The sequence below is a fragment of the Erpetoichthys calabaricus genome, chromosome 14, assembly GCF_900747795.2.
Source record: "Erpetoichthys calabaricus chromosome 14, fErpCal1.3, whole genome shotgun sequence".
In the NCBI taxonomy this organism is placed as follows: domain Eukaryota; kingdom Metazoa; phylum Chordata; class Cladistia; order Polypteriformes; family Polypteridae; genus Erpetoichthys; species Erpetoichthys calabaricus.
The window spans coordinates 67463035-67607213 of NC_041407.2; the positions used below are offsets into that span (position 1 = coordinate 67463035).

The window sequence follows — 144179 nt, forward strand, 5'->3', positions numbered from 1 at the left end:
TCTTATCTTCCTAAATGAAAGCCCAGTGGATATACTTTCACTATGTCACCAGTTCCCCTTTTGTAAGTATTTAGTCATGGATGTCTAATTTTTAAAGGGGTTTCTTTTGATTGCTCCACTCACTTTGCTTGTTATTCTTGTTGCTGAATTCTTCTAATTTGATTTGCCTTTAAGTTGCATCATGCTCTTTCTTATAATGTTTTGACTTAAACTGAGCAATGAACTATAATTGGATTTCACCAGTCCTCCATCCCCTCCTCAGATTCACAAAACGTTTTACTTTGTGTAGGGCAAAGTTCTCATTAAGGCTTCTAATTGTCTCCTAGTAACAATAAGAGTGTGTAGTCCACCTCTGGTAAGTCCTTTGACCCTCTGTGCTTTAAACGATACCTTTTAAATTTAATTTAAATTCCATAGGTTGCAATAGTCCAGCCATTGCCTTAAACACAATGATTTAAGCATCATTCCTTTAGTAATTCATGGCACCCTGACCTCTTTGAACAACTATAGCTGAATCTTTACTGACTGTAACAGTTTTATTAATTTTTTTTAACATTTCAATAACTTTACTATGATCCTTTTCATAAGTCATGTATAGAAACAAGAATCAGATTTGCTTATTAGGTATTGGACAGATATAGAGTATCCATTACTGAATTGGCCTTTGCTTTAACATTCTGATAAAGATTGTTATGACTTTGCTGACCTTGTCTTTTTTTACAGAAATACAATTAGTCTTTCAGTATTAGGACATTGAGTTCCAAGACAAAATAAATATTCTGTTGACCTTCATAACATTTTCTGAAATGTTACTTGTTTTCTTGCAGGAGTGCCTTACAAGTTGTTCGAGATTCTATTAGTAACCAGGTGGTCTCTGTGTTTCAACTGTATGAGAACAACTCAGAGAAGATTAGTCTGAGTGCCTCTTTGAGGCGGTTGGCTGTTATTCCATCATTGGCAGATATGTTAGAGTGGCTACAGGACATTGACAGGTTTTACCGTAACCAGTATCCTCCTGAACAATAAACTTTAGTGTGAGTAACAATAAATTTGTGCATCAGGGTGGTAGCATGTGTAGTATATTTATTAATACAGTCAATATAAACTAAGGAATATACACACAAATTCCATAAAGATATACTACAGCACTTCTAAACATGGATGTGCAAGACTTATTTTTATGCATACCATATTTGTATAATCCTTGACAAATTATGATGATATCTGAAGAGGAAGCTGATGCTGCAGATGGTAAGCCCTGAAAATATGAGCTACATAGTGGAACTCCCAAAGTTGTGGAAGGCTTTGGAAAGACAGCAAGAACACAACTTGACTCAAGGTAATTAATTTTTATAGAAGCTTTGTTTTAACTTAAACTGTATTATAGCTTATATCATATTTTTGTGCACGTAATAAGTTGTCATGGAAGGCACAATATTACTCTTTCTGAAGTAGAATATGACAACAGCTGTCATCTAAACACTTTATGATAAATCTGTGTTTTGTGCCTTATCTTTCACCAAAGTGTATTTTTGAAATACTCTGATTTAAAAATAGAGAAAAATAACACCAGCAAATAGTCTCCAGGCAGCCACCTATGGGGAATATATACGAGGGGGGACCCAAAAATAACCGGAATTTTGTTGTTGTTAGGTTATTTATTTATTTCCGGTTATTTTTGGGTCCCCCCTCGTGTGTGTGTATATATATATATATATATATATATATATATATATATATATATAACTAACTACTCACTTGGTTTCTGTTTTTCATTTAGAAACATTAATGAAGATTGCTTTTTTCATGGATTCTTCTTGAACAGGATTCATTAGAAAAGACTGAAAAGCCCAGCTCCAAAGATTCTGATGCAGGAATGTTGAATGCAACATTTACAAGAGACTTTCTTTTTTAACCAAGAAAAATATTTATATATCTGTGTTAATGTCTGAATTGTATTTTTACTTTCAGCTCTCTTATCAGGCAGTATTAGAGAGTGTGTACCATAAAGAATTTTATTATTTTTTTTAGAATTCAACAAAATATAGAAAGTGTAAAACAATCTAAGTCCGAAATAAACATGGCAGTGTGCTTTTCGTTTGCAGTTTTCTGGTCACATTTTTGTTATTCTGACAAATCAGTTTAAAATATTTAAAATCGCATTCTGCCCTAAAGTGTTTTTGAATTAATAGTCTTAATTGGTCCAGAGTCTTGAGCCTCCCTCCAGAATGCAAAGATACAATGCCAATAAAAGTGTTCATGCCCTTGAATCAGCAGAAAAAAGATTTATTAATGTCAGAGTGGAAATTGGTCTAAATTAATTGCAACTTCAAAAAACTCAAAACAATTGATTGTATAAGTATTCACCCCCTTTAGGTCAGTGTATTGACAGATGCTCCTTTGGTAGCCATGACAGCCTTGTGTGGACAAGTCTGTATGAGCTTTGCACATCTGAACACTGCAGTAGTGTCAGGCTGCTTGTGTATCGTGAGGGAATAGCCCTTTTTCAAGTCCCATCAGAAATTTTCAATTGGATTTGGATCTGAAATTATCTTGGTCACTCCAAGGGTATTAACATTATTGTTTTTAAGCCATTCATGTGTACCTTGGGGGTTGTTTTGTGGGAAAATAAATATTTTCCCAAGGCATAGGTTTCTTTTGACCCTCTAACCTGACCTGTTGCAGAGAAACTCAGCCCCCAGTATGATGTTGCCACCACCATGCTTTACAGTGGTCATGGTGTATTTTTGATAATGAGCAGTGTTTGACTTGTAAAGTTCAGTTTTTTCAGACCATAGAACCTTCTTCTAGCGGACTGCCAAGTTTCCCATATGCCTTCTAGCACACTCTCTGTGCTTTCTTTTTCCCACTTTTCCATAAAGCTGTGATTGATTTCTGCACAGTCTTTTCAGTCTCAGCCACTGTAGCTTGTAACTTCTTCAGGGTTCTCATTCGTGTCTTGGTGGCCTTCCACAGCAGTGTGTGTTTTGCATGATCACTCAGTTTTTGCAGATGTCCTATTCCAGGCAGATTTACAGCTATTCTGCATGCTTTCCATTTCTTGATGACTGAGTTAACTGGACTCCAATGGATATTCAGTGACTGGGATATTTTATTGTCTCCACCCTGTGACATGTGCTTTTGTTTTCGTGTCATAGCCTTGGCCATTTATACTACAAGCAAATGAAACCCCTTTACACACAGGTGGTCTCTATTTAGCTAATCCTGTGATTTCTAAAACCAATTGGCTGCTCTAGGTATGACTTAGGTGTGTCATATTAAAGGGGTGAATACTTAAAAAAGTAGTCAATGTTTTTTGTGTTTTATATTTGCAAATGATTTATACCACTTTAGAGATACTGTAGTTGTTTTCTCTTTGACATCAAAGAGTCTTTTTCTGTTGGTCAGTATCAAAAAACCAGATGGAATTAACTAATTGTTTTATATAACAAAGTGTAAACACTTCCAAGGGGGCGAATACTTGTTATAGGCACTGTATGCATTTAAGTCAACTAGTGTGAGACTCTGTACTTTCATAATCAGCAATGAAACTGCATGGTTTGTCAGTTTTTGTGATGCTTTCAGATCTACTTTAAACAATGTTTGCATTTTTCTATAGTGAATACAATCCAAAGGCAATTTACAATTACAGAAACGTAGTCAGTGTTTTTACAGGTGGAGCACAGGCAGGTAAGGTAGCTTTCTCAGGATCACAGAAAGAGTCAGCAATGGGAATTGGACCAACACTGAAATTTAAAGTGTTATGTTAGAGCCACTATTCTACACGGAATAACTACTGTATGTTACAAAAAGAGATGCATTGATTGTGTGTTTATAGAGCGACCTTTAGTGTGAGAGGAATTTGCAATAAAAAGTATACTGCTTAGCATACTTCATGTTTTCTAGAAATTTTGTAGAATGAATTCTGCCGTCAGATACAATGTAGATAGAAGTACACAAGCCTATTCGCTTTCTTATTATGAGCTTCTCCATAATAGAATTTTCTGTTTCATGCTCCAACTATTAGTTATCTGAAATAATTTGTTTTAGGGAAAATAAATTTTTATTTTGAGTATTGCATAATAACAAAATGCATTTAATTAGCATATTAAAATAATATTCTTATTTTACAAATGGTTTCAGGATCAAATTTACATATAGTCCCTGTGACAGTTAATTTATAGGTGGCCACAAACAACATTAGCCATTTATTTGAACACCTACATGTTCATTATTTGGTGGGTGCTTAAATGGTTTATTTACATATATATAAAGGAGGATGGAACCTTAATAAAGAAAATCGGAACCAATGATCTATCAAACACATACTGTATCTTTGCCAAGTGTCTCAGACGAGTTAAGTAAGCACAGTTGTGTAATCCTAACTTTATTTTATACAGTTGGTCTCCAGACTATCCCAGGATTCTTTACTGGTGTATAGTTGAGCACTGAATTGTGAAATAACTTGCTGAAGGACATTCTGAGTCAGTAATGATGAATGTACATGCAGCCATTTAATCCATCAACTGGCTACACACCGTCATATCCATTGCATAGGCTGCACAACCTGAATAGGAAAGAAAGAAACAAGTTTAAGTTAGGGGTTGTTTTAAAATCTAATGTAATATTTCAATTAAGAGGACAATAAATGTAAAAAAAAAATTGCTGTGGCTTGTTATGATGTTGGTGCTATGCAGCATTTTCTCAGTAGGTGGCAGTGTTTGCCTTTCTTTTTGATACTCCATGGTGGCAGCATCTTTCTGAATCTGCTACCATTTGGTTGTTAAGTTACTTCTACATTATTACATAATTATACTTCATAAACACATCTGTTTATGAGTTATAATATATTAAATATGTAATCTTTAGCAAAAGATTTTATATATTTATCCTAGTGACCCCAAAGAGAACAAAACCAAATATATAGATGGACTTTTGTATCATAGATTAACATTCATCTTAGTTCCAGTCATTGGAAAAAAAAATAATTTTAAAAATTGAGTGCAAATAATACTGACAAGAATATTAAAATATATACACTTATTTAAAAGGAAACTGTAACCGTAAAGGAGAAGTATACTATTATATTCAAACGTTATGTATATATCTCTCTAATGCAACCCAATTAGAACAGATGAAAATCATCCAAGTAAGCAAACATGAATACATAATCAGTATCATCAATACAAAGACCCATAGACCAATTTCAGAACTGCACCTCAACAATAGTAAAATTCAGGCACCACCTTCATCACTTATCTTTGTCATAAGTTCACACTAGTGTGGTTCACAAACTAATGCAAAAAGTCAATGTTTGTAGAATCATTTCCCCACAAGGCTTATTTTTGTCCTTTAGGGATAGCTTGCATACCTGTAAATCTTATCATGATTGTGAAATATTTAGAAGTCACTCCATTCCGAACATGTTATTTGTATTGTTCCTACATATGTAATCATTCGTGAGGACCTTAACTGGCTAAGTGATTAGCAAACAATAAAAAAAAAATGAAACGGAACATCCATTCATCTATTATCCAACCCGCTATATCACGGGGGTCTGCTGAAGCCAATCCCAGCCAGCACAGGGTGCAAGGCAGGAAACAAATCCCGGGAAGGGTGCCAGCCCACCGCAGGGCACACACACAGACACACCAAGCACACATTAGGAACAATTTAGGATCACCAATGCACCTAACCTGCATGTCTCTGGACTGTGGGAGGAAACCCACGCAGACACGGGGAGAACATGCAAACTCACTCCATGTAGGGAGGACCCAGGAAGCGAACCCAGGTCTCCTTACTGCGAGGCAGCAGCCCTACCATTGTGCCACCCATGAAACAGAACATTCTAGTACTAAGTAGGAGTTTCATGAGAATTCTAGTATTAAGTTGGAGTTTCAAGATTATTCTAGTAGTAAGGAGGAGTTTCTATTTTAGCCCTTTTTGTTTGACAGTCTCAGCAGAAATAAAGCAAGATATGGTGCAAAGCCTGCAGTGGTCACCATTATCAGACATTTTTAGACCTCTTGAGCTGACAAATTAATCAGAATCCCTAAAGTTGATGGATCTGGTAAGAGATGTCATTATGTAAAAAGGCAAAAAAAGTGTTTAGTCATTTTTTTCTGGAAACCACCAGAACAGTGGACAGACGCTGCGATTTTCAACGAATTTTGCAAAATCGCAGCATGCATGAAGGCTGTGAACGATGTAGTGGAAAGTGGAATAATGCTGCATACCATTTGAAGTCAGAAGTTACAATTTCGGAGTTCCTAATCGGAATTTTCAACTAGAATGCCCCCTTAGGTTGGATTTCCAAATTGGAAACTTTGGCCTGGTCTGTCAAGTCCAAGTTTGTCCAACTTCAGATAATGACATCATTCCAAAATGGTGATGTAAACTGCAAACCTTAGTGATAGCTGTACGGTGATACTGCTTATTAGCATTTTTCTCTGTTGTGTCTCATGAAATCAGTCGTACACACAATACTGTCTCAGTGGACATGTTACTATAGTTTCTGGAAGTGCAAAATATCTCATAATGTATTGTTATCAACTGCTATTTATTCTATTGGAGCAAGCACAACAAAGGTTTTCTTGGACTCATCCATATTGGCTTTCCAAATTTTTTAATAGAATTTGGGTGTGAAGTCATTCCCAGCTCGGAATTCCAAGTTAAATGGAATGCAGCATTAAGTCTCATGGTAAATTACAGTGACATATGGAAAAAGCACAAGGAACGAAAAGTGGTCTCAAGCCATCTCAAGAATTTTTCAGCTTCTCCAGAGATGGTGGTAATTCTGTAAACCTGAAAGTGTGGAATAGTTGCCTTCTGTTCATGACATAAAAACCTGCAATATGGAGTGACCTGTGAATGTTTGTTATTTTCATTCAAATTTTGTGAATGTATTATGAATACGGCAAAGCATAAAAGTAGCTTTGTGGAGAAATTGAATCAGTTAGCTTATTTTTTGACCACCTTAATATACACTTTTATGCAATAACGATACCCACACAAATAAAGCTAATACCCCAAATCCCAAATAGTCAGAGCTTAGGTGCATTCACTAAATAAACAGGTCATACGCACATCAAACTCACCTTTGTGAAGAGAAATAAATCAAAATATCAAGTGTATGTCAGGGCCATGCGGTAATAATGTCTGGGGTAAGGGGACTACTGGCAGAACAATACGTCACATTAAATTCTCAACATCCGTTCCTACTGAGGTTCACCTGATTGCCATATCTAACAAGAAATGGGCTTCTTCAGATACAAACTTGTAATTCTGGCTAAGAATTCAAGTGTTTCTGTTGTTGAGCTAAAGGCCAACAACCTCTCAGCAGTATAGCTCTGCTTCTTCTTCCTACACGTTTCAGAATCGGTCCATTCCCTTTATTAAAAGGTTATCACACAAGGACATTACTGTGGCTTAGAAAATATACCAAGCACATTGAGCGTTGGAAATGTTCTATATAAATAAAATGTATTATTATTATAAATTTGCCATTACTGAAAAATCGTATTATACTATTCAGTATACAATTTGTTACACCCTGAATCAATATATACACGCACAGTAAAGACAACTTAGAAATTAAAGCATCCAAAAAGAAAATTATAGAACAGTATTCGATAACAATACCTGAATAAAATCAAGATTCAAATTCTGATGTAGACGCAGGTACCCAAACATTACCAGGATTCAGACTCTGATACAGATGCTGCTGGTGGTGGTGATGTGGTGAATGTGACCGTAATGTTACGCAACTTTGCTAAATGTCAAAAATGCTGTGCATGCCATATGTTAAAAAGCACTACTAATATCCTGACATATGTTACACATTAACCGATAAGAGAAACTTAAGTTGGACCTACAAACGCATTCATACAAAGGGTCTCAACTTTCAAGTGGTCTTCTAGTGATCACTGTACTTAATTAAATAACACTGAGCTCACTAGTTTGAATTCAGTGTCAAAAATTCTGAATTAGCATAAGCCACCCTAATTAGGGGTGTTTATAAGAAATGCAATGGTTTACTTCATGAGATAGAAGCACATAATAAACAAGAATAGTTGTGTAATGTATTTGAAATATTAAAATGTGTGCTTCAATTGAAATATTTAAAATATAACAAGTCTTGACTATAATAGAAATGTGTCCATTTTCACAGTCTGATAGGGGTCCACAGAGGGCAATAGCATCATAATTCATAATCACTGACATTGAAATAGTTTATAATGATACCCCACATGCAATATCAAAGATTTGTATTTTTTTTGTTCTTTATTTCACCTTATATAATTTCTTGTATTAGGAATTTGTTAGTTCAGAGCGCAGGGTCAGCCATTGTACAGCACCCCTGGAGCAATTACAGGTTAAGAGTCTTGCTCAAGGGCCCAGCAGAGTAGGATCTCTTTTGGCAGTGACGGGGATTTGAAACGGCAACTTTCTGGATACCAGTGCAGATCCTTAGCCTCCTACCACTCCGCCCTGTGATTATGATCATATTTGTGATCAGCAACTTTGAAATCACATAAAACAACACATCACATGTTTCCGACCCCCATTTTATCGAAGTTATGTGAAAAGCAGCAACGTTGTCCCCTCATATCCCATTAGCGGATGAATCCCAGGGACTGGTTGATGTGCAACTTCAAATCAGTCTGATAATGTTTGCTGAAGACACCTATTGGTCTGCTGTTCATCATTAGGGGATAATTTGCACTAATCATGGACCAAAGATGGCCTAAAAGTAGTATTTTTAGGAGAAAAATCAGGAGAACCTTAAAAAACTTAACATGTTGCATTACAAGACATCAAGACAAGTCGAATGGCATTTCATATGTGGAGAAGAAGCTGACAAAAAAAAAATAATCTGAAGTGATTCCATCCATCCGTCCATTATCCAACCCGCTATATCCTAATTACAGGGTCACGGGGGTCCGCTGGAGCCAATCCCAGCCAACACAGGGCGCAAGGCAGGAAACAAACCCTGGGCAGGGTGCCAGCCCACCACAGAATCTGAAGTGATTTCAAAACATAATTCTTATAAACACAAAATATGAAAGAGTGCATTTGAAAAGAAAATCTTGTCAGTGGCATTGGTGAAAAGTTAATAACTAGATGTGAGTCACACCACACGTACACTACATGGAATATAGGTCGACTAATATATTTTTTTGGTTCTGAATTAGCCTCTGGTTGAGTTGAGAAGCCTTGTTTAGGGAGTTGGGACTGTTATGTTAAAGGGTCTTACAGAAAGGAAGCTGCGTCTTCCTCTTACCAGGGCTGCTTGCGTGTTTTCCCCGTACTCCTCCCACATCTCAAAGACATGCAGATTAGCCTAGCTGGTCATTTTGAGTGAGACATTGTGGGTTTGTATCGGTGTGCCCTATCTGCTGTCCTTCTCAAGGATTGCTTGGGTGCTGCTGGGAAAAGCTTTGGCATCTTGTGACCCTGTAATTGTATACTAAATGGACACCCTGAAAGTTCATGTCATCTCTAAGCAACATTACATTTTGAACAGTCAGACACTAAAGATACTAGCGGGTTAGATCTTCATCCTCCATAATTTTCCGTTCCATAAAATCCCCTAAACAGTTCTCAAAAGCATACTTACATGCAGAATAATTAAAGATTTCCTTTAGACCAAAAACCTATGATTAAAACCAAAAATATCCACCTAACCATAAAGACCTGGGTCTCTGCTGACCTCCTTGGGACCATCCACAGCACCATCTCGGACGTTTCAGCTGTCTTGACTTTGAGGTATTAACCTTTTCACAGCCTACATATACACAGTGAAATCTGTGAGAGTGCTTGTGCACGGCTCTCATGTCTAAATAGTCGGAAAGTATAAACAGTGAAGGATTACCATTCCCACACATTCTCATTCCTTGCTTTGGGGTTAATTGCATTTTAACGTTTTAATAAAACAATAAAGATAATAGCCATTTTCTGTTTTTGCAAGTGCCTCCAGGTCAAAGACCGCTGCCTTTGATAAAAGAACACGCCTTGCTTGAACTTTATTTGAGCACTGGTAGTTTCCCTTTCAGTACGTGGAGTCGCATTCCAGGGGAGACTGATTGAATTGTACAACCCTAAAATTAAATTAAGTGTCAAGTCCTCAAATGCCAGTATTAACACTCACTTTTCCAAGATACGATTGACTCTCTAAAGTGGATAACAGCTGAAACAGCTTTCTCTCAAGTTCCTTATATAAACAATAGTCAGCATGAAGCTGCCTGGCACTTAATAATGTGAAATTATATAAACAGCCAGCCCTGAAACTGAGCCAAAGCCAGGTCGGCTGTTGCAAATGCAAGGCTAAAGGTTTGAATCTGCTCATTCTGGGGAGATAAGTCCACATGCTGCATTAAAGACAGGGCGCATTTTTCAACAAGACGTATCTCCAGCGTTACTCATATTGAATCCTGTGGCCAGGTGCAGGAATGACAGGTCGTGGCAGAAAAGGAAAAGTTGGGATATCAGCCGGGTCGTCCCGTTTAATGCTATAGTCCATAACAAAAATCATGCCTTTAAATGATAAAGTATATAGCCTCTCGGGCACAACTACAAAGCAAAAGGCCTTTGAAGGGTCATTAACTGAAGCTCCATCCGGCGGGTCGATCTTAATGGAAATGACGCCTCCTTCTGGGCAGCTGGGCTTCCCATAATGCACAAAGCAGAAGGGGCGGGGCTAAGTGCCCTCATTGGTCGGTTTCTCAATGCTTCAGGGAGAGAATGAGAAGAGAATGTTAGAGACAGTGCCCCTTCTCACCCTGGCACATTATCTCATACCTCGACTGAGTCCGTGAGGAGATTCTCCGATGCACACGCGTGACAATCCATGCAGAAATCGGATCTACTGTGTCATTTTTAAAACAACTTTACAACTCTGTCACAGTAGCTTAATATGCATTAATACATTCCTCAAAATGTTCCTTCTGTTAATGGCGGTTTAGTGAGTAGGCCCTGGCATTCTGTTGAGGGCGGGCTTGTGCCTTGTGTTTAAATTTGTATAAATTCAAAAATCGGATGGACAGGCAAATGATCAAACTGTCAGAAAATAAATCGGAAGAAAGTAATGTTTCTAAAAATATACAGCAGATTCAGAAAGTATTTAGACCATTTTATTGTCAGCACACTTTTTATTGTGTTGTAGATTTCATTTTAAATGGATTTGCCGTTTGTGCCCATTAATCTACTTTAAACCAAGTAGCAGACATAGAGATTTGGGGTAAATGGTTTGGGGCACGTATAATGAAAATAAACAAAAAGGAATGAATCTTTTTATGGTACAAAATTGAGGTCTTTTCAGATGGGAGTCTGATAGTGAAGTGACTCAAAGATGGCCGAACTTCTGGTCATATGAGTTCAAGGCAGGAAGGGGTGGCTCCAGGAGGGCATACAAAAGAAGTGGCATCAGAGGTGGTAATTCTTCTAGGCACATAGCGCCATCTCCTGGTTCAGCAGATTACTACCATCGCCAGAGCCCTTAAGCTACTTCCCAAGCGCACCCACATAACTGTGCTCAACAACCTATAATGATGAAATGGAAACATTTTTTCAGAAAGGATTGCAAATTTATTAAAACCTGAAATCTCTCATTCAGACCTTTTGCTGTGGCACTCCAAATTGAGCTTAGGTGCCTCCTGTTTGGTTTATCCTTGAGATGTGTCAAGAACTTGATTGGAGTCCTCCTGTGGCAAACAAAATTGATTGGATGTTGTAAATGAGGTCCCACAATTCACACCACACATCAGGACATAAACCAAAGTCCAAGGAACTCTCTGTAGACCAAATTGTGATGAGACAAAGATCAGAGTAAGTCTATAAGACCATCTCTAAAAGATTTGAGTGTTCCCTGGAGCACGGTGGCCTCCATAATTGTGAAATGGAAGAAGTTTGGAACCACTAGGACTCTTCCTAGACTTGGCCGTCCTGAATCGATTACGTTAGTGGTGGTCAAAAAGTTTTGAGCCTGAACCTTTATTCTAAAATGTATGGTGAAAACTGTGCACTAAAATATTGTTCATGAATTACAAGTCTTACAACATTTGTGGCTTATAGTGATTTCTTTTCTTGTTTCACAACCAAGTGAACACGGATGGCTAAAGCTGTACAGTCAAGTATCAAGTTTCTAATGCTAGAGAGTGGCGTGCACCTTCAGAGGTTGATTCCCAACATAGACAATATGTACCCAGTCAATAGTCAAGAGATGGGCAGCAGAATTCCATTTTGGATGGTCATCTTTGGAAGATTTAAGTGCGACCTCTAATGGAGTTTTCAAGGAGACCAATGGAGAACTGTTCAGAAGCCCCAAACCTGAGTGCACCTTGGAGGACAATTTATGATTGAGTTTTTTAAATTGTGAGAAGCATGTCTGGCATGCTGTGGTGGGCCGGTGCCCTGCCTGGGATTTGTTTCCTGCCTTGCACCCTGTGTTGGCTGGGATTGGCTCCAGCAGACCCCCGTGACCCTGTAGTTAGGATATAACAGGTTGGATAATGGATGGATGGATGTCTGGCATATTCATATGAGGTAGGTTGTCATGAGTACTCATAAGTGAAATGATTTGCATGAAACTGAATTCAAGGGGAACTCTGTTTCACTTCACAAAAAAATTCACAAAACAAATGGAATTTCACTGTGTATGAAATTTGTGACTCTGACAAAAGAAAAAGGGGGTTTATTTCCCATCTGGTAGTGTTTTCACACTTTTTCCATTTTTTCCAACATTTTCTATTTAAATAAAGTTGAGCTCTGAGTCACTGCAGGAATCCAGAAAGAGGGATGGGCAATTGCTAGGTAACAGGAGAGGGGCAAGCTGATGTCACATTACTCGACTTTTAGTCATGGGGTATGTCAGATCTGATGAGTGTAGTAGCTAAACTCATCGCTGGACCATGTCAGTTTTATACAATTGAAAATGGCTGGACATCTCAAATTCTGCAACTGCATGCTGACCTTCCAGCCCCTTTATCTGAAAGCCAACAGCGTGCTGCCTATCAGAGTCGGTGCTGTACAGCAAGTTAACAAGTAAGGCGAGTTCAGCTGTAATTTTGGACACTTTTTTCTTATGTCCATTTGATTGAGACATCAGACAGACAAGCTTCTCTTCTGTTTGTGATGTCCAAAACACCCCTCTTCCTTATTCCTCATTGCTACATTCTGTGCTTTCATTGGTTGTCAACACTCACGCACACCGAGCCCACCCCTACAACTAAAGTAAAAGTCAAACCTGCATGATTTTGTCAGAGCGAGTTGTGGACTGGGTCACTGGGTATGTCACATTAGGTGACCGACTTTACAGGAGAATGCCTCCTCCGACTCTCTAAGATTATGTAAATTAAGGTGTCACACACGTGCGAGTAGGAGTCTTTCTCGATCCCTTGCAGACCATTCTTGGGAAATCCCACAGGGTTCTGGCACCTTTGATGATGCCACTTCCGGTTCTAGCACCTTTGATAACGTTACACTGGTCCCACCTCCGATGACGTCACCTCTGGACCCGCCTCTGATGGTGCCACTTCCGGTCCCGCCTATGATGATGTCACTTCCGGTCCCGCCTATGATGACGTCACTTCCACTTCCTGCCCTGATGATACCACTTCCTCCACTACCCTTTATAGCCGCCATTTTGTCTATATGCGACAGTTCTGTTTTGGACTCAGTCTTGTGGAATAACTCACAATCTTTAACTATCTTTTTGCAGCCAAGGCACATTATACGGGTGGCTGCCCCAAACCTTTATGATGTCTGTTTGTCGTTCTTGTGACAAAGGCTATGATTGAAAATCACTAGAAAAGTCACTTAATGTGTCATGTCCATAAAGCGCACAGTTGGCCATTTCGGTGTGTTATCATGTGACGTATACAGCATGTCCAGGGCCATTCTCAGGACGTTGGGGTCCCTGGGCATAATTAGACTGTGGGGGCCCTAATGCGTGTAGTATTAGCTACAGTTCAGCCAGATTTGACCTGTTTCCACTGGGCACCGCGTGGAGGTATGTACGTAGCTAAGCCCAGCGTGTGCAAAATGTGCAGTGCAGCGGTGCATATTTTTATAAATTTTAGAGCATTTTATTTATTTTTTGTCACAATTAAAATGTGTGTTTTTTATACCGTTTTCCATTTTTTTCTACCAAATTAAAACTTGGGCTAAAGAACATTCCAGAATAAAGCTCAAGAAACAAAATCAACTTTTTGCACTTTAACACTTGCAAAATCTTTACTTACTGCTGGTCGGGTTTTGAAAGGAATCAGTAGGAGAATACACCTTTTCGGCCACAACAAATTTCAGCAAAGCTCCTTTTTGTGTCTCAATAAAGGCTACATCGTCTGCCTTTTTCTTTCGTTTAGCAGCACCGGATGGATAACTGCGTTTCATATTAATATGGTACGTGCGAAACTGCTAATGTGAGTAAGACGCAGTTACGAGCGGAGTACGATAAAGCCAATGCCAAGGCGAAAATGGGAAGAAAGTGTTATACGTGACAGAAAAACACGGGAAGAAGTCCGCGCCCACACTCACGTCTGGAACGGAATGGTCTCCTCCAACGAGAGCACTCTATTTATTGACTTTTGTGGGGGCTTGTCGTAACAGGGCTCTGCCTGCGCCTGCGCAGGGCCCTGGCCATAGCGAACACCCCAAGCCCCAGTTCCCTGTTGCAGCGTTCCTGCCCCAGGAAAGGGCAGTAAGCTTAGCATTAAACTTCGTAGTACAGATACGTAGCTTGCATTGATCTTAAAAAAAAACAAAAAACCCTCGAATGATGACAAGAACCCTCGACTGCCCATGCCCATGCCTAAGAATGGCCCTGGCATGTCCCATTTAAAAAATACACACTGCACCTCTGTGGTGATTTGAATGAGGGGCTTAAACAGAATTCATTTTACTGGTTTGCAGTAAAAACCGCAAAAAAACACAGGTAAACACAAAAGTCTTTAGGGAGCAGTATTCCTTATTTTCCACCGCCCGCAAAAAGTTTTTAAAACCCCCAAAAACAGTTTTTAGCGAATTCCACGTTGCACAACTGCTTAATCACCAGCAAAATGAGTTTTGTTTCCATTGTGAGAAATTTCATGACTAAGGTTTAAGGTTTCTTTATTTAGTCATGTTTACACAAGAAAACATGAAATTTGCCTTCTCAGTTGCATCTAATAACAGACAGAATGAAATAAAACAGACAAATAGAAACAAGAAAGGTTAAGGTAAGGCAGTTAGATAATACATATTTACACCAAAACAAAACCCCTGAGGTTGGTTTTCCACACAGTTTTGATGCTAAAATTTATTTTGCTTGTGATTTTCTAGTCACAAGATGTGGAACTCAGTAAAAAGTGTTTTTTTTTGGGTTTGGTTTAGGTGCAGAAAGTAAGGAACATTGATCCCCGAAAGATTCCAAGAGTTCTGGTGAAAATAAAGCTTTAAAAATGGGACATAAAAAGTTCTGATGTTGCTAATATTTAAGTTTCAAGTTTTAGGGAGTGTTAATGGGGGTCAGGGAACACATGGGGTGAAGGGGGCAAAAATATGTGGTGGTCTCGTGTGTGCAGAAATGATTGATTGTGGATAAGACAAATATTTGAGGTCTGCAAAACTGAGCTTTGACAAATGTGGTCCCACTAATCTAAACATGAACGAAAAAGTTTTCCAGGCTTTAGAAAACAAAGAAAAAGTTTACAGATGGGGAACAAACGGTTTAATATCTAAAGCTAAACACCTTTGTTTCACCATCAGTGGCGTGTATTTTGCTCAATGCCAAATTTCACTGCATATTCAATTTTATGTAACGTTCTAGGACATCGCTACTGACAAGTAATCCATGATGTTGGAGTGGGCGAGTTTTAAAGATAATATGAAGGGAAGCCGATGGCATCGAGCCCATTGAGGGGGCTACCAGTTTGTTACATTTACCTGGCGTCAGAACTCTGCTGTACCATTTTGTAGCATTTAGTCGGTGTTAATTGATCAAGCATGAAGATACCGAAAAGTGCTTTACAATAAGTCAGTCAAGAGGTGATAAAAGGGATAGCAGAGGAAGGATTGGACTGGCAAACTAACATTTTCCAAAAACGTACCCTTTACATTTTACACATTGCCCTTTTTTTTCAGGATATTGACACAAGGGAGCCAAAGCCAAGAATGGAATTCTAATCTATTACAGTAAAAAATACCAGACAAATTAATTTAGTTCAAAGGCGGTGGCACATTTTAAATGTGGGAAACAGAAGAAATGTATAAAAAGATTCAAAACCAAAACACCAAAAAAAGAAATCAGTCAGCAGCATTTTATTTTTATTCAACTAAATATAAGCAAATATACAGCGTTCCAAAGGATGCTACAGGGCATATGTTTGAGATATGTGTACCAAATAACTAGTCGGTTATATAAAAGTATAAGCCTTGAAATAATAGGTACATTTTCAAATAATAGGTACATTTTTGTATGTTCCTGTGCCAGATTATTTCTCACGCAACACACGGACATACCTCTGTTCTTTTTGGCATCTTTGAGCAGGAAAAAGAAAAACAAGGCGCAACCTCTCAGGTGGTCCCAATTAGCACCGGCCAGCATCTGTCATGAAGGAGTCATTCCATAGCTGATTGGTCCATCCCTAGCCAATGGAAATCAAAGCCCTGAACTGGTGAACTTAATGCCTTCATTAACGGGAACATTAAAATCTAACAGTCACACGCTGGCCCCAAGAACATTATCAGAACAAAGTGATTTATGTTAAAAAAAAAATAAATGGGATTGCCAGAAAAATCAACGAGATCATGCTAAAAAGCCAGATGTTTCATTGATTGGTATGCTTTTGATTAACTCTGTGTAACACAGTGAGCACCGACAAGCAGGCATTATTTGAAAGCACAGGCCATTTGATCAGTTTTTCTAACAGCGGGCGGGCTGCTGAGTGTCATTACGAGATGATGTTTTTCTTCCCCCATTGCTTTACATATCACAATAAACTTTTCTCATGAAAGGTGGCAAGACTTATTACCCTTCTGTGCTTAAACATTGTGTACCCGGCTAATGAAAAACCTCTGTCTTCTTGTATTTCAGCCTCCTGACCCTACCCTCTGGCCCACAAACATCATTAGTGTTGATTTTGCCTCAGAACTGGAGCTATACTGTGCTGCAATGTCAGCCTAGACGGTTTGTGATTTATAGTGGATGAAGTCTATAAAAATGCACTGACCTGGAACATAGGCACAAAACCAGGGAGCTACACATTTAAGCTATAATTATGGTAAAAATAGCTTTATTACTGTTCAAAAGAACAATCGGGGTTTTCTTTTATTCTGGTGGTAGTATGCTTACATACTGCTAACATAATTAATTATACTTTTATCAATGCCAAGCTATGCCCACATCAACATTTTTATTGTCCTTTAGTAAGATCTAATCTGACAGATCTGGATTTCATTTTGACTGACCTACTAGATTCAAGTAGCATGGACATCTTTCAACATCACAACAAAGATGTTAGAGCTGCAGCCTCGGTCCGCACTTCCCAAAAATGAGAGAAGACCATTTCCCCATATAGCTGAGTTTCTTAAAGCTACATTTTTCCAATATCGAAACCATATAATATTGAAAATAGCTTCTGCTTTATTTAACTGAATTGGTAGTTTGCTCCAGATTCATAAGATTGAGTGAAAAAAAAACGTTTCTTTGCTTGTGCCTTCAATGCACGTCTCCTTAATAACCACTCGTCCTTGTGTGTGCTTCACTATTCAACTATTGGAGGTGTCACTGTAGCTCCCACACGCCTTTGGAATACTTTTTCTGCATTAAACATTTGCCTTTTGCTTTTGGGCCTCCACCCAGGAATGTTGAAGAAGACTTTCAGCTTGTTTATGCCATTTGTCTGCTTAGACCATCTTGTGCTGCGTGACATCATCTGAGCACAACCCAGGGGTGAGCAACATGAAAGAGCCTGTCAAGTCTCATTTCGTTAGGTTAAATTGCACCCCCGTCACTTATTAGTGAAAACTTTTCAACTGGTTGAGAGACTTTCCCATCCCAGACAGAAAGTAAATGCAGATCTGCATCATTCCTGCCTTTAATGCAGGAAAAGGGAAGAAAGGTGTTATGACTGAGATCTTCTTTACATTTCTAATTTCAACAACATTATGATGGCAGTTTCATGCATTATTGAATATGGGTTTTTATTTTGTTATGAATGGCTTCTATGCCATTATAAAAATTGTTTATGTTCATTTTGGGAATCATTTCCTGTCATTTTGTGTTCCGTTACGTTACGCAGTTCTTTGGTTTGTGTCCTCAAGAGTCCCATTGGGTGACATCATTTATACAATGGAAATCATTTTGAACTTTTAGGTCAGTATTAACCTTTACTGACCAATTTTCTGATTGTTTCAGGTTTCAAATTACAAACTGTATTTTCCGAGTAAAATTTTGGTTTGTGCATTGGATTGGTCAAAAGATAGGACTGATTTCTCTGGTTGTCGACTTTACCACATTCTTGTCTTCATTTCTTTATTCGGACACATCATCAATCCACCTTGGCAGTACACACAGTTATTTGTGAGAGTGTAGAAGTGAGAAATCATTGGTAGTGTGAATAGTGGAAAATCTTCTTCTGTAATCAAACATTACAGCATTTGTAATATTGTTCTGCTTTGAAACATCAGAACAGGGCGACTATATCCTGTAACACAGAAGTGGATGGTGATGGTGGTGCGATTACTGACAAGCAAACATTTTGTGGATTATCATCCATCAAGTCCCCCGTTTTTTCATGTTAATGATGTAGGGAAGTCTAGAAACATTTCGACTAGGACTGCAAAGTGCTACATTCGATAGTATTGTTGAGGCATAGCACATTTTTTGCAATTGAGCCTATTAAAAGCTAAAGAGTCACTCTACTGGAGTCATCGTGTACGAAGGCGGCTATTAACCACATTTATTATGAGCACAATTTAAAACCTGATTCAATCTACAATTGAGAATTCAGCATATTCAGCTGTTTGGAATTCTACAATCATCTTAAGAAAGCTTGCAATATATAAAACCATAAATACAGAAAACTGATGTTTATAAAAGTGTTTGGAAAATATATCAAAATAACCAACTGAATCAAAACACAAAGTCAAGACATTTTTCATTCCTTTTAAATTTTATAAACCACATTTTTTACAAACTGAAGCTAGCTTTTTCTCCTGTGCCATGAAGAGTATATTTTATTGAAAATAAACAAGTTTTATTGACAGTTTCTGCTGATGACTGCTTTTACATAATTGTATGCTCTGGAATTTTTATTTAATCACAAAACTGCAAGGATGTAAATAATGAACAAAAATACTCTTTAGGTGCCAAGAAGCTACTTTGTTAAATTATGAATTTGTTACAGAGTCATTAGATTGAACTGAAGAAAAGAGATCTAAAAACTGCTTAATACTATGAATAAAGTTGTCGGCGTGATGATTCGTCACTTGACTGTAATGCTTTGCCACTGCTGCCCTCTACTGTTCATATACTGTATAGCATAACAACTGAGAAAAAAAAGAGACCTATTCACTTCTATGCTTCCAATCTTATGGGCATCATCCCCCACAATCTACTGTCAAACCTTTACAACAATAACACAACTGACTTGAAATGTATACTATATAATTTTTTTAATATTTAACACTGTACAAATCTTCTGTGATTGTCTCCTTCATCAATGAAGTCCTTTCCACACGTTTTTGTGCAGAACATAAAAGAAGGCTTTTTGTGTCTCTTTGGGCTTTTGATCAGCATGTCTGTTTAGTTAAAATCCCTACAGGTGCAGCAGCATGGACTAAGAATGTCCGTGGGGTACTACTGGAGGCTGCTCGGGGTGAGCGCTGGAGACACTGTGGCCCATTGCTGACCTTTCTTCTTTCTGTTACCAGCTTTGCCATCTTTGGTTTCCTTTTGGTTTTTTATTCTTGTATTTTCCTTGTTCCTTTTCCCTTGTTCATCCTTGTTTTTCTTGTTATTTTTTTCCCTTTCTTTTTCTACAGAAAGATATAACAAAATACAGAAATTCAAAACAAGTTCGCATGGTAAAAAAGGTAAAAATAATACATAAGTATTTTAAAGATTCAATAGCACCTCTTTAGTGATTTTTGGAAGAAAGGATGATTCCTTGATTTATAAGTATGGTGTTTAAGGATTATGCATCAATTGTAATAATTAATATGCATCAATTGTTTAAGAAATAAGCAGCTTATTGGGAAATCAACCGATGATGACTTTGCATGTAATTGTAGTACTATAGATCAAAATGTACTTTTTCATTCACCCAACAGATGCAAATGGCAGTAGTTGCTTATACTATGTGGCCTTTAATCTTCCTGTGTTCTTTCTTATTTTCTTTCTTTATTCTGTACATTCTCCAATGTCGACAGAGCTCCCTGCTGACTCACTGAACACTTATCCTTCATCATAAATCAAAACAGCCTGATAAAACTGCACGTAACTCAACACCACATAATCTTTACGCTTCTGTTTAACAGAATAACACACTCCCTGCATTTTCTTACTATCAAACAATATCGGACGCAGGTATTTTGTACCAGATGACCAGTATCAAACTCCATTTTGTAACAGTTTCGACCATATACAGTAACAAACCCCAACAGACTTACTGCATTTCTTCTGCTTCGTCTGCAAATTAAAATTTTAAAAAATCCACTCTATTTCCACTGTTGTGATCTTCAACAAACCAACCCCTGTCATTCTAATACAGACTAAAGGACATATTGGTCAGTGGAAGCAGAGATTAATCAGTTCTCTACTATGAGGATTCATTTATTTTGTATCCCTTTCCCTCACAGAATGCTTCCTAGGCTTTCTTCCAAACTTATTTCTAAACATTCAATTACTCTGCTGTACTTTAAAGCAGAAAATACTTTGAGATGCACAGAAGAAAACATTAATTGTTGCTTGTGTGTTTGCAGCTATTCCGCTTTTCAAGTGATATGGATTTGGCTCTGGAGTAGCCCTTCTGGGAGACTCCAACACTCGCTTGGAAAGACCCTAATACCTGGAAAGGCGTGAAGGCGAGGAACAGCTGAAAATGAAGTAGTGAACTTACTGTTGGGTTTTTTTTTGTGTTAATCTTTGATTGTCCATAATGATCACCATGTTTGAACACAACGATACTCACAGGTTTTCTTGGCACCAATGCACCTTGGGCCAGACCTCATTGATCAATTTTATAATTATGTTGTCTAATCTGGGGCCACATTTTCTGGACACTCATGTAAAGAGATGCTGAGCTGCTAGCTGGTCACTGCTCAGTAATTAGCAAACTCTGACTAACTAAGTGTCAGCTGGACTGATCTGCAAATCCAACTAGGTAGTAAAGGTTGCTGAACAAACAAGTGAATTCCTCTCTTTGCAATGACTTCAACTCTCGAAAAACTTTCCTGCATCTCAGTAGAGGTCATGGGGAAATAAAGTTAATTGACCAGGTTCAAGCCTAAGACAATTTAGTGGACACCAGCAGTATGAGAATCTAACAGTTGGAAGTAAGTGGTGTTCTGTTCAATGTTAGCACTAGAGGTTCCAACACGCAAAATGGTATCAACTACAGCAGAAGCCAAACCTAAAGCCCATTAGTGAGTGGAGTCTGGTAGAGTCCATGAAGAATGTTTTGTATTCCTTCAAAGAAGTACTAGCAAAGCATTCAACAGCCTAGAAAGTATGTGTGGGTGAGCACCTAGGTTCTTCTCAGCAAGGATTTTGAAACATTGACCAAACATGGGGATACTGTCGAAGAGTGTACTTTGTGGAACTCCTAAATGAGATAGATATGCCCTCTTTGGAGGACGTAGTTCTAGAAGTATGGGTGGAATCTTTGGGGTTAAGGCCATAGCATTGCTTAAAAAAAAACTGTACAGTGAAAAGATCGTAGGGGTGGAACAAATATGACCAGAAATGCTGAAAACTACATAATGTGGTAGTGTTTTGACCAAATCCCTCTTCATTATTGCCTGAAAGGCCTTGAGATTGGCAGACTGGAGTGGTTGTTCCCATTTTTAAAAAAGGGGACAAAAAAGGGTGTTCTAAGTACCAAGGGATTATACTTTTCAGCCTCTCTATGCCAAAGTAATGTAACAGAGACTGTGACCAAGCATAAATACAGGAGGAAGAATGCAGATCCCATCCTGACAATGAAACAATAGACCACCTCTTTACACATGCACAAATATTTGAAGGGTCATATGACTTTGCCACTTGTGTGCTTTCTGGATTTGTAAAAGCTTATGGCTGTGTACACCACAGTATCTTGTGAGAGGTGCTTCAAGATTACTGGGTGCCATTTGGTGTCCACCGGAAGAAGATCGAGGGGTAAACCTAGGGAAGAAGGGATTATATCTCGGCTGATATAGGAACATTTGGAAATTCCCCAGGAGGAGATGCAATAAGTTTCTGAGAATAGGATAGCCTGGTCAGGCCATCTCAGCTTGATGCTGCCGTGACCCTCATTAGTCTAAATGGATAGACAAATATGATAAAACAATTTCTAAAACAAGAAGGAAGTTGAAGCTTTTTGGAACAACTGGAGACATAGAAGTATATTTGATGGGTCTTCTAGTAAAGGCAATAATCTGCTTCTAATTCTTATATTTCAGCATTTGAACTGGCTATTGTAAGTAAAGGAACTTCTATAAGTATCTATTTGTTATTTAACAAAGACATAAGAAGAGCAGAATCTGCAAACTGAGCATGTAAACATATTTACTTAATCCACATGATAAGCAAACACTGATTGAGATTTCACTTACATAAAACACGTAAAATTTGATATTTTTCTGTAAAAGAGAATAAAAACAATCATTTTTAATTAGAAAAATTAGTTAGTTGTTTGTTGTATAGTACAGCAGATTAAAACGTTTTAAGCATTTTCAGAAATTTGCATAAATAAGAGTATTATTGTTTAAGTACTGCTTTTTTATGTACTGTATTGATAAATAACTTTAGGTAAATTAACTTAATAACTGATCAGAAACTGCCCTAGTTTTCATAATTATGGGGTTTTCTAAATGTTTCTGTTTTCTGTTCCGTTGTTATTTTTGTGAGGTAGCTCCTTGAGCCTTTCCAACACTGCAACCCTTCGTCTGGCGGTTCAGCACCCTACTGCTGTTAACCATCCCACCAACTTGTTAATATGGCTGCAATGTCTATCAGCTTGCATCAGACAAGACTTTTGTGACTTGTGGACAGAAGGTATAAAATGAGCTTACATTTACACCCGTTTATGTGCTCAGTCTCTCAGTCTTCACCTCACCCATGTGTGTAAGCGGATAAAAATTAATGCCTCATCTGAAGGCCAAAAATAACAAGAAAAGCAAAAGTCATCAAAATCAGTAAGACAAAAAGAAATGATAAAAGTACACTTTTTTACATCTTTGTAAAGGACCAGGATGAGAGTTTAGTGAGAATTAACTGGTTAACCAAAAGTAAGTTATGGATCATATAAATGCACTTAGATAGATAGATAGATAGATAGATAGATAGATAGATAGATAGATAGATAGATAGATAGATAGATAGATAGATAGATAGATAGATAGATAGATAGATAGATATGCTATATGGTATGTGTTTTGATTATCCATCCTCCCCTATTAATAGAAAGATAACTATCTGTGTGTCCGACCAGTTGCTATATTCCAAAATATGGCACATCACAAACATTTTAATTAATAAAATGTATTTCATTTGTAATTCCAAAAGATGGCGTATCACAAACATTAAAACTGCTTTTATGAATTCCACACCAAATGGCATACAACAGAGACATCTGTATTGTATAGTGCAGTACAAAAATTAACGCTTAACGGTTAAGTTGATAAATTGGATTTCAACCCGTCTCAGATGGGTAGCACAGCAAGATTATCATTAAACCCACTTAGTCCAATTCAGGGTCATGGCTTGAGCCTACCCTGCCAACATCAGTTGCAAGGCAGGAATCAAACCTATATGGGATACCAGTTGTGTTTTCATTTGAAATAATAATTATTGGAGAACAACATCAATTAGTTTTGTGAAAAATATATAAATCAGACTGGAATACAGAAAGTGAGCTTTACTGTTTTACATTTATTAGTCGGTATTACTTTAACACTGATAATTTTATCACACTAGAAGTCTTCCAAAACGAACACAATTACTATTTAAAAGTAGGTCATGCAGTGATTGGTGCATCAGCTTCATGAGAGACTGGCCAGAGCACTACCTGTATGGGGGTTGTACATTCCCTGTGTGTGTCTGTATGGCTTATTTCCTTGTATTCTGGGTTTCATCCCACATCCAACGTCATGCAGTTCAAGCTTTTTGTCCAGCATCAGAGTGTGGGTATGCGCAAGTCTGCTTGCAGTGCCCCATTTAGGGTTGCATTTAGAGTTTAATTTAATTTAATTTAAGGTTGCATTTAGGAATTGGTCCCTGCCTTATGCCTGCTAATGCTAGGACAGGCACTAGCTTCCTGCGAATCTAAAATTAAATGAGTGAATAAATGGGTAGCTTTTTCGTTGACAAAAAAAGTCTGTCGTTCTGTCTAATATTAGATAACCGTACTGTAAGACTAAACCACAAATGATACATGAAATGAGACATAAAACCCCTTCAGCATGCCCGGGGTTTGCCTCTGAGTTTCCCCACAGTAGGCTGTACACCTCACAACATGAGGATGTTCTCACTAGATTTGAGCCATGCAACAGTCTGAAATTTTCCAGCATTCATTAGTGCATTTCAGACCACTAATTTTAAAGAAATCAGTAATTAAATCAAAGTTCTGTTTTCCTGCTGCATCCTGCTTTAAAATCAAGTTTTAACTTCATGTAACAACCTGCATAAAAACATAAATAACCCAATCAAATTATTTTGACTTTTATAATTAGTTATCTGTTGTTCAAGTAATAAAAAATCTTAAGTAGCTTATCTTACGGGGGTTGTTTTATATCCTAGAGTTGCTAGGTTTACAAATCTGGCAGCCATCATAACATTTTTATGGGGCAGTTTATAATATTTCATTGTTAATTACTCTTCTGCACCCTAAGTAGGATTCTTTCCAGAAAGCAGGCGTCATGCAATGTAAATTTTCCTCCCATTTCTCAAACAAAGCTGTCACTGCCTGCTGACTTGTGAACCAAATCCTCTTGGAATCACTGTTAGGAGGATCTTTTCAAGATGGACCAAAATAAATTAAACAAATGCTTTTTAAAACAAGTCTTACTTTGACTGGCTAGTGTTTCAAATATAATATTCATTTACTGTTTAGCAGTTTCTGAAATGTACTTACACAGCATAGAAATTAAAGACATTTGAGAAATTAGAAAATTAAATGAGAACTGTAAGTTGTATTAATTTGGTAATAATTACAAAGTACAAAATGCAGTATAATACACATCATTTATAAATAGCACATGTGACAGAGAGCATTAGCTAGACCTTGTTGTTAAATCGTCCCTAACCAATATGTCCTACTTCTCTTTCACGTATTTACAAAATACGTTTACTAACTCTGACTGTGATAGACTGGTGTACAGCCTCATTCACAGCTGGTTGTTAACCCCATCCAAACTGGGTTATAAGCGCCATCAACAGTTGGTTGTTACATTATACTTGATCCTACCATGATAGGCTCTGGGTGCACGACCCTGGCAAAGGAAGCAGATTTAAGAATGAATAACTGGATGGTTATAACTCCTTTTCTATCCGCCACTCTTAGTGGGTCATGCAGTGGTAAATGTCAGGTATGTACCATCCAACTAGGACTTCAGTTGCAGCTTCCCTTTGAAGGAAGTCATACAGCGAGGCACAGAGGAATACCCTGTCACGCCTGGAGGAATACATGAGCCAAGATAACCTGGACAAGTAAGAGCTGACTTCAGAGTCATAAACAAGCTACTCAAAAGTATACAATATTTATTAGAGCAGGGTCAAAACAGGCAGTGATCAAGGCATATAAGAGATCAGAAAGCCACATGCAAATGTAACCAACGCATTAGGCAAAACAGAATCCAAAAACACAGGTAAAAAGTCAAAAACACTAACCACAAGAGACCACAGAACTAAAGGATTTAGCAAGGAACTGGGCACAGTACTAAAACGGTTTGATTTCAGTTTGTTTTTCAGATCTTTAACTCTTATTTTTGTGTTCTGTTGATGGCTTTTTATATTTAAGAACTTACTCTGCTGGCTCTGGTCAGACTGTGTTTAGTTTGTATTGAGTGTTATTTACTTTTTTTTACATACACTATTTTGGGTTTCTTGAATTATGATCACCAGACACTCATAACCATACGACCACGGGTCACACACTAGCTTTCTAACTTCATATTCGCTAACTTAGCTTGGTTGAGTGAGATCCTTTGAAAAACCAGTGACAATCAACAGTACACGCACCTGTAAGAAAAACTGATGGAAATGCTCTGGATTGCTTAACAGGCTGAGGAAACAAGCACACCAACCACCACTGTCCAGTGTCCTACTAGCCAATGCCCAGTCACTGGAGAACAAGCTTATACAACATTGGAGTAAAGATAAAGTTCCAGCAAAACATTTGGGACTACAACATCTTTTGTCTTAGAAAGACATGGTCGACTCTGATGGTACTACATCATGCAATTCAGCATGTAAAGACAGAACAGAGGAGTTGGGTAAATTGAAAGGTGAGGGTGTATGTCTCATGGTCACCAACTAACTGGAGCAACAGCAAGAATGAAACTGTGTAATTAAGCTACTGCTTGCCCAATTTGGATCTCCCGATGAATAAATGCAGACTGTTTTATCTTCCTTGGCAGTTTACTTTGGCTTTTGTCATGGCTGTGTGTATTCCACCTCAAGCAGATGTCACTGCCTAGAAGAAACTGTATGGGACACCACCAAATCAATAACCTGGATGATGCCCTCATCATAGCTGTTGATTTCAACAAGCCTAGTCTCAAAAAGGTAAAGCCAAACTTATAGCAGCACATTACATGTTCTACCAGAGGGGACCCAGCCTGTCATACTAACATTCTTTAAAAGATCCACTACTGTCCCTGTACCTTGTGTCCACCAGTTTGAATGACTATTGTCCCATTGCACTAATGCCTATAGCAATGAAGTGTTTTGAGAGGCTAGTCACATATCACTAATATTCTTCTCTGCTAAAAGAAGTGAGTCCAGTACAGTTTGCATATCACTCCAGTTGATCCTCAAAGGATGCCATAACTTTGATTCTTCATACAGTACTGTCTTACCTGAAGAACAAGAGGGGGATTTGTGTGTAAATGGTATTTCTAGAATATAGTTCTCCATTTATTACAAAAATCCCCTCCAATGTCCTCATTACATATAAGGACCTGCATCTGAACAATTAATTGTGCAGCTTGATTTTTAACTTCGTGACAGGCAGATACCCGGTTGTTTGAGTAGGTGGCCACAGCTTATCATTCCTCACTCTCAACTCAGGGGCCCTACGGGGCTGTGTTCTAAGTCATCTGCTGTTCTCCTTCTACATATGCACATGACCATAAAATCATTGTCAAATGTGCTAATGACACAGCTGTGGTAGGCCTATTAACACCAATCAGGTGGAGAGAATAGACAGTTTCAGATACCTAGATGTCCAAAACACAGAGAACTTATCCTGGTCCAAACCGTGGTTAAGAAGGCACAACCACATCTTTACCATCTCACATGCCTCAGGGTATTTCAGGCTACTCTACCAGTTACTAAAGAATTTGTACATATCCACCACTGAAAGCATTTTGACAGGAAATATTACTGCCTGGTTTGGGAACAGCACACAGCCGGGCCACAAAGCTCTACAGAGAGTTGTACAGTCTGCTGAAAGCATCACCGGGTGTGCTCTCTCTAACTTCCATGACATCTATACTGAGTGATGTTGGAATAGAGCGAAGAAAGTTATCAAAGATACCAGCCATCCCAACAGCAACCTCTTTAATGTGCTGTGGTCAGGTAAACGCAGCTGTTGCCTAAAGTCCAGTTCACACAGACACTGAGGAGGAGCTTTTTTTCGACAATCCATCTGCATCTTGAATAAGGAAAGTGTCTTTGATTGCAGATGCTATATTGTAAACTCTCTTCTGTTTTGTTAATTGTTGAGATATTAATTTGGATATTTGATATTTATCACATATTTAAAATTCTATAATTGATTTTTATATTTATAAAGTCATATATTACTGTTATTGTTCTTTGATAGTCTTCTTAAGGACACAATAGTTGGAGCTGAGCTAATTTGATTTGATTTCATTTCTGGATTCAATGTGTTTTTCTCCACATTGAACATATTTAACATCTTACCACTATGTTATTTTTGTTACTGTGATGGTATAAAGGTCAGGACCATGCATTTTCCAATCATTGGAAACTGCATATAAAAACTAAACTTCTTCTTAGTGTATCCTAAGTTGGGTTTCTTTCCCAACTTACAATTAAGCTTTTTTTTATTTTTACTATAAGTTTATAACTACAATTCTACTGACAAGGCTTTGGTGAAAGATGAGACTGACTTTTGGTTTGAATTTTGGTTCATTTTTCTGACTATATCTCATTTTCTACTCCCTTGCATTAAATATTCTGCTTCTTTTTTCTGAGGCATAATAAGAAAAAAGCAAAAGAAGGAGTCAGAGACAAATCCTAGACCTCATTTTAAGAGTAACAGACAGAGCCGTTGACACCAGACTCCCTTATCAAAAGCAATAACCTTCCAGTGCCTTTTACGGAATTCTCTCAGACTGGATGAGATCTTTGATGAGACACAGATTAGACACAGAAAATCCTGGGTCTTCTTCTGAGTTTTAACCAAATGGCAGAAAGCACTTAGTAGGCATTCTTACTAGATGCCCAAACTCCCATGTCTTTTATTGACCTGGAGAACCAACAGCTATGTTCAAGAGTTTATTTGACTCTTCAGAAAATATGCCCAGAAACCATGTGCATAAACCAGTTTCATTATCCTGTAATCCACAATCTTTCTTTCTTTCTTTCTTTCTTTCTTTCTTTCTTTCTTTCTTTCTTTCTTTCTTTCTTTCTTTCTTTCTTTCCACAAAGATTACCAATATGTAACAAAAAAAGCCATGTCAGAAGAGGAAATTCCAGCATCACCATAACTGCTTAGTATCATCTTTAACTCTCATGTTATTAATGCTTTAGCTCTCTTCTACGAGAAAAAGTAAAACAGAAAATATATGGAAGCAAATATAAAAGACAGTTGACATTAATTTTAAATAACAATAAATCTTTGTATCAGATTTGAATAGAATAGAATAGAATAGAATGCCTTTTATTGTCACTGTACACATGTACAATAAGATTAAAAGCAGCTCCTCCAGTGCAGACATATATGTAGAACACAATAAATAAATAAACAAATGGTGCAAAAAGTTGATGCACAGTTGATGGATAGAAGGAAGTCCAGGGGTTGGGGGGGTTAGACTGTGTAGTCAATGCATGTGTGAGTTTAGAATGGTTATGGCTTTTGGGAAAAAACTGTTCTCGAGTCTGTTTGTCCTTGTTGTGATGCACCTGTAGCGCCTCCCTGAAGGCTACAGGTCAAACAGATCAGAGCCAGGGTGGGAGCTGTCCTTGATGATGTTTTTTGCTCTGCTGAGGCAGCGGGAGGTATAAATTCCATCAGGGAGGGGAGAGGGCAGCCGATGATCTTCTGTGCTGCCTTTACTACTCTCTGAAGCCTCTCCCTGTCTGCCATGGTGGAGCTGCCGAACTATACTGTGATACAGTACATCAGCAAGCTCTCGATGGATGAGTGGTAGAAGGTCAGTAGCAGGTTGGAGTCCAGGTTGTGCTTTCTGAGGACCCTCAGGAAGTGTAATCGCTGCTGAGCCTTATTGATGACTGCTGTGATGTTGTCTGTCCAGGAGATGTCAGCGGAGATAACCAGAAGGTATGGACCCTCTCCACACACTCGCCGTTGATGTAAAGGGGGGCTAAGTCGGTGCTGTGCCTCCTGAAGTCAACAATGATCTCCTTAGTTTTCCTGGTGTTCAGAGCCAGATTGTTCTTTGAACACCAGGCTGCCAACTCCAGGACCTCCTCTCTGTAAGCTGCCTTGTCTTTCTTTGAGATGAGTCCAAGCACTGTGGTGTCATCAGCAAACTTGACGATAAGGTTGTTGTTGTGGGCCGGACTGCAGTCATGGGTGTAGAGAGAGTACATGCAAATTGGTAGGGATCAAAGTCATAGGGGAGATAGTCCTTGATGTGCTGGATAACCAGTCTCTCGAAGCACTTTATGATTACCGGAGTGAGAGCCACAGGACGATAATCATTTAGGCTGGTGATGGGAGACTTCTTCGGCACTGGTATGATTTTGGCTGATTTTAGGCAGGACGGAATGACTGCCTGGGCTAGGGAGAGGTTGAAGATTTTGGTGAAGATAAAGGTGAGCTGGTGGGCACACACTCTGAGCCCACACTCCATCTGGACCGGCAGCCTTCTTGGGGTTCACTGCCAGGAGCACCCGTCTGACATCGTGCCCCTTTACAGTGAGTGGAGTGGTGCAGGAACCCGGTGAGGGTGGGAGCAGGTGAGTGCTGCTGCTGTGATGATTCAAAGCGAGCAAAGAAGCAGTTTAGCTCCTCTGCTAGCGGTGCACTCAGATCTCCTGTTGTTGCATCACAGCCTCTGTAGTTTGTGATGTTTTTGTATTCCCTCCCACACCTCTCATGTATTGTGGCTGGACAGGTGGGACTCTATGCTCCTCTTATGGTCCGTCTTGGCATTTTTAATTCCACTTTTCAGAGGAGCTCGGGCAGCCCTGTACAGAGCTCTGTCACCTGACCGGAAGGAAGCGTTGCGGGCTCTGAGGAATGTACAGACCTGGCTGATCATCCAGGGTTTCTGATTTGGGAAAACCCGAATATTTTTAACCAGTCACATTTCCGATGCAGAACCTGATATATTCCAGTACCGTTCCTGTGAATGTTTCCAGCTCTTGGTGTTCAAATATGTCCCAGTCTATCTGTTCAAAGCAGTCCTGTAGTTTGGAGAGTGCATTGTTAGGCCAGGTTGTAGCAGTCTTTATGGTGGGCCTGGCACTGTGTCAGAGGGGGGTGTAGGCTGGGGAAAGCAGGACAGAAAGATGGTTGAACTAGCCGAGTTCAGGGAGGAGTATGGCTCTGTACGCGTGCTTGATGTTGGAGTAAACATAACTCCCCTGTAGTAGAACACATAACATGTTGATAAAATTTTGGGAGTACAGTTTTCAAGTTGGCCTTGTTAAAGTCTCCTGCAATTATGTGAGCACCGTCAGGGTGGGCTCACTGCTGTTCGTTAATGGTGTTCAGCAGGAGAGAGAGTGCCGTGTTTACATTAGCGTCAGGTGGAATGTACACAGCCATGCCAATCACTATTGTTAGCTCTCTCGGTAGAAAAAATGGCCAGCATCTTACAGACATGTACTCGAGGTCAGGGGAACAGTGTTTGTCTATAATTGTCCCGTTGTTGCACCAGTTCTCATGCACGTAAATACAGAGCCCCCTTCTCTGCTCTTACCGGATTCCTTTGTCCTGTCCCAGCGGAGCAGAGTGCGACCTGCTAGCTGCATGCTAGCATCAGGTATCCCCAAGTGAAGCCAGGTTTCAGTGATAATCAAAACACAGCAGTCATGAACATAGCGATTTCCAGCGAGTTGTAACTCCAAGTCATCCGTTTTATGCACCAGGGATCTGGCATTGGTGAGATACAGGCTCGGTAGAGGTGGCTTGTGTGGTTGTTTCTTTAGCCTTAGCATAACACCGGATCTGCAGCCTCTGTTTCTGCTTCCTTTTCCTCCTCCGTCTGCGCCGTCTCCTAAACCCAATCCACGGAGAGCCTGCTGGTCTCGCTATGTTGTCTGGGATGTTGTGTGTGTGATGAAAAACACTCGAAACAGATGTCTGGCACTGGACACCGATGTCTATAAGGTTCTGACGGGTGTAGCGGATATTAGCAGAACCAATAGTGCACAAACAAGCAAGAAAAAAGTATAAAAACAACAAAAAAGAGCACTGAAAAGGAGAGCCGTGAGCCGCTGTGTCCATGGTAACTTTTTGGTTACAAAAAGTACAACAGTTCTAATTCTGTTTACTGTAATACTGTCTTAGTAGTACAGACTTTCAGCCAATGAAGCAACACAGAATATGAGCCAATTGTATATGTGGTAATCATAGTTTACACATTCTTCCACACTAAAGAGGTATTTAGGTTAGGAGAATTGTAAGAACAGCTCCTACATGGCCCAATGTATGTATGTAAATGCAAGACTTTTGATGGACTGGCTCCATGTTCAAAGCTGCATACTGCTCGGCACCTGTTGCTGCTTTACAGGTTGTAGCCCTCTGCATGGGTGGCTCTCCCTCTCTGGATGTATGAGTGAAAGCAACTTGCAAAATACATTATTGCTGAAATTATTATTAAGTGCACTGCACAGAAGTTTAAGCATATTCCAAATGGAATCTGAAGTGGCGTAGGCAACAGTGTGCCTTCACTAAAAACAGAAACATCATAGAAGAAGCCTTAGAATCCTAACAAATCAAGACTCTTGTGCAAAAAAGGCTTCATCCAGAAACATTGTGCCAATGCTCTTCTGTCAGTGTTACAAACCAACCATGTCTGGCATATATACCAGTCATATGCACATTAATGTATAGCAATCAGTACTCTTTAATAACTGTACTTGTGACTTAAAAAGGATATCTCAAAGTAATCAAATTAAAAACAAACAAATGTTATATAAACAGTGTACTTCATATGCCTATTGTGCATGCATCATATAATAGTCAGAATCCAGGACTGTTGTCAGTGAGGCTGTTTTAAATTTGAAATTGTTTACTTTAATGCCTGGGGTGTTATGTTCTATAGTAGTGTGTGCATGTGCATATTCTGTACACACGCTGTACAGTCTATTGTTCTTAATTGTTAAGTATTTACTGAATCATTGGATTCTTTGATCAGTCAACAAAGTAATTTTTCTTTTCCTAATTTAAGTTACATGTAGAGTATTTTGACACACACTGGAAACCTTAATGTTCTTTTAAAGAGCTCTATTATTTCATGATTGCTAACAGGTGCTTCGTTGTGTTCAAGGAACGAAGATTCAAGAACAACTGCTGTTTCATTCATCTCTTATTTATTATATGTTTCGACTCAGCAGACTCAACGTCTGGTGTAACACTACTGTAGGCAAACAGAAATGTATCCATCCATCCATTTTCTGCACCTACTTTGTCCAATTCAGGGTTGTGGACTGTCAACTAAAATGAGTGTCCAAGTTTAATATAATTTAACACATTTTCAAACCTCCTTCAGTTTGAGGGAGCCGGAGTCTATTCAGAGTTATATGTGTGTATGTAGTTTGTATTCATGACTGCTCCATACCTTCACATTGAAACTGTGCTACTTCTAATTTGCACAATAACTAAGCAATATTGACATGTACTGATCTACCTAAATGCACTTATTAAGTGATATCTCACCTTTAATGTTAAGTTAAGTGAGCCTGTACTTTTAATTTTACATGGCTCTTGGAAGCCAAAGTCTACAGAAGCAGCAACGGGAGCAAGACAAGAATCAGCCCGGAGTAGAATGGAAATGAAAATATCATAGTTTTTTAAATAATAAGTACTTTTTCCACTCAGACATGTTTTTGGAAGCAGTTGGGTCAATCATTACCATAGCTACAGTCACATATTGTTAAAGACTGGGTGAATGTACAGGCAGTATAATTCTACATTTTATATTTAATGAACGGCAGTGATAATACAGCATGATTTAACAGTAAGCAGGAAAACTGAACGAGCAAATGTACACTTTACTAGTGTAATTTGCTCGTCTAGGAAGAAAAGGGGCAGCATTTTCTGGTGAATATTATTGTTTATGAAAAACAACTAGATGCTCTCTACCCAGGCTTGCATCTTACCAATACATTTCCAGTAAGTAATAAAGTAAATGAAATAAAAAAAAAGATCTGACTTAAACTTTTTTAAACTAACTGTATTGCATGCTTCCCATTTGCATCCAAAATTTGCAGTGATGGAGAAGTCAAGGCCTTGTGACTATACACCAGTCCTGTAAGGCATGAAGGACAGAGAACAATTCTTTTAATTAAAACAAATCTTACTACTAATTCAAGTTCAACTCTGTTTCACTTTTGTACCACATCAGTAATCTGATAATAGTAATACATCTATCCCCATAAAACCCTTCTTTGTCTTTAGATATTTTATGTGTTTGTTGGTGAATGGTTGAAATAGCGTGAAATAAGACACAGATGGAGTCTTTACTTGATAAGTCAATGCAACAGAAAAAAATCACAAATATCCTGTGCAGAATGATGGCAAACTGCTGACTAACTGTCCCAGGTAGCCTGTGCCAGTAAATGGTTAACTGGTCATTGAGGTAACATACACCTTATTATATTATTTTTCTTTTTTAAATCAGAGGTTTGGTAAAATGTAATCAAGCAATACTGATAAAATGTTCATTTGAAAATGGAACAGATGTAGAAAAATGTATAAAGAATACTGGAACACTGCAATACTAAATAACACACAAGCAGTACCTGGATGGATCAAATCTTCAAAAATTTATATCATTGGACAACATTCTTCCAAGTAATGATTAGACAGCTATGTATACTTGATCACAGTTACAGTGTTTTTGGCATAACTCCCTTGGATAAGAAAAAGCACTGTCCCTTTAGTAATCTTAGGTAAGAATAATAACAAGCAGTGACGCTAAAGATCTATGTTGCTTTAAAACCAGATGTTTGGACTCATTTCAGTTTCAAACCAAATGATAAAGGAAAGCCAGAAAACATAAAAGAGGCTATTTGCTGGCGGTACTTTCAAATATAAGCAATTTGTGGACACATTTAAAAGAAAATCATCCTGGTGATTTGCTCTATTTACTATATGTCTTCTACTTCTTCTTCGGTGGCCTCACCATCTACATGCCTTAAAATTTTAGAATGTTTGATTGAGTATTTGCTAAGATTCATTTTTATAAGCAGCGTCACAAGCGGCTGGGGGACAGACCCAGCCGGGACGCCTGGAAGGACAGGGAGGTGGCGTGTTTGTCCTACGGGCCACAAGGGGGCAACCGCCCTGGATCTGGAGAGGACCACAGGAGAGGAGCAAGGAGGCTCAAGCCCATTAGGGCCCATGGCCACCGCCAGGGGGTCCCCCGAGTCTCAGAGAGCCCGGGAAACATTTACTTCCACCACACCCGGGAACCTGTAGGATCATCCTTCCAGGGACACCCGGAGTGTTTCCGAGTGCTCTCCTGACACTTCCGCCACACCAGGAAGTGTCGTCAGACGGAGCACCTGGAGCCCATCCGGGTCACTATAAATGGGGCCGCCTCCCTACAATCAGGGAGCTAGAGTCGGGATTGGGAGCAGGACGAGGCTCCCATGGAGAGAGGAAAGGCAGCCCACGGACAGTGAGAGAGAAACATGGAGTAGGGGTGATTGGTGCTGGGGGCACAGTGTGCTGTGTGGGACTGTGTCTATTGATGAAAATAAATGTGTGCTTTTATAAAGATGTGGTCTCAGTCTGGTGGTGATCGGGGAAAACTCACAGCAGTTATAACCTGAAGCATTTTATTTATTCATTGTTTGTATTCATAGGCTACTGTTTATAGTGAAGGAATTGTATCAGTAAAAATATCATACTTTTTTATTACAGAAAAGTATTTTATACTTCTGCAAATTCTTTAGGCAAAAGCTGGCAGTTAAGTGATTCACTATTTAGCTAATAGACTAATTGGTTTGTAAAAAAAATGCATTCAAACCACTGGTTAACATGAAAAAATCAACAACAAAAAGTAAACAATAAGCTAGTCTTGGATCATTACTACCTGCTTTAGGAGCAAACCAGCTCTGAAGCAAATAATGGATAACTCCAAAACCCTCTGTCTTATTCGAGCCTCCCTGGTACACCGTACAATTGCTTGTCTCCTCTCTGGTGCGCTTCGCCATCAAGCTGCACTATACACCATTACTCTCTTGATAGCTGGTTAGTCCCAGTAAGGGGGAGTTGGGCCCCCTGCTAGTTCCAGATTGCATCAAAGCAATTAGATAGCATGTTTACCCTGTGTGTTTGTAGTTTTTCTCAGAATATTCTGGGTTTCCTTCCTTGAATACATACAAGTAAAGTATGGCTTGTTAGAAGTGATTTTAAGTGTGTACATGAGGGAATCCTGGATAGATGTCCTTTCCATGAGGCTTGAACTTCATACCAGTATTATACTTTAATAGAAGAAGTTGAAATACTATCCTAAAGAACTGTATAAAATTTAAAATCCTCAGACAAGACTGGAGCAGGTAAAATGTAATATATGTAAAAGTTTAAAAAATTGCACATAGGTAGTACAATGTTATTTTTGAATACACAATGGGAGGTTTGAAATGGTAAACTTCACATTAAGAGAAAGAACTCTTGACAAGGCTAATAGGATGTTAGGTTATATAGACCATTGTGTGGAGTAAAATTCAAGAAAGGTTATGCTTAAGGTTTTCAATGCACTAGTGAGTCCTCCACTGGAATACTGTGTGCAGTTTTGGTCTCCACATTAGCAACTTCTGAGAAACATGACAAGGACGATTCCAGGGCTCTGAGGTATGAGCCATGGGGAAGTAATGAATAATTCAAACCTTTCATTTTAAGTAAACAGAGATTTTGAGATGACATGATTGAAGTGTTTAAAATTATGAAGTAAAATTACTACAGTAATTTTCTTCAACAAGAACTCAAGGGCATGGATGGGAATCTATTAAGGGTAAATTTCAAAGAAATGTGAAAATAAGTTACCAAATAGTGTGGTAGACAGTAGTTTTTTGGGATCTATCAGAACTCAACACAGTGCATTTTATTGAATAGGAATTAAAAGCTTATTCTGCTGAGTGCTCAGTTCTCATCAGAATGGTTTCTAATGTTCTAAATTATACTGTACATATGGTATACATCTGCCCCTCTGAAACCTGTGTTAATGACTTTCTTTATGTCAGATTAACAAAAGTATGAAAAACTTTGTGAGACGAAATTGAATGAGGAAAAACAAACTTTTTAATTTATTTTTTTACTTTTGTGAACTTTATAGTCCGTCTGTGCCTATTTCATTAAAGCATTAATGCTATGATTTTTTTATTATGCCTTTCGAGGTTTTATATTCATTTAATCATACTGGTAAATGACACAATATTTCTCTGCTTACCTGTTATCAAGCTAAAAAACATTAGATTAGACTACTAATTCAAACTGACACATGTAGCTTATGTAGGTGACAAGTCTTTCTCATGGGTGAAATAAAATGAAGGAAGTGCAATATAATATTTTTGTGTAATGCCCATGACAACATGTAAGAATAGTTTAGAGCAATGTAATAGTGTATAGATGATACGTCTTAGGCAAAATATCTTTTTTCAGTTTTATAAAGTATGCATTGATGACTATTCCATACCCTCACGTCTGAATATGTTCTACTCCTAGTTTGCATACAAAAAGGTCAGTATTGAAATGTTCTTAGTCTTTTTTTTATTTTTATGTGTTTTACCTAAATACACTTTTTAATTCCCTTCCCATCTTATATTTTATTTCTGCTCATTTGATTTAAGCTAATTTTTACAAGTACAGACTTAAAATGAGAAACTTTTCCTTCTAGTTAAAAAACCTTTCTTACATGCAAACTTTCTTGGACCACATACAACTATTGTTCACGTTCAGACAGAAAACAATGGACTTTTCCGTCAAATGCTTTACTACATACTAGTGAAATACATGGAATATACACAAAACATTTCTTCTTTATATACATGGCCCCAAGTGAGATTTTTGGTCTTCTTAAGTTTGAAACATTGTGGACTATTCTTTCAAACCAATATAGCTGCTACAGTCTTTACCTACCTCTTTTGGTACATGGCTTTTTCTGGACTGTGCATTTCCGGTTTTCTGTTTCTGAGGGGCATAGTGCAGGGTCTGACAGGGCAGGCTGCAAGACTTCTCTTGTTCTGTTCTGAGTTCCCAACTTGAATCCACATTGCTTCCCCCTCTTTGTGCAGGGTGCCCAAGGACCCCATTCACCAAGTTCACATTGTACTAAAAAAGACAAAGAGATGACTTGAGACAATAAAAGTTAAGATAAAGTACTACCTATTAACATAAGACAAGAACATGTGCAGTTTGCAAGATAAAGTAGGTGGCAAAAAATATTAATTTTAAACTGACCATCTTTTTTCAAAACAAAATCTCTGGGAGCAGTATTAGATGCAAGGAAGGAAACAACTCTTGGTTGGATGCCAGTGCCTTATTGGACATACTAAAACATATCACTATGCACACTCAGATTTGGTCAATTTAAACTTGCATGTCTTTGAGATATGGAAAGAAAACCAGTGTTTCAAACAAAACCTCATGTGAATACAGTGAACAAGCAAACTCCAGGAAGAAAGTAACTGGCTTGGAAATATACCATCACGTCGACTCAATTTTAAATATTCATGCATTCTCCATTTATTTTCTTATCTGCTTATCCACTGAGGATGTGACGCTGGCACCCATCCCAGCTTTTCCATGCTCAAAGAAGGAAACCTGGAGAACTGACTGGTGCCAACCTGGGGAGTGACACCAGTCACTTGCAGGGCACACTTACAGAGCCAGTGCTAAGCTGCTAATTATCCTAAAATGTGGGAGGAAAACCAGATTACCTGGGCAAATATACACACAGAAACTCTGAAAGCACACACAAACAGTGACTGGGCATGCAGTTTGAACTTATGACAATACGTCTCTGAGGCAGCAGAGCTAATGAAATTAATTTCTTTTCAGATAAATAAGGACAGCTCTTTTCAGGAGAAAATAACAGTTAATATGCTTTGTTTGCTTAAAGGTATTACATAATGCAAGACTTTCATACAGTAATCCTTTTCTGATAAATTTTATTTGATTTACAATGTGAGAAATAATCTGACCAATGAGCAAGTACATAAACTGTAACATAACATAAAATAACTATGACTCAGTAAAGAATAAGAGCTGCCCTTGTATACAAAACGTGTAGGGCATTAATCACTTTCAAAGGTCGGCTGTACATCATTAATGCATGTATGGATACATCAAGCAGGACTCTCCAAATTATTATTTTGAAAACTGGATGTTTTAACTAAACCACCATACACACTTACTGCTTTTTTTTAATCCACTTTATTTTAAGGATGACACATTCTTTTCTTAGGCTAGCAATTGGCCAAGGCTCATTATTCAGCACACTACAGCATTACACTAAAGCTTGTCACATGATTAGTCTTCTTATGGATGGCTATAAACTGTTTTCAGTGATTTTTATCCAGTTATTCAACACCACATTTAACAACACAGGAGCGCCGCAGGGGACTGTACTTTCTCCGGTCCTGTTCAGCCTATATACATGGGACTTCCAATACAACTCGGAGTCCTGCCACGTGCAAAAGTTCGCTGACGACACTGCTATTGTGGGCTGCATCAGGAGTGTGCAGGAGGAGGAGTATAGGAACCTCATCAAGGACTTTGTTAAATGGTGCGACTCAAACCACCTACACCTGAACACCAGCAAAACCAAGGAGCTGGTGGTGGATTTTAGGAGGCCCAGGCCCCTCATGGACCCTGTGATCATCAGAGGTGACTGTGTGCAGAGGGTGCAGACCTATAAATACCTGGAAGTGCAGCTGGATGATAAATTGGACTGGACTGCCAATACTGATCCTCTGTGTAAGAACGGACAGAGCCAACTATACTTCCTTAGAAGGCTGGCATCCTTCAACATCTGCAATAAGATGCTGCAGATGTTCTATCAGACGGTTGTGGCGAGTGCCCTCTTCTACGGGGTGGTGTGCTGGGGAGGCAGCATAAAGAAGAGAGACGCCTCACGCCTGGACAAACTGGTGAGGAAGGCAGGCTCTATTGTAGGCATGGAGCTGGACAGCTTGACATCTGTGTCAGAGCGACGGGCACTGAGCAGGCTCCTGTCAATAATGGAGAATCCACTGCATCCACTAAACAGTATCATCTCCTGACAGAGGAGCAGCTTCAGCGACAGACTGCTGTCACTTTCCTGCTCTACTGACAGACTGAGGAGATCATTCCTCCCCCACATTATGTGACTCTTCAATTCCACCCGGGGGGTAAACGTTAACATTATTCAAAGTTATTGACTGTCTGTATACCTGCATTGTTATCAGTGTTTAATTTAATATTTTCTTTATCAGTATGTAGCTGCTGGAGTATGTGAATTTCCCCTTGGGATTAATAAAGTCTCTCTCTATCTATCTATCTATCTATCTATCTATCTATCTATCTATCTATCTATCTATCTATCTATCTATCTATCTATCTATCTATCTATCTATCTATCTATCTATCTATCTATCTGTCTGTATGTTTTAAACATGTCTGTGTGGGTGTTTCTCCAACATGGACAAAAGACGTGGAGTTTAGGTTAACTGGCAATTCAAAACTGGCCATGTGTGAGTGTGGATGTGTGTGAAATTGTGCCCCACAAGTAGCTGTTTTCTGCCATGCACCCAGTGCTCCCAAAACAGGCTCCTATCTCTCACTGACACCCTCAATTGGGTTTCACAATTATATTTGCTTATGTTATTTTATGTTACAATAGACATGAGAGTTAAAGCAAACTGAGCACATAATGTTTACTCTAAATTATCAATTAGTTATGCTTCAAAATAATGAATGATGTTCTGTGTTTGGAAAGATTTTAGAAACAATATTAGTTTCAAGGAAGGAAAATTTAGTAACATCATGAAGGACAAGAAAATCTTGCAGATAAAAATTAAAATCATTAAATGTAATGGAACTCTAATGCCACATACAGAAAAAAATGTGTCAAAATTTCCATATACTGTATAATGAATCATAGTAAGATTTAGCAGAACTGTATAAAAGTAAGTAATAGGTTCTTGGAACACCAGTAAGAAATTATTGGACTACACCTTCAGAACAAGAAGAGAAAAGGCTAATCATTCTTAATTACAAAGAAGGGCTGAAGAAATGAGGAAGACAAGGGCAGACTTTATAAACAGCATGAAATTTCTAGGCAATGTAAACAAGGTCTAAGGTTTCAAAGGTTTTCTTTCATGAAACTGAATTCTGTACCAGAAATAATAAAATAAACCTGAGAAACAGCAGAAAATCACTAAAGACACAGCAGAAACACTTCATTCAGCTGGTTCTTAATCTATGGAATTTACTGCCAGGTCATGTTGTAGGAACAGATCACTGAAAAGTTTCAGAAAATACTAGATCTCTGGTTATTTTATAAACTTAAAGAGGTGGTAATCTCTCAATTAAATGTTTGGAGTTTTCTTCACTGCAGCTAGTGAAGGGTTTCTCTCTATCAGTCTTTGTTCTTTTATGGTGAGTAGATACAGATATATCCTGATCTTTATTAAGCAAGACTATATGGGTCAAATGGCTTTCTCTCTCTGTTATGTGATTAGACTCTTACAGCTTGAGAAAAGAAATCATTCTGCTTTTAGTATGTGGGTTATCTGGCACGCTGAGTTACATGTATTATCTGTCTGCACAGAGTTAACTCAGAAAGGAGGCAATGGATGTTAATGCATCAATCAAGAACATGGTCATCAAAGCCATAATCATTATGCCTTCAACCAAATGAAACAAAACACACGACCTGAAGTGCTGCTAGAAATAACCTATCCATTAAGTGGCTAGATGTATGTGCGTGTGTGTTGGAGTGGGGGGGGGGGGGGTGGCATGATGATAAACTAAAATAACATCTACAGTTTCTGTTGTTTGCCCAGTGTTGTTGGGATAGACCCCAGCCCTACAACTCTTAATTTGATTTTGTCAGTTTAAGAGTGCTATGCCATGTTATGTTACTAAGTGTCTAGTGCTTTTTCCAATTATAACTATCCCAAAAGCATCAGATTTGAGAAGTGGACAATACTGTATCTAGTAATACTTCTTCAAAGGACACAAGCACTAATATAGGATGTTTGAAATATGGGAGGAAAACTTGGGCTATCCAGAACAAAAACTCTGGTGAGGAATGTACAAATTCTTCATGCATTACAAGCCAGGCAGTAAATCATACCCAGATCCTTGTAGCTGTGAATGATCAGCAATAACCACTGTGTCAACAAGTCCAAAACTTTTGGGTAAAAATATCAGTTATCATGCTCATTTTAGCTGACTGTACAGGGTATACAATTTATAGTACTATCGCAGATAATACTTAAATAGTAATCACATTAAAACTAATTCTTTGTAATGCAGACTAAACAACAATACCAAAAAGTGAAGACTCAGTATTGTAAAGAATTTATGACACATGGTGTATAGCCTATTGCAAATTCATATCATAGTAAAAAAGGGGAATACCACCTATATATATTGTATTGGCATCTGCTTCTTAAAATGAAAAAAGATTTCTTTACTCAGGAATAAAGATAAAGTGGCAAAAGCATGCCCAAAAACTTACCAACACTGTTACATTCTGCGGTTCCATTTAAGGCAGTAAAACCTTCTGGACAACTTGAGTAGCATTTTCCTTTATATAAATATAGGCCTTCCTTACATTTTGTACAAAAATTTTTACTAAAACAAGCCTCACAATTGTCTATTTTACATTCTGAAAGAAAAGAAAGAGATTATTATTGTAATTTACCAATCACATAATGCTCCTCAATAAAGATCTGATATAATAATCTATGGCCACATGAAGAGTACAAAAAAATGCTAAAAGAAACAATGCTGTTTTTCACAATTTTTTGTATTTGCTGCCTTTGCTATAATATACTTCTCAGACATCACCCCCATTAGAAGCCAAGAACATAGCACCTTTGACCTAGATAAATATGTTGCGGTTCACTTATCGTTCTTTACATAATTTGCTGTCAATCTCTGGGCTATAAACTTGGCTTGCTAGTTGCCTTTTACCAGCTTGTTTAGAGATAACACTTTACACAAAAGCAATAAAACAAATTAACTGGTTGCTCGAAAATCCTGTCAGAATGCCAAGTATTAATTCCAGCAATGAATAAACAGATTGTTGATTCTCAGGAATCATGAGATTACAATGCATTTTTGATCATAGTATGTGTTATTTATTTTAAGTCCTAATCCATATATCTATCCATGTTGTGGTGCACATTTTCCAGGCCAGAGTCACAGATAGCTAGAGCTTATATCCTAGCAGAAAAGGAAGTCTGTACTGGGCATCAGTTCATACAAGGGCTTGTACACTCACATACACAGGGCCAATTTAAAGCTGCCAGTTCACCTCATATGTGCATATTTAACATGTGGGATAAAAAACAGAGTATTCAGTGAAATATTCATGCAGACATGAGGAGAACAGTGGCAAAGCTGGAATTTAAACTCATAACTCTGGAGCTCTGAGGCAGCAACACTACTCACTTTGCCATTTAAAAGTTGATGTCTTACACAAACAATTGAGGATTTACAATCGGATATTATATTTTGATATTCTTTGACACTAAGAGACAAAGTAATTTTTAATATAATTTCAATGTCCCTATTCAGAGGCAGCCAAAGCCCACCCTTACAGCAATGTACACAAGACAGGAACTAGTCAAGTCATTTTTTAATAAAAAATGGCCTAAACAACAAGAAGGGAAGTGTACATCTACAGTACTTCATGTATATGTACTACTGTACATCCTGTATAGCTTTGTTTATTTCTACATATGCTTAGTTTTTTACATTTAAAATAAAACAGTTTTTTTTTTATATTATTTCATATTCAATTCTCTCAGGTTGTTTTTGGATGTGCTAACAATGAAAGGGGCTAAACAGAACAACTTCTGAAGTCAGACATTTTATTTAAAAATAGTCTATAATGCATGTATCTGATTAGGGCACATTACTTAAGAATGAATACATAGTATCTATACTAATATATTCATAATGATGTATAAGTAATGCTACACATAATGCAAGATGATCAAAGAGAATCTTACAAACGTACTTGTAAATTATCACTATTCATGGCAGACACAAGAAAGAGCAGGAGGGACAATCGAGACATTCCACTGTTCTTTAAGTTATGCCGTGAAGACAGGCTGTCAGAAACAATCATACCTGATATCATTTAAAATGTATATTATACTAGATTTGATGTTGTATTTACAGTTTACTAAAAGCATGAAATGTAAGAAAAAATACAGCTATTCTGCTCAACACAGCACATTGTTTATAATTCATCTTTCCATTCATATATTTGTCAAACATGTTTAGATAAAAATTCAAGGCTGCTGTGTAGTCAGAGTCCATCATGACAAAGTTGTGTGATAAGGCTGCCAGCCATGGACAAGGCACCAGTCCATTGCAGTGGACACCCACACTTACCTCTGACAGGTACAATTCAGTCTCTCCAGTTATACAATAATTGTACAGATTAGAAATGTGTAAGGATTATTAGTGTCTGTGGTTGGGAAAATGTCCTTCCAGACAGTGACTTGGGCTGTAGTAGTGAGGCAGTAGTATTTACCACTGTGCCACTAGATCATCCACAAATTAACCTAATATCATAAACTCAATACTTGAAGGTCTCCAATTTTTTACTTTAAACTACACTTGATAATTTATTAAAATGTAGTCATTACTTTCAGATTGAAAGTAAGTAAAAAAATACCATATTCAATAACTTCACCTGTTTAGCATCAATCAAGCTTAATCTAATTCCAGATCACAAGAGCTGGATTCTGCCCTGCAGCATCAGAAGTCAGAGAGACCAACCCTGAATTGTGTTTCAGATCATTACAGGGCACATCCGTGCTTGCACTCAAGTATAAAAAACCAATACATCCAAACTTTCTGCCATCCAAGGCCTGTGAGTTACCCATAACAAATACCACATTATTTTGAAATGCTAGCGTGGGGTCCCACAAGCAGCAAGAAACAAAAGACAAACTCTAAAATGAAAAATACTTACTGATGCACTTGTTCATATCTGGTTGTCGTACGCCAAAATATCCTACAGGGCAGGAAGCTAGGCAAATTCCCTTCTGTCTTATGTCGTTTCTTTCCAAAAGAATGAAGAGCTTGGGCAAACATTTTAGACAACCATTGATCTCAGAACATGACTCACATCCATTTGAACAAACAACAGTCATGTCAGTGCTTACTGGAAGAAAAATGAAAATTGAACAAGGCAGAATCAGATCTTCCTGTCAGAGCAGTTGGAGAACAATGTAGGACTTATTTGTAAATTTTGGACAAAGTCACACATTTTCGGTAAGAATGTATTTTACAAGAACTAACTAAGGCAGCACAATAATTAATTGAACATTAAGTTCCTTTGCCTTACATTACTCTATTACAAACAGAAATGTACTAGGAAATCTAATATGTCTACTCTAATATAGAGAAGAAATCTCGGACTAGTCAAGGGAACATTCAGAAACATTCTCAACCCTTCCCATGGATGATCTGGCCTTCCTGTGGATAAAGACTTGAAAAACATGCTGCTTGTAGTGTAGGAAGAAGAGTAAGATCTATTTTTATGTCAGATATCTCTTTGTCTTTAAATGTCAAATGTAATTGGACTAGTGTTTCAAAATCTTCTAAAGAAAAGTCAAATTTCAACAGCAAATGTGCTATAGAAATTTCAATACCTGTGTGAAAGGACAGTCTTTCCAACTAAAAAGAAGTACAAAAATGAATGATGCACCAGGTCAATAGAGACCACCGATGACTCTCTATATATAAGGGAGATACCTACATCGTCATTCACTATGTGATTCCCTATCTAGTTGAAAGAATTATACTGGGTGTCCTTTGTTGATGCCTTTGAGAATTTTGAAGACCTGTATTAAGCTCACAAACAGCCTTATCTGCTCGAAACTAAAGAAGTTTAACTCCCTGTGCCTGTTAGAGTAGGACATGTCCGTAAGCCCTGGGATATACTTAGTTGCTCTCCTCTGCACAGCTTCAAGTGTGTTTTTTGTAGCATGATGACTAGAGCTGCATGCAATACTCCAGATGCAATCTCACTAGTACATTACAAAAACATAACATCCCTCGATGTATGCTCAGCAGTTTTAATATCTCATTTGCCTATTAAATTGCTTCTGTACTTTCTTTGCTTAGAGATGTTTCGTCAACATAAACCCAGAAATAATTTTCTGAGGCTGCTTCATGTAACAATACATTTAGTATTTATAATTAATGTTCCTCTTGCCTTTGTGAGGCACATTGTTATTTATCGGCTGGTTAAGCAAAAAAAAAAAAAAAATTGAAAACCACAAAAATACTGTAAAAGAATAAAAAGCATTTATAGCTTATTTATCTTAACAAGTTAGGGCAAAATAAAAATAAGCATAAAAAGAGTGCTGCATTAGCAGCAGTAATTAACCTATAGCCTGTGTAACCAGATGAGGGATCTGAACCAAGGAAACTAGATTAATGATGAAAAAGTGATGTTCTGAAAGGAAAAGGGGTCTGAACATATACATTATTAAACAGAAAAGGATATACAGGAACCAAGTGCAGGTCTTCATGTTCATCCAAGGAATGGATAAACCAATGTTTTTTTCATTTTCACAGTGGAGAAAATTTAAAAAATGTGTAATCAAGATGGAAACTAGGAGGCACTAGGAGGAGATCTAGAAAAAAACACTCAAATTGGACTGGATTTCCTATTTACTTAAAAAAATGGATAACATATTGGGATAATCTTGCTATTAGCTAACCAATGAAGCATGATGGACAGAACGGTCTCTGCTTGTAAAAAATTCCTGGTATTCTAATAAAATCATCCTATAAGCCTCTATAAATAGTCTTGGTGTTTTTCTTTGACGTTATCAGAGTTTTAAGACACCCACTCTTCTAATGTAGCCATGGCTTCAATGCCAGAGTCCACCTTTACTTTTGCTTATTCAATATTGCTGTTCTGGTAACATGTTTGTCGCCTCTTCTGTAAGTCACCATTCTTCTTTCACCTAGTTTCAACTGGCTAAAAATGCAGCTGGTATAGTGCCAACTAACACAAAACACTTTAACCACTGTACCCCTCAGCTAGCTCAGCTACGCTGGCTTACTGTTAAATGCAGCATTAGCGATACAACTCTGCTATTGAATTTTAAACCTGTCAACAGCTAAACCTAAGCATTTCAATCCATGCATATCATCAGGTACCAATCCACATAACAAACAAGATCTTGTGATGCTGGTGTTCTCAATACATAACATGTGGTGAATAATCTTTTGTTTTGTCACACCTACTCTGGAGATAACCCTATCCAGTTTTATTCAAGATATCCCATCATTTGTATTCACAACGTTTTCATGCTTGTTATTTCTCTTTTAACTTGGCTTTTGGTTGAAGGTGGTGGGTGGAATGCATTTTGGCAACATCCTATATTGGGAAGGACCCAGCTCTGAATGTGGTACCAGTATAGACTCCATAAATTTTAAAAGTCCAGCCACATTATTCTTGCTTTTTAAAGTGTTATTTAGAAATTAACTAAAGGTTCAGTCTACTACATTTTTCAAGATTTCAGTCATTCCACAGTTTCTCCACAGTGAAGTAGCTTTTTGTGTCTGACATTATGTGCTTTTCGGACCTCTCCTAGAGTATATCAATGTGGTAGTACTGTTTTATTTATTTTTAGTTGAACTCATAAATTTTCAATTACTTTCTATCATAATATTAATTGATCTACAAAGTCTTGTGACAACACATGCATCAATGATCAGGTCAATGATGCTCTCTAAAAAAACTCTAAGTATTCATTGTTATTACCAGAGGTACTGATAACACTAGCCACAGTTGTAAGCAGTTGTTCTGATATGTGCAATATTCATCATTTATATCCATTTCCATAACCTATTTTGTTTAAAAGCAGAGTAACAGTGAACCTTAAGAGCAATGGGCACAAGGCAGAAAGCTGACCTGGATGAGATGGCAATCCATTGGAAGCTAAGTCATCAATCAACCCATAAGCAGTTTCCTAAAGTAAACCCACAGAACACAAGGAGAACATGTAAACTGCATATTGCAAATACCACTTTATGGAACTGTGTGGTGGGGTTATGGTATCAGTGAGGTACAGGAAATGTATTGATGATGGGCTCCACAGGGACAGAGAATTTTTCAGGAGTCAATTTTATTTACCACATTTGTAGGCAGAGTCCATCAGATACGCAGAACCTTAAAATTACAAATCCCTGCAGGGACCATTACCATAGAACATAGAATTCATGTAGCCAAACTCTCAAAAATTCCACAGTTTTATGAGCCCAGTGGGTGAAGTGTAGGTTTTTCTTGTTACTAGAAGTGCTATACAGTCCACATAGGTCAGTGTAGACCAAAGCCTGACATAGTCACCTCCAAACATACATTTACATACTGATTTAGGCAGGCAATGTAGAAAAATGGCTGAGGCATTGAAGTTTAAATTATAAAGCTGGCATTCACTTCCTGCCATCTACTCACTATGAGACCCTAAACATTGACATTGTAAGGCATCTTGAAAAAAAGAGACAGGCAATTATACAATAACAATTGTCAAAGAAAATGATTTAATAGGATTATACTCCAATCCTGCATTGTGGTTTTGACTATGAACCTGATGATGTTATGTGGACATATATCTTGACAAACATACAGTTCATATTTTTCAATGGACAAACCCCAACAGCAGCAGCTTTGGAACACACTTTCATCCATCCCATACGAGAACAATATTTAATATAAATGTCAAGGTAAATAGGAAAATATATTGGTCAAATGCATTATCAGTAATTAGACAGAACATCAGATAATAAGAATGAGCAAGCACATGCTGTTCACGAAATATTCACAGAATTTTACTTTAGTTTAACTGTGAACAGCCTAACTGCTGAAGGTAAAATATCTCTCTTTGATTGCATTGTTTTTATATTGTGCCATACAAGACTTTCTTTGACTAAATGACTACAATGGAATGTGCTGAACAACAGATGTGCTGAACCTCTGAGAATTTCACCCGCTTTTTAAGGTTAAACTCTTCAAACAGCTGGTCCGCAGACATTTCAGCGCCCCATAATGAATGCAAAGTCAATTTTTTTTCTTTTTAAGATTTACTGTGTATCAAAAAGCATGAATGAACTGGACAAGCTGTTGAAACAGACACTTAAAATTAGTATAAAAATAAATGTAATCTTCCATTCTCTAATTGATTATGACAAGTTTGAATATTTCTTTAGGTCAGCAGAATTGACTAGGGTCCTTATTCTTTGCTCTGTGACTGGACTGACCAGTGCATGATCACAGAGTTCAGGAGATGACTAACCTGTGTCATACCGGTGAAAACAGTTTTCAATACGCTTTTGCAAACTCCTGTCTGTGTGGAGAAATTTGTCCAACATGTTTTTGAAGTCTCAATTTTGTACTGCCCTTTTAAATTTTAGTAGATTTATTTTTATGGAAGCAAAGTTCAGTCTACCAAAAATCCTAATTACATCAACTGTAACTACCACATTACTAAACACACTGCAAAGCACATTCTCAAAAAAATTAAATAAATAAAGGCTTAATGTTGTTCTATAGAGCAATGCCATAAGGCAGCTATTTTTGGGTTCTAAAAGAATCATCCACATGCAAGTTGTGAAAGAACCATTATTTATTTATATCAGTAACAATGAAAAGATGATAATTTCACATTTGTGAAATACCAATGAGTTTGTGATTTTAAAGGGTCTCTTGCTATATAATAACAATAACACAGCCTAAGTTCACGTTTTTCTTTATCTACCAGTATCTTATAGGTAGCCTACTAGACATGAAAGATTTTTGATTTGACCACATTTAACCATTTCAAAGTCCAAAGAACAAATTTCACATGGAAATAACACCTTCCAGAATGAAACTATTTTTTGTCAAGCAATGCTTCTACTAGGAAGTACAGCCCAGTAAACTTGAAAGGTGCTATATAAATAAAAATGTATTATTAATTATCAATATTATTATTATGAAAGAAGCTGTATTTTTAAGAGTGCTATAGCACAAGTGAAAATTGTAGCAAAAAAGTGCAGCTTGTCAAATAAATTTTTACTGCCAAATATTTGCAATTAACCTAATCAAATTACCCTACTGTCAGTGCCAAACTTACATGTAGTCAACAATGAAATAATAGATTTTTAGGGTGTGTAAATAATCCCATTCATGGTCAACACCATCACAAAGTTCTCATTTGTAACAGAAAAACACACGTAGCACTTGATACTTCAGTCTTATTTCTTCAAGCTCAATTCACTTTCTATTGGGACACATAATCCAAGCTGATTTGTTTTCTTTTATTTTTCTTCACAATCCGGCCAATGAATTTATCAATAAAAACTATGACTTTCACTGTAAGAACAAAGGTGGTCAGAAACACACAAATCTTCAGGTTTAACTGTACATAAATATGACCTTTTATAATATGATGTCATCAGACTCATCAGTCTAAACATTTTCTGAAACTGCATTAGTCCAGTTTTAGTGCTCGAGGAAGCACAACACAAAATAAGGTGCGAGGTAGAGGCTGTTCAAGAATGATATATAAGATCACTGAAGAGTACATTTGCTCACTTATACCCGGCCATTTTGAAGATGTGACCCTCAATAACTTTGAGGTGTGTGAAAGCTAGAGTATCTGCAGCGAAATCCACAAAGATACTGGGAGAATTCAAACATCACATAAAGAGTGACCAAGCTGTGGGGCAGCCCAGCAAAGCACTGCACCACTGTATTTTTGGCATTTAATATTCACATTAATGTTTTGGTGATTTTGCTTTACATTACAAGGACACCGGAATTCCAACCCTTTCCTGAGCCCAGTAAAGCAAGTAACCAATACACATAAACATGCACTTCAGTACAAAAGTGTAACATAAATAAGTGTAATGCACAAAATTTATATCACTCGGCAGTCTTTTGGTATTATTGTCAAGTAGGTTCCTGGAGCTGAGCAAAACTTAACTGTAAAAGCTGTAGCTTAGCTGAGAAAATTCATCTAACCAATAAGTACTATACTGTCAGCAGTCTTTCCCAGTGCAGATCTCTGCATGATTCATAAGGAGTCACACAAACTGCACAAACTGCACACACAAACTTCTAGTTGTCATTATATAAATAAACTTTTATTATTATTATATTCAAATTACAAAATTATAAATAATAATAATATTGTACCAAAATTATTATTATTATTATTATACAGTGTGAGGGATGGCCGGCCTGTCATCCCGGCCAACACCCCCAGGCCGCCAGATGGAGCTCTCCCTGCGGCATAGAGGTTCCCCGAATTCCAGCAGGGCCTCATGGACCTTGTAGTTTTTACAACCAGCCCTGCTGGATACCATGGGGACCTCCAGGAGACGCTGTAGGGAGGCTCAGGGAATTCTACATGCCCTATAACCTGGAAGTATATCATAGGCAAGGCGACAAGGGAAATGACGTGCTTCCGGGAGTGATAGGAGATCACATGGACTGAGGGATTGGAAACACTTCCGGGTTAGGGAATATAAAAGGACTATGGGAAATCCCAGACGATGAGTTGAGCTGGGTGGAAGGGTGGCAATGCGTCTGGGAGTGGAGTATTGTGATTATTGGTTTATTAAGTATTGTGGACTGCAGGGTGCTCTGTGCACATTTATTATTATAATAAATTCATTTTGGACTTTTATCTGGTGTCTGACATCTGGTCTGAGGGTCCATGGGGTCACGGGGACCCTTACACTGTCACAGTTGGCGTAGCCGGCAGGATTCTCTGGCTGTCAGTTTGGCAGAGGACCTGTGTTTAAAAAATTTACTGTGGACAGAACCCCAAGAAGGCAGCGTCAGAACACGCAGTAAATCACCAGAAAATCTTCCTCTGGGAAAGAAGAGGGGTAAGCAGAGCGACAACGCCTGCAGAGGCGCTCTACTCACCATGGCCGGGATGAGCGTAGGAGCGGCCACACAGATCGGGAGAAGCCTACGGAGGAAGAATGCAACGAGGTATGTGCCGGGGAAAGAGTGGATAATATTTTTAAAATAACACACTTTATACCTTGCACATACCTCGGAAATCATCATCCGGAGGCTCTGCGGGATGCAGGAAAAGCTCCTACAGAAGGTGGTACGCTCTTGTTCGAGCCGGAGAGATGAACTACAGACTTCCGCATGTTGGCTACTGGCGAGGGACACGTGACCCAACCCGAAGCATTCTGGGAAGGAGGAGGTCCACGTTCAGCTGTTTGCGCCTTCGTCTGCGAAAAGACGGACTCGGGTTTTCCGAAAGGGAAGGGGGAGGCGAGCGAAGCACTGCTCACCCCGCAAGAAGGTGAGGATGGCCGGGAAATGGCTGATTGGCCTGCTGACAAATTAAAAAGACAGACCGCAGTCCACCGAAGAAGGCAACCCAGTCCTCAGACAATAAGAACTCCAAATCCCAGAAGCCTCCGCGAAGCCCGTCAAAGCATGTGCCGACAGCGGACGTGCTCATTGGCTCCCGGCTGGCAGGTAAGTAGAATGCGAAAGTGAACCTGTCTCAGGTCGAATTAAATAACTTTGTAGACGTGCGGGAACTCAAAAAGTTGATCGAGCCTGTACAAAGTATTTTTCAGGTGCTGACGGCGATAAAGAAGATCATCAGAGATTTGGGAGCGAAGGCCGAAGCACCGATAAAGAAGGTAGAAGAATACCTCAGGTGGCTGGGTCGTTAGCTTCCTGTTTTATATAATTTGGTGGTACAGGTAGGTAATGCCGGTACCGTACAGCATATAGGGACGCAGTGTGATCCAGGCCCGCGTTTGATAAGTAGCGGGTGCCAAATCACTGCGAGTCCTACAAGAGAGTGCGGGATAATGACAGAAGGGGCGGGGGAAGCACCGATCGATCCGGAACAGCTGGAAAGTGCTGTCTCCCGGAGAGATACGGTGCTGAAGACGCCGCCTCCTTCTAATAAAAAATCAAAGGGTGTTCAGACAGTGAAAGGGCTCTCTTTTGCTAATAGAGAGACCCAAACTGTGAACAAGCCCCAGATCAAACAGGAGATATCGAAATTAAAGCGGGGGTCTCCTAACAGACTTGAAAAGGGTGCTGAGAGCACAGAGGTGGCTATGGAACCTCCCTCGGCGGAGAAAAGGGCGGAGACAGAGTTTCCGAGGTGTTTCCAGTCTCGCGGAGGAAGGCTACAAGGATGACAGCGGATCTGCTATAACTGTCGTAGGCCGGGCCACGTATGGCGAAGTTGTCCTCGGAGGACAGGGGATCAGAGGGATACCCGTTATAACATTCCCCCTAGGTTGTCTGGGGAGGCTAGATAACGTAGCCAGGGCCTGACTGATGGGTCCTCCTGGAGGAAGACGTCCCTCGCGGAGCTGGACGCTCCGCCCCACTGGACTTCGCTAAGGGGTGGGAACTGTGAGGGATGGCCGGCCTGTCATCCCAGCCAACACCCCCAGGCCACCAGATGGAGCTCTCCCTGCGGCATAGAGGTTCCCCGAATTCCAGCAGGCCCTCATGGACCTTGTAGTTTTTACAACCAGCCCTGCTGGATACCATGGGGACCTCCAGGAAACGCTGTAGGGAGGCTCAGGGAATTCTACATGCCCTATAACTTGGAAGTACGTCATAGGCAAGGCGACATGACGTGCTTCCGGGATGAAGAAGAGGATTTTTTTCTGACCCGGAAGTGATAGGAGATCACATGGACTAAGGGATTGGAAACACTTCCGGGTCAGGGAATATAAAAGGACTATGGGAAATCCCAGACGATGAGCTGAGCTGGGTGGAAGGGTGGCAAAGCGTCTGGGAGTGGAGGATTGTGATTATTGATTTATTAAGTACTGTGGAGTGCAGGGTGCTTTGTGCACATTTATTATTATAATAAATTCATTTTGGACTTTTATCTGGTGTCTGACGTCTGGTCTGAGGGTTCAAGGGGTCACGGGGACCCTTAAACTGTCACAACGGTCAGAGGCAGAGGCTTGCAAAGCCAGATGTGTTGCAGCTGCGGTGATTCACAATGGCATAAACCCATAGTTTGTCCAATTACTCGTCCTGAAATGGACACTGTAGAGAGCAGGCACCCATCGATGTTGCTCTCTACATGTATAGACCCGTTTTTAGCAGCTTTATTTACTATGGCTGGAATTAAGACTGAATATTTTAAGACTTTGAGGTTATTTTTTATCTTCATTTCAAGACTTTTTTATGTTTTTTTTTACCCTTTGTGTGTAAGAGTATGTAATTAAAAAAAAGTTTATTATTGAGGTGGCACAGTTATTAACACTGCTACCTCATAGACCCAGTGCTGTGGATTCAGATCATGCACTGGCTTTCTGCCAATGTAAAGTTTGAATGTTCTTACCATGTCTACATGGGATTTTCTCTTGTTACTCTGGATTTCCTTCAACCTACTGTATTAGGTCATATGGTGATTCTAAAATGGTCTCACATGAGTGGGCCCTATGATAACCAGTGCTGGTGTATGCCTTCAGACAAATGCTACCAGTAAAGACTGTGGTTTCCCAAGACCCTGATTTGGATTATGCAAGTGTGAGAATGCTATGTTACATTATTATTACTGTATATGTTAGATTGTAAACCCACTATGGCATCTCCATTATAAATAGGTTTAAACTAAAATTAAAATTGAATGACAGTGAATATAAAAATAAGATAAACACCCTTGAGAATTGCTTCAGTACACAAGGTAATCTCACAAGATGGAACAGGTTTTGCAGGAGCTTTGTAAGTTTTTCCTACTCTTTAGCCAGAATCCTCACCCACACAAACCGTTCTGCTCACATCTCCCCTGTTCTCTCCCAGCTTCACTGGATACCGGTTCCATCAAGGATTAAATTCAAGATTCTGCTTCTCACCTACAAAGCCCTACATAACCTTGTCCCTATCTACCTCACTCAGCTCCAAGCTCCATACACTCCTTGATGCTCTCTCAGGTCCTCGAGCAGTAATCTCCTTACTGTCCCACACACCAGATTCTCCACCTTGGGAGGCAGGTCCTTCAGTGTTATGGCCCCTCAACTCTTGAACTCTCTTCCTCAGTCTCTCTGAGTTTGCTCCTCTTTCTGCACCTTTAAATCTCAAAACTTCCTCTTCTGTGTGATGGTATGTAAAATGACCTTGGGTTTGTGTAAGGTGCTCTATAAATACAACTTATTATTATTATTATCATTATTATTATTCTTGATCCAATTCAGGATCTCACAGAGCCACAGCATAGCCTGACAACATCAGATGCTAGGCAGGAAATGACATCTCATTCACCAGTATAGACTGCTTAAAAACAAATAAAACAACAATCTCTAAAATCAATTGTTATAAAAAAAGTCTTAAAATAGCAAAACGTCAAACTAATATCTGCTTACAAAATGTAAATTCCAAAAAGAAGCCATAAATGTAATAAGATATGAAAATATATAATATATAATATAGAACAAACAATAAAAATCCTGGATATTTAACTCTAACATTAATTCTGTAATTATGTCATTATATGCAAAGAAGTGAGCCAGCTCTGATGAGTAACTTGCCATTTCAATTGCTTTAAACAAAAGCCTTCTCATGTACACTTAAATCCATTAATGCTACTGCAGGTCTGCTTATTCCCTTTTGCTGTGGTTGGGAAGCCAGAACTTAACATGGCAGCGGCAGTCAAAAGTCTCTCTGAACAGCATGCCAGCCACCTCATCAAAGCCTTACGCTTTCACACTCTTGGAGTAATTTAAGAGTTGTGAATTAGTTTGACAATGCCGTTATAAAATGTGCAAGGAAACACAGGTTTTATTTGCATATTAAAGCAATGGCAACTAAGCACAAAGTATACTATTCAAGTATGAGCTAGTTCCTGCTTTGCTTTTTCACAGCCAAACATACTAAATATTACATATTATAACAAAATCACAACAGGCTCAAATAAGGAAACATATAAGAAAGGGCAGAGCAGTCTCTTTTTTCATAGGAGTCTGTATTCCCTTAATGTGGGAAGAGACATCCTTCATATCTTATACAACTCTGTGATGGCCTGTGTGGTTTTCTATGCTGTGGTGCATATGATTTTCTAAAATGTAGTGTAACATCACTTCAAATGAGGCCCTCTGAATCAAAAAGCTAATTAAAATGGAAGGTCCAGTTATGGGATCCACTCTGGACCCCCTGGAAGTAGCAGCAAAGGACAGACTTAAAACAAAACTGAGTGCCATGCTGCAAATCCTCTCTCTGACACATTAACACTGGGGACTTTCAGCCAACGCATTATTCAGCAGATGTGTGTCAAGAAATGCTTGGGGGTCCTTTAAATCAACAGCAATAATGCCTCACTGGGACGGTGACTGCCAAGTCAGAAGTTTTCTTCTTCTTCTTTTTTTTCCTTCCTTTTTAGTCATTGTAGTGTGTGTATATATACAGTTTATTTATGTATCTATTTATTTATTTAAGGAAAGTCTGTAAAGAATTTCCCCATGGGGACAAAAAAAAAGCTTTAACTGCCTCAATATATTAAATTAATTGTTTTTTTCTAGACTACATATGCAAAGTTTACATGCTTCTGAGCATTTATTTTATTCTAAAATAAATATACAGAGATTACTTTTAGTTTTTGACCATATGAAGAAGTTTGAAACAGTGGTCATTTGTTTTAAAAAGAAAATGACATTTAGAATTCAATTAACAGATACAGTGTAATAGGTAAATAGCTGTCTCCTCTCAGCAGTGTCAAAATACTCATATATGCTTGCAATATGGCATGTGTGTATATAACCTAACAGAAACTGACAGTTTGTTCCTATGCAATTTGTTCCAGTAGTCATAATCAGGCTTAGTTATTTATGATGTCCATACATCCTCGGACTACCAAATAAAAAACGGTTTATTTATCTGACAAGCTGTCCATCTGATTAGCTTCCTGATAAAGCAGTAAATATTTACTTCCAACTGTGATTAAAGGAACAAACATTGCAAGTGCTGATCTTTAGTGAAAGAAAAGCCCTGAAGTGCAATTCATTAACAAACGTATATCCCAATCATATTAACATAAATCTTCATATTTACCACAGAATAGTATCAGTATCTTAATCTAGATTAGATAGCAATGTGCCACACTTTGCAAACAGCTACTAACTTCATAACAGTTTCTAGAAGACACTGAATAGTTTAATGCTGGTACCATGACAACTGACCCGGAAATGGGAAAAAAGCAATAAAAAACTAGATCCACATCTAAAGTGAAGGAGTAGACAAAGGCTGCACAAATTTCTCAAATTTCCCAAAGGCTGACATTACCAAAATGAACAAATTGAACTATATATTTGCAATCTGCTATTAATTAAAAAACATGCAATTGTGCCAAAGGGTAAGTAAATCCACTGTGCCTAACCTTTTTTTTATTACAAAATGTTACTTCCCACAAATTCATTCAGTTTAACAAGTAAGTAAATTGTAGAACTAACTTGAATGTAGTATATGGTGAGATTAGAGGGTTGAAAAACTTGTTTGGCATTTTTTGAGGACTTTATCACTGATATTCCACTATTGTTAAAATGGTACTCACAAAAATAAATAAAATCAAAACTGCCTTTTTAATCTATTTGCATGGTTGTTTTCATGAAGCTTCCATTTAGATTCCAGAAGCAGTCCTTGTCATACAGAGTGGAAGGATACAACCCCCTGTGGATTGGGTACTAGTCTAACACAAAGTGCACAAAATAACTGCCAGGCTCTATGTACTGTAGATAAGCTAATCAAAGTACTTTATAATGCTGGATACAATAAACAGCATTAAATAATGAGAAACTTGATTGACTGGTTAAATTAAATTTGATGTTTTTTGGTTGTTTTAATCCTCTTACACAGTTAGAACTGCATTTTAAGTCTTCAGTTACCTTAAACATGTTCAAGCATACTATAGTATAACTAAAAATGGCATATTTGTCCCACTGCACTTTCATCATTAAATTTAATGTCACAGAAAGCATGATATGTTTGTTGGCACAACTGTTGATTTTATTCCTGCACAAGTAAAAAGACACATTTACAAGGATTTTGGTCAAGTAATTAATCTGCAATGAAGAGGGCACACTGAACACTTCCTGTAACTTGTAGCTCTGAGCAGAACTAAGCCACTTTTCAACACATACTGTTTCAGATTACATTACATTTCACCTAGATATTACTATGTACACGATCTGTAAACTTGTAAGAGCTTTCCTGCTGTAAATATACTGTACATATTAAACATCACTTCCATTTTTATTCTGATAGACTTTTTTTCAGTGAGTTGCATATTCGTCCACTGGGGACTCCAACAGCCACAGAAAATCAAACCTTGGACTGAAATGGCAAGGCACAGATGAATAGTTGTTTAAGCAAACATTCATTTGGATAACAAGCCGTTTCCAAGTGAATCTCTTTTAATTCTCTTTCATTACAAATAAAACAAAGTGTTCTGTATTAAGCACAATTATCATGAGGCATAAGACAAAATAAGATGTATACTTATTAATACTTAGATCTTATAGAAGATTTTTTCTTTTTATTAGTTGAGATATTTATTACTAAAGTCTTGGTCATCATACAAAAAATCAAAATGCAATGCTTAGTGGCTGTGAAAACAATCAAAATACAGAGCTAAAAGGATATAAAATTAAACATTGCAAGTAACTACTTTAGATCACATGCAATCCGTTTGAAGCCGACATTCTGGAATTATACAGGCAGCATAATGTATACATACAGCCATCGGACTTTGCATTAAAAAAACAAACACAGTATAAGCACTAATGTATTAAATAAACAGACAAAAAGCTTTTCCATCATCTTGAAAACCTATCCTTAATTATTGCCTTAAATAAAATTAAAAATGTTGCACATGATTTTGAAATTCATTCTGTGCTCAACACTTTTAAATATTTTGATTTCGTTACTTGTAGTATTTAGCATGCACTCTCAATCCTGCAGATCCTGTTGAGGGAAAACTTTTCAGTTAATTTTGTGTGTATACAACAAAATTGTGCTAAAGCCCAATTCAAGTATTGAGCTATACATGAAGATAAAGAGCACAAATAAGCCCATCCCCTTCTCCCATCATTAAAACATTAAAACACTCTGAATGAGAACAGGCCATTCAGCCCAACAAAGCTCGCCAGTCCTATCCACTTATTTCTTACCAAAACAAACATCAAATCGAGTTTTGAAAGTCCCCAACGTCTTACTGTCTACCACATTACTTGGTAGCTTATTCCAAGTGTCTATCATTCTTTGTGTAAAGAAAAACTTCCTAATGTTTGTTCGAAATTTACTCTTAACAAGTTTCCAACTGTATCCCTGTGTTCTTGATGAACTCATTTGAAAATAACAGTCTCGATCCATTGTACTAATTCCCTTCATAATTTTAAACACTTCAATCATGTCACTTCTTTTGCTTAAACTGTATAGGCTCAGCTCTTTTAATCATAATTCAACCCTTGTAGCCCTGGAATCAGCCTAGTTGCTCTTCTCTGGACCTTTTCTAGTGCTGCTATGTCCTTTTTGTAGCCTGGAGACCAAAACTGCACACAGTACTCAAGATGAGGCCTCACCAGTGCATTATAAAGGTTGAGCAGAACCTCCTTGAACTTGTACTCCACACATCGTGCTATATAACCTAACATTCTGTCACACTGTCGGGAAGTAGATAGCTTAGAGTCCACTATCCATATTACTAACTGAGAATGGTAAACCGGATGGCATGGACGCAGGTTTACTAACTAAACCGGATGGCATGGACGCAGGTACACGGTGATGGGACCATGAGACGTACTGCGCAGGCGCGTACAGCGCACGTCTCATAAACCGCAATCGAAGTCGTATCCACCGTGAACGAAGGACTCACGGGCCAAAAACGAAACAGCTCAACTGACGTGAATGCGAAATGAAGCAACAAGGCGCCCATAGCTAACGACTACCGACACAGCCACGCCAAAAAGAGGATTCTGTGCTGCAGCCCGGATTCAAAAGGGAGAGGCTACGGAGGCCCCACAGGTCCACAAAGATAGTACGAAGGGCGCAGGCGTCACCGCCATATTGTGAGTGGCACTAATGCGGAGTGAAGTTAGGAATAATGTGCTGCTTGGAATTGGACAAACCGCTGAACGAAGAGGCTATGGAGGCCCCACAGGTCCACAAAGATAGTGCGAAGGGCGCAGGCATCACCGCCATATTGTGAGTGGCACTACTGCGGAGTGAAGTTAGGAATAATGTGCTGCTTGGAATTGTACAAACCACTGAACGCTTTACACCAAATACAAACACAATACAGCTCCACTAACGGAAATAACAGATAAAACAACAAGCCCATACCTAACGACACGGCCACAAAGAACGGCCACAGAACAAACAAATACAACAGGATTCGGCGCCCCGCCCAAAGTCAAACCGGAGAGAGTACGGATGCCGCAAACATACACACTACACAGCATAGTGAAGCAAAGCGGGCACGGCTCCAGAAAGAGACAGCTCGACTCACGGAGATACAAACACCAACCCGCCTGCATGAAAACAATGCACCACGGTAACATCAATGAACGCAGGCGCCTACAGCACGCGTCTGAAACTGCGGAAGCACAGCAGGCATGGGTTCAAAATGAACGAGCTTGACTGACGGATATACAAACACAAGCCCGCCTGGATACAATCAATGAATGCAGGCGCCTACAACGCGCGTCTGAAATGCCGCGGGCAAAGCGGGCATGGCTCCAAAACGAACGAGCTCGACTAATGTATTGCAGGATACCCAACACCGGGGGTAGGCGAGCGAAGCGAGAAGGGGGTGGAGCCCCCTTGTGACTCCTAAATCCTTCTCATAAGGTGTACTCTCGATTTTGTGACCGCCCATTATGTATTCAAACCTAACATTTTTACTTCCTATGTGTAATACTTTACATTTACTGACATTAAATTTCATCTGCCACAAATCTGCCCAAGCCTGTATGCTATCCAAGTCTTTCTGTAATGATATAATGGATTCCAAATTATCTGCTAATCCACCTATCTTGGTATCATCTGCAAACTTAACCAGCTTGTTACTTATATTCCTATCTAAATCATTTATATATATTAAAAATAGCAGCGGCCCTAGCACTGACCCTGTGAAACACCACTCTTAACATCGGCCAGTTCTGATGAGGTTCCTCGCACCATCACCCTCTGCTTCCTGTGTCTGAGCCAATTCTGCACCCATCTAAAAACATCACCCTGAACTCCCACTTCTTTTAATTTAATGCCCAAACTCTCATGTGGCACCTTATCAAATGCTTTCTGAAAGTCCAGATAAATAATATCATATGCTCCACTTTGATTATATCCTTTTGTTGCCTCCTCATAGAATTCCAGCATGTTAGTAAAACACGATCTCCCTCTTCTGAACTCATGCTGGCTGTTCAGAATAACTCCTGTCCTTGCCAGGTGTTGCTCAATCTTATCCTTAATAATTCCTTCCATTAATTTTCCTGTGATGCATGTTAAGCTTACTGGCCTATAGTTGCTTGGATCTGCCCTGTCACCCTTTTTATATAATGGGATGATATTAGCCATTTTCCAGTCCTTCAGAACCTCTCCAGTGCGCAGTGACTTCCTATAAATATGTGTCAAGGGTTTATATATGTACTCATTAGCCTCCTTAAGGGTAAATATTATCTGGTCCTGGTGATTTGTTTGATTTCCGCTTATTTAATCTCAGCAGCACTTCTCCCTCTACAATTTCCAAATCCCTCAGTACCTCCTTAGTAGTCCCGTTTACCTCTGGGAGGTTATCCACTTGCTCACTTGTAAACACCTCAGAAAAATGTAAGTTTAGGGCATCCGCTATTTCACTGTCTGTATCTTTTAACTCCCCTTTACTATTTCTGATGCACTTGACCTCCTCTTTGACTATTCTTTTACTACTAAAATACTGAAAGAATCTCTTAGGGTTGTCTTTCGCCTTATCTGATATATTCCTCTCCAACTGTCTTTTAGCCTCCCTGATATCCTTCTTGATGTTTGCCCTCATGTTCTCATACGCTCTACGATTCACTTTGCAGTCATTAGTCTTATATGCCTTATAAAGCAGTTTTTTCCTTTGCAACTTCTTTTTTAAATCTTTATTAATCCACTGTGGGTTTTTTTTTTTAGTTTTCTAATAATTCCAAATTTAGCTATGTATCTGTCCTGCAATACATGTAAAACATTTTTAAACCTGTTCCACTGCTCCTCGACTATATCTACACTTAAAAGCTTATCCCAGTGTATCCTGCTTAGACTTTGTCACATCTGCTCAAAATTAGCCCTACCAAAGTTCAACTTAACAATTTTAGTCTTTGCATCTGTTCTCTTATAAAATACTGAGAATTGTATTACATTATGGTCACTTGACCCTAGTGGTTCAATCACCTCTACACCTTCAATTCTATCCTGATTATTACAAAATACTAAATCCAGACAGGCTTCACCCCGTGTTGGTGCTTTAACATGCTGTGTTAAAAAACAGTCACCGATTACTTCTAAAAACGCCTGCTCTTGTGCTCCTCCATCTGCAAGGTTATCCCAGTTAATATTTGGATAATTAAAGTCCCCCATGACTATAATATCTCCCTGTAAACTTGCCTTTTTGATATTACTAAAAAGATGCGTGTTGAAATTACTGTCTGAATTGGGTGGTCTATAAAACACTCCTAAAATGCCTATCTAAAATCTTGACAGCTAAAAAAAGAATACATATATTTAAATCCTGACAATAATAATTCCATTAAATTAATAATTAAATATATTATATGTTTATTCGGCCATTATTATACCATTCTAACCCAGTATGAAAACAAATATAGTAATATGCACACATTTCATTTTCTGGTATATTTTCTAGTAAGACAAGTGAAGGTCAACTGACTTGTCAAACTTTTGTAATGGGGCAAAACAAGACTCAAAACAACATTTGCTCATACAGCACATTTTCATATATATATGTACAGTAACTCAAACTGCTTTACAAAAGAAAATTTAAAAACTTATAAAAGAAGTAAAAAGGAATTAAACCCTAGATTTTGAGTCTTTAATTCTTAAAATGGGTAAAGTCAGTGTCTGATTTGATAACATATGCAAGAGAACAGAAAAACAAAAGCTCCCTAGTTGGTGAGGAAGCTGGAAAGAATAAACTTCTAAGGTTTCCAATATGTAGGTATTGTGCATGTGGGTGTAGGTATTGTACTTAAATATGATTAAAGCAATTAAATATTATCTAAATAAAGTATGAAGAAAAGTGCTAGAAGTTGCCACACTGCAGGTATCATCAGTGATAATATCCTTCAATCTTAAAAAAGCAAAATTCAAAAAGAGTTGTTTTATTGTTTGTTTTGTTTTTTAATATTCAGAATTAATAGTCTCATGTATCCCTAATGGTACAGATTTTAAGTGCACCATAAAAGGCCATATCAAGTTTCAAGACTGATCATAGCCTTACTGTCAATGGAAATGTTTTAAAATCAATACTACAAAAAACACAGCCAATGCATTTATGCTAATACAGGTCCTTTTTTAAGATTCTTGCTGATGCATTTTTAACAAGATGCAGTTGATATAAATCTTTACTTGGGGTTCCTGATCACATTATATAAAGAAAGTAAGCTAAAAACAAAAGCAAGTGTTAATATTTCAGTATCTTACAATGATATAAAAGACTGAATTTGTGGTATGCTTCTTAAATGAAAAAATGTAGTCTCTGTAATATGTTATGTTAATTAAGCATTAGCCGTGAATGCATACATGATTCTATACTTCTGACTTGACCTGCAAGGCATATAATAAAGGTTTTCCTAAGATTCTCACAAGTCCTACTGCAGTCAATAACAAGAGTTTCAGTTTCTTTCTTGTTTATTTTAAGGAAATTATTGCTAACCTACTCTGAAGTGAGTTTCCCTTCACTGAAGTGAATATATATATATTGTAGCGGACGGCCGGGTATCCTTCGATGTATGTTCTGGAGGAGCAACCATGGGCTGCTCAATACCTCCCCCGGGACGTTTGGTGGCAGCCTCCCTGGCTGATGGTGGTGCCTCAGCTTCCCGCAGGGCTCCATGGGAGATGGAGTTCTCCACAGCCCTGTTTAGATCTGGGGTAGCCACTAGGGAGCACTGCATGGGCTCCTGATCCCAATTGGACGAATCTTCAGCCCCACCCGGGAGTGCAACCGGAATCAGGTGATCAAGCACATGGAGCAATTCCAGGTGGGCCATAAAAGGAGCCACCAACCACCACTCAATGGCCAGAGACGGGATGAGGAAGACAAAGCTTGAGGAGGAGTGGTGGTAGAAGAGAGAGAGGAGTGTGCTATACTGTTTTCAGTTGGTACTTTGGGACTGTGTTGTGGCTGGGGGAGACGGGGAAGACATGCCCTCCAGCTGAAGAAAATAAAAGTTTATTTATTTTTATACGTGCCTCCCGTGTCCAATCTGTGTTGGGTCGGGCGCTTATATAGCGCCTTATTACTATATATATATATATATATATATATATATATATATATATATATATATAAAGAAAGAGAAGTGACACTGTAAAATTCAGAGGAGAAGCATATACAACCCTCTCCCTTAAATTAAATGGCACTATCTTGTGACCAACTGACAAATTTGCTGCCAAAAAGCCACAACTGTCATAACTGCCAATTATGGGATGGCCACAAAAACTAAAATAACCCATCCAAAAAAACAGTTCTTAACAGAACTATTTCAAAATTAACAACTCATTTTATAATATCTATTAATTTCATTAACAATAATAATCATAATTAAAAAACATTATATTTATGAACAAAGAACAATTGATCACATAATTAAACAAGAAAACTAAACAAAATCTAATTAGCTGAAGGAAAGTGTTTAAAGAAAACAGCCACTAAATGAAATGAGTACATAAATGCAAAATACTATGCACAACTCAAAAAGGTAAATGCAAACTTTACATTTAATCAAAACTGAAACACAAGACAAAAATCCAAAAACTTAAGAAGTAAACTTAAATATTCATTTCAGGTAGCAAAAGAAAAGATTTAGAAGCAGGTGTTAAAAATTTGAGGTGATTCAATGCTCCACACCTTTGAGGTCAATATAAAACAAAAGAAGTTGAAAACAATTTACAAATAAATTAAACCAAGAGGGAAAGAAACCAAAAAAGGGAAAAAGCTCATGCTGGGATGGAGGTCCACTTCAAATATGACAGTGTTATGAAGTGTTATTAGAAATTAGTATAATGCATGCTTGGGACAACTTCAAAATAAAGCCACCAAATGTAAACAATGAGAAGAATAAACTCTGAAGATAGCAAAACAAAGAAAAGAATATCCAATGTGCTTTAACCACTGAACACATTGATACTACATTTCTCAGTAATGTTGTCTGTTGGTAACATTGTAGGTACACTGGTCATCCACTAAAGGGCATGAACAAGTTCAAATAGGTCTTGAATTTACCAATAATCTGGTGCTTCACCATTTGCTCCATAATTTAGGTAATGTAGAAGACACTTTAAGCTTCATATGTTACTGTCAATTGCTGCCATGCATGATATTATTTTAACCATCCTATACAGTATTTAAATCATGGAAGTCACTTGGCTTCTGAGTCTTTGGATACCTCAATATTGATAATATGTTTGTTTCTTTTAACAATTGTGCCAAAAACATTTCCAGCCAGTAACACCCTAATATATGTTACGTTAGATACTTTGTAAACAGAATTCACATCAGCTTTCCTAAACTTTCATCATCAATGGTTGAAACTATATTATCTAAAATGATGATGATATAAACAACACTTCCATACTCTGCAAAGTGAACCCCTAGATGGTTTAAGGCAAAACAAGAAACGGGACTTTCTAAATAGAAATTCAGAATGGAACTCGCTATTGACATGATTAACCCCATCAATTTGAGCAAAGCAGTTTATAATCCATTTTAAAAACTGTACATCACACACATTTATCCCTGCAAAGATTAACCAAATGCTATCCAGGCCAAAAACAGAATTGCGAAAAATCATATCAAGTACCAGCCACAGTTGCTCATGTATTTTGGGATCACAATATACTCAGCAGTGACATTCATGTCTCTGGTGACTCTTCCTATGAAGTCAGCAGACGGATTGGAAGAGCATGGGGGGTCATGTGTTCGCTGGAAAGGGGTATGTGGCACTCCCGTTATCTATGCAAAAGGACAAAGCTCCAAGTCTTTAGAGTCCTGGTGCTTCCTGCTTTGCTGTATGGTTTTGAGACATGGACGCTATCCAGTGACCTGAGACGAAGACAGGACTCCTTTGGTACTGTGTCTCTTCGGTGAATCCTTGGGTACCGCTGGTTTGACGCTATGTTGAATGAGCGGTTGCTCATGTAGTCCCAAATGAGGCACATTACCAGCATTGTGAGGGAGCATCAGTTACAGCGCTATGGCCATATAGCGCGATTCCCCAAAAGCGATCCAGCTTGCAGGATCCTCATTGTTAAGGACCCGAGTTGCTGGACCAGGCCACTAGGCAGATAGAGGGTCATTTCCGGGGACTGGGACTGAACCGCATGTCCGCCTGGAGGGTTGCCAACCAGGATCCTGAGCTGTTTTGTTGTGTGGTGGGTGTGGCAACACGCTTTACCAGTGCATGCTCCCCAACCTAACCTGACCTGATTATACTCAGATGATACTGAGAACAAATCTTTGAGTATATGTCAGATAATATTGGATTTTCAATTACTCCAGATCATCTAAATGAATTATTTAAAGTAACATTTATGCATGGGTCCTCAAGATCATTCCTGGAGAGCCACAGTGGTTCCCTTAACCCAGTTTCTTAATTAAAAGCCAGTTATTGGTGATAACGGAACTTGTTATTTAATTTAATTTCCTTAATGCTGCCACTCCAGCTCATTCTCATATTGTATGTTTTCCTTTCTGAAGATATCATCCAAATGATTTTGTGGACCAGAGTAGATTAGTAATTCCCCATCCTTCATATTTTCTCCTCAATGTTTTTCCAAATATTCTATCAAGACAGATATTTCATGTTAAACACCCACAGGTGTAAATAGGACCTGGCTATATGGTGAACTGCTGATTTGTTTTTTAATTTGTATCTCCCTGTTAATTGGCAGCAGGTTAAGGAAATATGAAGCAATTAATAAACACTGAATATTACAATTTAGATAAAAAGAAGCAATTAAGTGTTGGAAATGTTAATGATTATATTAACCAAAACGAAGCACAAAAATGTTGCTTAAGCAATAACGACTTCAGTAGCAATAACTGACTTCTAATTAGGAACCTGTGTTAGAAAAATCCAGCAGCCACAGTGTCCCTCCAAAACTGAACTTGAGCACCCCTGACACAATGGAACAATAGAATAGACCTAATAGAACAGTCATGCTGCTTATATTGAATGATTACATGATGTCTTGTGAAATTGGATCCATTCTTATTTTCTTCTTAAATTTATCATGATAGATGGTTGTTTGACATGTGTCAGTGTTCAAGGTTTGAATCTTACCTCAGATAGTAACTGTGCGAAATTTGAATGTTTCCCCCCTCAGTATAGGTTTTTTCTTTCTCTATGTCAGAAATATGTGCATGTTATAATATGTGCATGTTATGACTGGACCTGGGAGTTTACATGAGCAGAGTAGTTTTGGTTTTGCTACCATTGTTACAGGAACTCTGAACTGGATAAACAACTAGAAAATAGATGGAGGGTTGCTGGTGAACAGATATATATCATATAATTTACAAATTTACTTAGGCTAATGCTGTGCCTAAGACTATGTCTAGAGGTTAGCCAACTCAACACTAGAACAAGGTTTCACATTTCATTCACCAAAATAATGCATGTGTGTTTTTCTTTTAAAATCACTCATGTTCGTTACACAAACCAGAAGAACAGCAAATAGACAAATATATGATAGACAACTGCACTTCATTTTTGAAGAAAATATTATGTGCGTTTACTGTGCGATGGACTTGCACCTTGTCCAGGGATTGTTTCTGCCTTTTGTCAGATGCTTGCTGCAGTGGGCTCCAACTTCACAGTGACCATGTTCAAGATAAGTGGGTTTGGAAGCTGCATAAATGGATGATTTTGATTGCCTTTTGTTACCTTTGAGAGGTTAGAGGGTTAAGTCACTAAATCATGATACATACCCTTTCTTTTTGTTTCCTGTCCAAGTGATGCATTGATTAGTTGTCTGACATAGCCAGCGCAACAGTATAATCCAAAGAAACACCATGAAAATCAGCACTCAGTTCCCACCCAACAAAGAGAAGTACACAATTACAGTAACCCATTTAAAATGATTCTTTATACAGAATCCAACAGCAAAAAAGATAAAAAGGTTCAGCACAGGCCCAGAAAATTACATTAATTACTTTAATGAGTTCTTGCCAAGTATGTAATATATTCTGAACAGCGAATGAAGCCAGTTTTTTTTCCAAATAAAGAGTATATAAAGCATTGCTTTCTCACTGAGTTATAGAACATGTGTTTGATTTCTTCCAGTTAAAAAAAATGATTCTTTGTGCAGCAAATATTCCAACACGTTTTCTATAGCACCCGTCTACTTTATTTGCATTGCTAGATCAAATGTTCGGGTAATATGTCACACTTAAAGCATTCTGGGCAAAAATATTTGTAAATTTCCAAAACTTTTAAAATAACTCTTAAGTCTTTAATAGTAATATTTGGAGGAAACTGCCAATATTAAAAACCAAAATTAGAGGATAGCAGGCAAACAGGTTTTTTCCTTATTCTTGGTTATACTTTAGTGAAAAATCCTAAGAGGATTAATAAAGAGATTTATTCAAGAAATCAGAGAATAATGTGGTATAAAGTGTTAAAAAGCATTGGTGTGTTTATTTAATAACAGCCATAAAGAATCATACAAGAAGAGGTGAAAAACCTGATAAAGTATTTTCATTGAAACTCAGACGTTTGCACTGAATGATTGGTAAATCCTATACAAAAATAGTGTGATGCCTTAATTTCCAACCACAGGAAAATGCCATTGACTCTAATGTGAGCTAAACATGGGGAAGATTAATTTGAAAACAAATATGGTGTTCACAAATTCTGTAGTTTCATAAAGTTTCTACATAAGACTGTATTCTAGCAGACGGTTGTGGCGAGTGCCCTCTTCTACGCGGTGGTGTGCTGGGGAGGCAGCATAAAGAAGAGGGACGCCTCACGCCTGGACAAACTGGTGAGGAAGGCAGGCTCTATTGTAGGCACGGAGCTGGACAGTTTGACATCCGTGGCAGAGCGATGGGCACTGAGCAGGCTCCTGTCAATCATGGAGAATCCACTGCATCCACTAAACAGCATCATCTCCAGACAGAAGAGCAGCTTCAGCAACAGACTGCTTTCAATGTCCTGCTCCACTGACAGACTGAGGAGATTGTTCCTCCCCCACACTATGCGACTCTTCAATTCCATCTGATAAACGTTAACATTATGCAAAGTTATTGTCTGTTATACCTGCATTTTTATCACTCTTTAATTTAATATTGTTTTTTATCAGTATGCTGCTGCTGGAGTATGTGAATTTCCCCTTGGGATTAATAAAGTATCTATCTATCTATCTATCTATCTATCTATCTATCTATCTATCTATCTATCTATCTATCTATCTATCTATTTCAACAATACTCCAGAACATAATTAATACAGTTTTTCAAATATACAGTACAGGGCACAGTAAAGTGTGTTCTGCCCTTGAATATCAATTGATCTATTCTTGTAGAGCAAATGTAGCTTTTCAACCTGAAATTGTATTATTTTCTGTTTGTAGCTGATTATATTCTACTAGGAAGTACATTTTATTGAACCTAGATTGAATTTTTGCATACAGTAATTCATTACTTTTTAAAATTACGGAATAAAATAACTGATTTTCTGACAAACATTAAAAAGCTCAAATTGTCTACTTTGGGAATGTGTTTCAAGATTATGATACAGAAATACATAGCAGTTTAAATTGTCTACAACATAAACCATTTATTTTCTGATAAAACACTAGCACCCATCTCCACCCAGAGTTGTCATTGGATTGTTTAAACATATACTGCAAATAAAATCTGTTATGCTTTAATCAAGAAGATATTTAAGATAAATAAAGCAAACAACCCTGGAGTGATGGTATTCCATTGCTCTAAATGTCACTGCTTTAGCCTGGTATTAAGGGAGACTATGAATTAGTTGAACTGGAATGGAATGTTTGAAGCTACACTGAGCAAAACCGACGCACAAGATATAATGGCAGTAAAGCACAGGTTTATGATATACTACATTTTACCACATACAGTAATTGATGTAATTATCACAAGACGTTAACAGATTTAAGAGACTGACAAATCAGAAGGAAAGCGTACAAAGGGTTAGCATAACATTTTGATGGAGGCTCATTCTTAACAAAAAGTGCAAGGAATCATCACAGAAGGCCTTAAAATATTTCTGATATATTTCAGGTTTCTCAAGTGAGACCACATAGACATTGTAGATCTGCTGCAGGAGGCTTATAGAGATAATTAATTTAAAAACACTATTTTGAAAATACATTTAAAAATTACAGTCTTTAATGAAGTTTCTTTATCAGCATGAAACACCGAAATTGTAAATCTTCAGTCATACATCAATCCTTAACAACTTGCCATAGATAGTCACAAAAATGATTAAAGGAGTATGTTAAAAGTATGTTAAAAACGGATTGATGTAAGAATAAAGTTTGATGAACCCTTCATTTATTTAATTGCTTGTCATTGTTGATTACAAAAAACATGGCTCCTTAAAAGAAAATCAGCCATATTAACTTTGAATCAACAATCCAAAAATTGTGTTTCTATAATGCCTTTCACAACCATAGCCAACTGAAAGTACTTCACAAGTTAAATTACAATGATGTAATCATCTGTGACAGGCATCAAGTAAGGAAAGATGTATGAAATGCTGATATAAAGTAAATATCAAATATTATCCAAAATGGACAAGTAATTAAATCATAGGTTGGCTAAATTAAGTTCTTGTAGACTTGACAAAGCCAAAATGAAATATATATTTTTCTGGAAATTTTTGTAAAATTCAGTCTGTCAATTTGTCAAAAGTAATTTATAATTTTTTTGTTACTATTTTGCAGAGCTGTTTAGTTGCCAAGGTTGTAACAGAAATCAAACAAAGCAGCAGGAATTGAACTTGTATGAGGGAATAAATGGAAATGTATGTTGTCCAGCCAAGAAAAATGCATTAAAAAAAATCAACCATGACGAGAAGCCACACAGCACCTTTCTACCCATTATTCTATAGCCAGCGAGAGTGCCAGTGAGTGGGCAGTGAAATGACAAAACATCATTTTGGAGATTCACTAATGGTTTAGAGTGAGTAATGGCATGTTCAGGGATTTAAAAAAGGATTATGTGGTCTGAGGAACATGGAACCAGGGTCCAGAAGTAGAAGAAACAGGCACTTGGCCATAGTGAGACATTAAATGCTCCTAAATAGACAAGTTAAAGTCAAGCAAAAAAGCAGCAACTTTATTGCTTAAGAGACAAAGAAGATGACTTGCTCTTTAAAAAATAAAATGATGGTATTTGACAAAACAATAGCACTTAAAAATACTGCATAATTGTATGACCTAATTCTGAGCAAAGAGTTGAACCTTACTTTAATAGTCTATTCATTAATACTGTCCATAGTCAATACATCAAAAAAATAAAGTCAGTTTTTCATGTAAAGGGTGTGGTGTGCGTGTGAGAGGCCAATTCTGGTAAACCCCACCAAAGTTTTGTAACAAAAAGGAGTGTAGTGAGGGACAAGATCATTGCCAATGCCTTTCAAAGTACATTAACTGCCTAAAAGCAAGCAGAAAGCAACAGATACAATATGCAGGTTGAATGTAATAATTTTATTTCAGAACAGATGGGAGGAGCAATCATTTTGCTGCGAAAAGGAGTATGGCAAGTACCTTTCAAAAACACTTCTGATTCGCAGCTGCAAAAGTGATATATTTTGTAAAACAGAAGGCTGATCTATTACCCTTACTCTGATTAAAGCTTGCTTGATCTCTGTACCTGGTGTAAAAGAAGTGAATATTTATAACATCTCTATGCTGTAATAGTTACAGGGAATCGAAAATGTATAAAAATAGATGTGCTTTCTAAAAAGGGAGGAACAAACACAAACAAAACACAAAGCAACAAACCAATACTAAGTTAATTAAATGGTGCTGTCCTTTCAAACTTTCCTAACAAACTTTACCACTATCTACCAGGGGGGAAGTTTCATTCACTTGGTCCATTTGGCTATCAGTGGGCATTTACCTACAACCTGCCCTGGACTTTGAGCTCATTGACTCACTGGCCCGTGAGGTTTTAAACCCCTGCCAAGGATTACATTTGGCCCAGCTCCAGAATAAGTTCCTGGGTAAGGGATCAGCTATTTGTGGGTACATGCACTGAAGGCCAGAGTGGTACTATCACTGCAATCCTGAATCCTGCATAACTTCTGAAAATACAGGTTTCCAAGCCAATGCTTAATGTAACTGCTCTTTCTGCTGGATAGCAACTTTTGACTTACAGCATGAACATTTGCCACCACCTACCAACCTGGAGGTGTTGCCTGATGTCTAAAATCACCCTGTCCAGGCTGACATGCTACTTTATGCTACCTGGCGGGAAGGAGCATTGGATACAAGCCACAAGACAATCGTGAATGAAGCACCCGTCCAGCATAGAGCACACTCACAGACTCAAACTCATACTTTCTTTCTGTGACATAATACTTCCAGAAGCATTTTCTTTTTGTCTAACATGTCTTAATTAAAATCAGCACTCATTTATCTGGCTCCCTTTCATTTCTAACTGCTGAGACACTCCATAAGAATATGCTGGAAATATAAATATGTGTTCTATCTGTGCACTAAGACAACTTTGGAAGATGTCATAGTGCACAGACAGAAAAGATTTGTTACGGCTATACTTTCAAACAGGAAAAATAGTATGCTTTGAGATATGCTTGTGTGTCCCAGAAACGCCTTTCCACAAGGAGAGAACCACCAATGGCAGAGGTGTTCTTATGATCAGAATGCCTTCAAACAGAAAGTTCATTTTACCAAGGTCAAATTGAACAAAATAGTATTGAACTGTTACTATTTATGAACATTTAATTCAATTCATACATAGTAATATTCATTTTATTCATAGGGATTGCTAAACACCTTGACTTAGAAGATGCTTAGTTGAGATTTTTCTGTGATTAAATATTTAATAGAATGAAAATGTATTAAATCAGATATGGATGCAAGCATAAATGATTTTCATAAGATATAAAAACAAAAGTACATTTTGATATATTAACAACAGGTTAATAAACAAGTTTTAAAAATGTTGTGTATGTAACCATTAGCTTTCCTTCTGACAGAGTCATAAGCCGCTACAAAGGTTTGAAAAAATGTCTTAACAAGGCAGAAAACTAATGTAAGCTTCTCAAGCCAAAAAAAATGATTCTGAATTTGAGCAATTTCCTTACAATAAACAACAAAGCAAGCATGTTATGGAAACAGAGTCATAGTTTCAAATTCAAGCTCACACACTTTCTATGATCAGCTTGTGCATTGTCATAGTGTCCTTGCAAGTTTTTTCTTCCTCCAATATCACAAAGATGTACTGTATATGTTGAGTCCAGTGTTGCTTACTGCCTTGCATTCAGTTCATGCCAGAGTAGGACTATGACTTGGATACCCGGGTACAGAAGATGGATGGGTGATGGGTGGGTCGTTTTTTCAAAAACATCAAAAATATATTTGAGTAAGTGGACTTTTCAAATCAAAGACAGTGAGGAAAAGTGAAATTTAATTCATTTCTCTATGTTTCAACAGCTACTATTTCTACAGCATATATAATAAAATACTGTACAATGTCTGTCTAGTAAACCTCATGTGATGCCAAGAGGTACAACACTGCAGGGCCAGAAAGACACATTAAATAGAATTTCCTACATCACAACTATGGTAATAAGTATGTAATAATGTTGTAAAACAGTTAGATGTTATAGATTTGAATTTGAACATAACATTATTATTACTAACCAAATATTTATTTTTATTGTTATGTAAAGCTGAAACTACACTTATACAAAGTAATGTTACTGACATGTGAAACTTGCAACATGATAAAACGAATCATAAAAAAAATGCTGGAAAATGCATTTCCCAATGAACGATGCTGCTACAAAGGGAAAAACATGTATTTTTCAAGGTCTTAATACACTCTAATAAATTTAACAATGAAAAAACACGCTCAAGAAAAAACTTCTTGGCACTAAAATTATTTGCTTTACTATAAAAAGAACACCTTGTTTATGACTCTCCTATGAACATTACAAGACTTCCACAAGTTAGTTTTTGATGTGATAATTTACCCTACATAATAATAACATGCTGAAATGTCTAAAATGAAATGCAGCATTACAGCAACCAATGTCTAGCCCAGCACCACTGAGCACAAGGGAGGAACTGTACCTGGACAAAATGACAGTCCGTCATAGGGACAAGGACAATGTATACTTAAGTTCTCTCTTAGAGTTTCTGCTTAACCAAATGTCTCAGCTGATATTGGGGAGGAAACAAATGTACAAAATTACCACAAACAACCTGAAAACTTTCCACAGCCAATGTCAAGATGTAGGATTTGCACACTGGAATTGGGATCTATGAGTCAGCAATAATAACCACTCCACCACTGTGCATAACACTGTAGAAATTCTAAAAACCATAGCTTGAAAATAAAGCTTAATGATAAAAGCTCCTCTAGAGGTTAACAACAGGAGTACTTTTTACTTTTTGCTGAATGTGGACATATCATTTTTAACTATTTTGTAAATGTAAGTGAAGAACAGCAAAGTTCAAGAAAACTACAGCATGTAATTTATCTATATGAGGTATAGGTATAGACTGATATTCTTTTGTTAGCACATACAATATATGCATTATATATAAACAGACCTGCACACACACCTCATATGTTTCATAATAAATAAAGGATTACTTCATTTGTTCACAGATGCCAACTGTATAAAAAATTTTATTAGTTTGTTCAGAGTTCATTGAGTCCATCACATTATTCATTACTTAGTTGGCCGGAGTCAAAAACTTCTTGCAGATGAAAAAGATTTACAGCGTCTCATTAACTTTGTTCATAAGGAGGTATGAAACAAACGTCTTTTTGAAAAATCTAGAAATATTTGGGAGGCTAACTTTCCAATTGGAATTTAAATAACAGACACATAATAAAATTGCAAAGTTTATTTCTACATGAATAACAAACATTAAATTCTGACTCTACGGCACCTCAATAATCCCTCTACTTATTCACACTGTGTGGATGTGGGTTTTTCTCTGGGTATTCCACTTTTTCTCCCAAACAAATCTCTCTATTAAAATAAACAACAATTTTAAATTGGCCCCATCCAAGTATGGTGTTCGCATGACTGGGACCTTCGATAGACTGGCACCTTGACCAGACCTCAAGTTAGATCCCCTTTAAGTAGTTCAAGTACGAGGAACGTTTAAAAAGTTTCCGCAGTTTAATATTTTCATTGGAAACGGTGAAAACGAGAGGAGTAGTAAAAGTAAAATTGCATTGCAAACGAAGGTGACTATGTAGAAAAGTGATGTAATTTGTTTTTTGAAATCCTTAATAAATAGAGTTAAAAAAAAGTGCGGAAACTTTTTGAACATCCCTTGTATTTGATACATGTCAGTTATATGATACACATTTACTATATTACATTCTCAAAGTTGCTTAATCAAGTTCTGGGTTGTAGGGACATGGATATGTATCCCAGAAAAATCAGGAGCAAGGCAGGAATTAATCTCTCAGGTCCCCCACTGGGCCAACGCATGTACGTATCCACACTCAGTAACACTGAGTGCAATTCCAAGTCACCAGTTAACCTAAAAGGTGCATCTTTTGTGACAAAATACAAAGTACCTGGAGAAAATGACACACAGATACATGGAAAACATTTAAATGTCACAAAACAACAACCAGGCGTAGAACAGAAACACCAGATTCTGAATACATGAGTCACTGCACCTTTCCGACCATACATTTAGAGGACAATCTTATTTTATTTTGCCATATGAAAAACACATACAGTATATTAAAGTGGCAGTGAGAACTTTTGAACTGCTAAATTATGTTTCAGTGAACTGAGAAAACACAATAAAATATAGGTCATTAATTTACACTCATTTAGTTCAAAACAAAAGTGTTTCAAAGCATTCCATTTTTTTGTGCAGAGAAAAAAACAACAGTTAAAAAGGCAGACAAATTCTTTTTTAATATAAATTACAGTTAAATTTGTATAGTCCAGCACTCTTGCAATCAATAAGTTCTTTCTGTACAGTAAATGAAGTTATCAAAAAGATAACATATTTATAAATATCAGTAAATTCATAATCTATATTGGAAAATGTGAAACTCTGAAAAGCTTTATCCTCACATTTACCATGCAAAGAGAATGTTAATGAGATTTCTGTGTTCTGGACAACCTTGAGGTCACATACAAAAGATATAAATGTACAAGATTTAGAAAACTCACATTTTTCCCTACAAAAATTTACAGAGGAATTGCAATCAATAAGTTCTTTCTGTACAGTAAATGAAGTTATCAAAAAGATAACATATTTATAAATATCAGTAAATTCATAATCTATATTGGAAAATGTGAAACTCTGAAAAGCTTTATCCTCACATTTACCATGCAAAGAGAATGTTAATGAGATTTCTGTGTTCTGGACAACCTTGAGGTCACATACAAAAGATATAAATGTACAAGATTTAGAAAACTCACATTTTTCCCTACAAAAATTTACAGAGGAACTGACAGACGTCCCCTCTGTCCATCCGACTCCTGGAACACACGACAGGAGAAGGGTCCTGCTTAGTAAGAATTTTTCCCTCAGACAAGCTCAAAGTCACCCATACACTATATAAAATACTAAATGGTGCGCAATCAAAGCATTGTATGCTTGTTGTATATTTTGAAATGAAATTGTTGGGCTTTTGCAATTTTGCTGTATTACCGTATTCAACATATCTTCCAAAAATTCGAAACTATAATTATACACTTAGGCTTAGTTGGTTCTTTATCAGCAAATTGAAGGCAGTTGGCAATGCTTATGTTAATTAATATTGACAGCTTTGATTGCCGAAATATACACACACTAAATTCGTAAGTGTGAAAATATGCTACATTTCAAGAGTTTAAGGGTAATGGAGTTAGTGTGGTGTAGTAGCTAATGCACATGAACTTTAAATCACAAGGTTGTTACTTCCATGAAAATTAATCTCATTTTAATTTCAAGGTGAACAGATTAGCCCTATTATATGACATGACAAGAACTGATCACACTAAATCTATCATTGATAAAAAAAAACAGGTTGACTGATCATTCAAATACCAATTGGACTTTCTGAATACGCTAAAAGGACAGATGTTGTATTTTTACTTTAAAATGGAGGTGAGGGGTTCTGGGGTCCAAGCACGAAAGCAAAAGCCTTATGCTTACTGAATACATCCACTTCAAAGCAGGAATTTAAGAAAATGCACCTTCCATGTTTGTGAGGTTTACTTGTGACAAAAAGTAAACAGTAAGTAATAGATTTTAGCAGATTCTAGGTACTATTTTCTTAAGATAAGGTGAAAAGTCAAGCAAAATGACACCTTTTACTGGCTCAATAAAAAGATTACAATATGCAGGCTTTCAAGGCAACTCAGCCCCCTTCTTCAGGCAAGATTTAAGGATATGTTTCCTTTTTGCTTATCTCCTCGCCATGGCTGTCACGGGTGCAGTTTTGACATTTCACATAGCTGCACCCTTAATGCTGACACACATACTGAATCATATGGAAGCTTATTCCCAGCACCCAAAAAATATCCATCCATCCATCCATTTTCCAACCCGCTGAATCCGAACACAGGGTCACGGGGGTCTGCTGGCGCCAATCCCAGCCAACACAGGGCACAAGGCAGGAACCAATCCCAGGCAGGGCGCCAACCCACCACAGCCAAAAAATATATGTACTCTAATATTTCACAATAATGATTATGTTATTTTACAAAGATATCACCTGCTTCTCCTGATATCGCTGTGCATGCATGTGCTTTAGTAGTGTATTTAGTTTTAACTAAGCACATGTTTAGCTTTAACAAGGTCAAAGTTTAGTAGGTTTTATACAGATGCTTTAACATAGGCTGAGTGGTAGTGCAGAGCTGTCATTCTTGTCTCACAATGCCAGGGTCTGCATGGAGTTTGCACATTCTCCCTAGTTACTTACAGATTGAGTGGTATCAGTGTATTTACCAATGGAAGACTACCTGTTTTAACACAGAACACTGAAAATGTGCCAATAATACGTGTCAATTACCAAAAAAGTTTAGTCCTTCATGCTCTATGAAGTAAATTACATCCATCTCCTTTTTCTGTATGGAAGCGTAAAGATTGTAAGTTATTGGGTGAAATTTTTTCAGTGGTTAATTTTACAGTTGTCTACACAACAGAGAAAACAAGTCACTTCTGGTTATCAGCATTGAATAATGTCAATAACAGTGTTTGGAGATATTTTTTAAAGGCAAAAAGTATGTGCTGGAGGAAACTGTGGGTGACAAATTGCCATGGAGAAAGACGAGTAGCATGGTGCAGTGCACAGCTAGTCTCCTTAAAAATGGATCTCTCAACAAAAATGTTCAGCTTTTTGCTTTCTTTTTCTCCTACATTTACATAGATATACTGTTTTGCAATATGTGTGCAATCTCAAGATGCAGATCAATACTCAATAACACTCTTAGCTTGAAAAGTGCATATATTCAGTAACTTCAGAGCTTTTGTTTCACATCTGGATCTCAGTATCCTTCATCTCCATTTTAAAGTGCAAGATCAGACTAGGTATGTTTTAACATTTACAAAAAATGTTTCACATTAGAACACATTTGTTAAATTAATACTGTATATATCACTATTGTAAAGAAATATCTTTGACTTGAAAAATACTGAATTTATCGTTTAATCTAGTTCATAGATTTGAGTTAGCAAACATTTTGGATGCATTAGTTTGGAGCACCAAATAATTGCTAAGGATGCTCACTAACACATGCAAAACAATTTTTCACTAAAAAGACAGTTCTCATGAATGTACACTTCATAGGATTTTTCTTCTGTATCTATTATGAAAACTTATTTTTTCCAAAGGGTAATACCGCGTAAGTATTGTAAGTATAAAAGTATAAGCAACAGTAGTAAATATGCCAATTTTCCTATGCCCAGTCTACTATAATATTGAATAAAAAGACTAATCAACATTACTACATTCTGATTGGGGATTAATACAACAGACTGATTTAGGTAAATGGTCCAATGAGCAATTAATCTGAATCCTTTTCAGTTTGAGTGACATTAAAAAGGTAACTTCAAGAAAATTTTGAACCCTCTACTAGCACTGTTTCTTATTCATTACTCACTGATAATGTACATATTTTTTCTATACATATTATCATCGCCCTCTTTCAAGCTACATCACACTGTATATGTAAGTAGTAATAACTGTAAAAATACAGGAAAGCATTAAAAGTGACTTTGTAGGATATACTAATACACTAAGTAACAGCTAGAAGTTTCTAAACTATTTTGGCACAAGCTATACTGAAACACAATAACTCAATATAATTAAATGACAAATGAAAAAATGCATTTATGATGTGTTACAGTATGACCTACTTTAAAAAAAGAAACAAATATTCTTTGAAAATATTTTGAAGAAAAATGATTAATGGAGACTTACTCCGTCTCTGTCTGCTTCCCTTCAACATGCTGAGACTGCCTGCGTACTCCAAGAAATTAAGAACACCACCACTGCAACCAGGTCCAAACTGCATAGTCACTGCACTGCTCTGTGGTCCAAAAGCAGGCTGGATTGGAGGTGTCACTCGTCAACCTTGCAGGAGGCTGCTTACTGCTCACTGAGCCAGTTTACAAGTGCAAGTTTAAACATGCCTTACACATGTCCAGGGGTAAAGACCACAATCACTGCCAGAGCCTTAGGTAACACATTTCTCCTCCATTCAACCCATTAAGTTCCCAGGACTCTGGATTTGGCCCATTTGTCTGTGATGTCAGAACTGCTGCATGCGACAAAACATTTATCAGTGCCACCTCCTGCCAAAAGAAAACGCAAAAATAAATAAAGAATTACTCCTGTGGAAAAATAAACCTTTAAATGTTTTTATGATGTTTAAATATTAAAAACACTTTTAGGTGGGTATAGGAGCAAAACCAACCAAACATGAAAAGTTCAAATACAACTAGTTTTTTAAATATAATTTAAAAGTAGTCAGATAACAAAAGTAAAGTGCAATATTCATTTTGCTTTTTAACCTGAAATCCACTGACATTTTTCAAGTAATTTAAATACTTTTTTATTCACTTGAAATATTTTTCACTTAGCTCCACAACTACAGGTGAAATACAAAGACATACCAAATGTTCAGAATTAATAAAAGCATAAAAAAAATCTAATATTATCTGTACATATTACACAATATTAAAAATGGATCACTGCCAGTTTGGCTAGGTTGCAGGGTAAAATCAAGGATAATCAATCAAAACACATAAAGATACCCAACATAATGTACATAAAGTGTTGCAGCAGCTGGAATGAAGTTTTAAATTGCCACCCCCTCAGTGATTAGCCTGAAGACATGGCAGTTTGTTGAACCCATGTAAAGGCAGACAAACATCTTACGGTTCTGAGGGTAAGAAATAGAGCCTTACTTTAAAAAAATGAGAGAAATTGACATGAGAAACATTTAGCAGAGCCCCGAGAATAATGATGAATGTTAATTGACCGGTATCATCATGCTAGAAAAAGTATTCTAGCAGAGTGCCAGTAATGTATCAGCATTAAGCCTTTTAATACAGTAATTACAAACAAAAGGTGGCAAGAACTGTGTGGCTTAGTGGTTCATTTCTCCCATCTTTTGAAGTGGAAAGACAAACTGAGTAAAAAGTCTAAATCTCCCACTGCTGCTTTTAGATGTCTGAAGACAGTTGTGTATAATAAAAAAACAAAAATGGGCAACCATGTTGCTAATATTACAAAACAATACAAATGAGAAAATATTTTTCATTTTCATACATTGTGTTCAATCGGGCAGTCACAGAGCACTGTACCTATTTAAAAATATAACATATTTTAAATAAAACTAAAATTACCATGATGTACACATGTAAAATCACACACAAACACTCACACATATATACACTGTATATATTTAAAGATATTTTTAAACAGACAGAAATAAAGTTTTTGAATCAGTAACTTTCCATACATATTATATTATATTATATTATATTATATTATATTATATTATATTATATTATATTATATTATATTATAACAATAGCTTACTTTACAAAAATGGTATTAAATAAAAGAGTTTATATTTATGCTACTGACAGTTATAACAAGAGGCACAACTCAAACTGCATTCTGTAATAAAGTTGGTAAATTGTTCACAACATTTTCAATCACTCTTTATAATAATATACAACATGATTTTTTTTAAACGTTTGGGTGTTTTCACTTATAGTTGTTTTACATGCTTCTATATTTTAATCACCTCCTCTTCTAAATTATTTGGAAACAATCTTTAAATTCAACATACAGTGCTTAGATTTGTAAACGGTATTATGTTTACAGGTTACTATGTGAAATGACATATCCCCATAGAAATAATTAAAATAATTACATCTGGCAACTGTGCAACACCTAATTAATGTTGCTGACTTCTTCCAGTCCAAAGCAAATTTAATACTTTGTTACAAGGGAAATACTGGCATAATATGTGTCAGCATGCCATAGCTTAAATAAACCAGGTAATTACTCCATTAAGTCCTGGCATGCCTAAAACACATCCCAATCTCCTGAATCCAATTAACGTTTGTTAAACAACATTTTAGTTTACTGCAGTTTACATTATAGGTGTGTAAGATTTATTAAATATTTGCTGTTAAAATCTGGCAGGTGTACGTCTTAAGTCATCCTAGTATCTGTCTTTGTTGCTGTATTATTAAGTTTGTAATTGCTGTTTCTATTGTATGACACTTATTTGTTCATACATTTTTGTATTTTTATTAAATCTTTTTTTGATTCACGCAGTACCTGATAAATGCTGTTAAAGGACACTACTAAATAAAGAATTACCGGTACTCACTGACCAATATACCTTCTGAAAAAAACATACTTTTTAGACAGCCTTTGCTAAAGAAGAAGACAAGAAATTATAAATAAGTTTTGAGTTATTTGGATCATTTGGCAAATAAAAGTTACTTTGTTCCTGTTTAAAAGAGGGCAAATGTACATTCTTCAAAAGCTTTAATTGCGGCCATATTATAAAAACGGGTATATGTTAAAAATCCATAAATGTAAAAAAATATCGATAATATCTACATACATCACCGTAAAATAAATGCAGCATCCAACTGAAAAAAATTACCAGCACACAATAAGATGATCTTGTAAAAAATGGCCCAATCAACTTGTTGATTCTGAAAGAGGGAAAAGTACAACCCACAGTGACACACTTATTAAAGAAAAAGAAAACACACACATTTGAATACAATATTGTTATTTTCAAAATAAAGTCAACCTTGGCATAAAACAATGTACTCTACTAAACATTGATCTGAATAACTAAAGATAATACAATATTATAGCCTACAGTAAGAACAATAATAAACAAAAAAGAAATGGATCACACAAAAAAACAGTACAGGTGCAAGACATAATGTACTACAGCAAATAGACAGCCTTAAAAATGATAATCAATTGAGAAGTGTCCACTGCTGACCAAATTTTATTTTTGATGCACTCATTCTTCATTTTTAACATTACGAGCCAAGACCTTAAATCATAAAACATATTATAAGGTACTAGAAACTAGAGACCTTAGTCCACTTAATGGATATTAAGAACATTGCTTAAATGTTCTATATGAATTACATCCTCCCTGAGCATTCAATTATTATAAACTGTAGTGGACTTTGCAGCCAGTAATCTGGACAAAAAAAAAGTAAACTGCACATATATCAGAAAGTAATTTTTCATCAAAGATGCTTTTAAAACACTTGATTGCTTCAGTTTTTTTCATTTTATTAGAAAGCATCTCTTTCATTTGAATTATCTCCTTAAACATTCCTTTCCCTTTAATTAAATTTTACATTTTAATATTATATTGTTTTAGTTAACTTAATTTTCACCGAATGATGATTCCTGGACATGTGCTGCTGTGATGGGCTCCAACCCACTGAAACACCAAACTGGAATAATCAGGTACAGAAATTAAATGTATAAGAGCTGCCTGTGAAATACTGTAACACTTTCTATACTTTATTCAAAATGAACAGGAAATGTTTTCAACTTATTCTGTGGTTAATATGAAATGTCCTACTCTTTTACTGTGGTATTGTAGAACAATCTGGCAATCCAAAAGCTGTCCTATAATAAATGTGTAAATGGCTATTACTGAAATATTTATTGTAGAGAAAGAATTAGTAATGAACATTCAGAGGTAGTTAGAAAGATAATTTTACCTCTTTGGTGCATTTTAAGATGCCAATGATAAAGAAACTGAAGAAGTGGTTCAGACTCCAGGTTTCAGACTAGTACATAAAGGGGATATATGCTCTTGTTTTAGAGTGGAAGTTGACAGAGACTGCATGAAAAGTAAATCTAATAATCCTGTGAGTATGTTCAAATCATTCAATTATACTGTAAACTACTACCGATAAAAACTGTGTTGTAAAACTTTCAGCTCAACCCTCATGTACAAATGTTTATTTGTGAGCAGCAGCATAATGAGTCTTACCTATTTATTTAGGTGTGAAAAAATACTTTTCAGTTCTTTAAAAATTAATAAAAGATTAGAAAGACATATGTTACTGCTCATTAGCATATAATATAAGGTCCTGGCAACCAGCAAGGCAGTAACTTTTGGAAATGCTTCCAGTTTGCATGCTGTACATGTACTCAAGAAATATTTTATGGATACATGATTTGCAACAGCAGTGTTCTAAACAATTAAATTATATGATTTACATGCATTAATTATTATATTATTTGTGTATGCCTTGTAAACTTTGTGCGAAAAAATAATGATGATGCACAATAGAAAACAACTCTGAATGAAAATAAATATTTCATACTGCAGACAGACAAAAAAGGCACTATTACATTGTAGATATGACAGTTTGTACTTACTATTGTGCAAGTTAAAAGAGTTACGGTAGGAGGAGAATTTAGACTCTTCTACAAATTATCACATTAAAAAAAACATGGCATAGCTTATTTTAAATGCTCTTTTCATCTGAAGGCACCAAAGGTGTCACCTACCCCATGACATATTTGAATGGACTCCAAGATCAGGCTGTTTCTAATGAATGTGCACGCAGTTGTGTGAGGAACTAATGGACTTGAGTGCGAGTACCGAATGTGAGATGGGAGACCTTCCGTGACAAGACCCTGAAGGTTGCTGAGGGTTGTGTTGGTGTTACCAGTGTTCCTAGAAGGAGGGTGTTTTCATCTCACAGGGCACTCTGGATATCATTGAGAGGAGTCACAGTGCATGGCTTAATGGCAATTCCAGTCTGTACTGGGAACTGAGAAGGATAGCTGCGAGGGCTCTGAGGGCAGATAAGATGCTATTTGTTAAAAGAATCTGTAAGCAAGTGACACACCATCTATGGTCTAGTGACCAACATCCTCCTTACAAAGCAATCGTAGCATTACGCACATTGGAATCTGTTCCTTGGAGAGTCGCAGTCAGGGCAGCTGATGGAATGGTCCTTACGGATGACACTGCAATTATGACCTGCTGGACTGGTTACTCTAAGCATCTGTTTTAAAGCTGATGTTGGATATCTCTGGGCCCCCAGTTCTTGAGGTTGATCCTCCAATTAGCACCACCCAATCTCTCTGAGATTGCACAAGTGGTGAACCAGCTGAGGGTAGGGAAGTCTGCAGGGATCTGTAGTGTCAAGGTGGACTTCTCTATGCTGGTGGTAAGGCTGTCCTCCTGGCATTGCAAGCAATATTTGCTTCCATTTGGGAGCTGGCCGTCATTCCAATTGACTGGAAAATGGGACTAGTCATATCTATCTGAAAAGGGGAAGGGTGATCACCTGGATTGCAGCAACTACAAGAGGATAACACTGCTCTCGGAGCCGAGTAAAGGTCCTTGCTAGGGTCATCCTCAATAGGATCCGTGATCACTTGCTCACCTACCAGCGGACCAGAGCAGTCTGGTTTTATGCCTAAGAAGTCTACTATCCTGGCACTGAGGGTCCTCATGGAGCGCAAACGTGAATATCGGCAGAGTTTTTTTGAAGCTTTTATCGATTTTTGTAAAGTGCTCGACTCAGTTGATCGAGATGCCCTGTGGGACATCCTGAGACTTTGTGGGATCCTCTCAAAGTCGCTGGATATCATGGCCGGCCTGTACACTGGCACTGTGAGTCTGCTGTGCAGAGTGGAGGCAGAACTTCAGCATTTTTCCCAGTTAATTCTGTGGTTCATCAGGGGTATGTTCTTGCTTCTACTCTGTTCAATGCTTGCATGTGCTGGGTGTTGGGCAAGGTCATGGGGTCCAGTGGCTGTGGGACATCTGATGGTGAAGAAAGATTCACTGATCTTGACTTTGCTAATGATTCTATGATCTTCGCAGAGTCAATGGAGGCTCTGATCAGGTCTCTTGAGAGACTGCGTGAGGAGTCTGAGTGTCTAGGCTTGTGAGTGTCCTTGATAAAAACCAAGATCCAGGCCTTTAATGACATCTTGAGCACAGCAATCAGCAGTGTGTTTGTCTGTGGAGAGAGTGTCGACCTCATTGAGAGATTTACTTACCTCAGCGGCAACATTCATGTCTCTGATGACTCTTCCAATGAAGTCAGTAGATGGATTGGGAGAGCATGGGGGGGTCATGAGGTCGCTGGAAAGGGGTGTGTGGCGCTCCTGATATCTATGCAAAAGGACGAAGGTCCAAGACTTTAGAGTCCTGGTGCTTCCTGTCTTTCTATACAGTTATGAGACCTGGACGCTATCCAGTGACCTGAGACGAAGACTGGACTCCTTCGGTACTGTGTCTCTTCAGAGAATCCTTGAGAACAACTGTTTTGACTTTGTGTGGAATGTGCGGTTGCTCACGGAATCCCAAATGAAGCACTTCACCTACATTGTGAGGGAGCATCAGTTACGACACTTCAGCCATGTGGTGCGATTCCCTGAGGGTGATCCAGCTTGCAGGATCCTCATTGTTGAGGTCCTGAGTGACTGAACCAAGCCAAGGGAACCCCCATGTAACACCTGGGTGCGGCAGATAGATGGCCATTTCCGGAGGGTGGGATTGGACTGTGTGTCTGCCTGGAGGGTTGCCAGGTAGGATCCTGAGCTGTTTCATCATGTGGTGGATGCGGCAACGCACTGTACCAGTGCATGCTCCCCAACCTGACCTGAACCTGACCTGATGCTACAAAAAAAAGGAAGGGTCTGAACCATAACTGGGAAGCTCACACCAACATTGCATAACCATATTAAACAACTGCAGGTGGGCACTTCAATAGGCTCTTCTGCTGAAGTTATTTAAAATACAATCAAGACTATATTTGATATAATCATAGTAGTGTTTCAGTTTTACTGTCTGGCCAGCTTCACCTGCATATTCACTGTATACTAAGCATGGATCAGAGGCTTCAATAGGTGAGAAGCCTGTAATCAGTCAATCATTATTTCATATAGTACCTGTCCATAAGAAAATAAAGATGTATTAGGCTGTATAGTCCATAATGGTACAACCTAAAATAGGAAATGGGAACAGTGCTGAAGCTGGTGTGCTTGATGTAATGGAAATGTGTATTTCTAACACACCCTGGCTTTCTTTTCACTTTTATTTTTTATTCTGTTTGTTTCCTCTATTGTTCCTCACTTGCTTCTTCTCATCACAGTTTATTTCCTATCACCTTTGTTAAGCCAATCTTTTTACACTTCAGAAAAGGAGTGATGGTGTTAAAGTTTAACTAGAGTTTAAAATGCCAAAGACATTAATTAATTTGACATTCTTCTACTGAACATTAAGGATATGTAAATGCAGAACTCATAGCATGTCATAACTGTATTAATTATTGAACCATACATATTAATGTGTAATCCTTAAAATTCTTTTTGCAATTTCCCATACACAGCTGCAAAAAAATGACAACACACAGCAATAGAACTGTTTGCTAACCTTGCTGCTTATACACCATGAGACCGAGATGCACTGAATTGTTGCACTTACTGTATAAGCCTACCACTACTGTAAACACAGTAAACTGAAAAACAATCAAATCAAGGGGAGGAAAGAGCCACATTGTTTACCACGCGGTGCCTCATTAAACTTGGGCTTGATTGCTGAACTGTATGAAAGTGTCTTCTGTGACTCCATAATTTTTCTGTGAGTACTTTGCTTATAATTTGGGTTAACTTGCAAATTTAAATTGCCCTCATGTGAGTGAGTGTGTCCTCCCATAGATAGTTTCTCTGAGAAGGACAGATTCTTTCTTTGCACCTAATACTGCTGGGCAGCAAATACTTAAACTCCTTGACCTCAGCATCCCTGCTTTGGAATAAACAGCTTTGGATTTTAAATTACATAGGGTGCTTTCCACATGAGATTGTTACCTAAGTTCCCATCTATCAGACAGATGCAAGCTGTTGACCTTTATTTCAAAACTGATGTAGCTTACGTGTGAAAGTAATGCATGCAATATAGTATCACAGAAACTCAAAATAATTGTAATACCTTGAATAACTCAAGCATCAAAAGTTACTACTAAAAAATTTTTAGGACCCTTTTATAAATCTTTTTTGAATTCAACCAGCCTTTTAGATTCAAACAACTTGAACGGGCTGGCAGGCCATCTATGTTTGGTTTTTGACTTATACCCAGTGCTGCCACAGTTGGCTTTGGGATAACTTCAGCCAAAAGTAGGATATGAGGAATTAGACTACAGATTAACTTTCAGCATTTTATAAAAATAAAAACAAACAAAAACTTTTGTCGATTGTAAAATAAGCAGATCTTCACCATGCTAGTAATAAATCTAATTGCACATCCTTATAAAAATGAAAAGATATTTATATCAGTTCTAATTACACAGTTTTTAAGTGATGTGCAACAAATGCTATGAAGTCCTAACAGAGCAAGAGAAACGTATTTTACAGTCTTTTGGATTAAAGATATCTTTTTCGTCGGATAAAGTCACAAACCACACATCACTAACACCTTTAGTTATTTATATGGTGAAGCCAAGAAAAAAACAAAACTGATACCAACAATTACTGAATCATTTATCAGGGTTAAAAAGGCATGCTAGCTTCACCCGCTTGAAAAAGTTAGCATGTGAGGACAAGCTTTCTCCATTCATCAGTGCTTTAAGGTTTTGTCATAACAATTCACAACAGTATTAATCCACATGTGGGTTTCTAATTATTGAGGGAACATTGAAATAAAAAGAGAACAATTCTTAAGAGGCAGTTTAAAAACTGTATGTAAACTTCATCAGATTAATCCATAGTATAGGTTATAAAGAGTAACATGTACAAAAGGGCAACAGACACCCTTTCATTCCTGCTTTCCTTAAGCGCAATGAAAATTTATATTACACAATGAAGGAAAATCTGAAGTGTAGCTTCCCTGCATATTTAAAACAGAGAGTGGGCCATGATACAATTCTATAAGACCCTTGAAGGTACATTAAAACTATACCACTCTAGCTTGTTGCTAATAAGGACCTTTATTTTAGTTCTCTGAGCCATACACTGAGAAATCTTTAAAACTGGTTAAAAGTATTTTTATATGTGGGGTTTTGTAGCATTTACAAAATAAACAGCTTAGAAATACTCCCATTCAAAGTAAAAGGGCCAGTGAAGCAGTGGACCGCAACTGTCTACCCCACCTCAGCTGAGGGTATCACTTTCTGACTAATAGACTCTTTCAACTGTTTACCCTTCATGAAAAAGTAAGAAGATTAAATTGCCTGCACTGCGTGTGGTTTAATGTATTAATTATTAATTGAGTTATACAAAGAGGTGGTCAGCTGGTCCACACCGACATTAGTAAAAGACTTTTTGTGTATATGGCACTGAATAAAAAACATAATTGATTTCTTCTTATGTATAAGGTACTTTGCTTATTGCAAGTATTTCATATGTTTCAGCAAATGGTACTATATAGCTAGGACAAACAGAGATTTGTCAATATAATTTTAAACAGCTCATTGTAAATGAAAGAAAATGTCCAAATACCATGTATACTGTATGTTTATATATCTTTGTGCACACACACAAAAATATAAATTCATAAAAGCTTGACAACTTTTCCTTGTGCTGAAGAAATGTAAATGCAAATTTGAAGCACAAAATAACATCATTATGTATCATTAATGTATAGCATGAACATTAAATGGTAGAACTGTAAGGGTAAATATTTAGTTCACTTCATTATTTAGTCACATTGTTTTTATGCATGTAATAAATAAGAGTAAATTTAGCATTGATGGAAATAAAATGTGATATTGTATTCAATTCTTACATACTTATCTTTTCATTAGAAACAGACAGAGCTTTTGTACTGCAGCCATCCATTTTCTGAACTCACCTTATTTAAATTTAGAATGCGAATGGACCAGAGCATAATACAGCAGCATCAGGTGAAAGGCATGTAATCAATACTAGATGGGAACCAGGCCTTCGCAGCGCACACTTATGTAAGTTCCCAAGTTCATGCATAACAGGCCAATTAGACCCTCCAATCAACCTAACCTGAATTTTGGGTAGTAGTGAGAAGTCAAGCAAAATGACACCTTTTATTGGCTAACTAAAAAGATGACAATATGCAAGCTTTCGAGGGCAACTCAGGCCCCTTCTTCAGGCAAGATGTATATGGGAGTAAACTGGTGTACCTGAAAAATATCCTCACAAGCACAGGTAGAACAAGTAAACTCCACATACAGTGGCAGGCTATGGGATTTAATCTCATTTTCTTGGAGTTGTGAATCAGCAGCACTTAAACACTGTGCCACCCTGTAATGGTAATAGAAAAGTAAATAAATATTAAGGCATATAAGTACTAATTTAGAGACACTGAAATGTTTTCTAGATCAAGTGTGGGTGTAAAGACAGAGCTGGGGTGGAATGTAAAGGAGGGATGATGGGACTAGCTACTATAATCATCCTGACCCAGATGATTCAGATCTAAATAGTTTATGTGTGCTTAAATGCCTCATCTCCGGACATGTGTTGACTAACAGAAATAAACTGGACTTGTGGTGGCCATAGGAAAGTCTCCTGCAAGAAAATAACGATGTCATTATGGGTCTGTAGAAAAAAGTGGATCCAAACATTTGTCATGTTGGCGTGATTTACAACATATTCATTAAACGAAACAACTGAAAAAGACTTTCTATCTAAAAAATATTTTTCAATCAGCATCTCAAAAGCTTGTGATCATTCAGTCTACAATCAATCAATCACTACATTCAAGCATAGAAAGTCTAATAAGCTTTAATTATAAAAGTGTGTGCCAACTTTGACATGGACTATGAATCTATGTAAAAACGGTATATAAAATGAAATGCTACTTATAATAGGTAATATCACACATCTTCAGCTTTACTTGCACTGCAGATGTTCCATTGCATTATCAATATTTGTATTTGCATGCATATATTTATGTTTATAGGATCGTCCATTCACCTCTTAATGAGAACACAACCCTTTAAAACCCACAGGTAGCATGAGTTTATTTGGAGCTTTGGGATTCAAAGATATTTAATCTGTTTATCACACAAGTACAGTATGTGTGACCTATTTATAATGCCCAGGCCATCACAATGGTGACTATTTCTTTTATAATGTACTCTGGAGATTTTTTCTAATAAATTACAATGCTAATAGGCTTTATATTGCCATGACTGTTTATGTTAATCACTGAAATTCAATTGTTTTAATGTGCGGTTAATATCAAATATACATTTAAATATACATTTATGTTATGATCTAGTACTGTGTTAGCCATTATGAATGTAGTGAGAAGTAAAGCAAAATGACACCTTTTATTGGCTAACTAAAAAAGATTACAATATGCAAGCTTTTGAGGCAACTCAGGTCACGCTGATGATTACATCTTGCCAGAAGAAGGGGTCTGAGTTGCCTCAAAAGCTTGCGTATTGTAATCTTTTTTAGTTAGCCAATAAAAGGTGTCATTTTGCTTTATCCATCCATCCATTTTCCAAACCCCTGAATCCGAACACAAGGGTCACGGGGGTCTGCTGGAGCCAACCCCAGCCAACACAGGGCGCAAGGGCAGGAACCAATCCCGGGCAGGGCGCCAACCCACCGCAGGACACACACACACACACACCCAAGCACTCACTAGGGCCAATTTAGAATCACCAATCACCAAAGAATGAAAGCAAAACTCAAGGTTAATAAAGAGGCAAAGATCAAAATCAGTTACACCTCTTAAATCAAACTGCTAAATAATATTTTTTTATTAAAGCCTTCCTTTTATTTTTCTACAGCTCATATGCCATGCAGATCCATCCATCCATCCATTTTCCCAACCCGCTGAATCCGAACACAGGGTCACAGGGGTCTGCTGGAGCCAATCCCAGCTAACACAGGGCACAAGCAGGAACCAATCCCGGGCAGGGTGCCAACCCACCGCGGGACACACACAAACACACCCCACACACCAAGCACATACTAGGGCCAATTTAGAATCGCCAATCCACCTAACCTGCATGTCTTTGGACTGTGGGAGGAAACCCGGAGCGCCCGGATGAAACCCACGCAGACACACATGCAAACTCCATGCAGGGAGGACCCGGAAGCAAACCCAGGTCTCCTTACTGTGAGGCAGCAGTGCTACCACTGTGCCACCATGCTGCCATTTTGCTTTATGATTTAGTAATTTAAACTCAGTGTAGAGCGTCATACAAAAATTTACAGAATCAAAAATAATGTGTGTGTAGACTGTACCTAAAAATATGCATATCTAATGATAATAATTTGAACACCTCTGTTATACACCTATCTAATATTAACATTTGGACCCAAAAAACTGTTATTTTAAGGGCCTCTTATTTCCCACACGTATTTTTTCTTTAATAATTTAACATACTGTTCATTTTACTTCTGCACTACGTACTGTAAATTGATGCTCCACTTTGCTTGAGGGGAAACACTTCACAGTAACCCTTGTCATAATATCTTATATATTGCTTAAAGAAAAAGGAAAAAGGAAGTAGGTAATACCAAGGGTTGGAAACCTTGGGTTTCATAATGGAGGTGTGATAAAGCCAGAAAAATACAATATATACAATATAAAAAATACAATATATTTTAAAACTCTACTGAAGATGGACAGAGTAAAGAAATATTCACTCTGAAGTTAAGCATAATTAAACTTATTTTTATTTCCTCACTTAATCTCATTTCTTGATCCATTTTTTAAACTTTGTGTATTTCAGCTCAGGTTTACTTGGAGCTGATATCTACACTGGCTGCATTGGGCAGTATGCAACTCTGGATTGGGGCCACTATGTTACAAGGCACACTTGTTCACACTAGGCCAATATGAAGTCGACAGATAACTTAATGAACACCCTGTTGGCAGAGTGTCTAGTGCTGCTTCCATATGGATCTAGCTTTCTGGGTTCAAATCCATCTGTTGCCTGTGCGGAGTCTGCATGTTCTCCTTATCCTCTCACAGGTTTTCCTTTTAAACTCATAACCCTAAAAATGTGCATGTTAGATTAACTGGAGACTGCATATTACCCCATCTTTATGCCTTGCCATAATTAGCACCTCCTCAGCACTTCTACCTGCCTTGTGCCCAGTGATGCTGAGGACCTTATTTTAATTAAAGCATACAGTACATCTTTAGGATGTAGCAGAAAAACCAGAAAACCAATAAGCATACAGGCAATCTACAAACATTACATTAACAAGAATTAGGGTGCCTACAGTCTTATAGTATCTTAACTACACTAGCTACATACACACATACATTCAAAACTCTTATCTTCACATCTAAAGCAGTCCATAGCACTTTCCCTCATTACATCTGCAACCTTGTCAGTCCCGGTGTTCACTTGTACTCTCTCCATTCTGCTGGCTCTTTCACCCTGCAGCAACATTCCAAACATAAAGGAGAGAGGTTTTCCCTGCAGAGCTCCTCAGTTTTAGGAAGCCCTGCCAATAGCCATTACAAACATCCCGACTCTATACTATACTGTATGCCAGCCTAAAAATCTAACTACTGTACATCATTGAGATTTGCTGTCCTCTTAATTCAAATAATGTTTAATAACAAAAAAGAAAGACGTTGCAGCACATTAAATTTTACTAGATTCAGAAAGAGCTATAGACTTCAGCTAGCATATCAAACAGCAGAACAAACAGAACCAGAGTAATGCTACCTCACATCATGTCATCCCTAATCTGAAACATACCCATTTCATGCTCACTCTGCCTCCCCTAACCACTGTAACAATTCTATTTATAAAAATTCCATAAAGGGGCAATTATTTTTCTTTATGCCTTTAGGTTTCTTAGATTTATTTTCAGCTGGTAAGAAATTACCAGTTTAAAAAGTAGTGAGTGCTGCTTAGTACTAAAAGTAAAATCTGAATTTAAATCTACTTAGTTAAAACAAACAAAAAAGACACTACTTCTTGTACATCACATTATAGAACTTACTGGGAGAAATAATTATAAAAATGAATAAAAGTGACCATTTACACTGCGGTGGGTTGGCGCCCTGCCCAGGATTGGTTCCTGCCTTACACCCTGTGCTGGCTGGGATTGGCTCCAGCAGACCCCCGTGACCCTGTGTTCATATTCAACGGGTTGGAAAATGGATGGATGGGTGACCATTTACAATTAAAAATGGTGGCATGGTTATTGGCATTGTTGTTGCGTAGATTCATCAACCTAGGTCTGATCCCATTACTTGTCAAAGTCTGTGTAGAGCCGTCATGTTCTTCCCTTATCTGCTTAGGATTTTCAGTGGGCAAACTGGCTATCCTGTTATATCCACAAAACTGTGAGTTTTACGGTTAACGTAAATGACAGTTCAAAACTGGTCTTTGGTGACTTTGTGTCTGAGGGGATACTGCGATGGACTAACTCCTTGAGGTGTGTGGTTCCTGAATTCAGATGAATTCGGCTAGTTTAGGCACTGAGGTGCCCCAAGGCAACCCTCAATTGAATTAAGCAGGTCTACGAATCTTATGTTAAGTATCAGTGGTCTGTTCACAGACATAATAAAAACAAAACATGAACACACAGACCAATACAATAGTCTTTTTATCCCTGCCACCTCATTAGTTGCCTGTATAGTAATAGCATTGTTTTGTTTTAGGCATTAGTGACAGACTTTAGCACTGAATTTACAAGAAGGAAAGCATGAAAATAAAAATATGGCAGGTATTATTAAGTCAAAGTAACGTATTTAACTGAGGGTTCAATTAAATGCAAGTCTCTCAGATCAAATGGACATGATGCAAGTCCTTTGTATGAAACAGCTAATCACTACAAATAACGATAATGCAGTTTTCAAAGTAACATGCCCAAGTGGATTAATGTTTTATAATTTAACCTACAAATGACATGATTGATGTGAATATTCTTCTTTCAAGACTACTGCTATGTTAATGCATCCTGCTTTGAAAGCAGGTGAAACACACTGAAGAGGCTTTTGCCATATCTGACTCAGGGATAAATTATAGTACTGATCTGTCTCTAATGCCAGCTAAACATATCTCATGTTATTATGTTCTATTACTTTATTTCCCAAGTTTAATACCTCCTCCATTGTCTCATGGACCATAAAAATCAAAGGACAGTCATAAAAGTATAAATATAAACATACATTCATAACATTTGTCCTACTTGTTGTTCATATACCTGGGCAAAATGCTGAGCTTTTACAATCTTAATTAGATTTCATAACCTAAATAATTCCTCTTGTTTGTTGTAATTATTCTTCCATTTTAACAGTACATGAAAAAGTTGCTAAATTTAAGCAATTACTACTATTATTTTTTACAATTTCATAAAAAAAATTACCTGGAGAAACTGAAAAACAGAATTTGAAATTGGTGGCTGATTGATAGGTGCTACAGCCTCAGAATCACTCTTTCCTGTGGAGAGTTTGCATGATTTCTGTTGCTGAATAGGTTCCTGGATTTTACACCCAGATTCATAAAGATGTGTTTTACTTTACTGGATGATTGCAAAATGACCCCGGTATAAGTACAAGGCTGGATTCATGTATAAATGGGCTCCCTGTGATGAACTGGAACCCTGTCCAGGGCTGATTTCTGCCTTGCAGTCCTACATTTTATTAAGATGGGCTAGCTCCCATCCATGTTTGATTGCTGCCTAGAACTCTTGCATGTGGGATGCTATGAGCCCCTGAAGGCATTGATTGGATTAAATGGGCTCAGAAAATGGATAGAAGGGTGGATGGCTAATTTGGAGATCAGAAACTACTTCATGTAAAATTTGTGTCACTTTAAATTGATAATAATCTAATTTAATCTAATCTAATCTAAAAACAGCATCACAACCCATCACTAGCAAATATGCATAAGAAAAAGTAATAAAGAATGTAGCCAACACTCAGACATCGCTTCCATTAGCTTTTAAGCGTCACAATGAACCAAAGGCGAAGAGGCTAATTATAAATCCAGATTGCCAACTGCTGTTTTGCAATTCTGCAATTTTTTCACTGTCACCTTCACCAGCCATTACAGGAAAAAGGATTTTGATCAAAGGATTTGTTGATACTGCTGTAGGATCAATTGACAAACATTACTCTAGCAACAGTAATGTCATAAAATGCAGACACTGTGGCACCCTGTGATGTCTTAAAGCACTAGAAAACAGCCTTATAAACTTTCTCTTGTCACATTCTTTTAATCGCTACTTCCTGAAGACGGGGAAGCTACACTTTCACAGCTAATTATAGAAGCTGTAAGTTATTTGTTTATTGACTCTCGGCTACATAGAGGCTCCTTAAAGCTTGTCCTATCAAGCTTTAAGCTTTTTCAACATTTCAAAGATGCTTAAAAGATGCTTTTGACAAGCCTCCACTATTCTCTGTTTTAATTTTCCCATCTCTCTGATCAACAACCTCCACATACAAGGAAATAATATCTTCAAATGGCTTTTGTTTTACTGTAATGTCAATTGCTTGTAATAAAACACTGTGATAATACAAGCTTTACTTTTCAAAAATATTTAGTTTACATGCAGTATATTAGAAAACTGATATGCAAACTTACTGTTCAGATGAGATCGCATTTTAGCATACTCATTTCTCCAAATATGTGTACTCTGCTTTCAAACTGTGTGCTTACTCATTGTATTATAAATATAACTTTTAGCACAATTTTACAACACATATGCAAACAGATAATAAATATTCAGTAGACAAGCATGTACATAAATAGAGGTGAGACAGAGTAGGTGTAATAAATACTTGACTATTTGTAGACTGTATACAAGAACTCTGCTCCAACATAACTGACACTTTGAAAAAGTTATGTAGGTGAAGAATAGTTTATAAAAGTAAAACAGAATAATAGTTTGCTAAATCTTAAAAAGAAAAGGTAGAGAAGGTTTCCAAAAAGCAAAAAAGATAACACTGCTAATTAACATAACTCAGTTGAATCCATGTTTTTGACTAGCTCTTAACCTGTGTATTTGAATCAGTTAAACAATAAAGGCCTACAAAATAATAACCAGAGCCAGTTACTGACAGGTAAACTAGACTCTCGGCAGAAAATGATAACTTTCATACAAAAAGAATGTTTTACTGCCAAAAGACTCATTCACAATAAGACTGAAAACACTATCAAGAAAGCATGAATGATGAATTATTATATACTGACTACTCAAAGCTAAAGAGAGCATGTTAAAGTGAGATACTTAATTTCCTACTCCACTGTATTCGTTTACCTTTTTAGAAAAATTTTATGCAGCAAATATGATAATCTATTTATATAAATAGCAAATTAAATTGACAACTTCAAGCTCCAGACTGCCAAAACACACTTTTTCTATTTCATTATTAATAAAATAAAGACTTTAACAGTATTATGCAAGTCAACACATTAATGAAACACTCATAAATAACTTTTTACTCTGCTTTCTTTCTTAAAACAGGAAAACAATCCTTTGATTTTTGTTTTCATTTCATTTTATTTAACAGCCTTGTAAAATATTACACATCCGTTCAAAGTGATAAAGCCCACAATGCCTGATATCTTGCTATCCCCACATTTTGATACTGCGCAATTTACCATCCTCTACCTAAAATCATTTACTATAGAAGTATAAAAATCAAAAGAAATGTTGGATACCTTTAAGTATCAACATTATGCAGAAAGGTCTACGCAGCTTCAGAAATTCAATATCTAATTTACTAATTAATCAATAAAATACAGCAAAGTCACTAAGTTGCTTAGAACTTTACATGTTTAAACACTGGAAACACATCAATCATAATCAATTTTAAAATCTAAGAAATAACTTCCACTGCTGTATATTTTTACATATGTAACATCTGAGTCCCAAAACACAGAACAACATCTGTAAAGATAACTGTATATTTGTATTTGTTTTACAATACTCCATGTGTAAACAGAAATATCCATAAATTACCATTACTAGTAAATAAAACCTTGAATAATGTGAAAAAAGACCATCAGCAGTATGATCTTTTGAGATGCACTAAAATGAAAATGTCAGCAACAACTGCTAGATTGAAATATTATACTCCACTGATTTCAGGGCAATCGATGTTCAAAATTTTGAATAATAATGACGAGTTGCTTTTCATACTAATGACAAAAAATAGTAAAAAAATAGCCTAAAACCATTTACCAAATAACTCTGTTGCAATTGCTTAGAACCTAAAAAGTTACATCTCTTACCACAGCTGCAGAAATAAAAGGCAGCTAAAGTGCACTTTTCAAGGCAGTAATTTGTCTCCAGGAACGCTACTGCAGTCCAAATAACCTTATCTCACTCTTCAACTTGCCACAGTAATGCCATAATGAAAACTGTGAAACAAGAGAGTTTGGGCTTAAAATTCCCTCCCTTGTGAAAAAGACCTCAAGGGTCAACTTGTAATAATGGCATATTTGAATAAATATATACTCCCACAGTGTGATATGACATATGTGTACACATACACACACACTCAAGAATAACGAACAATGTTCTCCCTGTATAAGCTTCTACTCCTGGAACAGGCCAATCAATACCTGTATATATAATCATAATTATATATAAATACATCATACACTCAAACAAGCACATTCAAACTCAATCATTTCCAATATTTTGCACATTAAAACTTAAAAATCATGGTGTGTTCTAAAGAAAGAATAAGAAAAAGCCTGAAATTAAAATATAACAGTTTGGTAAAATATTAAATCCAGGCTATATTTGGGAGCATTATTGTTTCTGTACTCGTATTCAGTTATTTAAATCTCAAATAAACAAATAAAGATACTGTATTTACTTTGCTAGTTTCTAAGAGACGTCTGACTGCGGGCATATTGCTCCCTAGTGGAATGAATTGAAATTGACAAATATGTCACTACGCAGCTTTGGGATTGAAACTGTGTAATGAGAACAGCATTCCAAATGTATTGATACTATTACACAAATTAGAATACTGTCATTTCAAGAAATGGCATACTACCAAAACTATGAGCCCGTTTACTTATCAGTGTTCGCCGATGAATCTCCGAATTGGAATGCTACAAAATCGGCGTTAATATCCACAATGATTATGCATGATTTTCTTATTTAGATCGTAAAATTTTAGTCAGCCAGTGCTCCCAATCTCTCTTTTTCCAATACAGTGGTACAAATGCTGTTACAGAAATTGTACATTTTTAAAGTAAAACAAGCGACGACTTTTTTCTTAACTCGGACAGATTCTTAATATCACTTTAGTTATGAGGACAATCAGATTTCTGCAGGTGTCCCCATAGGTAGAAAGATGAATATGGTAACTGTTTGCCTGCAGACATCACTTTTGAGAGCAGCAGTTTCCACCTACTCCTTAATCACTTTCAAACTCGCTTACCCAGTTCTGTAGAGCCAATGGCAATGGTCGACGACACTGGGCTCACGGCCCGCGGTATACTACGGGGGACACTCAACAAATCACACACACATTTCTAGTCAACATTATTGTCTTTGGGATGAGGACGGAACTCCCCAAATGTACCAAAGCCGCACCAACTGTGAAGCCTCTAAAGCGGAAAGGCAGCAATAGTTAATGAACAGGTTCAATAACAGTTAGATCCGGTAATAATTTTAAGTCTCCTGTAATATTACAAAATCTCAGTAAGTTCACTTTCACTTTTATGGTCCCAAAATGACCATAACTTATACGACCATTTTGGACCTTCGTGTGACGGAGCAGCGACCAAATGAAATTTTTAAAGTATGTTGAAATACTAAGAATTCTGTAATCTTTTTTTAAAAATACAGTGAGTAAATTAATGATATGGTTCGTTTTTTTTTCTTTAGCTTTAAGAATCGATTTCCTTTTGGGTTTACCTACAATAGTGTTACGATATATACACTTCATTAAAGAATCTACCAACAGGAATGTGCGTAAATCTTCATGATCCACAACCCCGTCATTTTTGCACAGTCATGAATAACGTGATTACAGCTGCCAAGTGACTGGGTAATAACACCTACCGAGATTCACAAAATATAGAACACCGTAATGACTTCGTAAATAATTCGATGTATGTCTTTGTTTGATAATAATCAGAAAATGTGTAATACCTGAAAATCTCCCAGACCATTTTCTGAGCTCTTATTTCATAGAGGGAGACTCATTGCGAGTTATTATACAGGCACCGTCCGGCGTAATGTTGGAACAAACCCCGAACAAAATACACACATATTGTATACACCCACAATTCCTCTTACCATTACGCTGCCGCCTGGAGAACCGGGGCCTGTCACACAGTATCGGGCACAGGAGGCAACACTATTCGCTACAATTGGCCCATTACCCCGACTCGTAATGGGACAATTTAGACACGGAGGAAGAGTCCACGGTGTCTATGATCACGGCGTGATTTCTTATACAACTGCTGCAACTATTGCTTGTTTAAAGTTACGCTGCAAAGCAAGTAAAGTACGAGAACGAAAGATTTCCAGTTATTGTAAAGAGATTCATAATATTGGGCGTTGAGAAACTAACAAAACATGCTTTTTGAAAAGCAGGTTTTAAAATATTTTCCAGCTTAGACTGAGTTCCATTTCAGATGGTGTAAGCTGCCAGATGTTTTACAAATGACAGGCCAATGCACGCACCAAATAAAGATGCACAAGCATCTTTTGAATGATGACAATGTCGATTTGCTTTCTGCTTCCACATGGTGTCAGAACTAAACAGTAGCAACACATGTCATAATTTTCCATCACCCCACAAATTCAGGTTTCACTGCCTTTCTCAGCAGGGAGCCCACAATATGGTAACAATTTACATATTAAAGTATCCGACTCGCAAAAAAAAATGTTAATTGACACTGTTAGTTTTAAATATCTTCTCAAATGTAAATTGTTTCGGAATTACATTGCAAGTGCGAAATTTTTGGTTAAGTTTTGGGCAAAAGGTGGAAATATCAAGAAATTAAGACGCACGTACCATGCATGCCCTTCACCGCAGCATCCCACTTCAGACTCAATAGGTTAGCAGAAGATTGTCTTAACTCCACGGTGCCAAACATGAAATAATAGTAATAACGTGTTTCCAGATTTATTAAGCAATTCTGCACTCTTGCCTCAAAACGCCTCCGCTTCAGTTCCCGAAACGCGTTTAAAACAAGGGGTGGGAGTTACAAATTACTTTCAGATAAACATGTCTTCAGGCTTTATTAAAAGCAACCTAACGTGATGCTCCAAACAGAAAACAGCTTGGAAAAAAGTTTCTTTTTTGGCAGCGAGGAAAATGTAGCGTCTATGTTTTCCTTAAAGAAAATTAATCTCTGTCAAAGCGCACTTAATTTTAATTACCCCTGACAGTGTTTAAAAGAAGGTGTGAAACACTTTTCGAAATACACTGCATTAAAATAGAAAACAGCCTTACCGTGCAAACGCGGCAACCTGTCTACTCTTTAATAAATACACACGCCGAGCTTGGAATGCATCAGTTTTAAATACCTGCTATTTGTCACTCCCAAACACTTATTTGCGTATTTACAAGTTAGAATAAAGTACAAAAGAGAAGTCTCCCCTCTTTTAAAATAAGATGCGAATGTAAAAAGAAATAAATCATAAAATCCTACCTGTTAATTTGCCGCTGGGCATTGAAAATGCATCACCTGTAGCTTTTATCACAGAAAATAATAATAATTCCCGTTCGTTACTGGTCTAAAGTTTTTATATATAATTTCCAAAATTACCAAGCGGGAAAATGAAAATGTACATTAAAGTATAAAGTTTGAATATCTGGATATGCCAGTCGCTCCGCGAGGAGCTCGAGAGAAAAGCGTCTCTGGCTGATTGTGGAGAATATCAGAGGAACTATCCTCTTCCTTTTCTGCGGCTAACGAGACATTATTTATACGCGAAATGTCTACAGTTGTTTCGGAGTAATTTCCACATAAATCCAGTTTCAGAGCAGGAAAACATCCAACTTTGAGCAGGTTAGCCCAACCTTGAGAAATATTACATCCTTCGTTGGGCAAGCCATCTAGCAGCATTCGGCGATCGCGTGCCGGCAGTCAATCCCACCTCCGCGCTAACTGGAAAAACCCGGAGTAGACTTTATTACAGAGGAGTCCCCGCGCGCGCCACCCTAGCAATGTGGTGCACGTGCCTGTCGTGCATCTTCTAACGAACAATGAAGACCGAAACAAAGAGATGCGAGGAATAAGGAGTTGAATTTCGTAATAGAGTCACAGTGTTTCTTCCATCTTATTTCGATCGTTTTGGTGTTGTGACTTTGTCGTTAAAGGAAATATATGAGGAAGATTACGAACCTGCCGTTTGTATAGAAAGTTTGGGAAGGCAGCAAACCAACAGATGGATATCGTTCAACACGTTATAGCTAAAGGGCCGTTTAAAGGGCTCATCCTGCAAATTTATCAAACGCTGCGTTAGAAAAAGTCGTTTACCTTTCTACTGGACTGTTTTTGAATCCTTTATTTGAAAAAATATACCTGGGTTGTTTTTAAGGTTCTGTTGTAGGAATCGTTTAAGTCTCAGCTTGTGTAAATTTGTAATAGGAAAATGTAAGGTTAGTACAAAGAAAGCCCCGCTTTCAAATAAAATGTGCTAATATGCATAAATGATTTTGTATGAGATAAAATGCATGTTGTGTGCCCTGTCCAAAACCTAACAGACTCAAAACCACTTAGTTCAGAGCCAGCCCCTGTTCAAGCAGTTATGGGTATTTGGGGCAAGACAGGAAACAACATGGACAGGATGGCACTCCTTCCATGGGCCCACACGCCCAAACAGGGTCAATGTGGAATCATCAATTAGCCTAAATCAAAAGACTTTCAGAATGTGGGTGGAACACTCAAATACCTGGAGGAAAAGTTTTAGAAGATTAAATATACTTTATTAATTCCAAATGGTACAGCAATAATGTAGAATATGCAAGTATCTACTCAAAGTATACTATATAAACAATAAATTGAAAAAATATAATACAATAAATATTATGCTAAAATAACTCTAGTAACTTGAGTCTGTTTTCCTATGTTTTCTGGCTGGATTGAAAGATGGGACATTAGTAAAAAGTGTTCATCTGCCTAGCGACCAAAGGCAGAAAAGATCCCCAGAGGCACATCTTACTGCATCTATGGCTAAAGGTACTCCAAGAAAAGCACCCACTGGAGGGAAGGAGTAGAATTGCTCTTGATGGCATCCTCTTTCCCCAATAGTCTCTAGAGTGTCCAGGGGTCAAGTCCTGTGATGGATCTGGCGTTTCTGATAAGTTTTTCATGCGTTTGCAATCTCCTGAACTCAGATTGCTTCCCAGGAGACCACAGCATTAAAACAATACCCAGGCTGCAAGTGATTGTAGTTAAAGTAGCTTGCTGCACATATCAAATGACCTGAGTCTCTTTAAAAGTAGAATCTGCTTTGGCCCTTCTCATACAGCACCACCAGTCTGTTGTCAGACCAGTCCATTTTGCTGTTTATATGGACCCCAAGGTACTTATAGCTCAGCACCATTTCCATTTCCTACCCCTGGGTGATGACTAGTTTCAGGAGCTCCTTGATACAATAGACGTCCACCACCAACTCTTTTATCGTGTTGATGTTGAGCTGCAGGTGGTTCTCCCTGCACCATAAGACAAAGTCCTCTATCAGTCTTCTCTGCTCTATTCTGCAACCTATGATGGAGAAGCCACCTGAAAATTTCTGTAGATGGCAAGAGCTTGTATTATGCTGGAAGTCAACTTTTTAGAGGGGAAACAAGAAGGGGTGACAGGATGGCTTCCTGAGGCGTGCCCCAGTATTACACACTACCATCTCTGACACACAGCCCTTGAGCCTCACAAACTGATGTCTTTTTGTCAAGTAAATCATGTTCTAAGAGACTGTGGATGCATCAAGATGCACAGCCCTTAGCTTGTTCTCTAGTCTGTGAGCCACGATGGTGTAAAAGGTGCTCAAGAAACTAAAGAAAATGATATTGACTATGGTGCCAGCTTTGTCCAGGTAGGAGTAGGCCTTGTGGAGCACCTAAATCAGGGCATCCTTCACACTTATATGTGCCTAGTGGGCAAACTGCAAAGTATCAAGAGCTGTTTCAGGAAAGACCTCTGTAAGGTCTGCATAATGTGTGAAGTGAAAGCAACTGTTCTAAAGTCCTTGGGGGCCCTGGAATGCATTTTCTTTGGCACTGGGGCCATCAAGATGTTATTTTGTAGCACATCTCGAGAATTCTGAATGTAAAAGCGTACATCTTTTCTAAATGCTTATATTTTATTTGTTGTACAAAATCGCACAAGCCAAGCTTGCACTCGCTAATATTAAACCTATATGTCAAATGTTCAGTATAAAGTTATGTTGCAAGAATCCAGCCTATATGGCAAATGTTCAGTTCAAATGGCACATGTTCAATGTAAATGGTTAATGTAAACTTTATGTGCCAATATCCAGACGTTATAACAAATATCCAACTTCAATGGCAAATGTTTCACTAACAGTATATGGCAAATATGCTCCTTAATTTAAACCTTCATGTCCAGCTTATAAGGCAATGTCAAATTTATGTGGGAAATGTTCAGTGAAATTATAAATGTCAAGCTAATATTGCGCATATCCATCTTATGTCAAAAGAATTCAGCTTAAATGCCAATGTGAGTCTTATATAAGTGTTCAGTTTTTTAAATACACAGTTGATGTAGTAAGATGAGCAGTGACGGGGTGGACAGCAAAGCAAGGAAGAAGGCTACAGCTTCAGCAGGGCTATGCTAGGCACAGTTGTGGTTCAGCAGAGCAGCAGGTAGTATAATTGAGTGCAACAGAAAGGAAGTAAAGATGGCATCACGTTACACAACTTCTAATCTGAGAATATGTCATACCTGATGACTGCATTTGCTTATCTCATCATCTGATGATGCCCAGCTACCTGAACAGGTATCATGGTGGATAACAAATCAGATGACTCTGTGATGACTTTCCAACATAGTTTCACAATTCCAGAATAGCTTGAGTGTGCCCCTTTTTCTGACAGCCAATAAAGTGTTGCCAGACAGAGTTGGTGCTTGTACAAGTGCTTTCCAAGTACAGTGATTTCAACCGCAATCTCAGCCCTTTTTTCTTTTTTCCATTTTGTCATGGCATGCCAAACACAAGACTTTACAGACAAGCTTCTGTTCCATTTACGAGGTGCAGAACACCCGTGTTTCTTATTCCTCTTAGCAGCAGTATGTGCAAGTGAGTGTTCATTGGTGGTCAGCTCTCGCATTCACACAACTTAAGACATGACTTGCCAGCGTGCGTTGTATACTGATTGGATAGGACTGAGTCACTGGCTACACAGCTGGCGGAAACGCTTACAAGAATGTGCCGCCAATGCCTCCAACTCAGTAAGATTGTTCGAATGATGTTTGCGACTGACAATTGCTGGAAAAATTGTCTAATGTCACAGAGCCTAATATGTTTATGCTTTGCTTTCACTTTAGCACACTTATTACAGCTTTGAGCCTAGAATGTAAATATTACACAGAACAAAGGACATGTAAAGTGAGTGTTTAAACACAGCACACAGTGAAACAAACCTTTAAGTATTATCTTATCATCTGCATGAAAGCAGTACATAATTCCATGAGAACAAAGTACCATAGCTTTGCTGAGATGTTCCCATGTTAGCAAATAATCCATATACTAAGAATGAAAACAACCAAGACAAAAAATTTCCAAAAACTGAACACAAACAAATAAGAAAATGCATGCATGGCATAACATTCAAGTTCATTTGAAGACTTGGTTAGCTGGTTTGAAAACTGAAACATTTAAAAATTTCTACTCACTTCATCAAGAGGTTTTTGTCAAAATTTTGTTTATTTCACATTTTTGCAGCAGTAAATCATATTCAAAAATAACTATGGTAATTAAATGTACTGTAGTTACATGCATTAACAGTGTACATAAAATGTTTTTAATACCCTTTAACAAAACATCTGTTCACAAACAGCAGATTTCATCTCTAGTGAGAAAAAGATTCATGTGCTATTGTTGGTTGCTGGTTGTGGAGGGTCTTAAACATAACATTTTTCAGAATACCCCTTGATTTAAAATCTGTGCTGAGTCTCAAGCTAAAATTGCTGACTGCACACAGACAAGTTTGGTAGTGAATAATTGTGGTACTTTGCTAATTTACATTGTAAGGGAAATATTGAATCACTATAATCTTTGGATAATGCATCCTTGAGGTTGTTTTAAGTGTATAAAAATATTGAGCACATGTGTAATCACTCTAGCATAAAATGGCACAGAGTTATCTTTCATACCTTTCTTTGTATATAAGTTTACTTGCTTGAACACCATGTCACTTACCCCATTCTGATTTCAAGGAGCTGAAAAGTGAGTTGCTGTGACTGAGATATTCATGAGACGCCACCGAGCCACAGAAATATGAGCATGGAAAGGAGCAGAGGCAGAACCTAGACTGAGAGCATGCAATGAGACCTACCCCTGCATTCCGACACAGAAGGAAATGGTACTTACCTTGTATGGTGATTAATCAGTAAAAATGACTACTATATTGGCTAAGTAATTATTAAATTAAATTAATGAATAAATACATATCTTATATTGTACCTTTTTCATGTTCTGATGCCTGGTCATTTAACACTCCTTAAAATCTGACACCCTCCTAGCCCATGTCCTGCAACAAGGTCTACTTGCTTCATGACTGCAGGCGTTTCACTGTTGTGCTGTGAGGGGCATCTATTGAATGAGCTAAAGAAAAAATATAAAAATATACTGCTGTTAAGGAAAAATTGAAACAGTAAACTAATTTGTAGTTGGAGTGGCACACAATGTTTTTCTGCTTTAAGATAGACGAAGTTCAATTTCCCCAATGCTTTTTAATGGGAGATTCTGAAAATGATCTTAACAAAAATGTTTTTCTTGAAGAATAAGTACACTAAAGTTAACAAAAGTGGTCCACTGGAAGGATTGCTTTATGTAGACAGACAGACAGACATGGCCATCGCAGTAGGTGCTTAGATTAGATTTGATTAGATGAACTTTATTAATCCAATGGAGAAATTCAGATGCATACAGCAGCAGAAACATAAAAACAAAGATACAGACTCTCAGGACAGATAATACAGCCAATCAATCGATCGATCAATCACTCAATACTCATAACTAAATAAAATAAACTTAACAAGTAGCCTACATTGGGTAGATCCATTGAATTGGATGTTGTAGTGGAGTGAACCTGTGGGTAAAAGTTTTCTAAGAGAACACCTCCTGCAGACGATGGAGAGGATTTTTCATGATGGCATCCAATTTTGCCATCGTTCTCTCAAGTGTGTCCTGGGTTCGCCCTGTCATGGAGCAGGCTTCCCTGATAAGTTTGTTAAGGCTGTATTTTGAGCTCAGGCTGCTTCACCAGGAAACTGTAGCGCAGAACATCACAGTGGCTACTATGGACTGCTAGAACATTTCCAGTAGCTCACTGCATACATCAAATGATGTGAATCACCTTAGCAAGTACAGGCTGGTCCAGTTTGTGGTTTATGTGAACCCCAAGGTATCTGTAGCTCTGCACAACTTCCATGTCCTTTCCCTGAATGGTGACTGGTCTCAGAGACTACTTGGCATGCCAGGAGTCCACCTCCAGCTCTTTTATGTGGCTAATGTTGAGTTGCAGGTTGTTGTCAATGCACCACAAGAGGAAATCAAGGTGTTGCATTGCATCCAATCGCACCTAAAGAGGAGTTTTTATTGGAAAAAAATATTTGAAAATGTTATGGGCATTATCCTACACTCCCTTGTGAGGCCCTGGACCAGACCCAGCAGCACTGCATACCTCATAAACCTAGCCTGTATGCCAGAGTATGAGCTGAGAAAAAATAAGCTTGTTTGGGATGCCATTTTTTTTTTTCACATTAAAACATTACCTAATAGGCAATTTTAGTCTGCTTTTAAATTACATTAGTATAGCACAAAGCTCCTTTATTAAGGAAGAACATTGAGCCATACACCTTATTGCATATGGAGAAAAAAGAATAAGAGCAAGAAGCAAAGAGACAACTGAAAATGATTTATCCTGACATTACTGGGTTGGATGGCTTTTACATGGGTTTTATAGGACTTTAGGCTATTTGTAGCTCAATAAATCTCACCAAATTGACTTCAACTGCTTGCAGAGATAGAGAACTAAAGGAATAAACCTACTTCTAGAGTAAAACATTTTGTGGGCTATTTTTACTTTGATAATCTGGCAAGCCTCCTAAAGAGGCTGTCCTAGTCTGCTTAATATGGGAGGCATTTTGAGAGAAGTTTACTCATGATAGAAACCTGGATTCATACTTACACATTTTCATTTTTTGCAGACCAAAACAATATTTTGAATTTCCATGTGCAAATAGTTTTCATGTATAGTCTCTTACCCTCACTTATCCTGAAACAAACAAACAGGCAAAGAAACTGGATGGATAGATCATTGAGAAGTTTTCACCCAGGATTACAGCTTAATTAATTAATAGTAATATGACCTGAGGTTAGAATAAGGTCACTGTCCCTCTTGCATGTCGCAATAGGTGAATAAAGAATGTTATAGTCAGGAAAGAAATCTAGCTTTAAAAATTTCTGTTCTGATATTCACTTGATGATGTGAGGTACAAAGCATATGCAGCCCATAATACCCCATGGACATTTTTACCTGCCTTTGTCAAACAAACTATTGGGGAACATGAGTAAACCACTGCATGAAGGATACTCAGTTTATGATGACACTCTGGGGGAAGATGGTTTTGTGGCAGGTGAAATGAAAGTGATGTAGTGAATAAAAGGTGTGAAGGAGTAATTGTCAACGATAGCAAATTGGAACATTGGGACTATGGTGGGAAAATCAGATGAAGTTTTAGAAGTTCTAAATAGAAGTAGGATAGATGGGTGCCACATACAAGAGTCAAGATGGAAAGTGAAGATGCAAGATTGTTTAGTTGAAGTAGTAGAAGGTACAAGATGTTCTGGCAGGAAAACAGTGATGACAGTGCTCAGGTTGGTGTACTTGTGTTAGAAAAATGGCCAGACAGCGTGGTGTAGGTAAAAAGGGTGAGAGGATGTTTGAGTTGGATGTTGGCAGTGCAATGGAAATGGCTGTATACAACAACAACAACATTTATTTATATAGCACATTTGCATACAAAAATGTAGCTCAGAGTGCTTTACATAATGAAGAAAAGAAAAATAAAAGACAAAGTAAGAATTAAAATAAGACAACATTAATTAACATAGAATAAGAGTAAGGTCCGATGGCCAGGGAGGACAGAAAAAACAAAGAAAAACTCCAGATGGCTGGAGAAAAAAATAAAATCTGCAGGGGTTCCAGCCCATGAGACCGCTCAGTTTCCTCTGGGCATTCTACCTCACATAAATGAAACAGTCCCCTTTGTATTTAGGGTTCTCATGGAAGGACTTGATGATGATGGTCATGCAGACTTCTGGCTTTTAATCCATCAATGTTGGAACATCACGGTGATTTGAGTAGATGGTGGTGGCGTAGGCCACCACCACAAAGAAAACAGAAAAAGAAACAGAAGAGAGAGTAGGAGTTAGTACGGATTTTAGAGCCACCATGAATAGTTATGATAATTAATTGAGTATACAGAGTATCAGGATTAAATTTAAGTGAAGTTATGAGAAGGCCATGTTAAAGTAATGAGTTTTCAGCAGTTTTTTAAAGTGCTCCACTGTATTAGCCTGGTGAATTCCTATTGGCAGGCTATCCAGATTTTAGGTGCATAACAGCAGAAGGCCGCCTCACCACTTCTTTTAAGTTTTGCTCTTGGAATTCTAAGGAGACATTCATTTGAGGATCTAAGGTTACGATTTGGAATATAGGGTGTCAGACATTCCGATATATAAGACGGAGAGAGATTATTTAAGGCTTTATAAGCTATAAGCAGAATTTTAAAGTCAATTCTGAATGACACAGGTAACTAGTGTAGTGACATCAAAACTGGAGAAATGTGCTCGGATTTTCTTTTCCTAGTTAGGATTCTAGCAGCTGCATTCTTCACTAGTTGCAAACGATTTATGTCTTTTTTGGGTAGTCCTGAGAGGATCTCGTTACAGTAATCTAGTCGACTGAAAACAAAAGCGTGAACTAATTTTCTCAGCATCTTTCAATGATATAAGAGGTCTAACTTTTACTATGTTTCTTAAGTGAAACAATGCTGTCCTAGTAGTCTGATGAATATGCGATTTAAAATTCAGGTTACAGTCAACAGTTACCCCTAAGTTTTTTACCTCCATCTTGACTTTTAATCGTAATGCATCGAGTTTATTTCTGATAACCTCATTGTATGCATTATTGCCACTCACTAAAATTTCAGTTTTCCTCTTTATTTAGCTTGAGAAAATTACTATTCATCTGTTCAGAAATACAAGTAAGACATTATGTTAGTGAATCAAGAGAATCGGGGTCATCAGGTGCTATTGATAAATACAGCTGTGTGTCATCAGCATAGCTGTGGTAGCTCACATTGTGCCCCGAGATAATCTGACCTAACGGAAGCATGTAGAATGAGAAGAGCAGTGCACCCAGGATAGAGCCTTGTGGAAACACCATATAGAATATCATGTGTCTTTGAGTTATAATTACCACAACTAACAAAGAATTTTCTCCCTGCCAGATAGGATTCAAATCAATTTAAGACACTGCCAGAGAGGTCCACCCATTGACTAAGGCGATTTCTAAGAATATTGTGATCAATGGTGTCAAATGCGGCACTCAGATCTAGGAGGATGAGAACAGATAAATGGCCTCTGTCTGCATTTACCCGCAAGTCATTTACTACTTTAACGAGTGCAGTTTCTGTGCTATGATTTGTTCTAAAACCTGACTGAAATTTATCAAGAATGGCATGTTTATTGAGGTGGTCATTTAACTGCATAATGACTGCCTTCTCTAGAATTTTACTTAAGAAAGGCAGGTTAGAGATGGGTCTAAAATTTTCAAAAACAGAGGGGTCAAGATTGATCTTCATGAGTAGGGGTTTAACTACAGCAGTCTTAAGACAGTCTGGGAAGACCCCCGTATCTAATGACGAATTTACTATGTCAAGAATACTATCAATTAGCACTCCCGATACTTCTTTGAAAAAACTTGTTGGTACTGGGTCAAGGACTCAGGTGGAGGGTTTCAGTTGAGAAATTATGCTATGCAAATCAGGTAAATCTATCCTGGTGAAAGAATTTAATTTGTTTATAACGGAATACTGGGGCTTAGGAGGATCCGCAGTGTTGGCGAGATATACTATGTTATTTCTAATATCATTAATTTTTTGATTGAAAAATACAGCAATAGCCTCACAGGTTTTACTGGAAGTATTTTGGAGGCATTCCTTTGCGTTACCTGTGTTTAGCAGACGATCAATCGTAGAGAATAAGACTCTGGGATTACTAGCATTGTTATTTATAATCTTAGAGAAATAGCAGCACCTCTCAAGACGGACTGTGTTATTGTATTCTGTTATTTTAACCTTCAATATTTAATAGTGGATAGTTAGTTTAGTTTTCCTCCATTTATGCTCAGCTCTACGGCATGTTCTCTTTAAATCGGACACTCTTTGGGTCTTCCATGGTATAAAAATGCTAGATTTTTTAACTGTCTTTTCAGGTGCAACTATGTCAACAGCAGCTCTCACTTTAGAGTTAAATCTTTCCACCTTACAATGTTTACAAAGTAGGAAAACAAGTTTATGACATAAAAATATGATGGTGTAAGGAGCACAATGGACTGTTTCTTGGTGAGAGGATTTGAGCAGTTCATGGAGAAAAAGGTTGTGTGTCATATCCTCATTTAATTTAGGATATCTTTTAATCAGACATGAGTAACAGTAAGAGGAAGTTTTTTTTCCCAAGGATGAAGATTTGGAAGTTGATGGAGAATTGCATGACAAGTTAATTTGCCAAAACAATGGTTCAGAGAGTGAATTAGGTCTTCAGAGTAATCAGGTGTGAATGGAAAATGAGAAACAATGAAGAATGTCCGATTGAAAACAATAAGAGTATATGACTACATCCACACTACTGGCATTTTTAAGTAAAAACAATGTCCACCCACACTTTTGTTTTTACATTGTTTATAAAAGTATCTTCTTCCATACTAACATGACCAAAAACTCATATGACATAGACATTCTCCTATGCTGGGATATGCACATCAAAGAAACAAATCCTTTAAAACAGCAAGTACTGTGGAAAGCAACCTCTCTATGTCCACTGTGTTGACATTTAGTTTTCTTCTATGCAGGGTGACCAATCATGGAATGAGACGTTGCAAAGAGCAAGATCGATTCAGGGAAAGGTCATGTAATAAGAATGAACAAATCAGAGTGCAATTAGAGTCAATATTTTCAAAGGTCTATGCTTTCACCCATTTACAATGTTAAGTCAGAGTTTTCAGAAGTATAAGGCTCTGGAGAGCATTATCAAAGTTGCTGTGGATTAAAGATGATTGGGAAGTGTGGATAAAAGGTGAGAATGGAGACTAATGCTTGCATTCTTAAATGAAAAACAGCTGGACAATGGAACCACCGAGGCACAGGGAAATATGACGGAGGAATAGCTGAGGTAGAGATGGCAGCTAAATAAAAGAATAGATGCTATTGGAATTTGCAGGAAACAAAGACAGAAGGTGAAAGAATGATCTATAAGGATGTAACACAAATTGCTTGGAAAGCAGTTAGGAGGACACAAGAAGATAAGAGATAGTAGTTTGCAAGTGAGCTGCAGAATGAAGAAAGGAAAAGAAATAAGTTTAGAATTGTAAACCAGATGTGAAAAGAAAGATGGGAGGTAGTAGTTGTGAACTGCTTGAAGAAAACTGTTGGGAACATTGTGATTAATGGGGTTAAAGTACAGCTGAAAGAAGTACTGTACATGGAAAAATTGCTGAAGGAGAACAAATGGGGTAATAATGATGTTTGTTATGTAAAAGTACAAGAACTCAGCCATGTTTGTGAAACAGGAGGTTTTAAAACACTGAAAAAGATGAAGTTGGAGATAACAACAGGTCCAATTGAAGTACATAGCATCACAAATGTTGAAAGAAGTTCTGGAATTGAACAGCGAACAGACCTGTGCAACTGGCAACTGGCATTGTGTCAAGAGAGGATTCCTGAAGTTTGGAAAAAAAAATGTGCTAATTCCAACTTACAAAGAAATCATATGGAATGATCAAACTTTTGGACCAGACAATGAAGGTGCTTAAGAAAATGCCAGAGAAAAGACTCAGAAATCAATGGAAAGTTAATGGCATATAAATTTGTTTCTTGCCGGGGATGGGTGCAGCAGATACAATGTTTGTTGTCAGGAAAATGCAGGAAACGCCTCAAATGAAGGTAAAGAGGGCACATATTATAGAGTACAGCTAGAGGTGGCAAAGTCGATACTGAGAAAGTTAGATGTGGATGAATGGTTAGTATTCATGGTAGTGTCAGGGAATAGTAAAAGTTTTGAGGTAAAGGTGGGGCTGCACCAGGGATCCATTCTGAGTCAGTTACCTTTCTTGATAGTGATGGAGGGGATGACCAGAGAAGTGTATGAAGGACTGTCAAGGGAGCTCTTGTATGGCCAATGATCTTCTAGTGATGATAAAAAGTGAAACAGAATTAAAAGAAAAGTTTCTGAAATTAAAAGCTCATTTGGAAGTGAAAGGTCCTCTAAAAATGCAGGAAAGGCCAAGGTGATTGCTGGAGGCAAAGAGGCTGTGGCCATGCAGGCGATGGGTACATGGAAGTGCATCATGTGTGATAGAAATTTTGGAAGAAAACTCATTCTCATGCACAAGTTGTCAGAAGAGGGTGCTATAAAAGATGTAATTGTGTGAATAATAGTCTACGGACTTTATTTGTAGAAAGTTTGAGGAAGGGTGCAGAAGGCTAATTTACTAGGAATACTACTACTGCCTGTTATGCCTCTTTGACATGTAGGGCAGCAATAAAATCGGTGCCCAAACTGCCTTTTAAGGTTATCAGCTCTACCTCCACAGTACACCACTATGTATTCCTGGCCTGTCTCTTCTTGTTTCCCTTCAGGAGTCCAATGCAAGGCAATTTTGGCGATAGAGCTACATTCACTTCTGATGACATTCCCAAATCCGTCTCCATCATTTCCTTATCATAATGGTGGCCACACTTTCTTGAAGACATTAGGCATGCTAATGCTTGATGGCATTAAGAATGCTAATATAGGCAATGTGAATTTAAATTTCAGCCATTGAGTTATTTCGGAAACAGTATCAGAGTTTTGCTACTTAGCTGTCTTCCATTCTGACTTCTGTTTTGTCCGGTTTCTCCATCAGAATTTCAATTTGATTTTGTTAACTATACATAAATTGGAAAGATTTTTTTGCCTGCCTGTTTTACTCTGTCAGTCCCCTGAACAGTCTGGAGAAATTATGATTGACTGAAGAAGGTGATCATTTACCAAAAAAAATCCAAGCTCTGTAGATGGCCACATTTCTTCTGTAGAACAAATGTGTGGTTATTTTATTGCAGTAATATTATAGAATTTTCTAAACTAGAACATATAACCTAGAGTGAGTGAGTAAGTGCTCAGAGCAGGCTGAACTAAAAAAGCGACATGACCAAGTGTGCAGAAGTCTAAGGAAGTGTTGAAAACATGACAATATTGAGACTGGAGACAAATGACAGCTTCAGAACTCAAAAATGTTAGTTCAAGGTGTTATCATTTATCAACTCCACTACAGTTTTTTTCAAGCTTTGGATAGAAACGGAGTAAAAACAATTCCTTTAATATCCATCCATCCATTTTCCAACCCCGCTGAATCCAAACACAGGGGTCACGGGGTCTGCTGGAGCCAATCCCAGCCAACACAGGCACAAGGCAGGAACCAATCCCAGGCAGGGTGCCAACCCACCACAGGACACACACAAACACACCCAGCACACACTAGGGCCAATTTAGAATCGCCAATCCACCTAACCTGCATGTCTTTGGACTGTGGAGGAAACCGGAGCGCCCGGAGGAAACCTACTCAGACACGGGGAGAACATGCAAACTCCATGCAGGGGAGGACCCGGGAAGCGAACCCGGGTCCCCAGGTCTCCCAACTGCGAGGGCAGCAGCGCTACCCACTGCGCCACCGTGCCGCCCATTCCTTTAATATGTCATTTTATTTTCAATATATACCTTATCTCTTACTACTTTAGTAGGGTTCAAATTATTAAATCAACTATAAAATAATCTGACATCTTTAATTATCTTCATGTATCTCACCTATAAGAGATACTATAAATGAGATACTATACTTTTTATATTTTAAAGTTTCTTTTAATAGACATTTATGAAGTGTGTCATGAATATCATTTTTAGTCCATTTAGTCTCAGTATTTAAAACAAGGCTGAAGTTAACCATAGCATATTTATTATAGAGTTGCTTGAGCAGCACTGCTGGATGCATTAATTTTGCATTTATTAATTTAGTCTAACACTGTACTTACTACATGCATTTGCTTTGCCATATTTTCTTTTTTGTTTAGTCTTGTAGGAAAAACCTCAACCTTTAGCCATGCATCTTCACCTAGCTCTGGAACGTGGCTTCTCATTATATGTAGGAAGCAGGATCATTATAGCCTAATTCCAAAGTTGGGAGTCTGTCATCACATCACACCTTTTTGTCGCAGTCTTGAACACTTGCCTGAACAGTCTTCCTTGCATACTATTAGATTGCCATAGGAAGGTAAGAAGGCCAGCTAGAATATGTTGGTAGGACATTCTTTTTTTGACAGAACTATAGGCTTACATTTAGATATTTTTCTGCATGCTTTTTATATTCAAGTTTTTGTTTTTGTCATTCCCATTACATCTAAGTTTATGGTAGGTGTTATACAATTTTATTTTTTCTGCACTGTATTTGAGCTTACATAGTGATGGATAGTTTTGTCATTGAGTTATAACAGCATTATATAGAGTAAAAGGATATTGTAGAGTCTAAAACTGTATTCTTTGTCTGCTGCTCAATTAACACTATTGTGTGCAACTGTGTGTTTTTGGCTTAGTTCATTTGCTGAGTTTATCTTCTCTCATTATACTTGAGGTGTAAGGGTCTTCAACTATTGATAGTTTATTCTGTCCTTAGCCAGGATCTTCATTTGTTCCATGGTCATTCCACTCTTTTTGGCTGATTCTTTGATGTATTTTTCCCATGCCATTCTAGGTCTTCCCTAGGACTTTTTGCTTCACACTTCATTTCAAAAATCTTTTTGGTATACCATTTTCATTCATCCTAATTGAATGACTACGAAAGGAAAAATGTAGGAAGTAAAAATGTTTGATTTTAATACACAATAGAAGGGTTGATCCAACTTATGTGAAGGACATAGGAATCCTAGTGAACATGGCACTATCTACATGAAGACATAGAAGTCATTAACATGGCTAATACAATGACAATTTATAAAGCACAAAATGTATGGTATAAGTCAAGGGAAATTATGCTTAAGCTATATTTCAGACTAGTGAGACTTTATCTGGAATACCTGATGCATGTTTGGTGTTCTTATTATAAAAAAGACACACCAGTGCTTGAGAAAGTCCAAAGAAGAGTAACTTGGCTGAATCTAGGACTGCAAGGTTTGAGCTATGAACAAAGATAGAAGGAGCTGAACCCATCCAATTTAAGCATACAGAGATTAAGAGGTGACATATAAAATTATGAATGACATTAGCGTGGAAACAGGCCCATCTTAACATATGGGCACAATGGGCATTGGCATAGCGGCCCACGATGTTTCTGATGCCTATGTATGTTCCTGTTTTGCTATCAAAACTGGACCCAGCACACTATTTTCCCCAGGGGTCTATGATACTGGTAAGACGGCCCTGAGCATGGTGGATCCATACTGTCTCTCTTTATATAAAAGAAAATCCTGGAATGGAAAGCAAATACAAGGCTACGATATGTGATCCTCTCGGAAGACAATTTTAAAGACCCGCGAGACCAAAGACACTTGCCACGGTGCAAGACATGCCCTACTTACAAGATAAGAACACGGGCAGAAAAAAAAATCAGTAGTGTAAAGGCAGTCACGCAGCACACAGAGCTCAATGGCTCTCAGTGCGTATAAAGTGTACAAGGTCAATACGTTAGAAATGAAATGAATAGGGTACAAATGAAACGAAGACAAAAGAAAAGTGCGGAGAAAAGAGACCCAAATGCGGTGGAGAGAAAAAAAATGCTAAAAAGAAAAACAATAATATAGGTGCAAATTTAGAAAATAAGGAAAGTGATAATCAGCTCAGAACAAGTGGATTTGGAAACAAAGCACGTCCAAATAGGGCTCAGAATTAAAAGATTAGAACTTCATAAACGGGAGCAATTTAACCACACCAGGGCCATAAATAAAGGACAATTATTGTTTTTACAATGTCACGCGAGATAAGTCAGTGAGCCATCATTTAAAACAAGTCAACAGACCTCTAACTAAGCAGTTGTTGGATTGCTTTTGGCAGACATGCACAATGTGCTCCCGGCTCTTAAAACAACGACATGCGACAAGCAGAACAGGCAGCTCGCCAGCAGGTTGAAGCCTTTTTTTTTTAAGTGACTGATAGGTCCGATTGAGGGGGGCGGAGTACAGCACGGAAGACTGATAGCGGGATACTGATTGATGCAGTAAGGGGGAGGCGAGACCTGCAGGAGGAGGGGTTGGAAAGGGTGCTAGACAGTTGTGTTTGGGGTTACGAAGTCGGCGACTGTTCAAGTAAAACTTTTGTGACACTTTATTACATCAGTCGCTGCAGTATCAAAAAAAAAGATAGTAGCGCAGACAAAAGGTGATTAAGGTGATTAATCATCAGAGCCAGGTGTAATTAAAAAAATAGCAGGACAAAACAAGATCGTCCCACAACAGTTAAAGCAACAACAAGTTTAATTTCAAAGAATACACAATTCGGTCAGGTGTATATGTATATATCAGGTGTATATATATATATATATATATATATATATATATATATATATATATATATATATATATATATATATATATATATATATATATATATGACTGAGAAGCGATGCAAATTTTAACAGGCGACAAGTAAGGTGATGTATATATTCCACGAATACCATTAGACACCAAAGGAGATTGTGATATGCCATTCGTTTTAAAATGTTTACAGTTTACCGTGAGAATAGCTTTTGCTACGACAATTAACAAATCAAAGGGACAACCATTAGAAAACGTCGGATTATTTATTAGAGAAACAGAAACAATATTCACTTACGGGCGATTATACGTTGCGTTGTCACAATGTATTTCCAAAAACGGATTCAAAATTCAATGCGATCTTGAAGAAAAGGTAATTCCATATATTGTTTTTAATAAACCTTTAAAGTAAAAAGTGCAACTAATGAAACTGAAACAATTCCAAAGAAAAAAAAAGCTTTTAAAATTGTATATCCGATTAGCCAAACAACGGCACGGTGGTGCAGTGGGTAGCGCTGCTGCCTCACAGTTAGGAGACCTGGGTTTGCTTCCCTGGTCCTCCCTGCATGGAGTGTCCATGTGCTCCCCGTGTCTGCGTGGCTTTCCTCCGGGTTCTTCTTCCCACAGTCCAAAAACATGCAGGTTGGGTGGATTGACGATTCTAAATTGTCTCTAGTGTGTGCTTGGTGTGTGTGCGAGCCCTGCGATTGGCTAGCGCCCTGCCCAGGGTTTGTTTCCTGCCTTGCACCCTGTATTGGCTGGGATTGGCTCCAGTAGACCCCAGTGACCCTGTAGTTAGGATATAGCAGGTTGGATGATGGATGGATGGATGGATTAACCAAACACAGGGGTTGGCAAGCGAAGCGAGCAGGGGGCAGAGCCCCCTAGTTATTTTAAAAGGTAATCTTTAACAAGAACACAAGGTAAATTTTGTACAAACATTCAAATGATTTTTCTTTATACAGAGAACCACAGACATATGAAATATATTACCAATTAGTGTGATCAAGTGTGTTACTTTAGGGGCTTTCAAAATGCAATGTAATATTATTTTGGGAAAATAGTATTGGCAAGCTTTGCTGGGCTGAATGGCCTGTTCTCATCAAAATTGTTCAAAATTGTTCAAATATAGTCACTATCTTTCTACCAAGCACTGGCCAAAAATGTTTACAATTCACTGTGGAATATAATACATTATTTCAAAATATAGGTGTAGCACATTCAAATTAAGTTACTTGCTCAGGATTGCACAATTAACTAGATAGCTGAACCCATTAGTCTGTGGCTTATAATGCAGCCACTTACTTACTAGGCTGTGCTGCCTATAAGTGAATAAGTGAATGTGGTTTTATGTTCGCTCTCAGTTATTTATATAAAAAGTCAAAACCAGGACCATATGTTATATGTGCTGACTGGTGTTGATTTAGTATTAGAGAAACCACAGTAATAGCTGTACTCTCCACTGTGCTCTACTCCCCAGGACTGATTTAACACTTTATGTGATTTACCATCGCTAGACATTTCTGATTAAACAATCCTTGTAGTATTTACTGCAGCTGACTATTAACATTATTGATAGTCTTTATTGTAACATTTATAACCACATGCATACATATAATACAGTTCATGTCACAGTATCTTTGAACTGAGAATAAGTTTTGGACAGGATACCCTAGAGCTCAGATTTGTGTTTAGAAATACATACTATTAGCATCCGGATGCTGTGCAAGTGGAAGACTTTTTCAGAAGCTCCATATTTCTCACTGTGTTCCTTTTTTTCTGAACTTATTTACTATATTCATGTATTTATTTACCCCTCCTCGAACCGCCACCTTATCGTGGTGGAGGGGTTTGCGTGTCCCAATGATCCTAGGAGCTCTGTTGTCCGGGGCTTTATGCCCCTGGTAGGGTCACCCAAGGCAAACTGGTCCTAGGTGAGGGATGAGACAAAGTGCGGTTCAATATAACCTCCTATGACGAATAAAAAATTTGGACGGCGTTTTCCCTCGCCTGGACGCGGGTCACCAGGGCCCCACTTTGGAGCCAGGCCTGGAGGTGGGGCTCGATGGCGAGCGCCTGGTGGCTGGGCTTGCACCCATGGGGCTCGGCCGGGCACAGCCCGAAGAGGCAACGTGGGTCCCCCTTCCCATGGGCTCACAACCTATGGGAGGGGCCAAGGAGGTCAGGTGCAGTGTGAGTTGGGTGGTGGTCGAAGGAGGGGACCTTGGCGGTCCGATCCTCGGCTACAAAAGCTGGCTCTTGGGACGTGGAATGTCACCTCTCTGAAGGGGAAGGAGCCTGAGCTTGTGCGCGAGGTTGAGAAGTTCCAGCTAGATATAGTCAGGCTCACCTCGACACACAGCTTGGACTCTGGAACCAATCTCCTTGAGAGGGGCTGGACTCTGTACCACTCTGGAGTTGCCCCCGGTGAGAGGCGCCGAGCTGGTGTGGGCATACTTATTGCCCCCAGACTTGGAGCCTGTACATTGGGGTTTACCCCGGTGGACGAGAGGGTAGCCTCCCTCCGCCTTCGGGTGGGGGGACGGGTCCTAACTGTTGTTTGTGTGTATGCACCAAACAGCAGTTTGGAGTACCCACCCTTTTTGGAGTCCCTGGAGGGGGTGCTAGAGGGCATACCTTCTGGGGACTCCCTCGTACTGCTGGGAGACTTCAATGCTCACGTGGGCAATGACAGTGAGACCTGGAAGGGTGTGATTGGGAGGAATGGCCCCCCCGATCTGAATCCGAGTGGTGTTTTGTTATTGGACTTCTGTGCTTGTCACGGATTGTCCATAATAAACACCATGTTTAAGCATAGGGGTGTTCAAATGTGCACTTGGCACCAGGACACCCTACGCCTCAGTTCAATGATCGATTTTGTGGTCGTGTCGTTCGGACCTGCGGCCACATGTCTTGGATAATCGGGTGAAGAGAGGGGCGGAGCTGTCAACTGATCACCACCTGGTGGTGAGTTGGCTCCGATGGTGGGGGAGGATGCCAGTCAGGCCTGGTAGGCCCAAACATGTTGTGAGGGTCTGCTGGGAACATCTGGCAGAGCCCCCTGTCAGAAGTAGCTTCAACTCCCACCTCCGGCAGAACTTCAACCATGTCCCGAGGGAGGTGGGGGACATTGAGTCTGAATGGACCATGTTCCATGCCTCTATTGTTGAGGCGGCTGACCGGAGCTGTGGCCATAAGGTAGTCGGTGCCTGTCGTGGCGGCAATCCCCGAACCCGTTGGTGGACACCGGCGGTGAGGGATGCCGTCAAGCTGAAAAAGGAGTCCTACCGGTCCCTTTTGTCCTGTGGGACTCTGGAGGCAGCTGATAGGTACCGGCAGGCCAAGGGGAATGTGGCTTCGGTGGTTGCTGAGGCAAAAACTTGGGCATGGCAGGAGTTTGGGGAGGCCATGGAAAACGACTTTCGGATGGCTTCGAGGAGATTCTGGTCTACCGTCCGGCATCTCAGGAGGGGGAAGCAGTGCAGTGTCAACACTGTGTATGGTGGGGATGGTGCGCTGCTGACCTCGACTCGGGACATTGTGGGTCGGTGGGGGGAGTACTTCGAAGACCTCCTCAATCCCACTAACATGCCTTCCAATGAGGAAGCAGAGCCTGGGGACTCGGAGGTGGGCTCCCCCATCTCTGGGACAAAAAACTCCTTGGTGGCAGGGCCCTGGGGGTGCATGAGATACGCCCGGAGTTCCTCAAGGCTGTGGATGTTGTAGGGCTGTCTTGGTTGACACATCTCTGCAACATCGCATGGACATCAGGGACAGTGCCTCTGGATTGGCAGACCGGGGTGGTGGTCCCACTCTTTAAGAAAGGGGACCGGAGGGTGTGTTCCAACTACAGAGGAATCACACTCCTCAGCCTCCCTGGAAAAGTCTATTTGCGGGTTCTGGAGAGGAGGGTCCGTCGGATAGTTGAACCTCAGATTCAGGAGGAACAGTGTGGTTTTCGTCCTGGTCGTGGAACAGTGGATCAGCTCTACACCCTTAGCAGGGTCCTGGAGGGTGCATGGGAGTTCGCCCAACCAGTCTACATGTGTTTGTGGACTTGGAAAAGGCGTTCGACCGTGTCCCTCGGGGAATCCTGTGGGGGGTACTCCGAGAGTATGGGGTACCGGGCCCCCTGATAAGAGCTGTTCGGTCCCTGTACGATCGGTGTCAGAGCTTGGTTCGCATTGCCGGCAGTAAGTCAAACCCGTTTCCAGTGAGAGTTGGACTCCGCCAGGGCTGCCCTTTGTCACCGATTCTGTTCATAACTTTTATGGACAGAATTTCTAGGCGCAGCCAGGGTGTTGAGGGGGTCCGGCTTGGTGGACTCAGGATTGGGTCACTGCTTTTTGCAGATGATGTTGTCCTGTTTGCTTCATCAGGCCGTGATCTTCAGCTCTCTCTGGATCGGTTCGCAGCTGAGTGTGAAGCGGCCGGGATGGGAATCAGCACCTCCAAATCCGAGACCATGGTCCTCAGCCGGAAAAGGGTGGAGTGCCCTCTCAGGGTTGGGAGCGAGATCCTGCCCCAAGTGGAGGAGTTCAAGTATCTCGGGGTCTTGTTCACGAGTGAGGGAAGAATGGAGCGTGAGATTGACAGGCGGATCGGTGCGGCGTCCGCAGTGATGTGGACTCTGCATCGGTCTGTTGTGGTGAAAAAGGAGCTGAGCCGTAAGGCAAAGCTCTCAATTTACCAGTCGATCTATGTTCCTACCCTCACCTATGGTCATGAGCTATGGGTAGTGACCGAAAGAACGAGATCGCGAATACAAGCGGCTGAAATGAGTTTTCTCCGCAGGGTGTCTGGGCTCTCCCTTAAAGATAGGGTGAGAAGCTCAGTCATCCGGGAGGGGCTCAGAGTAGAGCCGCTGCTCCTCCACATCGAGAGGAGTCAGATGAGGTGGCTCGGGCATCTGATCAGGATGCCTCCTGGACGCCTCCCTGGTAAGGTGTTCCGGGCACGTCCAACCGGGAGGAGGCCCCGGGGAAGACCCAGGACAGGCTGGAGGGACTATGTCTCCCGGCTGGCTTGGGAACGCCTCGGGATTCTCCCGGAAGAGCTAGAAGAAGTGGCCGGGGAGAGGGAAGTCTGGGCATCTCTGCTCAAGCTGCTGCCCCCGCGACCCGACCTCGGATAAGCGGGAGAGGATGAATGGATGGATGGATGTATTTATTTACTTATTTAAAGAGCTTATGTAAAAAAGTCAAATTTCCTCCTGGGGACAAATAAAGATCTATCGATCTATCGATCTATCGATGGATGAGGTAGGGGCCAAAGGAAGGGAGAAGTAACAAACAAGAACAGATTTACTTGCTTATATACAATGAAGTAAATTTTGACATATCTAAAGTATTCTACTAGCTGATTAAACAGGCCTTCAACTAGTTAAAGAATATCCAGACACTTGAAACATTTTTATAGTCATATTGCCTTGAAATGTTAAAGTGGACTAGGACATTATCTCTGTGCACCTCTCAATGAAAATATAAATGATACTTGAACAGAAATGTGCACAGTTATTCTCCATTCTGGGTACACACCATGCTTAAAATAATAAAATGGTTAACAGTGTTCCTTCCTCTCATCTCCAAAGGTCCATGCTGGGTATCATGGCCTGGCCACTGCCTAAGTGTAGTTTGTATGTTCTCCTGTGATTGGTTCTCAATTAATATCTTAGTTTCATCCATTATCTCAAAAAATAAATGCAACATTAACTGCCATTTTAAATGTCACTGAAGAGAATGGTGTGTGTGTGCCCTGTAGATCATGGTTGATGGTGCTGGGCTAGGCGCTGGCTTATTTCTACCCTGTATGAGACCAAGAAGGCTGAGAAACTTAATATATGTATAGAAGGTCTGTTGATTTTATTAAGAGAGGCTTTAAAAGATGTTATGCAATGAGAATTATGTGTAATATTTGGTGACATATTCATGGACTGTAGAATGCCATTTTTGGCTCTGGGCAGTCTTTCGACCTTGAAACCTCACAGGTTTTTTTTCTCTAAAATCCTGCCAAGTGGAATTTTTACTTTCCTGTCCTTTCTAGCCATCTGACCACAGTTTGTAACTAAGCTGGACATTAAGACTTTCTACTGTTATACATGTAAATGACTGTGTTTTTTTACTTTTTACTTTGTATTTGGAACTGTGTTTAAGCATTAATATTGTAAAGCACTTTGGAGTTATTTTCATGTATGAAATGTGCTATTGTATATACAGTAAATAAATGTTGTTGTTGTTATATTGGTAAAATCTTTATTTAAAATTTGTATTTTACTTGTAAACTTTCCAGTTTAATTTAATTTGTGAACTTTTTTCAGAATTCTTAGCCTGCCCTTAAAGAAAAGTACTATACAAAAATAAATAAATTAAATTAGGCAAATTATAATTGCTCATTATTCTATCCATATGTCTTCCAAACCTGCTTATCCAGAGTAAAGTCAACGGAAGGTTAAGCCTATCCCAGCAAGGCAGGAACAATCCCCGGACCGGACACTAGCCTATAGCAGGGTGAACACACACACACCCACTAACGTCCAATTTAGCATCATCAATCTACCTACAGTAAATTTCATGTCTTTGGGCTTTGGGAGTCAACTGGGGCACCCAGGGAGAACATGCAGACTTTATATGGGGTCACCAGGGTCTTAAACCCCAGCCTCCTTGTTGCAAGGCTGGGGTGCTACTGCTGCACCACCATGGCACCCTGCAGCACCCTGTGACTCTTGCCTTAAATTTACACATAAGGAATAACCTAAATAACTACTGTATAAATCATGTTGCAGCTGCTGTCTCTACAATCTTATATTTATTTGTCTGTAATTAGATGTTTGATAACTGTGCATAAAGTTAGACAATATATGTAAAATGAAAAAACAGAAGATATAATTAATTATAGTATTATGGCTTTTGTAGTGTAAATCTTAAAACATTCTCTCCGATGACACAAAAGAATATTGTACAACACATCATTCCAGTTCCACTTTTATTTCTCACAGAAGCATGTCTAATCTTTGTTTCCTTAACAAAGTACAGTGGTTTTGAGTGGAGCGCCATGAAATCACTATAAGCAGAAAGATTTTCTGTAAATATTTCTTTATCCTGTTTTACAAGCTGCTGAAATCCAGTTTCAACTGCTCCTTAAACAGTCCTTCTGTTAGCAGCTGATCACGTTTATTTTGCCTTGATGTACACACAGGAATGAGCAGAGTAGCTTCAGGAAGGGGATTTCATGCAGATTAACCTCCTATGTATATTTCACTTTACAGGTTAGCAGTCTTTTCTCTCCCAGCAGTCCATTATATTTTAAAGAAGATTTACAATTCTCCAGGCTCCAGTGCTTAGAAATATAATAGCAGTGGACTGGTTTCTAAAGGGTACCTCCAAGCTGCTTGGAATGGGCAAGTCCTTACAGTCAGTGCATAACTTCTCCACCAGTTCTTGTAGTGCGTGCCAGACTAGACCAATGAAGAGCAGGGTGCAGTTTCTTTTATCCTTTTACTCTTTCCATTTTCCTCTGTTGGCCAGTCAGTTTTCATGCCCTTACTTTTCCTCTACTAGTTTGTGACAGTGATTTTTAGCCTCTCTATTTTTCAGGTAGGTACCAAGATTCGTTGTACTATTTCTTCATTGATAAGAAATGCAATTTATCATCTCCCAGTCCCTTCAGTTTGGAGGACACCATCTTAACTTTACTCTGCATATAATTGTTACAAGACTCCAATTTATAGTTCAGCTTTTTGGAGCTGGTGTTCTGTTAGAGATATGGGTGGTTGTGTAGCCAAAAAATGTGCTTGAATATAACCGTCTTTTGTTATTTGTATTTTTAAATTACATGGACAAGCATATAGAGAAAACCCAGAATACAAAATTTGCAAACATTTTAAGGGTGCTGGTGATCTCCAAGAACCTGAAAAAGTTGGTAAGAAAAAATGAATAATTTGATTAGAATAGCATTGTGGCACTGCTGTTAACATTTGCTACCTTTCAGCTTTAGGAACCGAGGTCCAAGTCTTAATCAAGTAATTGTCTGGGCAGATTTTGCACATTTTCATTGTGTATATAGGAGGTTTCATTCAATATTCTGGCTTCCTTCAGCATTTCAAAAGTTGTTTGTCTTGATTAATTGGAATCTCTAAATACCTTGGAGGAAATGTGTGAGATGCACATATCATAATATTGGGTTGAAGTGAGACTCCAAATTAGCCATTTATATTAATGTGTCCTTTAGATGGACTGGTTTTCTTTCTAGGACTCTTTCCATCAGACCCTGCGCCAGGATAGGTTCCAGCTCTCCAGAAATGAAATGAAGGAATAAATAAATCTACTCTCTATACATAAAATGCTAAGCCTAAAAGTGCAATAATTTTATGTCACATTTTTTGTCACACTTTAAATAGGGCTTATTTTAAAACCTACATATATATGTTTGGTATCATTCTTTTCAGAATTCATTGAACTTTAATGTGCTGTTGTTAGATTTTCAGATTCATTCAATTCATTTTTAAATTATTAACTAAAAAATATCAAGAACTCACGTCCCGTGAGATGAGACTTTGTGCCAAGAGATTTAGCCACACCAGGGGCCGGAAATAAAAGACAAAGAGTAGGACATCTGCTGTACAGAATTTTAAATGTTCGAAGTGCCACACAAGATGCAGATCACGTGGCACAGCATCAGCCGCAATCTAGCAGCTGATCAAGCAAAGAGGAGGTAAAAAAAAAACTGTATTTGTTACTCATTGCATCACCGTTTAAGAGGGGGTTTCGGAGGAGCGACCGCATCTCCTTGGGGTGCGTTCAGCCCCCCTCTTCACAATGTGCGTGGTAGAGACATGAAGTGGCTGGCCCGGAGGGTTGCGAGCAAAGCGAGCAGGGGGTGAACCCCCTAGAAAATATAATAATAATAATAATAAAAAGTTTCAGAATACAGATGGATGAAAAGTGATGCTCTCTCTGTCCAGGTATTGTTCCTGCCTTAAGCCCTGTGATTGCTAGGATAGACACGAGCTGAACTGCCCTAAATAAGCAGGTTAATAAAATGGATGGATGGATGAATGGAAAGTAATGTTTGGTTAAATGTTTGATATGCTATTGGTTTATAAAAAATACAAAGAGGTATTTTGTTTTCTGTGCATAATTTGTCAACTTTTTTTTTATTTTCATATATTTAAAAATTTTAGAATAAGTGCATGGCCAGATGTGTTTTTCCTTTGGAATTAACACATCACATGAAATACATGATTGTGCTTTGATGTCTGGTGATGTTTTCCTTCTCCTTTTTACTTCTTTTGTGTGAGAAAAGTTTACACACCTTTTTCCACCTTTGGCCTCTGAAAGGGACTGCTGGAGTACATTTTCACTTCTTATCCAACTCATGGTACCAAAAGTCTTAGGGCCATAAATTACAACAAGCAAAACTGACTCAATAAATTGTAGTGACCACCCTAAAGCCAGATATCATGCTGGAATGTCAGACATTAAAAATGGCAATTACTGTATACTGGAACTGACTGCTTTATGAAAAGAACAGATATAGGAAGCCAATGAGAGGGAAAGGGCCTAATATAAGCAATGGCACAAATAATGTGTGTCAAGGTGTGCTACAGGGGTTTTATAAGTCAATATCTCTGCAAAGCAATGTTCTTCTTGGTATTACGGAGAGACCATCAAGTGAGTGGAAAAGGCATGAAGATTGCTGTGGATCAGACTTGTCACTTGGATAGATGCCAGGGTTTCATCAACACTGACAAAAAGAACTGCTGCTATTGAAAAACCCCAAAATACCCAGTGCCTCCAGGTAACATCAATGATAATATTTTAAAAGAAACATTTCCCAATGCTCTTACATGATATGGAAACACATTTAAGGGCTTTGCTTATCCTTTTTCTGAAAAGACATACTGCTATAGTGTCTAAGGAGTGAAGCCCATCCTAGAAACATTAGTTCATCACAGAGCAAATTCATGCACACACACACACGCACATGCCCACACAGGCACACACACACACTCATTAAGTTAATCCACATTTTTATGGAATTTAGCAGGAAACCAGAGTACATGTTGAAAAACCCACAGAGGTAAGTACAGAACATGCACCCTTCACAGAAACTAGATTTGAACACACTTCACTGGAACTTCAAGGCTGCAATATTAACCAATGCACTCTTGTAGCATTAATCCCGCCTCTTGTGCCCAAGGATGACGTCACTTCCGGACACCAGGACGCTACTCCCAGTTCCAGCAACGATGACGTCATTTCCTTTCCAGGCCTTTAAAACTGCCATCTTGCCTTAACACAGGCAGTTCTGTTTTGGACTCCGAACTATACACATCGTGTACTTAAAAAGAGCAATTGCAGCCAAGCATAATATATGGGTGGCTGCCCCAAACCTTTCTGATGTCTCCGATTCATTCTTATGACAGTGGCGTAGTCGGCAGGATGCAGCATTCCCAGAAGAAACCGGGAAGGAACCATGAAAGTACTCAGGTAGGAGAGTACCGGGTCCTTGTTTCCTGGTGGGTGGTGTGCTCAGCGGTCCGGAGTGGCACGCTGCAGACTTCGCTCCCACCAAGGGACAACGAGCCCCTAGTCCTACACAGGGAGAATGTGGAGGAGACCCACCGACATGGGCTGGTTCCTGGGGGGGGAAACAAAAAGGGCTTACTATGTTTTCTCAGAGGAGAGGACTGGGCCGCCCGTTGGGACCAAGGTCCTAGAGACAGATGGGCTATCCCCAGACCAGCAGGTAAAAACCCTACAGACTTATGAATATGATCCGGAGAGATCAACCTGGGAGCAGGCTTATGCTCTCTGGCAACGAGTAGCTCAATGGCTGAGACCATCTGAGCTAAATACTAGACAAATTGTGCAGCAGGTTGCCTGCTTTATCTTACTTCAAAGTCTTCCCAATACCTTTGCCCAGCCGGTCTGGGGAGACTTCCATACCATGGACGAGCTAATAGCTCAGATAAGACCTAACCCAGCCTCACAATCTGTGAGAGCAGAACAGTCCTCTAGTGGACTCCGTAGGGATTACATCCCACTATATAAGTCCCTTCCATATAACCTGAAGCCTGTCCCGATGTCCCTGGGGTGGAGGGATGCGGGTGGAAGAAGGGAATACGGTTGTGTGCACTTACGAACCCCCTGGCTACTGGTCCTACGAGAGTGGTAATACTCAATGGCCTTAAAGTCACAGCACTTCTGGATCTCTGTTGTTGATTGCCATTATGTACTACCGCGACAGAGATCAAGGAAAAAGACCAGTATCCGGTGTATACATGGCAAAACACGGTCATATAAAACCGCCCTGTGTGTCATCAGCTATGAGGGAGTGGTAAAAAAGTTCTCCGTAGCAGTTCACCCACACCCACCTTTTCCTGTGATACTAGGGCGAGACCGGTCTGACAGTAAATGCGGTGTACTGATATACACTCCTCGTAACTCTGTAGGCCTAGTCATAGAAGGAACAAACCCGTCTCAGGCTGTTTCCACGCCGTGTAACCTGCCGGAGGAAAGAGATACGGAAGACTCCGAGGAGGACGGGGAGGTTCCTGGGCCGTCACACATAAACACATCATCAACCCGACTTACAACTTCAATTCAATGAAACACCGGCGTCTTTCAGGAGAGAACAATGGAATGACGACTCCCTGAAGTTTGCTAAAAATGCAGTCGTGCTTGTCAATGGCCAACGCACTCATCTGCCCATGCCTCCGCGGCTCTCACTTTGTACTTGACAACAATCTGTTATATCGAGTAGCTGATGAGGGCGGAATGCGGAAGTTGCTGCTAATCCCACGAACCTACCGGCGGCAGGTTTGTGAGTTGGCACACGCCCACCTCCTGTGAGGCCATCTAGGCACCGAAAAACTTTAGAGCGGATTAAGCTCAGATTTTATTGGCTGGGAATAAATGAGGAGGTTCGCCATTTTTGCATTTCTTGTCCAGAATGTCAATTACGGCAAATTCCTAGGAGAGACCGCGCTCCTCTCGACCCCCTTCCCCTGATTGATGTTCCCTTTGAGCGTATTGGGGTCGATATAGTAGGACCCCTGGAGTCCTCGGCCCGAGGACATAAATATATATTAGTCCTCGTAGATTACGCTACCCGATATCCAGAGGCAGTTCCGTTGCGCTCTGCCACTACTAAAGCTATCGCACGGGAACTAGTGCATGTATTTGCATGTGTCAGGATTCCTAAAGAAATCCTTACGGATCAAGGGACGCCCTTTACCTCGGCGACGTTCAAGGAAACGGCCAAGTTACTCAAAATAAAGCACTTAAGGACCACGGTGTATCATCCTCAAACCGATGGTCTTGTTGAGAGGTTCAATCAAACTCTCAAGCAAATGCTGCGCAAGGTGGTCAGCAGGGACGGGAGGAACTGGAATCAGCTCCTCGCCCTCGTACTCTTTGCTTATCGGGAAGTCCCTCAAGCCTCTACGGGGTTCTCCCCCTTTGAACTGTTGTATGGACAACAACCCCGAGGGTTATTGGATGTATTAAAAGAAGGATGGGAAGGAGAGGCACTTCCCTCTGTCAATATATTAGAGTATATTGCGCAGTTCCGCGATCGATTTGTGAAAATCCGACCTATTTTAAAGAGTCACATGGAAGAAGCCCAAGCAGCACAGGCCCACTATTATGATCGTGGCACGGTGCTCCGGGAGTTCCAACCGGGGGATCGCGTCATGGTGTTGGTCCCTACCTTGCATTCGAAGTTGCTTGCCCATTGGCAAGGCCCATATGAAGTTAAGGAGAGGAAAGGGCTTGTCGATTATTTGGTGAAACAACCCAATTGTTGGCCAAGCGAGCAGGTGTATCATGTCAACTTGCTGAAGCCGTGGAAGGAGAGGGACCCTGATCCCTCCTCCGCTCAGCCCCGCTCTCTCTTTGCTCAGAGTGACAGCCTTAACTTTGGTCCCGACTTGAATGCTAAACAGAGACAGGAACTTGAGACAGCGATCTTGTCCGTTCCGGAGGTAGTAAGTGAGCAACCCGGAAGGACCTCTCTGATTGCGCACGACATCGTGACAGAACCCGGAGTTGTCGTACGAGAACACCCATATCGTCTTCCTGAAGCAAAGAGGGCAGAAGTGGAGCTTGAGACCAAGCGCATGCTGGAGCTAGGTGTGATTGAGGAAAGTTATAGTCCCTGGTCCAGTCCAATTGTCCTGGTCGGTAAGCCCGACGGAAGTTGGAGGTTTTGCAACGACTTCCGTCGACTGAATCAAGTCTCCCAATTTGATGCCTATCGAATGCCTTGCGTGGACGACCTCCTCGAGAGACTTGGACAAGCAAAGTTTTTGACCACATTTGACATGAGAAAGGGGTACTGGCAGGTTCCTTTAACGGACTCCGCGAAGGCTAAGAACGCATTTAGCACCCCTAGTGGGCACTGGCAGTACACGGTCGTCCCATTCGGGTTACATGGGGCACCGGCAACTTTTCAGCGTCTGGTGGACAGAGTGCTCCGGCCCCATAACGCGTTTAGTGCTGCCTATTTGGATGACGTTGTCATCTATTCCAGCACATGGAGGGATCATGTGCGGCAGGTTGAAACAGTATTGCGGACACTGGCTGAAGCTGGGCTTCAAATTAAAAGAAGCTAAGTATTTGGGCTCCCTGGTGGGTCGTGGTGCCGTAAAACCACAGTGTTCCGAAATTAATGCCATATTACACTGGCCCCGTCCGAATACCAAGCGACAAGTGCAGGCTTTTCTCGGGTTAGCCGAGTACTACCGCCGGTTTGTACCCCGGGTCCCCGAAAGAGCAGCACCCTTGACAGACCTTACAAAGAAGAGGGCCCCAAACCACGTGGTATGGACTAACAAGACTGCTGCTGCATTTTGTGACCTGAAACAGGCCCTTACATCAGCACCCATATTGAAAGCCCCAGACTTTACACTCCCTTTCATACTCCAGACAGACGCTTCGGACACAGGCCTGGGGGCCGTGCTGAGCCAAAGTGTCAATGGTGTTGAACACCCCGTCATGTACCTGAGCCGGAAACTGTTGGATCGGGAGACCAGGTATGCCACAGTGGAACGGGAGGCTCTTGCGATAAAATGGGCGATTACACAGTTGAGGTACTACCTCTTGGGCCGTGAATTTACTCTGGTGACGGATCATGCGCTCCTCCAGTGGATGGCCCTTCACTAGGAGTCAAATCCGCGGGTCACTAGGTGGTTTCTTGACCTCCAACCATATAAGTTCTCGCTTATTCACCGGAAGGGTTCTCTCCATGCCAATGCGGATGCTCTTTCTCGAGTCCACGACCTCTCGGACAGGTCCACCCGACCCAGTGGGTCTGGGCTAAGGGGGGGGGGCCTTGTCACACATGTGCGCATGGGAAACAGCTGAAGGGCCTAAACACTTGTAATTCTACGCCAGGCCAGGGGGCGGCAGAGTGTACTGACTATCTCTCTCAGTCCCTTGCAGACCTTTCCCAGGAAATCCCGCCTCTTGCCGGTCCCAAGGATGACGTCACTTCCGGACACCAGGACGCCACTCCCAGTTCCTGCAACGATGACGTCATTTCCTTTCCAGGCCTTTAAAACTGCCATCTTGCCTTAACACAGGCAGTTCTGTTTTGGACTCCAAACTATACACATCGTGTACCTAAAAAGAGCAATTGCAGCCGAGCATAATATACGGGTGGCTGCCCCAAACCTTTCTGATGTCTCCAACTCATTCTTATGACACCCTATATCCTATGACTGGTACAGAAACTTATGCCAGAAAGCATTTCTTTATTTCTGTTGCAATATTTTCCTTTTCTCAAACCAGCTTCTAATATACTGTACAAACTTAAACTTATTCTGAATTCCACATTTAACAAATAATGAATACATAAGGCAGAACCTTGCAGACAAAGTGCCTCATTGCATTGCAGATTCATAAATAACATGATGTGCTTGTGAAGTAATGTGGCTAAAATATGCTAGACAAGCTGCTGCTTTAAGACAAATTTTAAGAAAATGAAGGGGCTTATCATAATGGATGGATTCTTTTCACATGTATAGGGAATGATTTTGGTGTTGATTAATGTCCAAAGCACAAGTTTATATTTTAATAGAAATGGTGTGGCACAGGGACACAGAAATTTGGTCTATTTGTCTGTGGAGCATGCACATTCTCCCCGTCTGCCTGTGGTATTTCTTCCCCACATCCTAAAGACGTACTGTATGTTAGAGTAATAGCAATTCTAAAATAGCCTTATGATGGACTGGCACTCTGTACAGAGCCTGGTTTTACCTTACATCCGATCCTCTAGGGAGAAACTCCAGTGCCAGAGTACTGAATTAGATTAAGTGGGATTGAGAATGTAATGTTATGTTAATACAAACCCTAATTTAAGCTTTATTTTCATTGAATTTCTGAATAATACAGTGTGGTGTGGTATAATAAAAGTGTAATTTTACTGCAAAGGGTATAATTTTTCTTTGCATTATATGGAATAAAGGGATTACATGAAACATGGATTTCAGCAGCTGACAACATGTTTTGATTCTTATAATCTGATTCACTCTGGCATCATCTCTTTTAAACACAGAAGAGGCTATTATCAACTATACAAGTATGATAATGATTACACTTCTACACGCTTTTCATTGGATACTCCAAGAGTAATTAACATTTGACTCAATTTGCATAGTGTCTCTGAAAACAATGCCGCAGGGATGATTCCTGAAAGAAAAATATTATAGGCGAATTGGAATAAACAAAACAAGAATCCTGTGTAATTGCAGTAAATCACTTCATAATTATATTATAATTGTCAGTAATTACTGCATATTTGGTGCCATATAGTAGACAGAATAAACATTATAAGGGAAAAAAGAAATGCTTTGAAATGCTGGTGTAATAATTTGTCTGTTTGTATTTATTTATGTAGAGCTATATTTGTCTTAAATTAAAAATATGGTTTTAATTATTTCACATTTTATTACAATGCAAAAAATACATTCTTAATGTAAACATTTCTTTCATCAGATTGGAAACCTCAGCCAAAAATAAAACACACAGTCATTACACTTTTTTTTAAAATGATCTATCATTAAAACCTACTGTTATTGTAAAATATAGTCACTGCAAAACTATTTCCCATGAACATTTATTGTTTGCCTTATTTTACAGAATTAACAGCATTTACTGTTAAGGAACATTGCATATAACTATGTTTACTGCAATAAAAAAAGTTTAAGAAACTTTAATTTACCAGAAGATACTGTAACCTGTCATCACATTCTTGCAATGGTCTGTAGTTTGGAAATTCAGGTTTTGCTATGACAAGTATGGAGTGAAGGTGCACTCATGAGCAGTCTTTGGGAATCAAGTAAAGCTATGAAATATAACAAAAGATGTTTATTAACAAATAATAAACTAAAAAATGGACAAATGTAAAGAAGTTTGTTTTGTCTCTATAATCAGAACGATGCGTTCCCTATGTGATGTTAATTGTGGGGATGCTCTTTTCTAATTTCTCTTGCATCAGTGAATATGCCTTGGTAACCATGAATATTTCACTGCATTTATTTTGCCAGGACTCCTATACTTTCTATGGCTTTGACTACCCCATTCTAATTTGTAAGATTTAAAACAGTTGTACATTATCTGTCTGGTGTTCTCTTAAAGTGCATTTTGGTTTACTTGCACTTTTGTCATTTTGATTTACTGTGCATTTGCTATGTAATCAAACATGACTTCTGGATGACAAACTGTGTGTGCTCAATAGGAAAGAGTTACCCATTTTGGTGTATGACAAACTTTCTGAAAACACAACTTTACCCCTTACTAAAATGACAAAGAAACAGGAATTTACTGTAATATTCCTCTTCCACAGATTTGACTCAACCTTCTGGGGACTCCAAAGAACTTTATGCTCAGCTCCATCAGAGGTTGCACAGCAATTTGTGTTCTATACAGATGCTTCTGAGACAGGACTTGGAGCTGTTGTGAGCCTCTGTTATATTACATTGGATCTCTTATTTATAACTTTTCCATCCTTTCCCAGTTGAATTAATGTATTTAAATGCCATTATTGGGGGTTTTGAGGGCTGTAGATAAAAATATATCATTAGTTTTTTTTTTCTAAAACTAAACTTTAATTTTGCTTTGGTTATTTTTCTTACCATGTTGCGTAGGTTTAGCCGAGACAGTTTGTGCTCTGGTTGTTAGGGCCACTTTTGCATCTCTAAAGGCATGTCCTACAGAGGTCATAAGATAACTTCCTTACCCAAGCTAACAGATTCTAAAACTTCTTTTTGCCTAGTGCTTTTTGAATACCTTTTGAATACTCATTTTCTTTGAACCTTGTCCATATTTTTTCGATCTTGATTTTTGTCTCATGTTTTGGTTTTGGTAACAGTATAGAAGACTTCTCTGTTCTCGATCCTTCCTCTTGTTTTTGTCTATGTCTCTGCTCCTGGTGACTATTTCAAATTTTTTTGCTAGTTCACTAGGATAACACCATCTTCATTTTTAATTAGGCAGATTGCTACAAATAGGAAACTAAATGCCAGAGATTTAAAGAGAAAACTGAGAGAACTATCACAGGATGCATTTGATAAAAACTAAATAGATCAGATTGGCAATCAATATATCGGAGCAAAACCATCTCAAAATTACAACACAAACCAAAATAATTTCCAGAATGTTGCCTAAAGTATACAGTATATTTATTTCTTTTACAGTGTTTTTATATATAAAGTGTTTGTAACATCAACACAAAAGGTAACATGAAGAAAAAAAAATAAAATCATTCAGACTTCCTTGTAATTAATATTAAATGCAAGATCAAACCATGAAAAGATATGTCACAAATGAAAATAATGCCTAACAGAGACACTAAGTGTTATTAATAATAATAATAAGTTGCATTTATAGAACGCCTTTCACAAACCCAAAGTCACCTTACATACAGAGGAAAAAAAATTCAATCACATTTACATCATTTGACCATTGCACTCAGAGAAGGTAGTCTACAAAAAATGTAGACATTGTATCTTTGGTGTATAGTCAAATAGTAAAGTCACCTTACATCTTCCAAGTCATATTTTGGGAGAGTTGAGAAATAGTTAAATACGTGTTCTTCAGTTAGAAACTTTGGGAACAAAAGGCAGATGACTAGAAGCTTCAGTTCCTGTTCTTCTCTCCTCCTTGAAAGAAATGCAAACATTAGTGGCCATGGAGCACCTCAAAGGTACTGGAGGAAACCCTGGAAGTTTAGGCTTCCTCCAAGAAAGGCAATATGACCTTAGAAAGAGGACCTGTTCCTGTGACAGCCTAGAATCTAGTTTTAGGAAGTGATAATTTGTTACTGGGCACTAAAGGCACAATGAATCCCCTAAAGAAGCTACAGCATACTCTTAGTATATTATAGAAACGAAAACCTAATCTATATAAACACTACCCTTTACAAGAAAGGAAAAAAAAACTGCAAATGAACATAACTAGCATAGCTAGATTTCAGTACTGCCTCTGGTGTCCTATCCAAAGGTTCACAGAGTGATCTCAAATGGTCACAACTTGTATATAAAATATACAACAATTAATCAATACATAAATGCAGAAGAAGTGGTTTAGTTTTCATGTAAATTAATGGCAGCACTTCTGCACCAGCACCTTCACCACATGTTAGCTGTTAGGTGGTGAAAAGGTGAGAGACCGTTAGCCAATTAGAGATAAGGGAATAATTATGGGGCCAGAATGACCAGGCTGTGGTGGGTAATTTAGCCTGGGATACACTCTACTCTTTACAAAGAATGCTCAGGGATCTTTAATGACCACATATAGTCAGGATGATCTTATGTCTCATCTGAAGGACGGTACCATTTTTACAGCACAGAGGACCGTTACTGCACTGGGGTATTGGGATCCACATTCATATCAGAGGGTAAGTGTTCCCTGCTGGCCTTGCCCACACCTCTTTCAGCAACAACCCAAGCTTATCCTGGTAGGTCTACCATCCAAGTACTGGCTGGGCCCAAACATGCTTGTGGTTTGGTTGCTGGTAAATAGTTGCCACAATCCCTTCAGAGTGATTCTCTGAAAACTCCTCAAACAAACATTTTGTTTCTATGTAATCATTAAATCATCATGGTTAGTTTTATTCTACTACTGATGATATACAGTACTATTCCAATAGCAGTCCTCCTTAGTACAACAGGAACTGTGGGCTCAGACCTTTGGAGTATGTGATTGGCTAAGGAGCCAATGGTGGGAAGCTATCATATATGGTACTATGATTGAATGTATCTAAGTCAGAATCCCTCCTAAGCTTGATGATATCCTAATGCTACTGAGCTTTGTGGGCCAGGGAGACTCAAAGGCTGCCTTCTCTCTTCTGCATTACACATTCATGGGGGACCTGGTGATAAATTTTTTGTAGACAGTCCCAAGTGATTCATTTCAAAAATATATTATTTTTCCTTAACTGCATTTAGCATATGCATTGTTTCACACAACTTGCCAGCCAGACTAGTCTGTTAATCATGGCTGAGAAAGACAAACATTATGATGGTTTCTTTTGATTTAATACTCTTGCACACAGTTTAAAGGACAACAGTGTTGATATTTGTATACTTAGTATTGAAATGTCACAGAAGTAAAATGTCTGTGACATATCTGTTAAAAGCAAAAATGATGTTTAATAATCAAAATCTGTGCCAGACTACAATCCGTGAATGTACAACTAGATCTATGTCTGTGAATAAAACAAAATCTAAAGCATTATTGGCCACTATTACAAACTAGAGTAAATTGGACTGCAGACCTGTAAGTGGAGTTGGAGATAAATGGCTGAGAGATGTCATGTAGATAGTGATTTCTAATAATTCTGATAATTTATTTAGGAAATAAAACTTAGCATCTAAGTCCCATCCCATCTGACCATTATACTGAATCACAATGCACTTTATACAGAGAAAAACAGATTTTAACAAAGCCTCATTGTCAAATTTCAGGTCCATTCTATAAATCAAATCTACATAACTAAATCAAATCAAGAGTAATAACAAAGCAACCTCTGACAAATTCAGGTAAAAGAGATTAATCGCTGGTCCTGCTCATTTTATGTGTGCCTATGACATGCACAATCAGAACTTTAAAATACAGTACAGTAAGTGCTCTGCCTTTCCATAATACAAGCATGGAAGCAACAGTGAGGTTATAGTCAAACAAAGAGCAAACAAAGTAGAGAGATAGTGTGCTTTATTGGGACTGAGATACTGGAGTGCTTAGTACATAGTAAGAATACAAAAACAAAAGTTTATCATCATATATAACAGTTGTCAATGTCAATGAGCTCTTGCCTCTCTCTAAAAGCATTGATGGTACTACTTGCATTTGGGATTCTTATTGTGTTTAAAGGCACATTAGTTTTTGCATGTGTGATGGATGGCCGGCTAAATATTCCGGCCGACCCCTCCAGGCCGCCAGGTGGAGCTCTCCCAACAGCATGGAGGTTCCCCGAATTCCAGCAGGGCTTCATGGACCTTGTAGTTTGTATGTGCAGCCCTGCTGGATACCATGGGGACCACAGGGAGTCACTGTAGGGAGGCTGTCAGACTGTTATGTGCCCTATAACCTGGAAGTACGTCCTGGTCACATGAACAGGAGAAATGACGTACTTCCAGGTTGAAGAAAAGGACTTTGACTCTGACCCGGAAGTAATAAGGACATGGATTGTTGGACAGGAACCACTTCCGGGTCAGGCGTATAAAAGGACTGTGGGAAAGCCCAGACACTGAGCTGAGCTGGGAGGAAGGGTGGCGAAGTGTCTGGGAGAGGAGGATTGGTAATTGTACAGAGTATTGATTATTGTATGTATAGTGTGGAGTGGAGGGTGTTTTGTGCACGTAATTATTATAAAATAAATAAGTCGTGGACTTTTGCCTGGTGTTTGGCGTGGTACCTGAGGGTTCAAGAGGTCGATAACAGCCTCTACTGCTACACATGTTTTTAAATATTGCATTTAAAACAGAACCGTTTGTGCTCTTACTAGTTTTTCTCTCCTTGTTCCTATTGAACCTGCAACACCATCTTGGCTTTCAAACAGTTAAGTGTCCAGGACACTTTTATAGAGTAATTTGAATCTATATTTTTATATTCTAGTGACTTGATGTGACCACAGTCAGTACTGTTTTAAATGGCTTTAAGTTGTGCGCAGGAGTATGTCTCCATTTCCTTGTTTGTAGAATCCATAAATAATAATCAATATTTGCAAGTCTATCCCTCTCTTACAGGAATCACTTCTCACTTCTAAGTATTCTCATAGCAAAGAACAAGAGAATGCATGCTGCACATATGTAACCCCACCTCCATTTTTTAGGCACTAACCCTCTATATAAGCATAAAACATGAAATATAATAACAATATATATTGCGGACTAGCAGGCAGTGTGCAAAACATGTGACTTTTCAGTGCTTAGCACGATTAGCAAAAGGTAAGATGAAAATAAAGTCTGTCTATTTTGAGTTGTATTTTGTTCAGATTTACCGTGTTTCTGCTTCTTTATATAAAAATGTTTTAAATATTTGTGGATTTTAACCTCTCTAAAATATAGAATCACATGGTTGCAAAGACTGGTCCTGTAGCAAAGCAAATTATTTATATGGACTCCATGCTTTCAGTTTGTCAAACTTGTTAGAAATTGCTATCTCAGTTGGGCAATTCATGCAGTAGAACGGAAAATGAACAACTGGCAAAGAAGCCACTGCTGCATGTCAAAAAATAAATTTTTATGAGATTATTATTTATCAGACCTCTGAGTCAACCTCTTTTTGGTATCTATAAAGTTGTTTTTGGATACGTTAATTCCTTACATATTTGCAAATTTAAATTTGATCATCAGTAGAAAAGCGCCTGCTTTAACTGTCTACTAAACCAATTAAACGAGAACTACATACCCATGAAGGGCATTTGAAAATGCACTACTTCTAATGTTGGGCGGTCTCAAATTCAATAAATTTAATATAAAGTTGAATATTTTCTCAAAGGAGTATTAAAGGCATTATAAGCCACACCCTCTTGATCCCACAGGTTAAGCATTGTACTTTGTGATTCAGTTCTCCTCAGAGTCAAGGTCTGGTAGCAGCAGTGCTTATGAGGGTTATGGCTTTATATACAGTATTATCGCTTGAAAAAAATATGTTTATATATTAGCTACAGCTTTAACAGGAACATAACATACATTTAATTGTAATGGAAGATGAAGTTTAAGAAATGTTCAAAATGTTTAACATTAAAATGCAGTCAAACAGAAAGACATTTCAGATTAGTAAGCCTCTTTTATGGAAGCCAAGAAGTAATAAAGCCAAAACAGAAGACGCATTAAGTGATGAAGGCACAGTAATCCCTAAATTATTTTCTTGAATCATGCAGATTAAAGTATTTTAAATTGCAATCATAAATTAGGGAAACCGATGAAAAATTGGATTCTCTTGACTACAGATTTCACTAGCAAGTAAAATTCGCTGTTATTATTGGCTAAGAAAAGAAGCTAGGCCCTCTAAAGGTCTCGGCTGCTATCACATGCCATCTGTGTTTTCATTCAAAACAGAAACTCTGACGCTACAGAAGATCTAAGTTCAAACTACTTAAACTCTCTCTGCCCTCTACTGAGAAAAAAAAGGCAAGTTTCAGAGATGCTTTGAAAATGGAAGCTTGCTATTCATTTAGCTTCAGGTTAACCTGAAATTGGTACTATGAGAGGCATGGCCCAGTATAGACTAGCTCTGTAAATTAGATGGTGACAGAAGTATTTTGAAATTAAGAATGTTATCATCAGTATAATAATCTTTTGCTATTTGATGTCTTGCACTCACTCACAAAAGCCCTTGGCACCTTATTTAATTATTCTGAGTTCAGATTTTTATTAGCTTCGAAGATCAAATAACAGAAAAAATGGTCTTCTTACGCTTTTATTTAGCAATGTTTAAGTAGGACAGGATAATGAATGTAACATTTATAATACTCACACACAGCAAAATACAGATTTATCAAAATGTATTTTACACACCTATAACAGGAAATGTGGATTTACCATTTTCTTTGTATGAGATATTAATCTGGAAGTTTTAAAATTAAAATCTAGCTTAAGAACATTATTTTTTTTCCCAGTTTTTCCAGTTTCCTCCTATATACTAAAGCAGCAGCTCTCAAGTTCAGTCCCAGGAACCTCCTAAAGCTACAGGTATTTGCTCCAACCTATTTTATAATCAGTGCTTCATTTTTACTTTTAACTAGTCTAATGGTAAACTGATCTGTGCTTTGTATTCTCTTATTACAATACATTCTGAAATATTTGTAATTTTGTTGAAACTTGAAGCGTTTAAGTTTTCTTTGCCATTTTCTTTTTAATTCACTCTTTTCTATAGAGCTTGCTCCCCTAATTGTGTTCAAATGCTGACAAAACTGATTGCTAAAGGGGAGTCATTACTTCAGTGCCACGTTTCCTTGTCTACTCAGTTGTAAGAAACATTTCTTAAGGAGCAGACAAGTGCAAATGACACTGAAGTTATTGCTCTCCTTTTGCATACAAAGCTGTTTGTATCTGTGTCTGCTCTGATTACTGCTCATCAGCAGCATCTGGTTACAAATAACAGATTAAACTCGATAGAAAATAGCAGACAAAACATAAGCATTTAGGGACATGGCAATGAATAAAAACACTCATGAATTTCTTATAAATGTTTGTAGGCCAGATAAGTAGCCAATGAGCTCAATTAAAAGTAAGAATGATGTGCTGATTGTGAATGTAGTTGGAATAAAATCTTACAGTCATAGAGGTTTCTTGGGGCTGAATTTGAAAACTATAATCTTAAAGATATGAGATGTCTAGATCCGAGCCTGAAGGGATAACTAGGTTATCTATCTCTCTAACCCAGGCAAAGGGGTAAGTCATGTGGAGGCAATGGTGACCTCTGGTCCCCTAAGGTTCGCCTTGCACTTCCATTTTCTGTGGTCCTATCACCTAGTGTCGAGACTTTAACAGGTCTGGTTACCTGTTGCAGGCAGTTGCTTCACAGACCTGTATTTAACATCCCTAACCCCGCTTAGCCCTTTAATGAAACCCCCTTGGTGACATCATCTCACCTGAACCTTTGAGACCAGAAAAATATGAGAATCTAGATCAATTTGATATTAAAAGCATTTAGTGTATTTATTAAGCACACAAATAAAATTCAAAGTTAGAAAGTTTAAATGCCATATATAAGAAATAGAAAAATAATAGTCTTACAACTGTGGTGGGCTGGCGCCCTGCCCGGGGTTCGTTTCCTGCCTTGCGCCCTGTGTTGGCTGGGATTGGCTCCAGCAGACCGCCGTGACCCTGTAGTTAGGATATAGCGGGTTGGATAATGGATGGATGGATAGTCTTACAACAGTTTAGCAGTGCAGATACAGATTCAGACCATCCTCTCAATCTTCAAGATGATCTCTGTCTCATTACAAATCTCATTCTATTTGTGCCATTGTGCCCAGATTTTCCCATGCATTCGTTTTCTTCCCACCCTGGATTTTCTCTTCTGAGATGGTGTAATTCTTTCACTTTTTAAGATAAATGGTTTCTTCTTCCTCAGGTTTCCTCATTTCTGTTTTCACAGTTTTTAAAGTTTGATATTAATTGAACACATTAATGTGAGTACATCTTCAGTTACTTATTTCATAATATAACAGTTCAAGACATCAACATCCTGCACTACATTTGTCAAACTCAAAATGACAGTTCAAAAGGTCAGCCTCTGGTGCCATATTTCAGAAGGTGGCATTTTCTTTAACTGAAATGAAACCCCTCATGTTCAGACGATTTGTTCAATTCTCAAGTTCCACAAAATGAACAGCCAGTTTTTAGGCCAGGGTGGTCTGGTTTCATGACGGAGGGTTAGGTTAATTGGCAACTTTAGATTAGTTCAGTATGAATGAGTGTGTGTTGTGATGGACTAGTGTCACATGTGGGGTTATTTCCTGACATGTTACTTATATGACCCTGGCATTTTAATTGGAAAATGGATGGAATAAATACTTGTTGGGTCCTCCCTGCGTGGAGTTTGCATGTTCTCCCAGTGTCTGTGTGGGTTTCCTCCAGGTACTCTGGTTTCCTTCCACAGTCCAAAGACATGCAGGTTAGGTGCATTGGCGATTCTAAATTGTCCCTAGTGCATGCTTGGTGTGTGTGTGTGTGTGCGCCCTGCCCGGGGTTTGTTTCCTGCCTTGTGCCCTTTGTTGGCTGGGGTTGGCTCCCATGACCCTGTAGTTAGGATATAGCGGGTTGGATAATGGATGGATGGATGGAATAATTGGGGAGTTAGTGTGCTCTTTGATGTTCTTGTTTCTAATGTGCTTTCGGCAACCCTTTAATAGAAACTGAATGCTCAAAATGTATCAATTGACCATTTAGAAACAAAAAATAAATATGAATAACTCATTATTTCATATGAACATTCATATTATATGCATTTATACATGCAATACTGAACATTACTTCATTAAACTGGTTCCCTCCTAAATTATTGGTTTTCCCCTTATGCCCAGTGCCACAAACTTAGCCTCTCACTGAAGATGACATTAAAAATGAGATAAGGCAGGTTCACTAAGTGAGTGGTTCACTGGTTGGCACTGCTGCCTCACTGGTGCAGAATTCTTTGTTCAAAGCACTCTTGTCTGACAGGAGTTTGCAGGTTCTTTACATGAGTCTGCTCTCTCCTCCATCCCAATGGTGTATTTGTTAGGCTAGTTGATAATACTAAATTATGTGAGTGAGTGTGAGCAGGTATACACTGGTGCCTTTTCTGCATCTTTTTCTGCATCCAATGCTCCTGGTATTGTCTCCAGCCTCCCGTGAAAACGAATTGGAATGAGCCGAACTACAAATACTAGGAAATGTTATGTGAAAGAAACTCTCTCTTAACTAAGGTAATGTATTTATTTTTATTTTCGTGTGTGCTGTAAAATTGTAATATCCAACATATGCTGAATTATTTCTTGATGTGTTATCTAGTAGGAAATGGGATCTTGCAAAATATGATGGTCTCAGTCAGACTGTCATCTTACTATTTGATTTCTTTAATTATTGTAGGAAAGTGGTGTAGGAAAGGACCCAATTGTATTTTGTCTGTTTTTCTGTCCATTATCCTTAAAAAATATCCAAGATGCTCACTGACATGGTTTAATATTTGGAACCTGGTATTAGTAATGAAAGTTAGTGCTGCATGTGAACTTAAACTGCCTGAATCATGATTAAA

General features: G+C 38.3%; 2 protein-coding genes across 5 annotated transcripts in view; one reads left to right on the forward strand and one right to left on the reverse strand.

Moving 5' to 3' along the window:
* c19h1orf109 (c19h1orf109 homolog (H. sapiens)) overlaps positions 1-2525 on the forward strand; it is a 4255-nt gene extending 1730 nt beyond the window's left edge. For 2 of the 3 annotated variants that reach the window (XM_028819442.2, XM_028819444.2), the window contains exons 3-5: positions 828-1007; positions 1221-1339; positions 1781-2525. In XM_028819442.2, the coding sequence (XP_028675275.1) occupies positions 828-1007; positions 1221-1339; positions 1781-1821 (340 nt within the window). In that variant the 3' untranslated portion in view covers positions 1822-2525. The remainder of the gene's footprint in view (positions 1-827; positions 1008-1220; positions 1340-1780) is intronic. The other variant, XM_028819443.2, reaches the window with a different exon arrangement.
* Positions 2526-19132: 16607 nt separating this feature from the next.
* Positions 19133-101973, reverse strand: rspo1 (R-spondin 1). Of its 2 annotated transcripts, none has more exons than XM_028819399.2 (7): positions 101551-101973; positions 82572-82665; positions 79901-80274; positions 44992-45183; positions 42517-42666; positions 37929-38120; positions 19133-20016 (listed from the first exon to the last, which is right to left on the reverse strand). In XM_028819399.2, exons 3-7 carry the CDS (start codon positions 79992-79994, stop codon positions 19838-19840), a joined length of 807 nt encoding a protein of 268 aa, XP_028675232.2. In that variant the 5' UTR covers positions 79995-80274; positions 82572-82665; positions 101551-101973; the 3' UTR covers positions 19133-19837. The 2 variants fall into 2 exon arrangements, with proteins under 2 accessions (XP_028675232.2, XP_028675233.2); XM_028819400.2 differs by lacking the exon at positions 101551-101973 and adding an exon at positions 100911-101001.
* Positions 101974-144179: the final 42206 nt, after the last annotated feature.

Excerpts from the sequence above, each read along its gene's own strand:
- rspo1 (XM_028819399.2), bottom strand. The coding sequence starts at position 79,994 with ATGCAGTTTGGACCTGGTTGCAGTGGTGGTGTTCTTAATTTCTTGGAG. Across the intron at positions 45,184-79,900 it reads GGGAAGCAGACAGAGACGGA|TAAGCACTGACATGACTGTT; the intron begins GTAAGTCTCCAT and ends TTTTTCTTCCAG. Across the intron at positions 38,121-42,516 it reads CGCAGAATGTAACAGTGTTG|TACAATGTGAACTTGGTGAA; the intron begins GTAAGTTTTTGG and ends TGTCTTTTTTAG.